This window comes from Ostrea edulis, chromosome 4 (genome assembly GCF_947568905.1).
Source record: "Ostrea edulis chromosome 4, xbOstEdul1.1, whole genome shotgun sequence".
In the NCBI taxonomy this organism is placed as follows: Eukaryota; Metazoa; Mollusca; class Bivalvia; order Ostreida; family Ostreidae; genus Ostrea; species Ostrea edulis.
This window is the reverse complement of record NC_079167.1, coordinates 29,913,873-30,053,735: the sequence shown is the minus strand read 5'-3', so window position 1 is coordinate 30,053,735 and position 139,863 is coordinate 29,913,873. Positions and strand designations below refer to the sequence as shown.

Genomic DNA, 139,863 nt, shown 5'->3' with positions numbered 1-139,863 from the left:
ACTTTCTCACTTACCGGCGCTAGCGGGGTTCGAACCCGCGCTGAGCAGAGGTGAGAGGCCGTGTGATTTAGAGCGCGATGCTCTAACCACTCGGCCACGAAAACGTGAAGTCTTTAGGTATATTTATTAAATCATATTTATCAAATTATCACGATTTCCATTGTGGTTAATCACCTGACATACCCAACAGACTAGAAAATGATTCCTTTAATAAGTACATTGTAAATATTTTATGATGTTTTAATAGGTATACTGTACGTACATGTATGTCGCTCAGGGTGTGCACATCAAGACAGATGGGGGCTTTTCTTTGGAAATTAAAATAAGGTTAAATTAACATGAAATCTTTGGTATTTTTCTTCTTTGTAAGCTTTAAACCAACAGTTGAATAGTTATCTATTGAACAGGAAACCGTTTACTATTCATCAGTTTAGTATTAAATAGTATTGCATAATTGAATATTCAACTGCGAAATAATGTCTGTTCAAACTATTCATTTACTAATTACAATGGGTGACGTAAATGAATTGTATTGATAAGTATAAGTAAATCATTAATTATACAGTGTTCTGTTGATTGACACATGTGACCTAGATTGATTGTAGACGTTCTATTTACAGAACGACATTTGTCAGAGCTCAGTACAATGATCATGTACATGTACTAGTACTACCTGCTTATCTGCACTGTATGCTTTCCAGATACCTAACGCCTCTGAGACTGGTCTGTAGCTCACAGAGCGTTCGCTTTGTAACATGGAGGTCGTGAGTTCGAACCCCGCTCGTGCCGTGGCTGCGTCAAACCCAAGACGTAAACATGGGTAGTAATTGCTCCTTCGCCAAGCGTTTGGCATTTAGAAGTGAGAATCACGGGTCTTTCGGATATGATCTAAACACGGAGGTCCCGTGTCGTGGCAGGCTTTGTCACGTTCAAGAACCCCCATTGCTACGGTCATGGGCACTAATCATAGTACTTCAGCTACAAGTAGTGGAGTTTCAATATGAATGAAATATTCTCGACGAGACTTAAAACAGTCAACAGCAGTAATTGTATTAGCCAATCAACTTGGGGCAAAGGGTATACATACAGCCGCAATTCCTTATTCAGTTACTTAGTGTAGCAGGGCCCCGACTGGGTAGTCTGCACTATAAATCATTCAGTTGCTTGGTTCAGAATGAGCGTAAAGCCGGGGCAGGTCTAAGGACTGTGTCCGAAAGCAACAAAATTGTTCAGCTATCCACTCAGTTCCAGGGCAACGTTCTGTGTCTATGTGACTAGGCTTTACATCTAGTGTCTTAGTAACTTTAAGCACCTGTGTCTTGTTGACTTTTGCAAAGAATTACTTTAGCAATATTTTGCATAGGTAATCTTTTAAGTTTGGGTAAAAAATATCTTTCAGATGGAAAGCAGAAAGTTATATACAAAAACCTTTTATATCCCAGTAATATTGTTAATGCTGGTGTTCTCCAGGGTTCTGTACTTGGACCTTTACTTTTCTTAATTTATGTAAACGATGTGTCGAACAAAATGTTGTAAATGGGCAGACTTTTTGTAGATGATAATTCTATCCAATATTTATCACATAGTGTTGCTGAAATAGAGTGTATAATCAATCATGATTTATCTATTTTTAGATAGCTGGTCAAAACAATGGCTACATGTACTTCACTTTAACCCCAGCAAAACCAAAGCTGATATCTACTTTTAATAAGATATCTAAGTATGAAACTAACAACTCAACTTTATGACAAACGGGATGATTTCAACTTCCCCATTGTCGACGTTCTATATTTATGTAGCAATATTCCATTATCACCTGCATATGGTATTTATATCTCTCAAATGATTCGATACGCCAGAGCTTGTTCTGCGTATGGTCAGTTTTTAAATCGAGGCAAGCTACTGACAAACAATTTGATGGTGCAGGGGTTTCAACAGTCTCGTTTGAAGTCAGCATTTTCCAAATGTTATGGTCGTTATAACGATCTAGTTTGCCAATACAACCTGCCATTGGGTCTAATGCTGTCTGACTTGCTTCATACCGATTTGTAGGCCGTTCTTGGTATGATAATGGAATATTGATACATAAATATGGGAAGTTGACGATGGAGAAGCTGGAATCATCCCGTTTGTCATACAGTTGAGTTGTAAGTTTGCTGTTAATGTCTACTTTCAATAAAATATCTAAGTATGAAGTAGAAGTGGACGACTCTGTGGTGTCTTTTATTTCGAGCTCACAGGGATATATCGAATCGACATATGAAAGAAAGTTACAATTGTTAATAGACAAAACGTCGTCGATATATCTGATGTAAAACTTATACGGTACCAATTTTGATGCACCAGATGCGCATTTCGACAAACAATGTCTCTTCAGTGATGCTCAACCGAAATGTTGAATTGAAGGCCACAGCAAGATATCTCACCTCTTCTCACGTAGAAGTTTTTGAATAAATTCTGCTTCATATGAATATAGAAACAGATAAGCTAATAAAGGAGCACAATTCGTGCCCAAGGGAATTCCAACAGGAAGATCTGATCACAAAAGACCACGAAGATATTGTCAATGAGGAACTCTAACATATTTTTTTTATTTTCAACTTCAGAGTACTTGTGCGTGGAATCAGAGTAGTGTTTGATAAAATAAGTTTTTGGATGACTGATCAATAGATATGAATATTCCCTTTTTCCATTTTTGTTGAAGAAGCAACTGTCTATGATGTCAAAAAGTCTAGTCTTTAATTTACCGTGAGGAATGGTCCTGTATAGTGTTGAAAAGTCATAGGTTTTGCTGTTATTGATTCGGGGGAAGTTTTGCGATTTCAAGTTTACTAATAGTTCTTTAAATTTTTTTTTAGAATCCACATTTGATTAACACTACTTCTGGCATATGTAGTCGCACAGTAAGTTTGAAGTTCCTCCTTCACAGCTGTTAATATTTTCGTGAGGAGCAAAGATATAATATATATAATACATGTATATCTTCATTAATTCTTTAACCAAATAACGTGAATTTTAAAGCTCATACATGCACTACGCTCTATCCAACAATCCACTTATTTGTAAACTACATATTAGCTCTGTTTTATGACCACCATTCTGTTGAACAGATAATCAAGCTAAATCGCACCATTTGAGATTCACAGGTAAAATAATTCACTTGCACTTTTCTAATAGTACCCTATGTCCTTGCTCTTTTCTAATGGTATATTAGGTTTTAGCGTTCTATTGTACGATAAAGTTTCTGAGTACTATATGCAGGTACATATTTCAAAGCCATTAAAGATCATCATTTCTCAAACTACTATCTAACCAATCTATATATGTAAACTTGTACTGAAAGGAAGTTTTAAAGGAAGTTTTGTGGAAACAAACAAAAGATATTTCTTTAAATTTGTTCATAATTTTTCACACTGAAAACAATCTCGATTTTATTCACTTTTTAATTATTGAATTTACCGCCACTAAGGACACTGTCATATACATGTAGTTGTATTCGCGACATCAAAAAAATTATTTTGTTTAAAATCCTCGTGTGGTCGGGTAAACTAGAAATTCGTTTGTTTGTCGAGTATTGTTGACATCTTGTTGTGCGCCTATAGATCTATTGTGAATCTGGTGTTTCCCAGTTCAGATCATTAATCCTAATTGCAACCTCTACGAGTTTTTCGACTTACATTCAACAGGGATGTCCTAATTCAATCAGATTAAATCATACATTTAGCGAAAATATTGTTAATATCACCAGCGACTAATATTGTATTCATAAACACATGACTCTCAATTTTTATTTCAAACATCATTTATGAACATGTACTACACAGAGAAAACCATTCTCAGATTGAACTCTACATCAATGACACACTTAACGTATTTATCACATCCGTAATTATTTTGTGTAAACTATGGAATCATATCAAACCTTCGTGGTCAATTTTAAGGGATGGCTATGATTTAAGAACATTAAACCCATAACGTGCCTCTCGTGGAAACATAGATAATTTCTGTTTCTATATCGGGATCTCTACTTGTGACCAGAACGCGAGGCTTCCAAGTATGCGGTTCTTGTTAATTGCCTTCTGTGTTAACGTAGTCAGTTATATTGGGTCCATTGATGCAACAGTTGGAAATGACCCAGAGTCGAGAGAAGTTATAAAAGAGCACGTGGTACGGAATGGCGTGAATCTAACAGCCTTGACCCATTTTTCCTCACTTCTCCATCACATTTCCCTTTCAAATCTGCAACATTTAAACCTTACGGCTTTGGCACATCTGAAGTTACCGTAAGTGTTATTTTATAATGTAAGTGTATTTTTATCTATACCGTGTTATTTGATGTATGGTGTAATTTATATCGTGTTAATTTAGTTATACCGTAACGGGCGTGTAATTATTTACACCGTACATATAGGTGTTATTCTTATCTATACCGTAAGCGGGTTTCTTTTTATTTCTACCTTGTTGTTTTATGTATGCTATAACTGATATTTTTCTCCATTTGCATTGTTTACGTTAACAACCGATTGGTAATTATAATATTGTATATTTTCTTTGTGGAATTTTTAGTCACTCTGTCACTTTACACGGAAATGCCACGTGAGTACATGTATATTACAAGCTAACACGTGAGTACATGTATATTACAAGCTAACATTGTACACCAAGTTTAAAGTTCAATACTAGAACGATTTATCTCTACACTTTTATTATTTAATCATATAATCATTCCTTACATTGACTGTTTAATGCATTAAATGTATAATTTCATTTCATTTGATTTAAGAAACCATTGGTGTTGCAATGTTCCAACGACAAAGAAAATACTTCAAAGTCACTCGCAACTAATATTCACCAAGCAAGTCAAGGACAGAGTGTCGCACCATAATTGTGGATTTTTGGGGCTGAGTCGCTGTGCTAGCCACCACTATTACTATGTGTAGGTGGACTCGGTTTTTGTTTTTCAGTCCCAGTTGTGAGTGAACACCCACGTGTTAGCTTGTAACAATAACATACTTGTTATTTCATTGGTACAGCCCCAACATCATCTTCTGTTTTAGTCACACTGTCAGTGGTATAACGTTTCCAAGCGCTTCTGCAAAGCGTTAGAACCTTATCAACTGTAAAAAAAAATAAAAAAAATAAATAAAAAAATAAATAAATAAAAATTAAAAAAAAAAATAATAAAAAAAAAAAAAAAAAAAAAAGCATTCATTGAATATTCTTCGACAGAACAGACAATATGTACACCATAGTTGTGTACTGAAACTTAACATTTCGGACTCATTTTGATAATATTACAATATATTGTTTTTAAATCGGTGATGTTTTTTACGTTTCACTACAACTCTATATGTGATAATTATATCTATTCATGCATATCATATCTCAGATCTGTCCCGGCTTATAAAACGACATACACGAGTCGAACCGTCCACACAACGTGTCCAAGTCAAAACCTCGTCTGCTGTAAAGATTACATCCTCTTGGCAGACAATTGCATTCGTAAGTATATTTTACTTGATTTAACAATTAATAAAATCTAATATTAGTATGTATATATATCGATCAGTACGTGTAAGAAATCGATCAGACAGACATTAAAAGTTAGAATTTCATGATTTTCAGCGCTGAGTGAAATCCCAAACATCAAGGACGATCTAATCAAGCTGCAAAATGCCAACATACCTCTTGGAAAATAAGATCAAAATAAAGATGAAATATACTTCCTTTGTATCATGTATAACAATAATGTGTGTGTGTGTGTGTGTGTGTGTGTGTGTGTGTGTGTGTGTGTGTGTGTGTGTGCGGTAATGTTTACAATTTATCAATATCTTATCTACTTCAATCCTGTGATGTTTCAATGAAGGTGAAGATAACGAACAGTAATCAATCTCATATCGCCTATAAGGAATGCAAAATATAGAATTGGGCAAACAGGGATCGACCTCTAGATATACCAGAGGTGGGATTAGATGTCTATGAGGAGTAAGAATACCCTGTAGACCGGTCACACTCGCCGCGAGCCCTATGTCTTGATCAGATAAACGGAATAATCCACAGTCAAAACCAGTGTGCCAGGAACGGCCTAACAATCGGTATGAAACACCTCAAACAACATTTGACCTAATGGTAGGTTGTATTTACAAACTTGATCATTATAACGATCACAGTATTCGCGAAATGCTGACTTGAAACGAGACTGTTGAAATCCCTTTAACATCAACTTGTTTATTAGTAGCCTGCCTGGATTTAAAAAAAATGATCATACGCAGATCAAGTTCTTATGTATCGATTCATTTAAGAGATATAAACACCATATGCAGGTGAAAATGGAATGTTGCAACATAAATATGGGAAGTTGAAAATGGAGAAGCTGAAATCATCCCGTTCGTCATAAAGTTGAGTTGTTAGTTTGCATTTGATATCCATTTTCCATAAAATATCTAAGTACGAAGCAGATGTGGACGATTCTGTGGTGTGTTATCTCGAGTTCACCAGTTTAGAACCGGCGCCATTACATAAACTGGAAATTTCGCCTCCCCCAGCTGGAGGCGGAATTCTCGTGCCGATTTTAAATACTCACGAGCCGAATTCAATGTTAAACTCACAAATAATCAATAAAACGATGCTTCTTGTACTTACTAATATCGATTTTATGAGTTCTTTTATCACATAAATAGTCTCTTGAAAACAGTTTAACAAACTGTCGAGCTTTGTTTTGAGTCACGTGACTCGTTCGCGCAAATTCGATTGACAACAATTGCGTGCTACTGTTATCGAATTTTGGAGAGGATGTCACTCTTTTAATCGATATTTGTAAGTACAAGATGCATCGTTTTATTGATTAGTTGTGAGTTTAACTTTGAATTCGACTCGCAACTATTGACATATTCAACCAAAATAAAAGAATTGTCTTTATCCATGCGTTTATACATATCAGTAACTGTTAAATTACAATGACCATGGTGAATAAATTAGGTCCTTATAAGCTGAGTTTTTAATAATATCTCGCACTACTTTCATAATCAGTTGATCGAAGAAGGGCGCATATGACGTCGCTGTACTACGTAACTTCCTACCTAATTAACTAGACTTTTTGAAATCCGGACTTAGATTAATTATCGCAATATTTCGGTAAACCGAAGGCAAAATGCATGTAATATTGTATACATGTACTTTGAAAACATGAGATGTGTCCTTTAAGTTGTCATAAAAAAGAAAAGAAATTTGGCTTAGATCCGCCAAAGTGTGTCCGCCACTGTACTCTTATTTTTGCTATTTCAGGATAGTATATCGAAAACGAAAGTAGGTTTACGATATTTACATGTACCAATCAAGGAAGATTCTGTTATACGGACTTCACCTCACATATGAATCAATATCAAAGGTACAAGTAAATCTGGAGCAATCGTTTCGGAGCTTATTGACAAAAAAATGTTAATTTATAAGTATAGATTACTGTAAAAATAATAGTTTCTATGTAATCATGTTCCTCGTTTAAATAGACATTGCGATAGTCTTCTTAAGCGTATTTTCCCCGAAATTTTAAGCTCAGTCTGACCCCTATACTTTGGTCACGTGACAAAAAGATGGCGTTACTTTAGGCAGTTAGACATTGTAAACAGAAGAAAGGGGGATCATTACGCAATTTTAATTGGTACTAATGTATGACTTATTTCTGGGTGATCTCCCCTTTTATATTGTCATCTCAATAAATAACAATTCACAAAACTAATGGTGTTTGTGATTGATGGGGTAAGAGCACACTCTTTACAGTTAATCATCATTAAACGTGTATTAAATGAATTATTTTATGCTTTTTTTCAGTCATTTCACGTTTTTTGATGGTTTGATGGTATTGTTTCACTTTATTTATTTGACTGATCAATTGATAGGGAGAATATTTCACACGTAGAGACGTCACCAAATACATGAATTGTTTTATGCTCTTTTTCAGTCACATCACGTTTTTGTTGGTTTGATGGTATTGTTTCACTTTATTTATTTGACTGATCAATTTATAGGGATATTATTTCACACGTAGAGACGTCACCAAATATGCTAGGGACTTTGTGCTATACAGCAGGGAAGTTTTCATCATGTTAAAACACCTACAATGCAATGCGACAAGGGAGCTCGGTTTTTAGCTAAAGGCCTTATCCAAACTCGAGACTTTCATTAACAACTGCAGTCTACGTTTTTCGTGACTGGGATTCGAACCCACGATCCTACGAGCGTACTACCAGTGAGATACTGTGATGGTCTTTTGGAAAGAATACATATACTAAGAATGATTTCTCTACTTAGCCGATTGGTAGAACACTCGCTTCGTGAGCGAGAAGTTGGGGTTCGATCCAAACCGTAGTCGTTAGGTACAACAGTGTAACCACTTGACTGTTCTTTTGCCAAACGATTGTTGATATAAGAAGTGATAATGTAGGTTCTTTCAGGTCATACATGTGAAAACCGAGCTTCTCTGTCACGATTGGCATTGGTGCGATAAAGAATCCTCAATGCTAACGGCCAAGGGCGCCTAGCATACGAGGCCTAATTTGTGGCACTCTGGGGTGAAAAATCCTGTTGTGACGTAAAACTACAAACACGTTGTACAGGTCTCGAATGTCCTACCTAATCTTTGCTTAAGAATGGAGTGATGCTGGGTTGTCCTACCTGATCTGTTGCTTAAGAATGGAGCGATGCTGGGATGTCCTACCTGATCTGTTGCTTAAGAATGGAGTGATGCTGGGTTGTCCTACCTGATCTGTTGCTTAAGAATGGAGCGATGCTGGGATGTCCTACCTGATCTGTTGCTTAAGAATGGAGCGATGCTGGGATGTCCTACCTGATCTGTTGCTTAAGAATGGAGTGATGCTGGGTTGTCCTACCTGATCTGTTGCTTAAGAATGGAGTGATGCTGGGTAATATACGTGGTTTTAACGTACAGATCTATCAGCCAGAATAAAAGAGTTCAAATTTACTCGCCAATACAGAGTGTATCCTGCACAAATTGGTGTGTTTTAAATCAATGCATGATTAAAAAGAAACGTCTTTATTGCAATAGCTAGATGCATTAGAGTATCTTTTACTTCGATATTTTCCATTCTTTAACAAGTGAAAAATCTCCGCTTTACACGAGACTTTCGTGAACTAGCCTGACAGACTACCCAATTGATTATCATATCTAGCATCTTCTAATGCACAGATCCAAGTGGGACCCACCTCTGACATTTTTTCTGTGGGAAGGGGGAGGGGGTCCAACCTAAGTTTGTGGTCTAAGAATGAGTATTTTACGATTAAAACTATTACAATCGGAAAACCATGTATCCTTATATAGTTGACAAGTTTATTAAATTTTGAATCGACTATAATCCATTTTGTTTAAATCCAAAGGAGAAAGTATATAACATGTGCAGGAAACAAATATTCCCTCACCTACCACTTTAAAAATGCCAACAAAAACTTTAACATGCATGTGATAGATAGAATGCCATTATGTAAAACCGTCTCTTATATCAGAGAAATATTTTCCCTTAAAAACACGGTGCTGAATGTATAGATGTATCCATTATCTAAGTACTAAATATAATATTGCATGACAACCTCTCTCTCTCTCTTTCTCTCTCCATCTCTTCTTTAAATTCAGTTGAAAATTCCAAAGCGATTTCGCTATACGGCATATGTACATGTATATACATATTCAATAAATTCTTTTTTCTTGGTATCGGGGTAAAATAAAATCCAGTACTCAAACTTTTATCTATAGCGGGCTCGTCAGTAGATTTTTAAACATCTAAGTTTCTAAGTTTAAGTACTGGATTTTATTTTTTTACTTTATATATATATATATATATATATATATATATATATATATATATATATATGCGTATGGTTGGACACGAAGAAAAATAGACTATCAATGAAAAGATAGGGGTGGTACCCCCCCCCCCCCCCCCATCAGTGTCGTGTCCCTCAAGTAACACTGTCACAGGTAGAATTCGTCGTGAAATTCGTCGTGATAAACTACATTGTATCTAAAATATATTAATGAAAAAATTCAAAAAAAAAATTCAAGGATTGAAGGTTGTAATTACATGTTATTACTTTGTATAATGCTCTTACGTTGGAACATGGGGACTTGAAATCGTAAAAAAAAAATATATAGTAAACAATACTACATTTTAAAAGATAGTATCTTTTTTACAATTGTTTTTAAACGGGAGCAAGTCCATGTTGTTGGAACACAAAAAAGTACTCAAATCTGAACAGAAAGGGCGAGAAATCCAAATGAAGGTCGGGGTTCGAATTCCCGCTGCGACAGATCGAAGTCGTAAAAACAGGTAGTGACGGTTCCATCGCTAAACGCTCGGCATTAGGTGTGAATGTCACGGGCCCTCGGACGGATGCCCAATGTCATAGTAGGTGTGGCGCGCTAATAAACCCTCACTGCTCAATGGCCGTAAGTGCCGAGCAAAGGCCTAAATTTGAAGCCCTTCACCGGTCTTGGTGGCGTATCCATGTGAGTGAAAAATTCTCTAAAGGGGACGTTAAACAATATACAACCATCCAACCAAATGAATAAGAGCGGGGCAGGAAAGTCGTATATTTAATTAATGACATAAAGGCAAGTACAAAAGTCTATCAGGAACATTTCATACAAATTATATTCATTATTAAGGTGTAATAACGCAAACAATACCAGATATTTTATAGAAAAATGTCGTTTTCAACTCCAAATTGGTCTCCAGGGCGAAAATGAAAATTCTGAAACTTTATTGCCCATCTACCAGGACACCACCAATCACCTTCCAAAAATGATTTGGCTACTGCATAAATTGAAAGAGTTCTGAGAACCAGGGCTATATATTATACATATTTTGGAACTGTATATTTTCCTGCTTTTTTATTGAATTATTTTGACTCTGTGATATCAACTCTTTCTATTTGGATTATATATATATATATTAAAAGAAATAGAATAAACAGTACACAAAGTTAAAATGTTTATTCTATTTCTTTTAATATTTTATACTGGACACTATGATTTTTTAAAAACACAATTTGAATATACATGTATATATAACTCTTTCATTTGACCCAATTAAAAACAATAAACACTTTAAAACGTGTACATTGCAGTGGTATAATTATGTGCCTCATTTGACATGTTACATGTACAATGTACTACTTGATGGTCACACTTTCTCCATAAATTGACACGACGTAATTTTTATGAACAGCCCCTGAAAGAAAGAAAAAGAAACAATATTAATAGCTTAAAAATAAAACGTGAAAATGCCCATGTTAGAAAATTTATCGATTGTAAATTGAAATATCGATATCACGTGAAAGAAGTTCATTACACATGTACATGTAATACAATAGCAATCAATATTTTCCCATTCCATACCCGCAAGTTTTCGTGCAGTGTGTATGAGCGAAGCTGTAAGTCACGTGGGCAGGTGAACACGATCCTAAATTTTTGTACGATGCACACACTTTAGGAGGGAAAGCATCCGCACAAGGAACTGAAGATAATGAATTAGAAAAGAAATATGCAAATAGAGAATTCTTCACGGAATGAAATATTAGTAGAGCGTAACATTATTGAAGCTTAAAATTTAATTATTTCGCTGATAATTATTGCTCTATTATATGTATTCGCCCTCTTCTGTGATATTCATTTCAGAGCCTTTTCCTTTAGATATACGTACGCGCAGTTGTCGTTCTTATCGGCGCTAAGTGAAGATCGTCGATACTAATGTATCCTCCTTTGTATAACGTAGTGATAAGATTGGCTGTGGCATCGCCCATGGCCACCTTTAATATGAAGGAAACAGGGATCTGTGTTAGCTTTGAGAAAATATGCGGACATTGTACTTTTTCTCGTATAAAATCTTCCGCCACAGAATATTGTCTGTTTGTAAATCATACTTTTAAGGATGTTTTACAATTTAATAATGATAATAATTATGATGATAAATTATGAAAATGCATTGATGAATAAATCCTTTTTATTAGCCCAGGATGCTATTTTTAGCAATACAGGAAGTTTTCATTTAAACGTGACCCTGCGTTATGATATAACATTCAGACAAGCATCAAAACTATTAGTTGAAGTAAGATGGCCACTGCAGTGAGGACAAAAGATTAAGTTAATGCGACCTGTGATGAAGTCTGATATAATATCAATTTCTCTTCATTCACTTCACAGATGGCAGCCTGATCTGTTACAATATTCAGTCTTAGTTCTTGCTTTATATTTGGTTTATTTATGATACAATGCACACATTGAAAAACATTCTAATTCAGCTGGCAGTAATCCATGTAAAAGTTTATAAACTAAGATAAGTTTTCTGTAAACAAAATAATACGAGAGAGAGACATCCAATTACAGTTTTTAAACATATATTATATGATGATGTTCGATAATATCGAATGTTCAAAATTACCCCGACGGTACGCTTGTGTAACACTGACAATTCTTTATTTATTTATTTTCAACATTTCTTGGATTGCTCTATATTGAGCTGAAACACATTTATACAGAGATAAACGCAGACCAAAGCGATGCTTTCAAAATAAATACACTTCAATATGATTCATATTCAAACTATTGAAAAGGTCAAGGTCATATAAATTAATTTCTTTTCTGATAAAGAACTCAGTGGTACATGGCTTTTCTGAAGTTCCTACAAGTACATGTGTAACAGTATTGAAATATGCAGTATACTCAGCCTTGCATAAGATATACGCGACGTCATTTTAAAGGTCTTAATAGAATGAGCGGTGTTAAAATACAGCTTCGATAAAAATGACACAGGCTTTTTGTTCGAAGTGGCCTTGAACTTGTCCAGATAACCTTGAACTAGGATCCTGACATAACACAGATGGACAAGACAGATTCCATTTTCAGTGTGAACGTCCGAAGACATGGCTTTCACAAATAACCTTGCCATTATCTAAGAGACAGTTGACTGCAATTGATAGAGAAAAAACCCTCCAAATGTTAAAATAAGAAAATTTCAAAGGCCCAACTAGTGAAATACTATTTTTAATCTCAAGATGGCAGACAAGGGATGTATCTTGCGCGAAGTGTTGATAAATGTACGTATACCCACCCCCTTCCTCGTCATCGGTTCCATGCGAGATACAGGTTGTAGTTATGCTGACAAGTGTACTTTAAGATTTTTTAGGCCCTGTTTAAGTTACGTACCTCTTGTGTTTGACCATAGCCTGCCACAACGATGCCCGTGGCGATGTCTTTAATGCTTACTATGCCCCCAGCATTACTCGTAACTTTGACTCCACGACCCATTATTGTCGTCTGCAAAACATCACACACATTGTTCAATGGAATCAAATTGTCATCATTAAGATTGACTAAATTTTCTCGATTTTAAAATATGAGTGAAAAATTCTCGAGCGGGACGTTATACAATATACAAGCACTTGGTTTGTTTATTTTTTAAAAAAAAAAGGATTCTTGAGTCTTTCAACCATTGCATATTAGAAAAACATTTCCAATGTTTCAACCTTCGATGTCTTTACCAATTTTACTGATATTCATTTCCTCATGAATGCAATGCAGTTGTAAACAATGTGCGTACGAATCTTGATAAATATAATATACATGCATGTACGTCTATTTAGCCTAAATGTTTGGGAATTCCCACAGATGAGGGTACGAGTATGAACTGCTGACATACTTTTCACGAAGTGCGTTAGCGTTATCGCGTTCTTGACCTCATGTATTTTCAAACATGAAATTTATTTCTTAAGTGAATACCCATGTAAATGACTTGGCTGGTAATTCTATACTTTTAGTATTGTTAAATAAGAGTATAATCAATAGTGAAATATTCAAAATATTAAAATGAAGTGTTTAAAGATTTCTAATAAATGTATACTTACGTATGGACTTTCACCAAATAAGGCATTTAGTAAGTAGTCCCCAGCCGTACTCACAAACTTCTGCACTTGTTCCCCCATTGCCTGGCCGAAAGCCGCGGCCAGCGCCGCCTGGACCTGCCGCCTCTGGGGGGCACCACTGGCGGAAAGCAGTAAGGCCGAGAGGCACAGGCAGATGAGAAATCCTTTGAAATATAGTTAGTAAGCCTACCATGATACCAGTATGTGATGGATTCGGGAATAGTAATATTGTTTTGGTTATATTTATCTTTTGAAATTGATACGCGTTATATTTTTTGATAGATAGAGGTGTATTTTGCTTCATTTTAAAAATATTTTCAATACTATTTATTTCTTAAAGTGGACAGCATTATTATTTTTCACAAAGAATTGTTGTTGTTTTTCTTCATAATTACATGTATACAACACAAAGTCACTGAATTGATGTGCACATTCGTATGCTCGCCATATTAAATAAAGAGGTTGTGACAGCATTCAAAACATGTTTGCTAAAAGAAGTAAATGCACATTTGCATAAGTATCTTCAAAATAGTAAAATTTTATCAAAGGTGTTCAGCGAAATAAGACAGGGAGACTTACTTACCTGTAAATTTCATAGCGAAAATTACTACAACGAAACGTACTTAATGATAGCGAGGCAGTACGTCAAGGATAGAGCCAGCAGATAAGAAGGTGCGATGTGTTGTGAACAAAGGGGAGGATCTAATCAGGCGTGGGATCGGAAGACGTGACGGATTTCCTTCATTCTCTCAACAGTGGCGGAATCAGAACCTGTGACCACCCTTTCTCCACGGACATATCTTCATCGTGATCAGTCCCAGACAGGTCATTCTAGACAGTCCATTCACGGCTGGGAAAGTCAAGGTTAGCAGAGGTCAATCAGCGCAGGTCACAGTTTGGGTAAAAGATCACAAGGAGACTTCAGTTCAATATTACTTGTATACTTTGTGCAGTGAAAATCGCACACCAATTTGTTTTTTTAAATCATTGATCGCCCCATCAGTCAGTACATCAATCACTTGGATTGAAAGTTTTTCATTTTTCTTTGGAGTATTTTGTCTGTTATTACAGAATGATCCTTATAATCAACCAATGCACGGGATAGCAGAACCTTTTAAGTGGATAATGGTTCACTTCAAAATACCGTAGAATATTAACAAACACATTCTGAAATCGGAAAGTGTCTTGTTCATGTATAAAACAAGTAGACTGAACTTTCCAACAATGAAACGCATGTCGCGTTGTCCATGGTGTAAGTAAAAGCTAGCTCCTGGGCTGTAGTGCTAACTTAAAGGCGAACTCGTTTTGATTACCCTCTTATTTTTCACTAAAGAACAAACTTTTCACAATATATTTCTATGAGATTTATATCAGATGTGAAGTCCTTTAAGTTTTGTGAGCCCGGAACCAGACTTGCTGGACTCGGAAGCTTTCGTAATGAAATATAAACCTTTCCATCTAAAAGAATGTGACCCCTTTTCCTGTAATTCAAAAGATTTATAATACGGCGTAAGACCATCACCATTGCATTATGAGTTACAACAACTGGATTGTTTCATTTTACACTGATGCACTACAAACACACAGCGGTTTATTTCTGTTTATGTAATTGTCTACAGTTTCATCCGACTACAACACCGCCATTATGGAGGTTGATGAGGTCGTCTTTTATGTTAGATATTTCACTCAAAGCTGTAAAGTAACAAATGAAATCAATCAAAACTGGAACAAGCTGTGTTGGTAAAACACTGATGCCCCCGTGTGGCTGCAAAGTAACTTTGGTACCAGAAAGAAAGGTCTTGTCACAAGGAATACACATGTGAAATATGAAAGCTCTGGCACTAAGCGTTCGAAATTTATGGCCGAGGTTACAGTTTTTTGCAGACAAACAGACGGTCAGACCAAAAACTATACGCCCGAATATCCAATGACAGGGCATAATAACATTTATCACAAACAATTTTTCTCTCTCCAAAATCTGAATTCTTATGAAAATGTTAAGTTTTCGTGAAACTCCAAGAAATTTCAAATGACTTCTTGAACTCCCTACCACAGATTGGGTCTATAACACCAATGATAATGGTTTACCAGAGATTGGGTCTATTACACCAATGACAAAGGTCTACCAGAAATTGGGTCACACCAATCATGAATGACAATGGTATTGTATTTCAACCTTTGATGCCCATTATAGGGTACTTTTGCAGTACATTTATTGCTGTACTTATTTTTCAAATAAATGCCTATGGTATATCCACAGAAATGAGGAAAATGAAGACATCCTATCATGTTTTCACGGGTTTTCGATAAAAGATTAATTTGGCTTATTACGAGACGACACGACGACCTAAAAACTTCAAAACCGGACGCTGACTGAAGTTGACAGCTGGCTTATGGCTGAAATATCGCCACCTCGACTAAAAGCAAACAAGAAACAAATGGAAATATATTTGACCAATCAGAATCATGAAAAGGATCCATATCTTATCAGTAAAATATAAAATAGGTCACGTACGAACACAACTTCCGGCAACCAACACATATCCTTTGCAGCAAACCAGGTTCTGGTTTGGGCAGCTGGTATGAATTACTTTAATGGAGTATGTTGTTTTGTACTGTGGTACTGATCTGAAAATTAAAAAAACAAATAAGAGACCATGTTAAAACAGGCCTTCAGCAGATCGTATTTTCTTGCGATATACATGTAGATAGATATAGATATATATTGCATACATGTAGTAATAGTGATGACTAGCACAGCGAGAAAGTCCCAGAAACCCACAGTGGTGGTGCGACACACGATCTCGGACCTGCCTGGTGTACAGGACCTGGGAGTGGGACTCCGTGATTTTCTTTGTCGTGGCTACATTACAACACCAGTGAGCCCTGAAATTTTAAATCAAAAGAATAACAACATGGAGGGCTGCATGTCGTTCGACTTAAGCCTTATATAATTTACTCAGACCCTTGAAAACAGAGGAAGAAAGTGATATTTTTCTATACCTACGTTGCATTTCCATGAAGCGTGACACTGCGGAGTACACGTTGTGCTTTTTCTGGAAGGTCCAAAATATGCATTTTCCCAAGTGCTTCTTTTTCCTTTTCACTTAGGAACCCCAGTGGATCACATATAATAAACGTAACACACAAATGAAATAATATTAATCGCAACATTGCGGATTTTTTTCCAATAAATTTTTATAGTCCCGAACAACTCGATAAAAGTCTGAAATTTTCGTACTTTAGTTTGGAAATCAGGTCACTATCGCCATATGTGCTGTTCACATACCGGTGACGTTCATATCAAGAGAGAAATGTCCCGGGTCGTTTTGGGACATCTTTTCATGAAACCCTTAGTTGTGGATGAATACATTCAGAGAATTGTACTTCATTTCTTTATGCGAAATTACATATTCATACTAAAATCCCAATCAGTTTTCGTATATATTTCGTTTCCATAACCCGAGGACCATTACGCGGTCTGTTGGGTTAAACTTTTATCATCAAATATATAACTTTAAATACGTAAGGCTGGTGTTTCGAATCTAATCATGGTTCTTTGATGTTTTGACTTATAACTACATTGTACATGTATGTGCATGTACCAAGTTTAAACGAGAGCTATTATTCAATCTGTTTACCTGTTGCACCATTGAAACCGAGTATATGCACACACCTACATGTACATTTGTACATATTGGACCTTTGTGGGTTGGGGGATTATCATTTCTATTACAGCTTGTGACGTTATCAATATCAACCTAAGTTATCAAAATCAACCTCACATCTAGAAATGTAGTCCTTTTGTTTTTCATATCTCACAAAAATAAGAAGCCATTTCAAAGCTGCTGGAACGACGACAATCGATAGTTTTTCTGGACCTTTGAATCAACGGTCTAAGACTCCATGTAAAACAAAATAAGAAATGATCATAATAGGACTCTCATACATAGAATTCATGACAATAAAGTTGCTTAAGGGTGCAATTTCCAGATACAAAACTATTTCCTCTTCCTTTGCAAAATTTAAATGAATGGTTTCGTTTGTCTATATTCATGTTCTCTTGTAGCTGTAACTGTACTGAAACGCGAGCTATTTTTAAATCAAATCACAGTTATCGGAAGGATTCTACAAAAATATTCCCTAAGAAAAGAAACAAAACTTATGACTTCTTTTGTTAGTCTACCAGTATCAAGGTTCAAGTGCTCATGGAGTATTTTCCGAACACCTTTCAAATTGATGGTTGCGTAACTGTTAAAAAATAATCACGTGTGTTTTTCGCAATGTATTTTTCTGTATTTCTTGAAATTCTGTATAACCCACATTAAACCATAGAGCGTCAACAAACTATGATAAGATCTCGAATAAGGCACGTGACATTTAGAACGGAGTAAGTTAGACTAAATAGTGAAGACCTGTTCATTATGCTTAAATACATAGCTGTTGTTTTCTTTGGATCTGTGGTGTGTCAGGGGGCTAACATCGATAGGAATCGACGGACGGGAACGGCGTAAGTGATAACGATGTATATTTAATGAAGTGAGTTTTCAAAGAATGTTGAATGGCAATCTACAATGTCAGCTTTTGTTTATAAAATGCGAACATATTCCAAGTTGCAGATATGGACCATGTCAGAATTTTCGGACCAAAATCTAAGTAAGAATAATTCTCTTTACCAGGGTACATTGGTGCTGTTCCGTCGATGTTGCACCGATAAGAAAAAATGTGACCACAACAAGTGTAGAGCCGAAAAACGTTACCAAAATAATGAACACGACCTACCAAAGAGACTGCCAACTTGGCGAGACGCCAAACACCCCAGACGGGTTATGCGAGGACGTGGTTAGCCATGTTGTGTATGTCTGATTGATCGATGAATTTCTTTAAGAAATGAACAACACTTTTGAGCTGTTCATGGTCAATATGAACGGATTTGGATTTGAGGCAAATTATGTGAATAGCGTTAGCGATTCACAGAGAATTTTCCTCAAATCCAAATCCATTCATATTGACCATGAACAGCTCAAAAGTGCTGTTCATTTCTTATATTTATATTCATTTACTAAATCACCATTTGTTTACATTGCTTGTATAAGTCAGGCAATATTTTGTTGCATAAAGCGAACTCCTATGATCCATCTATGTCGCAGTCGTATATATGTGACGTACGTCAAAACATAGACATAACGTTACATTTTACCCTGCCTTTTATCAACATTGCACGATGCACTGTATTTTGGAGCTAGGAGACCACAAGATTGGGATGATAAGTTCACAATCTTAATCCGGGGTGTGACTTTGCGAGACCTTTGTAATCATTACGCTCTATCAGTCGCGTGCTTTAAACTAGTTCATAATGCGTTCATAGTCAATATGAACGGATTGTGTCGCGTGCTGAAATTGATTGGTTCATCGAGGAAAATGCGATTTGTATTATAAATATTTATTCATGTTTTAAGTCAAATCGAGGATATTTAACAGCACCAGTAAGCGAGAAGACATGAACAGCATGAAACAATTTAACGTTTAAGGTTCTTCTCTGAAACCGTTACAGATCGGGGCCTGCTAGTCAGGGTTATGATCCTTATCAAGGCATCCAGTCGGTTCTTTAGATTCCCCATCCCACGGAACTCAGGGGTTTTTAGTTTGTCCATGTTAGTTAGAATATGAGGAAGAGAAAATAAAGTTGATTACCGGGGTTGTATGGAATTCAAAATAAAGATTAAAACTCTCTTGTTTTCGTATGAACGCTATTGGAAGCCGAAGAAGAATCAAGGCATAGTTGAGTATATCAATAAGAATCAGAGAAATAAAATGAATACTGTATTTGTTGTTCAGGACTACTACAGAATTGGTGGATGTAGAAAAGACGGTGGTGGTGGAATACCCAGGTAAATGTCCCCAAGTACATCTCAGGTGCTGTGACGGATACGAAAGAGTTGGATCTCAGTGTCTAGGTATGTCTGGTATCATCTGTCCACGACATCATTTAATTAGTCATAACTGAATGAGGGCTTATTATTTGATATATTTTTTATTCTTTAGATAAAGGAGCATCCAGTTCTCTGCAAGAGCTCATTAACGCCGGTTTATTGGGATGAAGGACATAGTCTAGAATGACAATATTGGTCGTGATGAAAAATATTAAAGATATTTGTAGAAAAATTCTTACATTTCAGGCACTTTATTTCCCATCGTTTTGTATCATCAAAGGCTTTTTAGGTTTTCGTGTATAGAATGCCTTTAAACTTTAGTATGACGTTGCTGTTGAAGAACAGAAATTCAAAATAAACTTTCAAGAAGATTCAGCATAATAAAGTCAGTCTCCATAGAGTGTTCGCATGGATCGTGTCTGGACTCTTTATTATTTTCGAGTGGAGAATATGTAACTTTAAACATTGGCGGGGAGAAGACCGTTACAGCTATGATATTATTGTACAGAAAGGTGAAGATAAGAACAGTGATCAATCTCATAACTCCTATAAAGGTGAAGATAACGAACAGTTATCAATCTCATAACTCCTATAAAGGTGAAGATAACGAACAGTGATCAATCTCACAACTCCTATAAAGGTGAAGATAACGAACAGTGATCAATTTCATAACTCCTATAAAGGTGAAGATAACGAACAGTGATCAATCTCATAACTCCTATAAAGGTGAAGATAATAAACAGTGATCAATCGCATAATTCCTATAAAGGTGAATATAACGAACAGTGATCAATCTAATAACTCCTATAAAGGTGAAGATAACGAACAGTGATCAATGTCATAATTCCTTTAAAGGTGAATATAACGAACAGTGATCAATCTCATAACTCCTACAAAGGTGAAGATAACGAACAGTGATCAATCTCATAACTCCTATAAAGGTGAAGATAACGAACAGTGATCAATTTCATAACTCCTATAAAAGTGAAGATAACGAACAGTGATCAATCGCATAACTCCTATAAATGTGAAGATAACGAACAGTGATCAATCTCATAACTCCTATTAAGGTGAAGATAACGAACAGTGATCAATGTCATAACTCCTATAAAGGTGAAGATAACGAACAGTGATCAATCTCATAACTCCTATAAAGGTGAAGATAACGAACAATGATCAATTTCATAACTTCTATAAATATGAAGATAACGAACAGTGATCAATTTCATAATTCCTATAAAGGTTAATTCGACGCACAGCGATCAAACTCATAACTCCTATAAAGGTGAAAATAACGAACAAAGATCAATTTCATAACTCCTATAAAGGTGAATATAACGAACAGTGGTCAATCTCATAACTTCTATTAGAGGTGGGATCAGGTGCCAAGGGGGAGTAAGCATCTCCTGTCAACCGGTCACACTCGCCGTGAGCCCTATGTTTTGATCAGGTTAACGGAGTTATCTCTAGTCAAAATTAGTGTGCCTAACAATCGGTATGAAATACGTCAGACAGCATTTGACCCAATGATAGTTTGATTTGGCGAACTAGAACATGAGAACGACTATAGAATTTGCGAAATGGTATTCAAACCTCGCGGGGTAATAACTCTAGTCTAAAGTTTTCTTTTTCTTTTAAGGAGATATAATACATCATCATAATGGCTGACTTCATTTTGAAACATGAATGAAATGATTTTTGTATACTCCTAATTGTCTGTCTGGGTAGTTCAGTAGTTGAATGTGTAGATTGCTGGTCTGTAGATGGTAAGTCTAGCAGGCGTTTGAATTTTGTTTTCAAATTACCAGTCTGATTAAAACCAGCCCCCCTTCTCCTATCGTCCTGACGACGATAGGAGAAGGGGGCTGGTTTTAATCAGACTGTCAAATTACCCATTGTAAACATTCTTCATGTGTCATCCAAATGAGATTTCTGCGGTGTGATATTCCTCCTTAACATATCCGCATGTCAAAGGGTATGTTATGGTCATAGACATGCAAAAAATAAACAGTAACATGTAACTTAAGATCACATAGAACATGAAAATGACACTTTAAAATTGTGTTGATGGTATATTAAACTTTGTTTTCCATTATATGTGTAATTTCAACTATTTCCCCCTTAACATGTACAGGAATATGGCATGAATATGACGTCAGAGTCAAGAAGAAATGATTTTATGATTATTCGAATACGCATGTTGGATTGCAATAACTTTAAAATCTTGACTATGAAGTATGTTGTTATGTATGGCTTTGACAAATTTCGAATATGTGCAATATTCAAATCAAAGGGCAAGTCTCATGACAAGGTAAAATAACGAACAGTGATCAATCTCATAAATCCCATAAAGAATACAAAATTGAGAATAGGACAAACACGGACCCCTGGACACACCATATATGTCAGTATTTCACAGATTCTATGGTCGTTTTTTTTTTTTTGCAAATACAACCCGTCATTAGGTCGAATACTGTCTGACGTGTTTCATACCAATTGTTGGAATTGATTTTGAATGCAGACTACTCCGTTTAATTGATCAAAATGTAGGGCTATTGTCGGATGTAACAAGTCAACAGGGGATGCTTACTGATTTTAGGCATCTGATCTAACTTCTTGTGTTCAGGTGTTTGTGTTTGCCCTACTTTCAATTTTAAATTCTATATAGTATTTATGAAATTTGCAACTGCTCGTTATCTCCACCCTTTTCATATTATAATAATATTTTATCTGAGAGATTGATTTGTTTGAAACATCGAAATCTCTATTGAATATATGAGACTTCAAACGTTCAAATATATGCTTAGATTTTAATTAATATACAAGAATAAAAAAGTCTGAAGCGGAATTTTGTAAGGACTGTATCATATGACGTCATTGTGATATAGCTAGTATTGCGAAAAAGATGGGTTTACTATGAAGATTGCGATGAGAAATTCTATTGTGCTAATGTTCCGTGTATATGCAGATCCCCCCCCCCCCAAATATAATTCATATCTAAATCATGTCGCGCTTCCTTCTCAGATGATATGCTTTTTTTGAGGGGGGGGGGGGATGAATAAATCTTTTTATCATAAAGCTAATAATTTGTTAGTAAAAATGTCCTGAATTCTTAAGAATTTTAGCGTGGAAAATCTTAACCATTAAATACACAAAGGATAAAATCTGTACAAACAAATTCCGGGTACAAGTTAATATTGTTGCACTTTAACTGCAAACAAATATGACAAACCAGATGTTGTTAGGGTGCTCTGGTAGACTGTTTCGATGTTGTTTTTCTATTTGATATCAATTAATTGTTTTGTTATTTCGATTCTGAACCAAAACATATTACTCCTCCTAGGCACCTGATCCCACCTCTGGTGTGTCCAGGGGTCCGTGTTTGCCCAACTATCTATATTGTATTGCTTATAGGAGTTATGAGATTGATCACTGTTCGTTATCTTCGCCTTTCATTATCATTCACAAATGGAAACATTACACTTGAAATTGATCAATGCTATTGGTTTTACGTTGAAAGCGTGGGTATTGTAAACAGCCATACAAGTACCAGCGAAACTTGATGAAAACAGGAATACATCATCCAAAAAAAGGTTTAGTTATATATCACAAGCGTTACTCAGCTTAAATTGAATATTAACACTCCTACGATGTAAAAATGCAAGCTCACGTATTTTTCACCCAACTAGTGCCAATGTTTACCAATTTAAGTTCAAAAACCCTATAATCCTCTCACTGTCCATGGAGATAAATCAAGTAAATAGCTATTTATATAACTCTGCAACAACAGTATGTACCAATAATCTCTTACTTTGGGAGTAACGTAGGAATTTGCATGTGTTTTAACTTGACAAAAATGTTATAGAAATAATGAAAATATATCGCTTGTCTCTTGTCCCGTTCAAAATCAATAAATTCAGTTTAAGTACCTTTCTAAACAAAGTAATAAAAGCAAACAAATATATGGGATTACCACCAAAGTTTATTTGTCTCCATTCCCGCGATACAAAAATATACCTCTGCTATTCTTATCCTAGTAAGGAAATCGCAACTTCATGAAGATCTTTCAAATCTGAAAAAAAATTAAGGCATGGGTCAAAAGTAGTTGTCATTCAAACGAGAGTAATGCACCACATATACTGACAACGATAGATATACTTACAAACACATTTGTATGCCACCATAATGTACATATTGCAACAGACTATATGTTCCTGAGGACATCGGCCTTCAACCACAGTTTTATAGTATTCTGTTACGTAGGTCACCACTGTTCTGCAGTATAGAGAAGATAAGGTGTATATTACAGTCCATGATACTAGTTACTGTAAACATATCTATATTTTCATCTGGCCTCAAGACACTGAGAAGAGACTTGAGTTTAAATTTCGAATCCAACTAACTTTTGAAATAATTTTCATAAACAAAAACCATTTTTAGTATATGTTTATATCTCATTCTTGTCTTATTAACCAGCAGTAATCATAACATAAGGCTATTCTCAGTTTCTGGTCTGGTACTCACTTAATACATACTTGTCATGAACAAGATGGTGCCTGGCAACGGACCTAGTTTTAGTAACCAGTGGTAAGGGGGTATTTCTACAGCACAAGTGGTCTCTGTAAAGATGAACAAATTTGTGAGACAAATATGGTTTTGAGAATAGTTATCTATTATCATAATTTGGTCCTTACCCTGTTAGAGTAGCGCGCACAAGTCTTTGTAATGATGGCGGAAGTTCGTGTTCGTTTGCCCTGGCTAGTGTAGTTTTCTCCTCCTCATTTAGAGTCACCTCCGCTCGGACTTTCCTGATGATTGGTTTCAGCGGATGATCCTTGCACAATCCGACCGCGCATAAAAAGAAAAATGAAACTAAAAGCAAAATTGTATTCATGTTGATTGTCGCAGTTTAGAACTCCTTCTACAGATAAGACAACCGATAGCCAATATAGTGCGTAATGATAAATCCCAACAATACACTGCCTGTTGCCGATTTTTGTCTCTCGGTTTGAACATAAGGCGAAAATCACATCCTTTGACTCATCAAAATAAGGATACTTGTTTAAATGTGTCTCTTTGGGTGCAACTTTAACATTGTCATGAAATTTTGACTGTACAAAAAGGAGACTTTGGGTGAACTGAAAGTTCAAGGTCAGGACTATGTGCTCGGATGACGTCACAATTGAAGTTGGCAACAGAAGGGGCATGGTGCTTAATTTACAAACACATCTAGTTAAATATTCTGTAGCTTTATCAAATGAAATTCAGAAGAAGAAAAATCATAATCTATAGTTACTTTAAATTTAGCATCCTTTCAAAACTTTACCTTGTTCACCGGTCAAGACAATATGGTTGAATTACAGCATCTGAAGAAATGTTGGCGAGTGATGAATCTAAGATGTATAAATGTATATGATTAGTTGGGATTGAACCATCGTCGGTTACCCAAGGGTGTTTCCCTCCAATTCTCTCCATCATTACTGGGTTTCAAGGAGCGTTTGTTTTCTGTTAGATTTGCGACGATGGGATTGAACCTGTCCCCATCTACTTTTAATTTGTCACTCATCCGAAAATATATAGTTCAACTGCATCATCTGAAGAGTTAGGTGCAATAATTATGATAATGATAATATGTAAATTTCTAGCCTTACTGTATAATGCCCGGCATAACTTGATGCATGTATTGTTTTTTTAATGGTGTCTTCTTTTCTTTTCGTACTACATCCAAGACTTCACTTGGCTTCAAGCTTATTCAGCTCTTTGTGGTAAATCTTTTCATCTTTGGTGCCTCTAAGTATATATATTAGTTTATTTTCGGTGACAATTGAGTTTAGTGTTAACATATTCAAATCATTCCCAACTGCTTAAAGTCCGGAACTACTTAGAAAATTTTATATATGAAACGCAATGGAGTCACATTACCGTCGCGGCCTGATAATTCACCCGATCCGAATCAAATCGAGAAAGTTTCCAACTTTCTGTAAAAGGAAAGTACGGCGTAGCTCTATGATGCCAACTGAATCCAGCGCCCTCTGGAGGTGAAATCACCCATGCTTCGTACAATTTGGACAGAAACTTGCTTAAATGGCTTCATTACTAGCCTATGTCCAGACACATTTAAGAGCTTACAAAATCTGAAAGAAAATGATTGACATTGACTGATATCCCTCGTCTGAAGGTCAGACTTTTGAATTTGATTCCTTTAAGTGTTGTGAATACCGACAGCATTCCCATGTGTTCATTGTCGAATCCAAAGAACGAGCGAACAGCAAAAAGAGATTATATTTGCAGTCATTCATGCAATTCTTGAAACAGGTAACAACTATATGCTCCACTAGAAAGATAGAGTGTAAACTTAAGTATGCCATGAAGACATATCTCGTCATCTTGTGTTCATTCACAACAATCAGCGAGGTACATGGTTAAAGGTTTCAAATCTCCATGTTGTGTAACAGCCGAAGGCGTAAACGTATCGAGTACCGGGTCAATACATAGTCTATTCTACAGTTACTATCAAAGTACAATCAACCTGCAAAGTACCGGATCAATACCTTGTCTATTCTACAGTTACCACCAAAGTACAATCAACCTCCCAAGAACCGGATCAATACCTTGTCTATTCTACAGTTACCACCAAAGTATAATCAACCTCCCAAGAACCGGATCAATACCTTGTCTATTCTACAGTCACCACCAAAGTATAATCAACCTCCCAAGAACCGGATCAATACCTTGTCTATTCTACAGTCACCACCAAAGTACAATCAACCGCCCAAAAACCGGATCAATACCTTGTCTATTCTACAGTTACCACCAAAGTATAATCAACCTCCCAAGAACCGGATCAATACCTAGTCTATTCTACAGTTACCACCATGTTACAATCAACCTCCCAACTTCCGGATCAATACCTAGTCTATTCTACAGTTACCACCAAAGTACAATCAACCTGCAAAGTACCATTCTACAGTTACCACCAAGGTCCAATTAGCCTGCCAAGTACCGGATCAATACCTAGTCTATTCTACAGTTACCACCAAGGTACAATCAACCTGTCAAGTACCGGATCAATACCTAGTCTATTCTACAGTTACCACCAAGGTACAATCAACCTGACAAGTACCGGATCAATACCTAGTCTATTCTACAGTTACCACCATGTTACAATCAACCTGTCAAGTACCGGATCAATACCTAGTCTATTCTACAGTACAATCAACCTGTGAAGTACCGAATCAATACCTTGTCTATTCTACAGTACAATCAACCTGTCAAGTATCGGATCAATACCTAGTCTATTCTACAGTTACCACCAAAGTACAATCAACCTGCAAAGTACCATTCTACAGTTACCACCAAGGTACAATCAACCTGACAAGTACCGGATCAATACCTAGTCTATTCTACAGTTACCACCATGTTACAATCAACCTGTCAAGTACTGGATCAATACCTAGTCTATTCTACAGTACAATCAACCTGTCAAGTACCGGATCAATACCTAGTCTATTCTACAGTACAACCAACCTGACAAGTACTGGATCAATACCTAGTCTATTCTACAGTTACCACCATGTTACAATCAACCTGTCAAGTACCGGATCAATACCTTGTCTATTCTACAGTACAATCAACCTGTCAAGTACCGGATCAATACCTTGTCTATTCTACAGTACAATCAACCTGTCAAGTACCGGATCAATACCTAGTCTATTCTACAGTTACCACCAAAGTACAATCAACCTGCAAAGTACCATTCTACAGTTACCACCAAGGTACAATCAACCTGACAAGTACCGGATCAATACCTAGTCTATTCTACAGTACAACCAACCTGACAAGTACTGGATCAATACCTAGTCTATTCTACAGTTACCACCATGTTACAATCAACCTGTCAAGTACCGGATCAATACCTTGTCTATTCTACAGTACAATCAACCTGTCAAGTACCGGATCAATACCTTGTCTATTCTACAGTACAATCAACCTGTCAAGTACCGGATCAATACCTAGTCTATTCTACAGTTACCACCAAGGTACAATCAACCTCCCAAGTACCGGATCAATACCTAGTCTATTCTACAGTACAATCAACCTGTCAAGTACCGGATCAATACCTAGTCTATTCTACAGTACAATCAACCTGTCAAGTACCGGATCAATACCTAGTCTATTCTACAGTACAATCAACCTGTCAAGTACCGGATCAATACCTAGTCTATTCTACAGTTACCACCACGGTACAATTAACCTGCCATGTGTGATAATATCCTTAAATAAACTTTCCCTGCATGTGATACATGTATTAAACACCAATTTGTGGGTAATTAGTTACCTCTTTCTCCCAACTAATAATTTATTTAATTACTGAGTAGATTTTAATAAATCTTTACACTATCCTGCATATGATCCATGATTTTGAACAATAAGTTATCTAGATCAAAATTTAAAGATCAAAGTCATTCAGAAAACGTTACTCACTATACCACTGTCAATTTTTTTTAAAAACTTTATTTTGCAGATGACAACTATCACTCATGTTAATCGATTTACAATTTCTGCAATACCAGTAATAGTTATGGAGCAGACTACCAGTTTAAATCCTGTACTACATAGTTATAGACCAGACTGCCAGTCTAAATCCTATACTACAACGTTACAAACCAGACTATCAGTCTAAATCCTGTATTACATAGTTATGTACCAGACTATCAGTCTAAATCCTGTATTACATAGTTATGGACCTGAACCCAGTTGCACGATTTTTTAACTTTAACTGGCAGTTTAAAACTTGTCATTAACTTGAGCATTTATATAGCGTTAACTTGGAAGTTAACTGTCAGTTGAACTTTACTTGATTTTGTTCAACTGGACCCAGGCTACAAGTCTAACTCCTTTGACGTATTATAATGACGTTGATTGAAGATCATGAAACAATTTTTCATTCATGGCCAAACCAGAAGTTTTGTAATTTCTTTCTTAATAACTTTGATATTGTTGAGATGACATTTGTCTAGGATCGCAATACAACAGTTGATGTTACAGGGGTTTTAAAGTCAGCATTTCGCAAATTCTATGGTCGTTATGACGATCTAGTTTACAAACACAACGTGTCATTAAATCGAAAGCTTCTGACTGTTTCATACCAACTGTTAGGCCGTTCTTTGCATTCTACTTTTGACTACGGATTGCTCCGTTTACCTTTATAAGGCTCACGGCGGGTGTGACCGGTCAACAATGGATTCTTACACCTCCTAGGCACCCGATCTCACCTCTGCTGTGTCCAGGGGTCTGTGTTTGTCCTACTTTTAATTTGGTACTCTGTATAGGAATTATGAGATTGATCACTATTCGTTTTCTACACTTTTTATGCTAAGGTCTCCCGTAACTTCCGTGTAAGGCATGTCTATACGGACTCAAAAATTTGGACACTGATTTTGTGAGTTTTCACCAATTGGTATTGACCTTCATAATATGGCATTATTAAAAAACCATGCCCTCTAGTAAGTAATATTTGCTAGTATATTTTATCTTTGTTAAAAGATATAAATATTATAGTAAACTTGTTTTTGTTTGTATCTTGTTTATATCAGGGTTAGTGTTCAGGTTAGGATAAGGTTTCTAGAATTTTCCACCCATGCAGAGATGGCACCAGCTCTTAAGTGAAGTAACACTTTTTTTTACTTATGCATGTTGCTACATCAAACTAATTGAAAACCCGATCAACTTGATCTTATCCAACCAATGTATATAGTGTAAGTAATCTTTTTGTCAAGTCTGACTAAATATCAAATTGTAGACTGAGTTTCTGCACCAAACTTCACATGAATGGGGTATAGTAGTAACATTCCCAAAGCGTCTTCTGAAATGTTTCTTACATTATAAATCTACTGCAATAGGGTTATATTAAAAAGTATCAAATTTATCCTTCAAATTCAACAATTGATAAAATATCTCGAAAACTGTTTATTACAAAACGTCCGACCAATCCCAGTATATAATCTTCACAGCTCTCATTTACACAACTGTAATGCATCTCAACTCTTTAATCTGAACTGAACAGACTAGGAGACGTTCTATGTCCTTACGAGTGTCATGAATTATCGGTGTTTCTTGTAGACAGGAGCAAGTGCCGGCCAAAGGTGACGAGGATCAAAATAAAACATGGCTGGTTCTCAGGGAAAGTTTGTACGTGCACTAAGATTGGCCTTCATGGCCGACTTTCTGATTTATCATTACGCCCTCAATTCTGTATTTCACCCAAACACTTTCAGAATGACTTTGACGATTGTCTGTCAACACCAGCTTCTGATCGTTTATTCAATGTGGTCACGTGTGTATGTAAGCAGTGAGTTCCAACAACGCCCGATACCTAAAAGTCATGGATTTTTAAAGTGGTAGCAAAGTCAAATACAAAACTTATATAAAGCATAAAAATGACCAAAGTTACGAGCAAGTAGTCAAATTTTCGGGTTGGCCTCTCCATACATCAGAACAAATGAACAAGTTTCCATGAAAAGCTAGCACTCAATCTACAGACGTATAAATACTGCACATTACATGATTATTGTTTTTGGCTTGGTAATCAATGTTTGTTTTAAGTGAAATTGTATACAAGATACTCTTTAAATCTCGTGCACAAGGACATTTCCTCGTTTGTTCTCCATATCATTGACATGGAACCACGGGGTTTCCGGTCATCTAAAAACATGATAACACCGGGGACACTGTGGCGAATATCAACAATAATTCTGATTTTCTAAGGTTTGGTGTGGCGCAGGGATCGAGGATTGAACACATACTTAACCACAGGGTTAAGTAGATATTAAAATGATAAATTTTACGCATTTATAACTCCTGGAAAACTGGGTCAACCAAGATTAAAGTTCAACTTTATCTGTAGTTTTTAATTAGAAAGTTAGTCAGCATGTCTTATATCAACGTTAAAAAGAACAAGAGGTACTGTGAGCAATGCTCACTAAGAATACCCCCCGTTTACCCCAATCTCCCAAAGGGTGTTGGTAATAGGTATAAACTACCTCTTTTCTGAGAGTAAAAAACAAATGGCATGACAAACCTTGGGTATTCTCGTTTGTAGGGAGAAATGGATTATCTAGGAACACAGCATCTCCATGCGATGAAAAAAGCCGTTAAAGAATTTAAATGGAAACCATATTGCTACTTCGATGTCCAGTACGCGTGACCTTTGACCTTTTGACCCCAAAATCGATAGGGAACATCTTCATCCCATGGGTAGTCCATATGTATGATATGGTGACTGTAGGTAGAAAGGATAACGCTTTAGAGCCCGGAAACCATTGCGTCTACAGACGGAAAACCCGATTCCAGTATACCCCACCACAACTTGTTGCGGGGGGTATAATAACAAACAAGTGCAGAAATAGCAAAATTGGAAGTTAAGGGTCATAACTCTTCCAAAAGTGGAACTGGATCTGAGGAGTGTACTTGATTACTAGGATACCATTGCTCGAGTAACAGCGTGTCACTTCCGTTGATTGAACGTGCAATATTTGGGTGAGGCCTCTCATAATGTAGATTTCGTTGAAACAGGTTTTAATTTTGTTCTCAATGACCTCTCACTTTGAAATAATGACATAGCAGGGTCACCCAAACTCACTTTTATTGAAACCATACGCTCAATCAATGAGTAAAATTTGTAAGCGAAATGATTTATTGATAGTATATTGTTTAACGTCGTTAACAACACGGAGTCGCGGTTTCATCCGAAGGACCGCCCCATTTAGTCGTCTCTTACGACAATCAAGGGGTACTGAGGACCTATTCTTCTAACCCGGATCCACACGGGCGCTTGTGAAGTGACACGCTGTTATCGGAACGTTAGAACTACTTAGAAAGTTTCATATCAGTACCTCGAACCATTAGGGATAAAAGTGCGGTAAATGAAGTGCGACATAGATTGTACTTTTGGGTTCCTCTGGTTTCATTGATAAGGAACTAATAAGCAGAAATCCGAGTCACAAAACAACTCACGATTAAAACCATAGAAGTTTCAATGCTTCTGATTCTCATTTCTATTTCATTAAAAGAAGTCAATTCGAAATAATACAAAACGAACGATACATATCTTGACATTTTCAAGTTGTAAGTATTGTTCTTTATACAAGGATTGATACCTGCAATCTGAAATAAAGATTAAATAATAAATGTAACTAAATTCTTATACACAAATAATATCTAAATCTCTCTTTCAGCAACTTTGAATTTTTTACATAGAACGTCTAGACCCCATAAGAACTACATTGTAAGTTACATATGCCCAGTACCATTCCCGAAAGGTTAATAAGACTTGGGCGGAAACGTATCTTGTAAACATGAAATGTGGGAATTGTCATTGTTGTGAGCTAAATATGTATATCACGCATAACCTTAAAAACCAGTAGCACCCAAGGTATCTTCATTTAAAAGTATTATTACTGCCAGTTGAATAAACTGAATATTTGTGTACCCTATTTCACTCCATTATACAGACTGTGACACAACTGACCTTTGCAGATCAGCTGTATTTGATTTGGAAATATTAAAGTAGAATATTTTTCTGTATTATTGTCCTGACTAATGATATTAAAATTTTCTGAGAGAGTCTTTCACATTTTGTGGTAATTTTAAAGCGGGAAAATGTGCATTATTATTGGTATAATCTTATCAGAATTCATATGCTGGAGTGTCTTTCTGTAGTAGTTTTGATTATAGAGAAAAAATGCATTCATTACAGAATTATTTCAATATCACAAAGCAATCCTTAAGGTGAATTGAAAAAAGCGAGTTCATGAAAATTTTCATATCGTACAAGTTTTTGTTAATCTAAATTTAGACATTCGAGTACATGTTTTAATAAAGTCATCAAGTACAAACTTAAAACAAAGTCAATGTCTTCATAAAATATCAACTCAAAACATGATCAATGTCTTCAGAAAGTAGCTACTTCATGCAGTTCATTAAACAAAGTCCAATGTCCTTACCAACTGCATACATAAAACAAACTTAAGTCAATGTCTTCATAAAGTGCATACCTTTCAGACTTCGACGTCTGACATACAGACGTTGAAATACAGGAATATCTATGCAAGTATTACGAATAGACTGAAGGTTGTTTTTTTTTTACCACATTTATTACAGATATATATTTAACCAAGAAGTCCCGCTTGCATAAGATCAATCAAGTCCTGCTTATAGGCGGACGCTTCAGCAATTACTACAAAAAAGATAAACCATCAATTAGCGCATTGAATGTAAGTAACATAAACTCATTTGATTCCATTGTTCTCTAAAGTTTACGACATGTCTCAGTACATTGACTTAATTACGTACTTCTATGATGCCTGTGGTTAACTGATCCTTTGCTCGAAAGATTTTGTGTAAATTTTCACAAAAAAGCTTCCCAAAGAATGTCCCACAAAACGTATTTAGATAAAATGTCTTTATCCATCAACAATGCATGCAATTTACCAAATCAAGCCTAAGACGTTTAACATAGGCAGCGACTACAAGTACCTTCGCCAAACACCCGGTGTAAGAATGGTGAAGATAACGAACAGTGATCAATCTCATAACTCCTATAAGGAATACAAAATAGATAGTTGGGCAAACATGGACCCCTGGACACACCAGAGGTGGGATCGGGTGCCTAAGAGGAGTAAGCATCCCCTGTCGACCGGAAGTGAAAGTCATGGGTTTTGTGGGCGTGAGATAACACATATGGGTCCCGTGTCACCGTTGGCAGGATAAAGAACCCTCACTACAATGGCCCTGAGCGTCACACAAAGAACCCTCACTACAATGGCCCTGAGCGTCACACAAAGAACCCTCACTACAATGGCCCTGAGCGTCACACAAAGAACCCTCACTACAATGGTCCTGAGCGTCACACAAAGAACCCTCACTACAATGGTCCTGAGCGTCATACAAAGAACCCTCAATACAATGGCCCTGAGCGTCTCACAAAGAACCTTCACTACAATGGCCCTGAGCGTCACCCAAAGAACCTTCACTATAATGGCCCTGAGCGTCACCCAAAGAACCTTCACTACAATGGCCCTGAGCGTCACCCAAAGAACCTTCACTACAATGGCCCTGAGCGTCACACAAAGAACCTTCACTACAATGGCCCTGAGCGTCACACAAAGAACCCTCAATACAATGGTCCTGAGCGTCACACGAAGAACCCTCAATACAATGGTCCTGAGCGTCACACGAAGAACCCTCAATACAATGGTCCTGAGCGTCACACGAAGAACCCTCAATACAATGGCCCTGAGCGTCACACGAAGAACCCTCAATACAATGGCCCTGAGCGTCACACAAACAACCCTCATTATAATGGCCCTGAGCGTCACACAAACAACCCTCACTACAATAGCCCTGAGTGTTACACAAAGAAGTCTCAATACAATGGCCCTTAGCGTCACACAAAGAACCCTCACTATAATGGCCCTGAGCGTCACACAAAGAATTCTCACTATAATGGCCCTGAGCGTCACACAAAGAACCCTCAATACAATGGCCCTGAGCGTCACACAAATAACCCTCATTATAATGGCCCTGAGCGTCACACAAAGAAGCCTCACTACAATAGCCTTGAGTGTTACACAAAGAACTCTCAATACAATGGCCCTTAGCGTCACACAAAGGACTCAAACAGAATGACCCTGAGCGTCATACAAAGAACCCTCACTATAATGGTCATGAGCACATGGTCAAACTCTGTGTTCATCCGCCTAATGCAGGCCCCATGACAATAAACTGAGAGTAGACTTGAGTTGAAAATAAGAGTTTGTTATAGTCACTTGGCGTGTTAAAATCACACGAAATCCTTATTGTCATTTGGAATCAAATTGAAAATATCTCAAAATGAATTTCATTGACTGATAAATATCACTAATTCATGAGTAATTCGACTTAAATATACTCTCAACGTATGGTCAGGGAGCCTGGTCACATGTCTATTTGAGTAAAGAAATCCTGAATGGGATGTAAAACAACAAAGAGACACTGCAATTGATCCGCGTAAGACACATACACATGCAGTTTCCGGTAATGTTTACGTAGTGGTTACAGCAGACGATGTTGGAAGAAGGACACTGCTGAATCAAGGGCATCTCCTCGTACGTCAGATGGGTGATCACCTTCTCTCTGTAATCAATTAATTCTCATTCATAAATATAAGTCATTTTCCCCCACTAAAACAATTTTACTGTTTAAGCATTGGTATGAAGTTAAACATAAATATACAGCATAATGAATGGAAATTTAAAGTAATGATACGAATTTAAATCTTAAGTATGATGTGAATAGACAGAAATACATTGTACCATCCAGCCACAGTACATTCAATCTTGCGTCTTTAACTTTGAATCATTCTGCAAAATAATACTTACTCATATCGCAGCTCGTTTTGATGACATTTTCCGGTGTTTAAAAATCCACAAGAATTTTCTCCAACCTGGACAACTTTTCCTACTTTGATGATTTCGCTGACAACCTTGGAAACTGTTTTGTAACCAATGGGAGTACTTGTATCGGTGGAGCAGCAAAAATGTCTAAAATTTTTACATTTTTATCAGTTTTAATACAGCATTTGTATGCAAGAACACTGCATGTGATTGTCACGCGCGTTTTGAAGCTATATTATTTTACATGTACAATACTTAATCAGCAAATATGCAAAGAACATTGTATGATTTTAATATGAATATCTACTATCGCACAAAACGTACAGCGTGTGTGTACTTTGAAACATACAAATTTCTTATCACATCCATGTGAAACGTATATGTAATCCAAATATCACAATAAATGTGAATGACTCTTTTGTTGTTGCTTCATGTGAAAGTTTCGAAAGCCAATTTACAATTCAGGTGAAAATGCAAGACAAATGATAAGAAATAATTTAGGACAAAATACCTTGCAGAAGTGTTTAAAGAAATGTCCTAAGAAAGTGATATTGCTGAACAATTTACATGTCAGTTGTAAAGCAAAATCATCCCCAATTTTCTCTTTTGAAATACTTACGAATTGTCTCCTGTTTTAGGTCTTCTTCTGAGGGCAACCTGTAATCGAAAGGGAAGATCCCTAAAGTTGGCGTTAGCGAGAACTGCAAGTTGTTCGGATGTGAAAGGGTTTTGGATGAGATGGGAGGACAGTAAATAGCAACAGCCCAGGATTACCAGGGACAAGCAGACGATACCTTGTGCCATGATTGCTAGTGAGACTTTACCACCAAACGTCAGAAATACCAGATAAGAAGACCTCAGAAGACCTTATCGATAACCGTGTCGTCAAGGCTGTCCAAAAGATGGCTGCCTGGTCGCTTCGTACAGCAAAGTCATGCATTTTTTGTACCTAAAGTTTTTGTTTTTCTTTATATTTTTCGTTGCACTGTTTGGTTTTACCTTATATGTACGATACCGTGACAAACACTCGGAGCAACTCCAGACGAGAGATCATGCCGTAGCATCAAATGAAGATAGCCAGGTAGTGTCAAGTATTTTTTTTTAAAAATTATTGCCTTAATTAATGACATTCCTTGATATTCGTAGCCAATAGAAAGAATCAGTTGTTGCCTTGTTGACAATTCCTTAATAATCGCACCCAAGAGATAAAATCATTTATTGCCTTGTCGATACTTCCTCAATATTCGTATATAATTTGTTGCCTTCTTGACACTTCCTTAATATTCGTATACAATAGATGGAATCATAAATTGTATTGTCGACACTTCCTTAATGTATCGATATCCAATAGATAGAATCATGTATTGCATTGCGTACACGTCCTTAATATCTACATCTAAAAGATAGAATTTGTTGCATTGCGGAGACGTCCTTAATGTCTGCATCCAATAGATAGAATCATGTATTACATTGTGGAGACGTCCTTAATATCTGAATCCAATATATAGAATCATGTATTGCATTGTGGAAACGTCCTTAATATCTGCATCCAATAGATAGAATCATGTATTGCATTGTGGAGACGTCCTTAATATCTGAATCCAATAGATAGAATCATGTATTGCATTGTGGAGACGTCCTTAATATCTGAATCCAATAGATAGAATCATGTATTGCATTGTGGAGACGTCCTTAATATCTGAATCCAATAGATAGAATCATGTATTGCATTGTGGAGACGTCCTTAATATCTGAATCCAATAGATAGAATCATGTATTGCATTGTGGAGACGTCCTTAATATCTTAATCCAATAGATAGAATTTGTTTCCTTCTTGACACTTCCTTAATATCTGTATCCAATAGATATACTTCATTGTTGACACTTAATATATCGATATTCCCAGTAGATGGAATTTATTGCATTGTTGACACTTAATGTATCGATATTCCCAGTAGATAGAATTTAGTACTAAATATAAAATTCTGCAGAAGTGGACTACTGCTACTAACAAAGCTTGACTGTGAACATCTAGACTTGATTTTATACTGGTAACAATCTTTATTTCCATATAACTAATTATCAAACTTTACACTTTGTCGCTGTATTTTTCTATATTAAAGGATATCGTCAGAGTATGTACAGACGGGGAAGTTCCACTGAATGTTCGATATCAGCCGTTGAATCTGAAATCTTTAGGAGATGATGTATCTGGAAGCAACTTAGTTAAGGTAAAGTTCTGATTTTCAGCAACATATAATGGTACACGGTAACCCAACGACAATTCCTATAGTAAAACCTTTCATCTACTATTGTAAAACGTTGATACTATATTTGTTAATACCATACTGGAATAAATATTTTAGCAAACGTTAAATACTATGCTTTACTCTATCGAAAACGTTGAAACGCTAATTTACTATTATTAATACTTTCAAATTGATTTTTTTCATAGTGATCATATATTAAGAAGTAAATTTGATTTTTGTTATGGTGATCATATATGATCTAAATTTGGTTTTTGAAAATACGTAAGAATTGCGACACTTCACGCCGCCGTACTTAATGAAGACAATTATTCCGATGTGAAAATATGTCAATCTGAGATCGCCAGTTTGTCATAGTTAACGCGCATCATGAAGTATACCGGCGTGAAGCGTTGCAATTCATACCCTCGTGTATTTTCAAAAATGAAATATATTTCGTAAATCTAAATTCTACTTTTATTTCTTTCGGAATTCCCGGCCGTTATTTTGACGTGACATTTTTATCAAGATTCACACGCAACTGGTTTACAGCTGCTTTGCATTCATGAGGAAATGTCCATCATTACAACTGATGGCGGTATAAAAGGCAAAATAAAATCAAAAAGGCAAAACATTGGAAATGTAAATTTATCTGGATATCAGAAGGAAGAAACAATGACTTCTATGTGTACTGTGCTTTACCTTTTTATATTGTTATACAGAGTGAAGAAGAGTATATAAATGCACTCTTAAACTGGACAAAACCCAATCAAAATCTTACTTGCATCGAAGAGTCTCGCTTTATGGAGTTCTGGGTTCCGGGTAAAGACGTTGGGGATATCTGGAAGTTATATGAAGGTGAGGCTGGTGAACTATCCCACAATCGCCACACGCCTCCAATCTATTCAGGTATACAGAGAGTAATTTCTGATCTTCTCCAAAGTTTCCATGGTAATCCTTTCCTGCAGACAAGATTTGAACCGAGAGGGGGGTATGCAACATTACATGCAACTGCTGGGTCCATAGTGAACATTTACATCAGGTAATCTTTTTTCCTTGTTCAGTGTGACTAAGTTATCTGTCACATGAGCCAATAAAGTTCTTTGACAAGTGATATCTAACAACACTTTGATGCTACTTTTGGTTTACAATGAATGGCGTTACATTTGATTAGGTTTCATGCTGAATTCCAGTTGAACAAAGAACCGTTGTTACCTTTTTGGTTCACGCCAGCGTATTTCACAGGGAATTTAATTCTAAATACCCAAACCAATAAAATGCTGTACTTCCATCTCTATGTTCCAAACACCAAGGAGTTAAATGTCGGTGAGTTTTGTCCAACGCATCAAATATATAAATACTCTGAGTATGGTAAGTTTTTAATTCGGTTACTGACAAGTTGATGTTACAGGGGTTTCAACAGTCTCGATTGAAGTCAGCATTTCGCAAATTCTATGGTCGTTATAACTATCTAGTTCGTCAATACAACCTATCATTTGGTCAAATACTGCCTGACGTCTTTCATACCGATTGGTAGGCCGTTCTTGGCACACTGATTTTGACAACGGATAATTCCGTTTACCTGATCAGGATATAGGGCTCACCGCGGGTGTGACCGGTCGACAGGGGATGCTTACTCCTCCTAGGCACCTGATCCCACCTCTGATGTGTCCAGGAATCCGTGTTTGCCCAATTATCTATTTTGTATTGCATAAATTAGCTATGAGATCGATCATTGTTCGTTATCTTCACCTTTCATGAGATTGATCACTTCGTTATCTTCACCTTTCACCAATACAACCTGCCATTGGGTAAATTGTTGTCTGACATGTTTCATACCAATTGTTAGCCGTTTTTATAAACTAATTTTGACTAAGGATTGTTTCATTTACCTGATAATATATTGGGCTCACAACAGGTGTGACCGGTCAACATGGAATGCTTACTTCTCCTCGGCACCAGATCCCACCTCTGGTGTGTCCAGGGCTCCGTAGTTGTCCTACTCTTCATGTTGTATTCTTTGTAGGAATTGAGATTGATTACTGTTCGTTATCTTAACCTTTTTTACACGTGTAACTATAGCAACTATGGCTAAAGCTTTTATAATTAGAACTTTTATTTACTATGGCAAAAGCTTTTATAATTAGAACTTTTATTTACTGTGGCAAAAGCTTTTATAATTAGAACTTTTATTTACTATGGCTAAAGCTTAGAAACTTTTATCTTCTGTGATGGAAGCTTTGAGACATTTTACTGTGGTAAAAGCTTTGAAACTTTGCTTTACTATGGCAACAGCTTTAGAAATGTTATTTACTATGGCGAAAAATATACTTTGCAAAAGGTTTGAGTAATTTGACAAGTTTTATCATGGATGTGATTATTGTAATGACTAGAACATTATTATGTAATGGGTGAATACCCAGCCATGTATTTGATTTTATACATGATGTCTTATAAGCTAATTTAACAGACTGTCAGAAATAGGTTGTTGTATAATTATATATTATACTAGACATAATTATATGGTTAAGATCACGTTTGAGATTAGTAGTGTAATAACTCTTCAATATTAATTTGCAACAATTGTAAATTACGTTTGACACACACATAATTATTTCATTTATTTTCTGTTATAATTTGTTTTCTCGGACCAATGGAAAGTGTTTTACATGTAAAATATTGACGGAATGTTTTTTGCCAATGTCATAGTGAGAAATAGAGATATATCGTACTTGAAACTAGAGTTGACAAGGCTTATAAAGAACAACTGAACGTGTTTGATATTCCTGAATTGTCTTTATATCATAATCCACACCCATGTAATCCCAAAGATTTAGAATGGTATGGAAGTAACCGGCCTACCGATAATTTAATGGTGGACATTGGTTACCTTCCTCTAATGGAGCTAAAATCACAACCTTTCTATGGTGAACGCAATTTCAAATGGTCACGTGAAACATCCGTAAAAGAAGCGGAAAGTCAACTGGAAAAGGCATTCTTTCCCTTCAAACAGGTATGACCTTTTCGTTTTGTACATAGCTCGAACAATGTGATACAATATTACGACAGACAAGCTTGAGTTTAGTTATCCCCAAGTACGCTAACAAGAAAAGTACATCATCATGCAATATACATGTAAGACAGAAATTCATTTTAATTTATTAGTTGTGTTTATGAATTTGCACATGAACGAATTAAAACCGACCTTTGACTTTACCCTTTCATGATTTTTACTCACAAATATACTGAAACGTGTAGAATTGATGTACATTACTAAAAAAGATTATTTTAAATGAGTACTAGACTATGAAATAGTTAGTAGATGATCGGTATGACCGAGCGAGAGTCGAGTACTCGATTACTCATTGACATCCTTAATTAACAATAAACATTTTCATTCATATGTCGATTCGATATATCCCAGCGAACTCGAAATAAAAGACACCACAGAGTCGTCCACCTCTGCTTCGTACTTAGATATTTTATCGAACATAGATGTTAACGGCATATTAACAACTCAACTTTATGACAAACGGGATGATTTCAGCTTCTTCATCATTACCTTCCCATATCTATGTAGCAATATTCCATTATCACCTGCAAATGGTTTTTATGTCTCTCAACTGATTCGATACGCAAGAGCTTGTTCTGCGATCATTTTTTAAATGGAGGCAGACTACTGACAAACAAATTTATGTCACAGAAGTTTCAACAGTTTCGTTTAAAGTCAGCATTGTGTAAATTCTATGGTCGTTATAACGATTTAGTTTGCCAATACAACCTGTCATTGGGTCACGAGTTTGACTAAGGATTACTCCGTTTACCTGATCAAGATAAAGTGTTTACGGTGGGTGTGACAGGTCAGCAGGATGATGAAAGATGAAGATAACGAACAGTGATCAATCTCATAATCATGTGAGGCTTTTATTGTTAGGAGGAATATTTATTCATTGCATAATGTTTTATTGTTAAGTGAAATACATCGTCATTTCATAATGTTTTTATCAATAGGTGAAATACTTCATCATTGCATAATGTTTTTATTGTTAGGTGAAATCCTATTCATTGCATAATGTTTTTATTGTTAGGTGGAATCCTATTCATTGCATAATGTTTTTATTGTTAGGTGGAATCCTATTCATTGCATAATGTTTTTATTGTTAGGTGAAATCCTATTCATTGCAGAATGTTTTTATTGTTAGGTGGAATCCTATTCATTGCATAATGTTTTTATTGTTAGGTGAAATCCTATTCATTGCATAATGTTTTTATTGTTAGGTGAAATCCTATTCATTGCATAATGTTTTTATTGTTAGGTGAAATCCTATTCATTGCATAATGTTTTTATTGTTAGGTGGAATCCTATTCATTGCATAATGTTTTTATTGTTAGGTGGAATCCTATTCATTGCAGAATGTTTTTATTGTTAGGTGAAATCCTATTCATTGCAGAATGTTTTTATTGTTAGGTGGAATCCTATTCATTGCAGAATGTTTTTATTGTTAGGTGGAATACTATTCATTGCAGAATGTTTTTATTGTTAGGTGGAATACTATTCATTGCAGAATGTTTTTATTGTTAGGTGGAATACTATTCATTGCAGAATGTTTTTATTGTTAGGTGGAATACTTACCCTTTGAAGAAGCAATCAAGATGGCAAAGGGGGAAACTAAATTGATACACCATATCGTATTATGGGGAGCACTTGATGACCAGTCATGCTGAGGTTAGGATTTAATACATTTACATCGAGTAGTGTACATGTGTATATCTGAAATCTAAAGATATGCTGTTAGCGATTCTCAAAAATAAAATTTTGTATTTATTTCAGGATCTGGGCGGACTCTACGCGATGGTCCACTCGCGAGTCCGCCCATTATGAAATTTCTGAAAAATAATTTCATCTCCTCATGGTCCCTTGTCGCGAGACTGAAGAAGCTTGTACAGTCCACAGATAGCATTGTCGCCAAAATGGCTTCGGAGACACTGGATGCCTACTCGTAAGCTTCTTCGGGAAACTAATTAAATTAAGTGTAATGCAACAGAAATGCACATCCCGATTTGTAGTATTTCGAGTATGCGCTTCATATTAAGTAAACTCAGATTGGATATTTGTCGTGCGTGCACGGTAACGTTTGCTAACTGTGTTTCAGGTTTCCTGTGGAGATCATTGTCTATGATCAACGACAGAATATTGTGCATTATGAAAATCTGAACACTTTATTTGACGAGGAAGTCCCGGAGATATTGGATTTTGGAGGGTACCACTTGCTTGTCTAGTTGTAATATTAATGTTGGTAATTTTACAGTACGAGATGCATCTGTGCTGACCAGGCATTCCGATTCGATATTCTCATCTTCTCTTGTGACAGATGTAGTCAGAATTTAGCGTCCTTGACAAAATGAATTTTGATAGACACGGACAGAAGACTCCGTAACAATGAAATGCGCTTTAACGAAACAATCACAGTGGTGGCGAACACCTGTAAACTGTGCTACCAAACTCCGCCCTTAAAGACCAGAGGAACAAGTTTTAGAATGGTCAAGTACATGTAGTGTAGAAACCAAGTGGAACTATATTCAGCACAAGTCCTATAAATCTCGTAAAAACCATTCAACCATGTCAAAATCAAAACTCGATCTAACAACGATTGAGGAAGCTCAAATGTCCGGAAAACCAATTGAGACAGACGGACAGACAAAGAGGAAAACTATAGCCCCCTTCAGTTTCACAAGTAGGTAACAAATAAAATGCGATGCAAATGAGCCCGATTCAACACTCCGATAGAGCTGCGCAGTAAATACAAAACTCTGAAAAAATCTACAAGTACCTATGGGAAAAATGAGAGATGCAGATTGCATTCCTTGTTATTGGCAATTGAAAACAAGAGCAACGGATAAGGGGTGCATTTTACAAAAGAACTTACGACTTACGACCAACTTTACATATTGAATTTTTCTAGTTTTATTGTAAGATCCTTCACTCCAAATGCAAAATATTTTTTTTAAAATGTTGAAAATTTAGCCTCAGAAAACTTTTACTTCATTTACTCAAAGTAATAACTGTAATATAATTTAAGACTTGCGACACTGTCGTAAGTTGTTTTGTAAAACAGGACCCTGCACTCCTCACTAGCGAAGATAAAAACGATGATACAGAAATAATTTTCACGATAACTGAAAAAATATAGTAGTCGGGGAGGGGAGGGGAGGGGGATTCGAAATGTCTGAAGTTGATTATACATGTATATTAAAACTTTCATTGTTTTTGAAGATTTAATGTTTTCTGTTTGTAGGTATGGCGATATTTTGTCGTATCGATACGCTAATATGTTAAGGCGAGCAATGACAGCAGCGGGTAGGGACGTTACAGAACTTTAAAGAATGGGAGTGTGGTACAGCGTCGAAGATGTAATATCCAAGGACTGTTTTAATATATGAATAAATAAAACGTAAAAGTTGTCACGATGAGCAAAAACATGGACCAGTTGCTCCGAGTAACCGAAATTAGAATTGCATTCCTGAATGATGCCGTACATCAAAAGACTATGATCGATGTGCAGTTGAGATAGGAAAACCCAATTCCTTTCAGGTTACGATACACACGACGAGAATTCCTACATGATTTGATTACTGTGTTGTTTAGTAAACGAACATACACTAAATGTTGATTGTTTTTGTCTTAGATCAAGCAAGAGGTACTGAGGACCTATTCTAAGCCGGAACCCCACGAGAAGGAATTTGATTGATTAAATATTGTTTAACGTCCCTCTCGAGAATATTTCACTCATATGGAGACGTCACCACTGCCGGTGAAGGGCTGTAAAATTTTGTCCTATGCTCGGCGCTTACGAGCTTTGAGCAGGGAGGGGTCTTTATAGTGCCACACCTGCTGTGACACGGAGCATCGATTTTTGCGGTCTCATTCGAAGGACCGCCCCATTTTAGTCACCTTCTACGACAAGCAAGGAGTACTGAGGACATATTCTAACCCAGATCCCCACGGGACAGAAGGAATTTGGGATAGACATGTTGATGAAAGGTGAAGATAACGAACAGTGATTAATCTCATAACTCCTATAAGCAATACAAAATAGATAGTTAGGCAAACACGGACCCCTGGATATACCAGAGGTGGGACCAGGTGCCTAGGAGGAGTGAGCATCCCCTGTTTTATGTGAATACGCAGGTCAAGTTACTACCCAGTTGGTGATGCATTATGAGGCCAATCTAGCAATAATGATAGTTGGGTCAATGTTGGGTTAACTGTTAAAATAAATGTTTATTTGGTATAATTATAAATATTTACATAAATACCAAGGATGACCCATGAAGGCTCGAAAACTTATTTCCAATGGGGTCCTTTGATGCACGGATGTTTGCGCTAGGGGTCATTATGTGTGTGTAGGTGAGAACCTAGAGCGCTACCTCTGCGCTAGCTGGACACCACGGTATAATTAATATCATAAAACTGCTGTAGTGAGAAAGGAACCATTTGTTGGGTGGTTGGTATTAGCCCTTAGTTGGCCCAATGTCATAAATTCCACATGTCTTTCGCAAAGCATTATGGGTAGCAACCTCGGTACTTAGGCCGACTGCGCCATTTTGTAATAGTGCACATGGCATGTTGAGACTGACGAGTGTTACAAGTTTGTATGTATTTTGGTATGTTTTGATAGTTTTTATTAATTTGATATCAGTTTCAAAGTTTATGTACGATGTCAAAAAGAAATCGGTGTACAACACAGAAAGATATGTTATAACTTTAGGTAGACTGAACATGTGCAACAAACGAAGTTAATTTTCTAAATTTAACTTTAAATGGGTCTACTAGTTACCCATGCACGCTAGATTTTTAGTGAGTGCACGTGACATGTATGTACTATATATAGCTATGGCATGTACACCGATTTATATTTACAGTTTGATGAGTTTTATAAGGCGCTGGAAGCACATTAATGATTACATGTGGTGACTAACTTCGGTAATTAATATACATTTCTTAAGGAAAAGGGAGAGACATTATTTATTTATGTGAAAAACGTAACCCCCAGTTTCAAAATAAAGTGAATCTAGTGAAGCAAAACTTGGAAGACCAGTCACTATCCTGGCAGTCAGTAATTGAACTTTTCCCAACTGGTGTGAATCAAAACCCGCACACCCATTCCAGACTTCAGAGGCATATTGTAACACAGGTCTAATAAAAATTGTATACATTTTGGATAAGGTATTTCTTCCTACAATAAATTTTAGCTTTTTTAACAAACCAAGTATTTGATATGCATTATTTACAATGTTTTTAATATACACTGACCAGCTTAAATCATTAAAAAAAGTAAGATCAAGGTGATTGTGAACAGTAACATATTCAAGCTGATATTGTTGAAACAGTAGTTTCGGGGGGGAGGGGGGGGGGGGTCTACGGATTTTTTTCATAGTAAAAAACATTGCTTTTGTTTAAATTGAAGAAGCCATTGTTTGGACCATTTGTCTAGGACTTTTACATAATGATTAACGTGTCGTTCAATTACAGCAACATATCGTACGACGAACATTGAATAGATTGTCATCTGCAAATAATCTACATATTGACAATATAATGTCTGAAACGTCGTTAACATAAAGTTAAAAAAGCAGAGGTCCCAAGAATGAGCCTTGGGGAACACCAGCATATATGCTTCTGGTTGAGGAAAGAAGATTTCTATACATCATCATTTGTTTTCTATTACTTAAATAACTTGTAAACCATTCAAGTATATTACCATATATATCATATGTTTGTAGTTTGAAAAGATGGCCTTTATGCCAGACTCTGTCAAAGGCTTTAGAGAGGTCACAAAAAACATACTACATGATTTTCCCTCATCAATACTTTTACAGTGGAATGACAGTGTAAAAAAAAAAACCTGCTTGGTACTTTTAGAACAAATTATTTTTATGAAAATAATTATAAGCATGCTTAAAGATATATCTTTCCATAATTTTGCTGACACAGCTTAAAAATAAGACTGGTCTATAATTGGATGCTAGAGATGGATCATCTTTTTTAACAATGGTAATACATGAGCCAGTTTCCAAGGACTTGGAAAACATTTTTCAGAAAGGGATCTGTAGAATAACATACATAGTGGTTTAGATTACAGATTTTGCTGTATGTTTCAGCATTTTATGACTAATACAATCAAGACCCATTGTTTAATTTACTGGAATATTACAGAGAACGTCTAACATATCTTGTTCATTGATAGTAATATCACCAAGAGTATCATTACACATCAATTACTTAGCGGGTAATTATACATGTACACCCGTATCATCAATATTTGAAACACAAGAAAAATACTCGTGAAGTACATTTTTTTTAAATAAAAAAAATAATAAAAATAAACTTTTTAGAGCACTGACCAGTCGGGCTTGTAGGAGTGGAATGCTTACTAGACCGACTATAAATTTACTGGTCCAAAGAAAATAATGGCAATAACTATTGTTTTCTAGTTTTTATTTATCAGCTTTGTTTTATTCATTATACATAGGCTGTATACCGGTACCTCTGTACCTCAATTCTACGTCATAAGCCCACATCATCAAGAACTTGAGGGATGATTGCAAACATATTTAGAGCTGGCTGACACTGGACATTCATAGGCGTAGCTTGGGTTCGAATATTACCGAGGCATTTTAACAACGTAAAAGGTGGGGTTTTTTTTTACCGAGGCAGCTGACTCGGTTGCCTCAATGGAAGCTACGCCACTGACATTATCTCTATTTGCAAAAATAGGAGTTTTCCCTGCTTCGCCAATTCCTACAGATATTCGATCTGTAAAGTCAGTTGATTCATCGCATATGCAACTAGAAACGTTTGCTTTCTTGATCTCTCGAATATTATCTCGTGAAGCTTTTGTAAGTAGAAAGTAGCAAGGTACAAAAGGTGATGCTACTTTGTATTTGTAATATGTTGAAACATACATACAGTCCTTTCATTTTATTTAGATCAGTTATGAATTTGTAATCTATAAACCTACGATGATAATCATCAATAAGGTGTGCCGTCCTGAATCTGAGAACCATCTGATCATCATCATGGTCATGGTCAGCTTTTCGTAGCTGGTCCAGGCATTTCTGTGCTAGAGTTCTTTTCAGACTATATCTGAATGAAAAACACTTGTGATTTACAATGTACTTTGATCATGTTGTTATATTGCATCCCTTTTATCCCGTGGGGATCCAGGTTAGAATAGGTCCTCAGTATCCCGTGCTTGTCGTAAAAAGCGAACACATGGGGCGGTCCTTCGGATGAGACCGAAAAAACTGAGGCCCCGTGTCACAGCAGGTGTAGCACGATAAAGAGTCCTCCCTGCTCAAAGGCCATAAGCGGTGAGCATTGGCCTAAATTTTGCAGCCCTTCACCGGCAATGGTGACGTCTCCATATGAGTGAAAAATGCTCGAGAGGGACAGTAAACAATATAACAATCAATCAATCATGCATCCATTTTAAACTTTCCATTCCACGGATGTTGCTAAAACGCGGAATGGAAAACGGAAAGGAATTTAGGAATAAGAATGATTAATGTAGCTAAGATAACACCAAAAATCAGGGACAATGCTTTATTTTGATTAAAATTTTAAAAAATTGGAATTTGTTTACAAGCGGTAAAACAATTTTATCTTAAAATTCTGCATCACAAAATGGTTAATGAAGTTAAACGTTTATATAAAAAAATTTATAAAGAGTTTTACAAGAATTTCGGCATTGTCAGAGTTGTTGGCGAGCAGTGACACCTATGGGTAGAGAATGGAAAGAACACATATGGCTTATATAAACATTTTGTGTTTGATTTATTATTTTTTTTAAATTAACATAGACTTTGTGATCACAGCACTCCAATCCTAAATAGGGAGACTTCTGGCAGTTTATTTCTAAACTAGACATTTAGATTAATAATAAGATGACCTAATTCCATTCAAGCATACATTTTCTGTTAGCCGTTTAGCTATCTCATATATTAAGAAATAAATCTGTTAGACTCTAATTCATCTTACTATGGATCGTAAACTGAGTGGTTAGAGCATCGCGCTCAAAATCACACGGCCTCTCACCTCTGTCGGCGCGGGTTCGAATCCCGCTCGTGCCGGTAAGTGAGAAAGTTTCCCAGTTTATTTTCGGAAGGTTGGTGGTCTCTTCCCAATGTACATTGTATCTGGGTTCTCTCTTCCACCAATAAAAACTGGGCGCCACCATATAACTGAGAAATTGTTGAGTGTGGCGGAAAACATCAATCAATTAATCTTTCCCTCTGTATCTCTTCAGGTTCAACACTAATCCGCAGGATATCAGTAATGTACGAACTTTCACATAAATTCATCCCAACTGAGGCATCCATTTTATACACACAGGACTCGTTCGCTTTAAAATTTGATGAAATAAATGTGTATTATATCAGGTGTAAAACTAAATTCAAATTCAAATCCAATTATCTTAAAAATATCTAGTTCTATTAAAAGCAAGTTCAATTTAAACAGGTTATGTTTGAGGAAAATCGTTGAAAAAAATATTTCATCTTTTACAATGTTGTTTTCGGGGGACCTTTTATTCATTGGATAAGCTCATAGGTAGCAGCCAGAATAGGGTACTAAAATTGAAAGGGGATTAAAGTCTTTTTCAGTATGTTTATTTTTTTTAATTTTTTTTGTGAAACAACATATTGTCACAATCTGATCAGGATATAGGGCTCACAGTGGGTGTGACCGGTCGACAGGGGATGTTCACTCCTCTCAGACACCTGATCCCACCTCTGGTATATCCAGGGGTCCGTGTTTGCCCAGTTCTCTGTTTTGTATTGCTTATAGGAGTTTTGAGATTGATCACTATTCGTTATCTTCACCTTTATAGAAGTTATGAGATTGATCACTGTTTGTTATCTTCACCTTTCATCTACAAATCTCCATTGCTGTCATAGTTTGAACTTTGATTTTATACTACATGAGAATGCTAGTATATTGTCTTGATATCAAATTATTATAAAACAACATAAAAATCAATTCAATGCATATCAAACTTTATTCCAAAATTCCCTTTTAAATAAAAATGTAACCCCAGCATTTCCAGTACATTAAGCTATCCGTTTCACCGTTCTTGTATTGGAGTTGTATAGCAGAATTTCTTCATACAAATCTTCTTGTCTCAGGAGCATTACAAGCTTTCTCTGCTTGTAGGCGTTTCGGAAACTGAAATATTATGATTTTTATTTCTTCATTTATGTCAGTAACTATAAACTAGTTTTTCAGACACATAACATTTACATGTACATGTATATCATTCCTTAAAATGAGATATAATACTCACACATAATAGTTGATATGCCGAGGACGCTTTTCCTCAGAGACATCATTGGCGGTGTTCTTCCGATATTGGATGAACTCTACACAGTAAACATAACAAAAAATCAACTATGAAATCTGCATCGAGAAAGATAAACACAATTTTAGGTCCATCAGTGCCAAAATTTTCCTACCTTTCATTTGCGAAAGGCCTTTCTTTAGGATGAAAATGAAGCAGGTGATGGAGGATTTTGTTGCTTTTAATACTGCTGGTAAGGCAGTACAAGCTATAATTACCATTGATAGAATTCCCATCTCCACAGCCATCTGTCAAAATGTTTTATGAAAATTCAGAGACCCCTATGTTGATATGCAATGTAGATGAAGACAAAAACCGACAAGTTACCTCAGCTATATGTTTGTAAGTTATAAGAATAAATTCAGTATGTTTATTATTGTCTGTAATAATCGTATAACTCACGAAGTACATTTCCTCTCTCCCGGTACACGGTGCCGGCTTCTCCATTACACCGATCCACACTGCCAAGTTCTCAGTGAAACTTAGGGTCCTCTCTTGGCTGTATAAACGACAATAGCATCAATATAGTTAATATAATTTTAAACACTGTTTTGTGTAGATAAACTAAAAAAGAATCAAGAATAGTCTGATGACCTTTCAGTGGCGGATCTAGAATAGTCTCCGGAGTTTACACCCCTTCACAATGATTGGAAAATATCACCCCGATTACTTAGTAGTATGTAGAGGAACAAGAAAATCATATTTCGACTACCCTCCTCTCTCTTTCTCTCTCCCTCTCTCACGGGGACTGTTTGACTCACCAGCAGAAGAACTCTTGCTGTTTGGCTGTGATGACAGGCATTCCAATCACCAAAGCTAGGCCTATAATGGCTGGTTGTTTCTTTGTCCAGTTAGCCATGAAGATTGTGATACTTCTAACTATAAGCGAAACACAGATCACAAAACAAAGATCACTAGGCTGTGTTGTTTATGACCTCACAATACAATGATGATTGTTACGTCATTTAGCTCTGGAGAACAACAACGCAATAATCGCTGTTACGTTCATATTATGACGTCATTGGATTGAACACAAACTTCTTAGATCCGCGCCGTATACTCTACTTAAGAAATGTGGAATAAACTTCGTGGGAGAGAGATTACAACAACTTGTTTACAAATTGTCAGGAACCGCCTAAATAGCCAATCATTGTCTGTATAGCGCAGTCTGACTGACTGATAGTTCTCATGAATATTCCAAGCGAATGGTCATGCGGACATGACCCCCTATGGGGTTATGTCAGATCCTATTGTAGCGATTGTGAGCGTATTCTAGGATGTGATTTTAATCAGATTGAATAAAACAGTAAAAAAAAAATGAATGCTAAGAAAAACACATTTTTAGGGGAAACAACTTTTATATGTCAGTGTTCTGGAACTTACCCCCCCCCCCCCCCCCCCCTCTCCGCACTTTTCATCTTATATCATGCTGACGATGCTACAGTTTAAGCGAGCGCAGCTACATACGTGTGTTTTGTAATGTTCATGCTTTGATCAGCAATTCAACAATATCTGTTTACCATATACTCAGTGCATGAATGGGATTTGGCAGCAGAAACAGCGATAGAATTTACTTTGCCGGTCCCCAGAAACAGTCTAATTTTGGAAACTGAACCTTGTTTGAAGTTTTGAGAAAATCAATGCGGGGAGATGGGTTAATAGCGTTTTAACTGCAAATATCCACACCTTTGGTCTCGTTAATTTAATGCTAAAAGGGTAGTGTGTTAATTGGAGGTACACAACGACTGACCAATGTTTACGTTAGTCTATCTAGTCGAAATAAGCCATTTCTCAATTTTGGAAACTGCATCGTGTTTGAAGTTTTGAAATTAGATGCGGGGGGGGGGGGGGGGGGGGGTCCAACTATGTACAGTAATGGGCATCGCATGTAATAGCGAGCGAAGCTCGCGACGCGACGAGCTCGCTCAAATGATTACGCAATTGAGTCACGTGATTTGCTCTTCATCAGCTGGAAAATGATGAGGATTACCCGTAATGCTTCCGGAAAAATGTCGCCGTCGCTGCGGAATACTTCATTGACGACCCCGTAGATAAGCAAATAAATAGTTTGGAAAGTACAACAAATGATTTTAAATTCCAGATAAGCTTTCCCATACATTCGTACGTTTTGTTGTGAATAATTGCTTGATTTGAAAGAAAAACAACATTCTCTCACCAGAGAGTGTGTTACACATACAGTAGTGCAAGGAACGCACGGAACTCTGGGTAGAGAATGGAAAAACAGTCGCAGCTAATGATGACGTCACAGTGCACTGTTCATCAACCGCGTTATATTTCCCGCGTTAAATGCATTGCCTCAAGTCGTGTTGTAAGATATGGGTCTTCGATCGTATGAACGGTCACACCGTAAACATATTAAGTATTCACAATGTTTATGTCTATATCCGCCGATGCAGGTTTTTGTAAAGTATCTGACACAGTGTTGGTGGGGTGTGTGGGTTCGAAGGATCGCCTCTCAAGGCCTGTTGCCATAGTTAAACCCAGAAGTTGAGAATTTATAAGAACGTGGGATGCCAAACTTCCGCCAGAGTTCGTTTGCTCACAAACAAAATCTATACATAGGTGACGTAATGAAGCCTCGGCGGGGAGTTTGCGTGGGATGCCCTCATGGGATTTGCGGAGACAGCCGAGTGTCTGGTTGAAAGAGACTAGGTTAGTGAGCAAACAAACTCTGGTGGTAGTTTGGGGATGTACCGGCACTCGAATAACCTCGGTCGGTTCCATCTAACCTGGGATGTTAAGCTCCTTGTCGAGGCCTCATTACTTCAGTTTGTAAGCAAACGAACTCTGGCGGAAGTTTGACTCGGATGTATGTATACAGTGACATATAACATGTTTAACGTCACTGATCAACTGGAACTAATGACAACTCCCGCGAAATACAGTCCATTTTAACATTTTTTTTTTTATAACACTCTCAATGTTTGTAACTATTTCTCTTTGAGAATTATGGGAAGGGGGGGGGGGTTATAGCAAGGAAAATGTTTTAAAAACATTTTAATCACTACTTTCTGAAAGTGGAGTTTTTCCGGGAGAGTAAATTGACGATCGCATTGCAAATGTTAGGCGTAGCTACATATCACTTTACTGTCATACATCCGAGGCTAGATGTAGGGTACGGGTGGGTACCGGAATCTGCCGAATGATGCCCCGGGTGGGAAGAAAGTGTTTTATGCCTAAAACGAACAATTACTTAAACGCCATAAACTTGTAAGTATTTTTATCCATTACATGTATGTGTACTCTTGTGGCATGTATCGAAAACATTGTATTGAAATACTCTTAAACTTTTACACGAAAGTAAATATTAAATTCATCCGAATTTCCTCGGACTCAGTTAAGTGATTGAAACATCTTAGATAATATTAGGTTAGATCTGAATATGAAATTGTTATATGCATGCTAATAGAATAATAGTAAAAATGCCATTCTAGATTGTTTCCTAACAAGTATTAACACTCATGGTTTTAAGGTTTGCAATGTTGGCGAAATAAGATTCTAAACCCAGTAAAGGATACCAGCTTAAGCCGAATGATAGATCAAGGATTAATGAGCTGATGCATGCATTATCAAATCAATCTCGTGTTGCAACATCATTGAGAATTTGATTTTAATGCTTGAATCGGTTCAGTTAGCAATATCCATTCTTTAGCAGCTATACATAGTAAGTACTACATGTATATTATAGGTAAGGTTAGTTAAGATGGGGGTCAGGACTCCCCTGAAAAAAGAGAATGTGAACTAGTATTACTTATTCCTGCATATTACCTACTGGATTACATAGTATAAAGTAAAGCAGACAAAATGTAAATTAAATGAGAGAAATAATCCTAATGTCAGACTGTGGGATTAAAACTCTTATATATTATTTCACACATATTCAGTTCGACTTTTAGATATATCGATGACGTTTTGTCTATTAACAATGATAGCTTTCATTCATATGTCGATTTGATATATCCCTGTGATCTGGAAATAAAGGACACCACAGAGTCGTCCGCTTCTGCTTCATACTTAGATATTTTATTGAAAGTAAACATTGGCGGCTCGGCTGTGTGGCAGGCGGGGTGATTTCAGCTTCTCCGTCGTCGGCTTCCCGCGTTTGTGTGGCGGTGTTCCATTGTCGCCTGCGTATGGTGTTTGTGTGTCTCGGCTGGTTCGGTGTGCGGGGGCTTGTTCTGGGTGTGGTCGGTTTTTGGATCGGGGTGGGCTGCTGGCGGGCGGGTTGATGGTGCAGGGATTTCGGCGGTCTCGGTTGGGGTCGGCGTTTCGCGGATTCTGTGGTCGTTGTGGCGGTCTGGTTCGTCGGTGCGATCTCGCGTTGGGTCGGGTGCTGTCTGGCGTGTTTCGTGCCGGTTGTTGGGCCGTTCTTGGCGCACTGATTTTGACTGCGGATGGCTCCGTTTGCCTGATCAGGATGTGGGGCTCACGGCGGGTGTGACCGGTTAACGGGGGATGCTTGCTCCTCCTGGGCGCCTGGTCCCGCCTCTGGTGTGTCCGGGGGTCCGTGTTTGCCCAGCTGTCTATTTTGTGTTGCTTGTAGGAGTTATGAGATTGATCACTGTTCGTTATCTTCACCTTACATAGCATATTTTATCCTACCAATGTTCTATATAGAAGATATTTTCCTTTTTATAAAAAAAGATTAATTATACTATTGAAAATTATGAAATTATTATCCTATTAGGATTTTTTCTTCCATATGATTATGATAGAATTTTTGTAGGTGTGAACATCCTGTCATTATCCTATTTGATTTTTGTCTTTGGAGGCTTATATCATATTATTCTACAAGGATGTGTGAGCCCAACCTTGGACTATGTTATACTGCTTAAAATCCCACAATGTGCACTTTCATCTTTCTCAAAATGGTTATCATAAAGGGTATAGCAAAAAGTCCGGACTTCGTCGTGTCCGAAGTTAAATGCCGCGCTGTTTAAAAATGATCAACGGCACGAACAATATTGAATTGTTAAATTTTCGGGACGATCTCTCCCTTCCTAAGGATAATAAAGTATTAACATATATAGAAATGAAAACTAAATAAATATGCAAACTAACACTAAAACTAAACTACATAATTTGATAAACTAAACGTCTCCAAAACGTCTACATATAGAAAGGATTGAATGTAAAATGGGCCATAGAAAAGTCTGTTCAGAACGAACGTCAAGACTGAACCGTACTAATTAAATCTTACATTAGTTAAGTCAAAATACAAAGAACAGGTTAACTAATCAGTATAATTAAGTGGAATGACCGGTGAGCAGTGAGGGTTCTTTAGCGTGCCACACCTACTGTGAAAAGGGACATCCGTTCTTAAAGTCATCTCTGAGAACCCGTGACATTCACACCTGATGCCGAGCGTTTGGCGATGGAACTGTCACTAACTGTTTTAACGACTTCCATCGCGATCGGGATTCGTACCTGACCATCCACATGCGGAATGCTCTCTACCTATAGACCACCACAGCGGTGGTTGTAATGAGTAATTAGTACCTGGATAAACAAAATAGAAAGTTGAGCAATCACGGACCCCTGGAGGAGTAAGTATCCCCTGTCGATCGGTCACACCCGCCGTAAGCCCTATATCTTGGTCAGGTAAACGGAGTTATCGGTAGTCAAAATCAGTGTGCCAAAAACGGCTACAAATCGGTATGAAATAAGTCGAACAGCATTTGACCCAATGATAGGTTGAATTGGCAAACTAAATTGTTATAGAGATGATAGAATTTGCGAAATGCTGGCTTTAAACGAGACGCCCCTATACCTTTAGCTAGCTTGTCTCGATTTAAAAACTAACCATACGCAGAACAAGCTCTTGTGTATCGAACCAGCTGAGAGACAAAAACACCATATGCAGGTGATAATGGAATATTGCTACATAAATATGGGAAGCTGACGATGCAGAAGCTGAAATCATCCCGTTTATCATAAAGTTGAGTTGTTAATTTGCCGTGTGTGTGTGTGTGCTCTATAATTTTACATCATGCATGTTTATCGTAATCACCACTGACAAGTCCTTGATAATGACTTCCAATGATTTTGCTTACCTCGATCTTCTTCCGTGTCCTTGATCCTCCCTGTGGAGCTGTTAAGCTCTAATTTAATTTTAATTAAGAAATGCCAAATCAATACAGACATTTTTACGGATTGTACCAAAACACACACATCTATTGGCTGCTGCAGAGACCAATGGCGAGGGTATCTTATGTTAACAATCTCATTTTATTAAGTTGATATTTAATTTCACAATCTCTAATCATTATCCTTTTTCATTAATTTGAGTACGAAAAATGTCATCAGTACATGTATTGTTGTTCAATTTCTCCATACTACGCATAACCTTCAACAAGGCTATATTAGCTCACTCGATTTCCAAAGGAGGCTCGAGTCTATTATTCAAAGAATATGAACAATTTAAATTTCCCTTGTATGCGTCATATCAATCGGAACTCCTCGAATGTCTCGCGCACTCGACATAGATCTCGGATGTAATACGGTGGCATACATGAGTGAATTTGATGCATTGCCAATTATGTTAGTGTTAAATATCTTTGAAAACTCAGCTTTTTTCACCATGGATAACATTTATTTCGATGTTGACAAATTTCCCCGAGTCGTATCAGTAGAGCCATATTCGATTTAGCCGCTAATTTATACTAATACTCAATAATGTAGCGAGGTAAGCTAGTATAAAATCAACAATTACGACTTGAATTTACATGTTCATGGGTCGCTGACTAGACTCTGTTTTGTGAGGAATTTCCTTTTAACATCTGTAATTGTGCTCCTTTGTTAGCTGACCTGTTTTTATATTCCTATGAAGCAGAATTTATTTTAAAAAATTCACCTTTACAGGAGTTATGAGATTAATCAATGTTCGTTATCTTCACCTTTCACATGCATCATAAAATCCATTGACAATGTAAATGCACACTGTATGTGTAATTACATGTGCGTTAAAGATGTTTTGCCCAGAGAGAGAGGGGGGGGGGGGGTCTTTTTATTATCTACCCATAGGTGTCGCTGCTTACTGATACCTTTACCAATGCTAATATTACAAGATTTTTGTAAAATCAATGACACTTTCAGAAGCCCTGTAACTGGACGTAACTACAAAATCTTCGGAAACACGTCCTGCCATACAAACAACTGTATATACCTCATAAGCTGCAAAGCATGCCAGAAGCAATACGTTGGTGAAACAGGAGATCTCCGCAAACGTATTAATAACCACCGGTCGACCATCAAAAGTAAAAGAATCATTGAGCCTGTTGGAGAACATTTCAACCCAGATGGCCACAAATGGGAAGACATGATTGTCGTGGTTATTGATCACAACCAAACCTGGAGCTCCACAGATAGAAAGAAAAAAGAAAAATTCTGGATGCACAGACTAAAGTCATTCCGCCCTAAAGGCATGAACAAAATGATTGACTTTGCCAGAATGAACATTGGCTAAACCTATTCCTGATATAACAATGTTATTCTCCCTCTGATAAACGACAACGGTTTATTTCTCATAACTTTATTTCTCTTAAAATATCTGCGTACCGCCTCATATTACATGTACCAACGATACATCGCCTTGCTTCACCAACTGGATGCATAGCAGTACCAGCACTGCCAACGTCGTTGGCACTCATCATCAACAAGTTCCATTTTTAGTTTTTTACAAGTAACCAATAGCTTAGACATTACGCCAATTTCATTTACTATTATCTAAAATTTAGATTTTCAATAGTTTGATCTAGGGGAGAATACCACGATGTACGAATTAACTGTTTCACCTTTTGATCGGCCAAGTTAGTTCTTCCATTAACTAATTTCACACTTTACCGACTGATACCACGGTGACCAGACACCCTGATTGTTATTCTTTTTTGAGTTAATAACAAAGCCTGCAACATGTAATCCGCTGGATAAGTGTTTAGCTAGTTTTGTAGTGTAGCTTTAGTGCTTATTGTTAATTATATTTGTGTTTTCTCCATAATGTAATCCTTTCACGTCCTGACGAAGGGACAGATTGTCCCGAAAATTTGACAATTCCAATTGTTCATGTCGTTGGTCATTCTAGTGCTTTATATATATATTATATATATAAATATATATATATATATAATAGTTACTTTTCGCAACGATCGGTAAAAGTATAGGTAAAAATGAAACACGAAGACGTTTAGTAAAGCTTTAGCGCTTTCATTTCAAATCTTCAGAAGCTTCTGAAGATTTGAAATGAAAGCGCTAAAGCTTTACTAAACGTCTTCGTGTTTCATTTTTATTTTTTACCTATATATATATATATATATAGAGAGAGAGAGAGAGAGGAGAGAGAGAGAAAGATAATAATTACTTTTCGCAATGATCGGTAAAAGCATAGGTAAAAAAAAAATGCAGGAAGACGTTTAGTAAAGCTTTAAACGTCTTTGTGTATCTTTTTTATTATATATATATATATATAAAATACAAAAGATATATATGTGTGTGTGTGTGTGTGTGCTCTATAATTTTACACCATGCATGTTTATCGTGATCACTGACAAGTCCTTGATAATGGCGTCCAATGGTTTTGCTTACCGCGGTCTTCTTTCTTGTCCTGGGTTCTCCCTGTGGAGCTGTTAATTTCTAATTTAATTTGAATTAAGAAATGCCAAATCTAAAACATTTTATCGGATCATACCAAAACACACAGATCTATTCGCTGCGGCAGAGACCAATGGCGAGAGTATCTTCTAGAAAGGAATGTGTAAACAACCTCATTTTATTAAGCTGATATTTAAATTCATACACTCTAATTATCATCCTTTTTCGTTGTTTCAGTACGAAAATGTCATCAATACATTGATTGTTGTCAGCAGTGTGCACTAAATATCTCAATACCATGCATAATCTTCAACAAGACCGTAATAGCCCACAAAGCTCACCCCAGTTCCAAATGATCGGTTGGTCGTATATTGTTTAACGTCCCACTTGAGAATCTTTCATTCATATGGAGACGTCACCATTGCCGGGAAGGACTGCAAAATTTAGGCCTATGCTCTGCGCTTACGGCCTTTAAACAGAGAGGTATCGGGGTGGGTTTTTTTTTCGTTCCACACCTACTGAGACACGGTCCTCGGTTTCTGCGGACTCATCCGAAGGACCGCCCCATTTAGTCGGCTCTTACGACAAGCAATTGGTACTGAGAACCTATCCTAACCTGGATCATCATGGGGCAGTTCCAAATGAGACTTGGGTCTAATATTCTAAAAATTAGAACAATTCAATTGTTTAATGTGTGCGTCATATACATATGGCGGGTGTGTTCGGGGATACTTACACCTAGAAGCCGATGGGTGTGTTCGGGAAAGCCTACACCTAGGACCCGCCCCACCTCTAGTGTTTCCAGGGATCCGTGTTTGCTCTGTTCTCGCTTTCGCATTCTTTATAGCGAGCCAGCGCTTTGTACTTCGAGCACTAATGACTAAAGCTCACAAAAATAATACTTAGCGATCGGCTTATAGTGAAAGTAGCGTTCGATATCTTTGAAAACTCAACTTTTCCTCACCGTGCACAACATTTATTTCGATGCTAACAAATTTCCCCGTGTCGTATCAGTAGAACTGTATTCGGTTTAGCCACCAGTGTAGCGTGTAAATATTGACATGGGTCGCTGACTAAACTCTGTGTGGTTAGGTTATTCCTTTAAACATCTGTAATTGTTGTGTTTTATTATAAACTGTACAATAGATATTTATTTTGGATTAGTAAAATTATGAAACATGTCAACTACATCGCTGACAACTAGGCCTACTACCATGGTTGCCTTTCTATAGAAACACAAATAAAAATAATCAAATGCAAATTAGAATCACAATTATATATTTCAATATAAAGTTAAGAATTACAATATATTCTGATTTTAGTTTTTGTAAACCTACGAGTTATCAGAAGATGTATATTCAGTAAACCAAAATGTTTGTTGTAAAATTCTAATTAAACAAATAGTGGTTATTAATTGGTTTAATAATCGTGAATGAAACAATCATCGTCTTAAGACCCAGGACAAAAATGGTATAAAGTTCTTTGAAGAGTTTTTTAAAAAATGTAAATGGTTACAAATTTTATAACACATATCGGAACATATAAAATATTAATTGTGAGGTAGATCATTGCGCAAAGAAGGTCCATAAAAATTGTAACAGTTTGTGTTTAAAGTAAAATCGGTTCTTCACAGGAAATATCTAAAAATGTAATGGCTCTTGCACACACATTGGTCATGCTTAGAACAATCTGTGTTGTTTTGCCATATGCTCCCTTCTTGTTTACTTGTCTGTCATCCTTATATTTTTGAGTAAGATAGCTATTTGATTTTGACTTATGTAATTTGTCTTTTAGTCCCTTAACTTGCATTTGAATGTTTTCCTCCACTGCTGCTGATGAAGATGATGCTGATGAAGATGATGCTGCTTGTCGTTCAAGTTGATCCTTACTCTTCATCACAGGAAGATAAAAAAATTTAGTTTTCTTTTTCAGTCATTTAAACTAGGAAATTTTAAACAGCTGTAGCAATTCTCTTTTACCCAACTTTCATTTTCGAAAAGTCTTCAAGATTCTTAAACAACGGACATACTTCGTTCGGATTTGCTAATTCCTCTTTCTGATGATCTCGGGAAGATGAAGCAGTCTGATTTACCTGAAAACATTCCAAGCGTTTTGCGTGTAGTTGCTCTTCGTTATTACTATACTTGAAATAATATATTACCATGATTTATATTACAAATCTCAGGTCTTCCAACAGTCTATTGGAATTCTCACAATGGGCACAAATATTGTTCCTATATTAGTCGACCTGTTTCTGTATTCTTATGACGCAGATTTTATTTCTGAAAATTTACACGAGAGAAAGAAAATTCTTGTGCCTTTCATTTCGACATTTAGATACATTGACGACGTTTAATCTATTAACAATATTCATTTTCATTCAAATGTCGATTCGATTTATCGCAGTGAATTTTAAATAATAAACAACATAGAGCTTTTTACATCTATTTTGTATTTTTATGTCTTACTAAACATAGACAATAATGGCAACTATAGTTGGGGGAGGGCGTCCTAAGTTTTTAGGACTTATGCCCATAATGGCTTTTTTGTTATAACATCCGTACAAATTAATATGTTCAAATCAATGGAAGTATGCAACAGCTAAACATCAAAAGCTTAGCTATTATTTTGTATAAAAAGTTGAAGATAACAGACAATAATCAGTCTCGTATATTATTTAGAGAATACAAAATTAGGGCAACCACGGACCCCTGGAAACGTGAAAGGTGGGATCAGGTGTCTAGGAGGAGTTAGCATCCCCTCTTGACCGGTCACACCCTCCATGAACCCTCTTAATTTCCTTTTTAAATTTTGATCAATTTTTAACCTGCAAGTTATGCAATGTTAAAATCCAAAATGTCAAATGGTCTATCCGACGAGGCTTGCATGCTATTATGATTTTATTTCGTACTCCAATAACCTTGACTTCAATATTACACTACAGTGGGCCACATGCCAATATACATGTACTGAAGAATTATCTATCACCACTCTTAACACCAAGACTTGGAAATTAAACAGCTGTGGGGATTCTCTTTTGTCCAACTTTCATTTTTGAAAAATCTTCACGATTCCTAAACAATGAATACACTTTGTTCCGTTCTGCTGATTCTTCTTTTTGACTTAGCACGATGTGAGGATCTTGATTTTCTAAATGAAAATCAGAAACGAAATCTCGGGAATATGAAACGCTCTGATTTACCTGAAAACATTCAACGAGTTTTGCGTGAGGTTGTTCTTCATGGAAATGCTACGTGAGTATATGGCTTTATCTTTGCACAACTGTTTGATGAATTACAGGGATAGGTGTGCTCTGTTCAGACAGCTTCGACACAACCGACATAGTAGTAATAAATGATCTTCATGATGAGACATTAATTTTGTGATAATCAGCTATCAACTCCATAGTTAGACTTTAACTCCGTGATGAGAAAAAACTCCGCGATCAGACATAAACTCCATGATGAGGGGAAAAAAACAACTCCATGATCAGACAAAAACTCCGTGATCAGACAAAAACTCCGTGATCAGACAAAAAAACTCCGTGATCAAACATAAACTCCGTGATCAGAAATAAACTACCGTGATCAGACAAAAAATCCGTGATGAGAAAAAACTCCGTCATCAGACAAAAAGTCCGTTATCAAACAAAAACTCCGTGATCAGACAAAAACTCCGTGATCAGACAAAAACTCCTTGATGAGATAAAAACTCCATGATCAGACATAAACTCCGTGATGAAATATTTACTCCGTGATGAAATATTTACTCCGTGATGAAACATAAATTCGATGGTCACACATTAACTCCATTATCTTTTTAAAATGCTACATCATCTCAGGGCGCACTGGTGCTGCAATGTTGCCACTTCAAGGACAATTATTGAAACCCACTCCCAGCTTCTCTACGTCAGACAGATCAGAGACCGTGTGACGTCAACAAGCTGTGGGTTTCTCTGGCTCAGTCGATGTTCCAGACACCATTACTACTACATGCAAGTATGACCGGTCGAGGTGGTTCAGTGGTAGATCGTTCGCTTCGTAACAGGGAGATCGTGAGTTCGAGTCTCGCTCGTGCATATGCCGCGTCAAATCTTAACATGGTAGGGATTGCTCCATCGCCAAACGCTCAGCGTTTAGAATTGAGAATCACGGGTCTTTCGGATGAGAACTCAGAAAGCGAGGTCCTGTGTCGCGGCAATTGTTAGAGTGTTGAACATCACCTTTACGACCCTGGGCGCCATGTAGAGGTTTGAATTTGTGGTACGTCATCTACAGGTTGTGGCAGGAGTTGATTTCTCGAATAAGAATGTAAAACAACATAAAAACAAACGATAAGATGAATAAGGATTAGACACCGTTAATACTTCATTCTTGTATATTTACATTCACTGAAATGTTTTCTCTTATGATTCTATCGAAATTGACATTGCTTTCATATGGGACAATGAATGCATATTTGTTGTAAACTAGTTCGATCCGGTTATTTAGTACCACCTGTCTGTGTAATCACTACCTAATATGGAGCGCCATCAAGGTCAAAGGGAGCATTGGCTGTTCCGTTAAGCGCAACAAATGCGTCATCCATATGATATCTTAGTACTGAAATCTAGTTTATATTTTAAAACAATACATAAAAATATAAATATATACAATAAAATGTCTTTCTTTGTTGTTTCATCGGGTTATGAAGGTATATGTGTAGCAATCATTGCAGAAAAAAATTACGCGGGTTAGGATTTTTTTCTGCAGTGCTGGTTATCTTCATCACCCAATAAAACGACTAAGAAAGCATTTTACTGTTTAAATCAAGAAGTTGCAGGGAACCATACATATCTGCACGTCAAGTGTAAACAAATTCCAAACACGTTTAATACTTTACGTATGAACCAGTACCATATACCATTATTACTACACGTAAGTATGAACACGATACAGACGCCATTATTACTACATGTACTAAGTAAGTATGAACAACATTTTAATCGCAAGGCTGCTTCATTTAAGGTATCAAATCGTAATGACGATTGATTGATTGTTGTGATGTTTTTCGCCACATTCAACAATTTTTCAGTTATATAGTGGCGCCCAGTTTTTGTTGGTGGAAGAGAGAACCCAAATACATTGTACCTGGGAAGAGACCACCGACCTTCCGAAAGTAAACTGGGAAACTTTTTCACTTACCGGCGCGAGCGGGATTCGAACCCACGCCGACCAGAGGTAAGAGGCCGTGTGCTTTTGAGCGCGATGCTCTAACCACTCGGTCACGGAGGCCCCTTCGTAATGACGAAAATTGGTTAAATTTTATAACGCGAATATGTGAACAAGCTCATGTATTGCAGATATAAGGTTGTTCAATCCAATGCCCGCGTGAATGTATGTACGTTAAGTAACAAAATCATAAATTGGAAAAATATTTGGAAACCTTGAATACGTAGGACTTTGTCACATTTAATCACAATGTTGTCCTGGCGTAATGGGGAAAAATGTCCAGTCATGCATTGTCGGCTTTAGTCAGGGGCCAAAATATACTACTGAAAATTTGATAAGGATCACAGATATTTTTCTGTTTAAAAAATTAATAACTGCATAACTGGCAATAGTGTGTCCAAGTGAAATCAAAAACGTCTTCAACAAACTTGCACGTGTATTTCATGCCATGGGAAATGCGTTTCTCGTCACAGTTTATGCTTTTGCTACCATTGCACGATTTTCACTCAGGCATCGGTGTCTGATTCTTTCTAAAATTTCAAATTTACACTACGTTTATCAACACAATGCCCCCTCAACGTGTAAGGCGTCGCCTGACGACAGGACAACTGGGCAGATGTATTGGAATGCTTGACGCCGGCTATTCACAACGTGACGTTGCAAATGCACTAAACGTCAGCCAGAGTGTTGTAAACAGGGCCTGGAACCGACAGCAAACTTTTGGTACAGCAGCACACCGACATAGGGGTGGTCGTCAGAAGTCGACAACCCAACGCCACGACCATTTTATGGCTCTTCAGGCACGACGCCATCCCTTCTGGACAGCAACCAGCCTACGTAACGACCTCCTGAACGCCTCGGGATGAATGTGTCCACTCAGACGATATGGAATCGGCTTCACAATGCAGGTCTCAACTCGAGAAGGGCACGTGTTCGAGTCCCTCTGACTGCTCGACACCAGCGGGAGCGATTGGACTGGGCTGAAGATCATGTCACTTGGACACAGAACGATTGGGTTCAAGTTCTGTTCACCGATGAGTCCAGGTATTGTTTGGACTTTACAGACAGGAGGCACCGAGTGTGTCGACGACAACGTGAACGTTTCCATGATGCCAACATCAGTGAACATGACCGTCATGGTGGTGGTTCCATCATGGTCTGGGGTGGAATCAACAGGGATGGAAGAACAGATCTTCATGTCCTGGAGAAAGGAACAATGACGGGGGTGCGGTACCGGGATGAGATCCTCGATGTTTACGTCAGACCCTACGCTGGTGCTGTTGGCCTTGAGTTCATCCTGATGGATGATAACGCCCGTCCTCATCGCGCCAGGGTGGTGGAGCAGTACCTTCAGCAGGAGACAATTGTCCGTATGGACTGGCCATCGCGCTCGCCGGACTTGAACCCGATTGAGCATGTATGGAACATGCTGCAGGTTGCCCTTTCACGCCGTAGAGCACAACCCACGACTTTGGCAGAGCTCGGAAACGCCCTCGTGGAAGAGTGGAACAACCTTCCCATTGGAAACATCCGGGTGCTTATTGACAGCATGGCTCGACGTTGTCAAGCCGTCATTGATGCAAGGGGAGGCCATACCCGGTATTGACACTTCATCGACTAAGTGTAATGATGGACTATCCCCAAAAACTGTGTAATTCTTTCTCTGGTTTGCTGTTAACTTTTTGTAATGAAATGCCGTGTGGTGTTGTTATCAGATTTTAAGCATTCCGTATTGATAAAAGTTCATGCCGTTCATGAATTTTCATTCATAACCTGAGTAAACACGTTTCTGAGTCAAATTTATGTCTTTTGTTATGTTAGTGGTAAATTACACACATATAACCTAGTGATCCTTATCAAATTTTGAGTAGTATATAAATAGGGTTTCCAGAATATTTTATTTCGGTTGTTTGTTAATTTTACGTCCTTCGACATATTGAGACGTTTTACAGATTAAAACCTATTCACGGGTTTATTATATCAACGTCTGCCGCGGCACAGGACCTCCATTGTCAATGTCTCATCCAAAAGACCCTTGACTTTCGCTTCTAAATACGTCATGCCGACCGTTAGGTGAAGGAGCAATCACAATATTCGTGTCTAAGGTTTGACGCGGCCAAGGCACTAGCGGGACTCGAACTCTAGACCTTCCGATCAGGAAGCGATCGTTCTACCACTGAACCACTGCAACCGAACAATATCTCTTTGTTTTTGAAAGGAGAAGATGACAATGGTGAGTGCTGTAGATGTATTTTAGTGCTTTATTTTTATTTATCAGATGATATGAAATTCTGGGTGATGATTTACAATTATGATTGTTAAAACTATAATTGTTTGAAAATGGATTCTTCTCTTGGGTGATCCATTTTTTTTTTATTTTTTTTTTTTAAATATACCGGTAAGCAACATATATTATTTTCATTCACATAGTCCTAAATGCCCTAATGACAATAGATTTCCTTTTACAGATCATCACCTAAGTACAATACCTTATATAACAGTAAGGTAATCAACACGTCCTGCCCCGATGAAAATCTCGTGTGCTGCAAAGGATACGCTCTGGTGGCTAAACACTGCTTACGTAAGATCTTTGATATATATATATGTGTGTGTGTGACTTGCCTAGATGGTCGAGCGGTCTAGCGCACTGGCTACTTTGGTTCCGCAGGTCGTGAGTTCAACCCCGGGCAGAGAAGGAGAGCTGCCTCGATCCGCTCAATCTGTTGGAGTTTAAAATGTTATTCAGGATTGTCAATGTACAAGCCGGTAGTTCTCTAGACGCCGATGAGTATCAGTCACAAATTGTGTTCCTTATCTTTATGGATATCAGTAAGGATCCCGTAATACTTTCTGGGAAATGTACCTATAGACTTAGAACCGTGTTGCGGTGCTGAAATAATTTAAAATCAAAGGTCAAGTAATCTCTGCTTAATATACTAGTATCTGTGGTTTTATTCCCACTAATTGATAATTAGTTAGTTGTACATGTACATGTATATTGTTTAACGTCCCGCTCAATTTTTAATACTATGGACACGTCACCATTGCCGACAAAATTTAGGCCTATGCTTAGCGCTTACGGCCTTTTAAGCAGGGAGGGATCTTTATCGTGCTACTGCTGTGACATGGGGCCTCGGTTTTTGCAGTCTCATCCAAAGGAGCGTCTCACTAATAGAAGAAAAAATTATTTTCAACACCACACTACTAAATCTATAATTTCATAAATTCAAAAATGAGGGGACAGTGAAGTAAAAAAGAAAAAAAAAGAACCCCATGATAATCGACAGATTTGAACACGTACTGAAATGTTACATAAGCCTAGCTGCAGAACTGTAGCTCTATGGAAAAAATATTGTGACAGACAGAGAGCTACAGATCCACCCCTTATAAAATATGTTAAGAATTTTTTTATATTAAATTTATGCGACAGCAACACAAGAATACAACGATACCAGGCCTCAACTGTGCGCAGCTTTTTGTGCGCCGTAAATCGAAGGTTTTTATAAGGGGTGGATCTGTAGCTCTCTGTCCGTCACAATATTGTTTCAGAGAGCTACAGTTCTGCAGCTAACATAAGCCATGGTACGACCTGACACATTGTATATCCATAAACAGTCAACAAAGCATACATGCAAGTGGGCAGATTGTTGGGGTTTTTTTTTAAGTGTCACGACATTGCAATTCGAAATTGGAAATGATCTTTAAAGAAATCCATTTTATTTCATTTTCAGCACTATCCGAAATTCCGGCAATAAAAGATGACCTGATCAATCTTCATCATGCTGGTTTGCTGGGCTAAGATGAACATGGGTGAAATGACATATTTTCCATGAGTTTGAAAACGAGAAGAATATGCTTTGCTGTTGTCTCTTTACATGTATGGAGCATATATTTATTAGTAAAGAATGACACCCGAGTTTCCTTTAGCGTTGGCGTGATTTATACAGATACAACGGTAGTATCAGCCGGACTCGAGGCTGGGTACTTCCGAATCTCAGACCAGTGTCACACAAAGTGATATTCGGCATTTCTTGCCTGAACTCCGGCCGCTTATTGCGATTGGAATGGATTAAACTGAATTTCTCTCCCGCTTCAACTTTTCCCCTTAATTCGATGCATTTTTTATAGTTGAAATGACACGAGATCTGAAAGAATTACATGTACAATGAAACACTTGGTTTACAAATTCAGTCAAGGAAAATAAAATCGCTATCAGTTACAAAACAATAATATAAAATATCAAAGAAATCAAACAATAACTGTTATTTCAATGCTTTAAAACCTGGGGCCAGGTTTTCGAAAGTATGATGAGATTGATCCCAAGATATATCTTATGACAAATCTTAGGACGATCTTTGGACAATCGTAAATCAATGTCTTAGGATTCTCATAAAATTATCACATGGTTTTTTTTAACATCATTTTATGAATGAAAAAGTATTATAGCATTAATTTTCAAGAAAAAAAGTGAAAATTCTTTTGAATTCACCTTTAGTTTAACAACTTCAATTGCATGGGATCATAAAAATGATCAATTATTATATGATAGGTGAAAATAAATAATAATTTAAGACATGTTTTCCTATATAATGTGAATTGAGACAAACAATACATGTATTTTCAACTATAAGAAATGAATTGAAATTACATGTACACTATTCATATTCCTCAATTTTGAAACAGAAAAACCCATATATTAGCAAAAACGCTGGCATCCCGTAGCTCAGTTTTTGTTAATGTATAGTCAATGAAGTATCTAATGAAATAACGCAGCATTTTTTAAATGTGAACACGTCATTTATTATCCTGATCCACCAATTGAACAATTGACGCAAGTTCAAACAAATTGACGTAATAGACAAAATTACACAAAAAATAGGTTAGGACAACATTCAAATACAAACAACCGTTTACTAACGACTAGGTTTGCAAATGAGCAAATAAACATGTGAATTACAAAAATTGACCCCAGCCAATATACATCTAAACAAATACTAATTTTATCAAAAAGGTGACACCAATATTGTTTGTTAATAATTGCTTGGCGTGTTTTTTAACGCCTGCACATCTACCCCTTTCTATTAATTGCTTGTTTACATGTGAATAAAGACGTGCATGATTGGAATGCACGTGTATATTGTTATATCAAGGACAAGTAGTGGGTAATGGTTAAAAATGAGCCTGCCAAACATTTATCCGTGCTTTACCGGATTATCTATCGTATGATATTTTTTATAAAAGCAACGAAGATTAGTTTTTATTGAATGGTCATGCCACGAAATCCAAACTCCAAGATGCTTCGGAGATTATCCTAACTTTTGTGACAATCTTAAAACCATCCGAAGACGTCCTAAGATTGAGTTAGATCTTATGACGAATCCTAACTTAGGACTCAATCGAAAACATGTCTTATGAGTTAAGCAATGTCCTAAGACCATCTCAAGACATGTCTCATTCCTAAGACACTGGCGACGTACCAATGGAATGATAATTTTGTTCTGTAGGAAAATGTATCGAGGCACAAAACGCATTCAGAATGAACCTGATAGGAAGACAAGGTGTCGGAAGTATTCTGATAAAAACTTTAAAATTTTCTTCTTTTTTTTTTTCTTTTTTTTTTCCCATGTGGGTTGGAAATAAACCAGAGAATAGTAAAACGTCACAAACACACGGCAAACAGAATATGATAGATAGCAAACGAAACATCTTAGAAAGAGAAAAAAATAATCTGTCTTCAAAATTTAGAAAAACACGGAAGTCGAAACTGACTTTAGTCGGAGATTTTGCTAAAATTTTGACTGCTCAAATAAAGTTTGATATTTTTTCCAGAAATCTAAGCCTGTGCTGATGATGGAAAGGTGAAGATAACGAACAGTGATCAATCTCATAACTCCTAAAAGGAATACAAAATCTAGAGTAGGGCAAACACGGACCCCTGGACACACCAGGGGTAGGATCAGGTGGAGGAATTTGGACCTTTATTTTCAATTTTATTTCTAACGACGTTCATTTTTATGATTGCTCATGATATAAATGCTATATATTTCAGCCAATCTAATTAAATTCAGACTTCTTAGATCCGCGCTGTATACACTGCGTAAGAAGTAGCGATCGTGAGCGTATCTTAGGATCTGATTTTAATTAGATTGATATTTCAGTATGAATAATCTGTCTTATTCTAAAATTAAATTCTAAACACAGCTGGTATATTCTGTAACTTTTCATTTTCTAATAAATCTAAGATGCAATGACATATTTTCAGTACTGTAATACATGTACATTACCTATTTAAACCCCAAGATGAGAAATACAACCACGGAATGCCACATACCGGTATTGTGTTTAGCGAAATGAACCTGTTTAGAGTTGTCTCCGTTTGCCTAACATTTGCCTCGAGTTTTATTTTTTAAATATCTAGGGGGGGGGGTTAACCTTTTATCTCCTCCACTGTTGCATTTGCAATTTTGTGTGTGTGTGTGTGTGGAGACGGCTAATAAAGAGATAGCCCACTTCACGTGACTTTTCACTGCTAATGCTACGTTCCCTATCACAATTCGCGGCATGATTGAAAATGTGGTCTTAATCGTAGAATAATCGTGGTGATCGTATCAAATCTTACCTTATCTTGACGTCAATTGTGACAATCGTGTAGATCGTAGAAAACATTTTTAATGTCCAAAAAATTTCAACGATAAACACGATTAACGTTCAGTCGTTATAATCCTATCACATCGTACTGCATCGTATCAAAGCACATCTAATCGTGCTCTCAAATCGTGATCATCAATTTTTACAAGATAAACACCACGTTATGTTGCTATATTGTGAATTAACTTCTGCCGTTCTGAGTGGCTGTGGGTTGTATTGTTCATTCTCTATATGTTTAAAAAAAATCTAAGTCAATGATCAATATATAGGGGTCCAACGTAGAACAAACCGTAATCACCATGGATCCTGATAGAAGGGCCTCCGTGGCCGAGTGGTTAAAGCATCACGCTCAAAATCACACGGCCTCTCACCTCTGACGGCGCGGGTTCGAATCTCTCTCGCGCAGGTAAGTGAGAAAGTTTCCCAGTTTACTTTCGGAAGGTCGGTGGTCTCTTCCCAGGTACATTGTATCTGGGTTCTCTCTTCCACCAACAAAAACTGGGCGCCACCAGATAACTGAAAAAATGTTGAGTGTGGCGGAAAACATCAAAACAATCAATCAATGATCCTGATAGTAAATGGCATCGCTATCACAATCCTATCCTATTGGTACATAGCGCATCGGTTCGTGATTAAGATATCGCAACGTATCGCACGACATAGCATAATGCTCATTTAGTATTTGAGATTCTTATATTTACCACACGTGATCTCGTGACCTTTTAAAATTCTTCTCGCCTTAAAAATTAGATCCTGAGGACATTGTCCCTTTTCATATGAATTTTTTCTGTATGAAGCTTAAAAAAAAAAAGTATGCGAAATATTATCCGGAAACGATGTTATATCTACCGTGGCGTTTTAACCGAAACAAAATCAAGAATTACAACTATCCTTAAGTGACAGGTTTCTCGCGTGAAGTTTCATTGCTAAAACTCAAATTATTCCTCATACTATCCAGAAATCATTGCGTACAGATGAAGACTTCTGCCAAAATGAGGATGGTCATGACCCCTTGACGAGGGTTACGAGTTTTATCAAGAGATATTTCTTAGTGAAAGTTTAATATCTTAAATAAAAATCTTGGGTCAGATGTGCCGACCCTATCATAGTGCTAAATGGCTGAAACGTGAAAAATTGAGTTTAGAATGATTGAGTAATCAATTGTATCTTGTTTAACGTCCCTCTCGTAACTTTTCCACTCACATGGAGAAGTCACCAAGACCGATGAAGGGCTTCAAAAGGCCTATGCGCGGCGCTTACGGCCAGTGAGCAGTGAGGGTTCTTTGGCGTGCCACACTTACTGTGACACAGTACATCCGTTATTAAGGTCATCTCCGAGGACCCGTGACATTCACACCTGATGCCGAGCATTTGGTGATGGAACTGTCACTACCAGTTTTAACGTCTTAGGTATGTCACGGCCGATATTCGAACCCCCGACCTTCCGCATGCGGGGCGAACGCTCAACCCCTAGACTACCGCGGCGGTGAGTTTAGAATGAATATTCCTGATCAACAATCACTTCTCAAGTAACCTTGAAATTGTCTAGATAACCTTGGTATAGGATCATGACACCTTAAGTGGTCAAAGCAGCCTTGCGTCCCATGTATATGTCAAAATCTGATGTACAACTGAACATTTTAAGCGTAGTTACGATTTCCTAATGACCTTTGGCCAGGTCAAGGATACACATTCCTCAAGCCATACGACCGATCGTGGGTTTTCGATGATGGCCTGGACAATGCCTTCTGTAAATTCTCCACACGGTAGACTCTGTGTATATTGGATTACGTCTTGGTTTTCTCGGAATGTCCCAAAAATGAAACAGTTTTAATGATTGTATCCTTTAAATTGTATTTTATTGCGAGAACAATGATACACAAAGAACATTATCACAAATTAAAATTGTAGTGTCTATTCTATAACACTTAAAATATCTTCCCACTGCGCAATGTTCATGAAGGTATATTCATCCTTTTTAGTCCAACTAACAAGTCATTATTTTGCGATTTCATGAAAAGTACTTGTAGGTTGATGTTACTTTCTTGTCCTTGTTACTTTAACGACAATGAACAGGAAGAGAACACTTTACGGCACTGACTCATTGATGGCAATTCTCCTGACCACTCACCAGTAACTTATCCATTCCTTGACTCCTATGACCACTTTCTACATGTATATGCTGCCGCGGAATATGTCCATCACAAGTTCTGAATAGAATAAAAAATAAAAAATAAAAACATAAGGTGATCAATGGTCGTGACGCTCACCTGAGTCACATTAACCCTGTTACAGTCCTACCCCGGATGTAAGCTGATGGTGTGACAAACTTGAATCTACACTATACGATGATGCTTGTATATCAATTTGACAAACTATGTATATGTGGTTCTTGGGGGCATTCTTAATAATCATGTATTCCTATGTAATTAGTACTTTCACTTTCCCCAGACTCTTGGGTGTTTGGTTACCTCCCTTCGAGAAGTTTCCACTCAAATTGAGACGTTATCAGCTGTAGGTGAAGTACCACAGGTTAGCGCTCAGGGCCGTAGCAATGAGGTTTATTTTTTTATCGTGCCAACGCCTGCCGCGACATAGGACCTCCATTTTTAAGGTCATATCCGAAAGACCCGTGATGCCAAACGTGTGGCGAAGGAGCAGTCACAACCTATGTTTACGTCTTAGGTTTGGTGCGGTCATGGCAGTAGCGGAAATCGAACTCACCATGCACCTTTCATTTAAGAAGCGAGGGCTTGCTGGGGGAGAGGACGATTGTCCATTACTGCATGCGTGAATGTACACAGGAAGTTTGATCACCCGAAATCGATTGATACACAAACCAAATAGGAACTGTATGTAATAAAGGAGCAAGGATATATCAGAGCTTTATATTTAGGGTGTAAATACATATAAATTATTCTTAATACGTCACGTTATTTCGTTGTTCGTTCATACCATATCCAAAAGATTACTTCCTAATATATATGACATTGGTTTGTTGTTGTGTTTTTTTTGTGTGTGTGGGTTTTTTGTTGTGTTTTTTTTCGTTTTTTTTTTGTTTTGTTTTTTTTGTTTTTGATTTGGTCATTTTAGCACAAAACATCTCTTTCCATAGTATTTGATATTAATTTTATATTTCCTACATTTACATCCTTAAAAGGAAGCTGCTTTTTATATAAAGCTTTCCTCCCTGACTGTAGGTGTGCCCTGTCCCACTTAGACACTCCGAGAAACCCTAAATGCACCTAGAACTATTTTCTGAAAACTTGCGTATAGTGCCCCCGTCCCTCGGGCTCATGGTTCTCACCAGCTGCAATAATGTAGCCCTCTCCGATTTTGTTTGGTTTTTATGGAAGGGGGGGGGGGTACAACTCCTTAGGATCTCCGTAATGGTGCAAATACGGGAGTGATTCACTCCCGCAACATTTTCGATCATTCTAAACATTTGCTGACTTTCTATACGTAAATAAAATAATATTCTATGTTTCTTGGGCAATATATAAATTTACAACTTGCAACTTACGATTTGTAAGGCCGTATTCTACCGTTTTCAACAATTGCAATATATTCCAATTTCTTGATTCATATTTGTGCGCCATGTTTGATGTACTGAAGTTTCAACTTCCAATTGTCAAATTATTTGCATATGCCATATAAGGTAGTATTTACATCAATGGACAAGTACGGAGGAGAAAGCTATTTCGTCGGTATTAAAAATGTTTAGATTTAATATATAAAAAAAAAACTAACAGCAGGGTGTAAATTCTTTCTGCAACCATATGATTTTCCCTTCTTTGTCGGAGTGGCTCGAGTAACTACATTTTCGCGCAGATTGTCAATGTTTAGGATTTTCAGTAGATCCACCTACGAGATCTCGCGATAACAAGCATGGCGGAGCGGACGAAGTATTTTGCATGCTGTACATGATGTTCATTGAAAAACACCTTTATTAGACATGCCCGAGCACAAAGTTGGTACTCTTTTTTATGTAGACAACATTTGGGACTAATGTACACAGAGTTTATTATCGGTTATTTATAAAATTAATTTGCACCAGTACGGAGATACTATGGAATTGTAGCCCATCCCGAAAACGTCAGAATAAAAAACATCGGATAGGACTACATTATTGCAGGTATAATCGAATAAACTTCACACTATACTAAAAGAAAATATTGATAAGTCGTAGTCTTGTTGGGTTTTTTAAAGATGTTTTCCCCTCATCACCATTATGTACCACTTTGTGACCCCATACTGGACCCAGGGATGGGGCCTCCGTGGCCGAGTGGTTAGAGCATCGCGGTCAAAATCACACGGCCTCTCACCTCTGTCGACGAGGGTTCGAATCTTGCTCGCGCCGGTAAGTGAGAAAGTTTCCCAGTTTACTTTCGCAAGGTCGGTGGTCTCTTCCCAGGTACATTGTATCTGGGTTCTCTCTTCCACCAATAAAATCTGGGCGCCACCAGATAACTGAAAAATTGTTGAGTGTGGCGGAAAACATCAATCAATCGTGGACCCAAGGATATGTCTGAATAAACAGGGATCTTCATGTCACCGGTGTGAAACCCATTACCCCCTTTCTCATTTGTCTCTCCTTGTATATTAAACTTGAAGGACACCTTGTGCCAAGTTTGGTTGAAATTGGTCGTTTGGTGCTGAAGAGGTCCAAAATGTGAAAAATGAACACAACGGGCGACCTTTGTTCAACTGAGCTAATAAAGAAACTGAAACCACTTCACTTTTTCCTTTCAAACTACCCCCAGCCCCTCCCAGGGTCGTAATATGGAAATGTTAATGTGATTTTACATGCTTCATTAAAGGTTGTGATCAATATTTTTGTTTCCAAACTAATATGGTTAATGGCGATAAAGACAGACTGCGTTTCAAAACTACTATCGTTCCAATGATAGCGTGTCACGTCGATTGATGAAGCTGCAAATGTTTGGACGATTCTTCTCAAACAGGTTTTACCTTTGTTCTCAGTGACCAATCACTTTGAAAGAATGGTATACATGTAGGGCGATCATATGAATTCACGGCCAATCGGTGAATGACGTACACGCTCGATCAAGCTAAGTGTCACGCTGTTTTTGGAACGAAAGTATTTTTTATCTATATCTTTACAACCGTAGTTTTTGTGTGCATATCTATTAGAATTTTGTGGGGGGGGGGGGGGGGGGGGGTATGATACAGTACCGTAGACTTGATATCTTTACTAGAAACTAACATAAAATTGGAGCATATCTGCCTTTAATTTGCTGTGCTTAGACTAATATTTTCACACTGTGAAATTTTATATTCATTATGTATTTAAATGCGCGCGTCAATCGTCCTTGACACCAAAAATAGGGTCGATCTTCGCCGCACAGGTAGATGTGCGAAACGTTTACCACCGTGGCATGTTGGTGAAAAACATAACATGAATTGCTTTGTGTGGATTGTTTATATTTCTTTGCATGTTGATGTATGAATGGATACATTTACCTTTTAGTTCGAAAACATATTCCATGCTTAAGAGAGTATATTCCAAATGCAATGACCGAGATTGCATTTATGGACAAAGATACCACAAGTAGGCCAAGCGTCAAGGTATGCGATTTTTCTGTAAATTGCAAAAAGTCAACTGTTAGCTTTATATAAATGCATATCCTTTAATGAATGGTCTGTCTAATGCATTGGTGATATTGACATGGACTGTACATTTACCTGCTTCCAGAACTGTGTCGTCGCATTGTGTTTCATTACGCCCTGCAAGGCGGGTATCTAAGTTATAAATAGATTAATGGTTGAGTTCACAGGTACATTTGATCAAACTGATTAGAAAACTACTAAAAGAATAACTCGGGAGAAAAAAGTCAAACGTATTCCCAAGTAAAGTTTATTTTCCCAAGTACTATCAATCGTTCCTAAAAATCTGAAAAGTTTATGAATTTCTTTGTAGTAACCTACCTGTATTTTTGGTCAAACAGAACCACATACATTGCATCGGGATGCTTTGGCCTTTACATATATCCTTACTGCAGTATAGACATCTTTCCTCCTCGGAACAAAATTGTTCTAAGGAGCAAGAACTTTTCCCGCAAGTTTTCGGATAAAATGCGTTTACTTTTGAAGTATCTATACAAGATATGACCGAGTCACCTAGGGTGAACAGAGCAAGAAAGGAAAGAAAGAAAAAATTCCACCTCCTCATGCTAGGTCATTCTCTCTGATATACTACAAAAATATAGTATCCATTTGTGACGAGAAGCCGTCTTGTGACATCTATTTTATAGAGGAGAGGAAGGTTTTCCAATGTCTAAAAATGGATGGATTGTGTTGTTTGGGGGATTGTCGTAAATATTATGATTGTTGTTATACGATACCTCCAGCAATGTCGAATATAATACAGATCAAATAAGAATAATCTTCAGTATTATACAAGCTTATGATATATGTTAATTTCTATGACAAGTATAATTTTTATGTGCCGGATAATTCTGTTGATATGACTATTACTTTTACCTCCCTCGTTACCTGATTACTGTCTGTGTCACGGGTATATGTCTTGAGTTATGAATAGATTGTCGAGTACATTGGTATGTTAAATCATGCATGAATATAAATTATCTTCACTTTTCAATCAAATTGATTAAAACATTAATTAACGGATATTAACTTTTGTATCTAGTAAAGTATGCTTTTCACAGTTGGAACTAATCATTCAAAATGAAAGATAAAAATTCTTATGAATTTTTGTGTAACATGACAACATGCACTTTATCGGGATCTCATTTAAGTTTTGCTGATTTTTCAGCATGCAAATACAGAAAATTGATAATTGTCCTTACATCTAGGCATCATGTGATCATGTATGCAAGTGTTTGTGAAAAACATATTTAAGTGTGTGGTGAAGAAATCCCATAAAGAATACATGTAGGTACATCATATGCTTATTATTTTTGGTTGTTATTTCACTGAATGTTTTATGGTCTTAAATTGCAATGGTTGAATGTCGTCTCTAGTCTCATTTTGTATATATGAATAAAGGGACATAGACAAGGTATGAGCTGAACATTTTCAAATTTTATTTTTCCAGTTTTAATGTTTAGAATGTTTAACTAAGGTATTTCTAATGTTTAGCAAAATTTGAATGTCCGTTGTCAAGGTACATGAGAGATACAGAGCTCAAAATTCTGTGTAATGTAAACAAGACTTGTGCCGTGCTTTTGTTTACATAGGTTAAATATACTAGTAAAAGTATCTTTTATAACAGATTTTTTTCAATTCACAAGTTAATTCTGAATACAATTGAAGAGTTTCTAGTCTTTGGCACATCTAATTTTGTTTTAAACATGTTATTTTCTATTGAACCATCCATATGTAAACAAAAACATGGCATGAGCCTTGTTTACATTTCAAAGAATTACGAGTGCTGTATCTCGCTTGTAACTCAACAACTGACATTCAAATTTTGGTTGACCATTAGAAATACTTTAGTTAAGCATTGTAAACAATAAAAATGGAAAAATAAAATTTTCAGCTCAAATCGTGTCCATGTCCCTTTAATCACGTGTTTAATCTATAGATCACGTGACAATCTCACAATCAGTACACCCTTTCAAATACAAAACTCCTGGTGTGGTTTTATTACTTTATTTAGAAAATATGTTAATATTAAATTTTACATAAAACGATGCTACCACAAGCACTCGACGTTTTAAATATCTATAATTTAATTAAAAACCTGTCTTCTTGTAAACATAATATTCACAAGGTATACCACACCGCCATCTTGGTTTTCTTTTTTACCAGCTGCATCGCTTGAAAATTTCGGAGAAATATTAGATACTTAAAACGTCGAGTGCCTGTGGATGCTACGATATAAGATATAATTAATTTGATAACAGATGTTTAAGAAGAGTTTGGAGAAGTGTCTCTAGTATGATATTCCCTCAATATCTCATCAACGGTTCTTTTCCTGAAAGAAAATAAAACTCTATGCATAGGTAAGATACATGTAATACAGTAATAAGTTGATAATATGGATTACCTTCAATAATACATCAAATCAAACTTTGCTTACCTGCATCTGCAAAGACAGTCGTCAATATAAATCTCTCTGTGTTGGTTTTTCCTCGCTGCTAGTTTACACACCGTGATTACCATTAATATCTTAATTTTGCTTGATAGATGTTAAGATATGATTTTAATTTCTTTATCGATGGGTTACTTTGTACGTGGGTTGGTACATGGAAATACTTAATAGAATGAATTGCTTGCATTAAATTACAAAATCTAGTATCATTATTCTACTGATGAAGAATTGTCTTAAATATTTCAAAGGGCACTAGGTGCTAAAGTCATATTTGCTGATATCTACCAAACTCTAAATGACTAAAACAGCTTTACAGTACTTAAAAAATTAAAATTCATACATCTTGCAACCTTTTGTTGTAATTTTGACTTAGAATTTAGTTTGTGTAGATTTAGAAACAATGGTCGAAACAGTGTCGTATTGAATTAAATGCTCTATTGCATAGAAAGTTTACATAATTTTCATTATAATGGAGATCGTTTTTTTTAACGTAGGTCGCGGGTTTACAGACCTTTTTTCCCCACTCGAAAACCCCACCTGAAAATTTTAGCGATGTATCTTGACAATGTATATACTACTCTGTGAAAATTGTTTTTAGTTCAACATCAGTTTTTTTTTTAGTAATTTTAAAAGTCTTCAACACACCCTTGTTTTAACGGTAGCGTCACTGTTTTCCATTGAATTATATAGAAAATGATAGTGTTTGACATTATTCATTACATAATTCAACTTAAAATAGACAGAATTCGGTGCTGTTCATCTTGATAATATTAATATCAATGCGAAACAAAAACAATTTGAAAAATATTTATGAAAAAAAAATTATGGGGTAACCGAGTTCGTATTTTAAAGAAAAAGATGTCAAAGTTTGATAAAAACCATCAAAAAAGCAGCAGTTTTAAACAAATTCGCGAAGTCATTCAACAACGTCATGCATCACTTCAAAACGAACTCAAAAGAACGTTATTGATTTCTGGTTTTGAAGGCGATATCAAATAGTTATGTACAAAATAATCAATTATTTACAAAATACATATCGCAATTGTATATATAAATATATATATATATATATATATATATATACATATATACATTTGTATATATATATATATATATATATATATATATATATATATATATATATATGAATGTGTACATATTACGCTATATATATCTTAATTGTGTTGCGCGGCTAATAATTGAATTGGTTTTCATGCGATCGCAGTAGCAATGAAGAATAGTATAATTTTATTTTTGAATCCCATTAAGATTACATTTTTAATTTCATATAGTTTAATCATGTCTTAATAGTCTAACCAGAAATACAACTAAGGTTATTTCTATTTTACATTGTTTATTCAACCAACCAACCCCTCACAAACATATAGAAATGCTCACTTTCCCAAGCCAAACAACCCCTCGAAAAAATGAACGCGGCTTTAAACTAAAATTATTTTTTAACTTGTATTCCAGATTCACTTGAAACGTCAGCTACTTTTTCTAATTATCAACCAACTTCACTCTCTTGTTCTTTTTAAATTTAGAGTCTTGAGCTTGTTGTAGTGCTTGAAATAACCGTGCACCCAACCCCCCGAGACGCATAAATTTAACCACAGGCGAATTAATTTCTTGGTATAGACGGCCGATCGGACGTGATAAAATTCCCGCTAGATAAAATTTAGATGAATCAACTTCATCATGGTACCTGTAACTATATGGACAGACCTCGTCAATTTAGTACATTTTACCGTATATCGAAATTTCATGTATTGTTTACTTGCTGTTACCCAATTTTAGCATTCATTTGTAAATATGATAGATTACATCGCTCTTTCTCTTCTCCACGAAATACATGTCATATTGCGGAGGGGGAGGGGGTGGGGCTTTAAAGTATAGACAACTCCAGCTCAATTTTTTACAGGAGTTCTGGAAATGTTTTCATAGATATTTGCAGCAGGACACATTTCTTTAAAGGATACCCCTGCCCAAACGCTTTTAATTATTCAATGTTGTCCGATCTTCACGAAGAGGGTGTTGCAACGAAGCGGGAATTTTCCCTAATCGGAGCTCCGTGCCAGCACTCGTGACGTAGAACTGACCTTCATTCATATTTATATTCATTGCGTATTTGCCATTTAAATACCGAAGGATTCCCCAGTACTAGGGACAAGCCTAATGCATTTTATGTGTCAATACATTATACATGTAGTCTAAAGATAATTTTGAAATCGTGAAAATTAAATTGTCTTTTTTTTTCCTTCTGAGTATCAGATACATTTGTACAATGTATACGGTTACATGTTACGAGTGTATCAAATATTTGATATTCTACACTACTACAATCCAAAAGCTCTCATACTCGTATGTATTAGTTTCTACAACCAACAATTGACAACTGTACATTACTTTTACCACAAAACAAAATATGGGAAGTTTAATACGCATTGATAAAGTTCAACATTATTCGTAGTACATTCACATGTAAAAATTGATTCAACATAGCAATTTGCTACTGGAATACATATAAACTCAAACTGTTTAACAGTTGTTTACATTGTTTAGCCTTAAAGTTTTTCTTCCAAAGCTTTGCAAAGTTCACAATGGTTTTTCGTAAAAGGCACCATACCTTTGTCAACAACTTTCATTCAGAAAAACATACAAGTTCTCGTTAGCAGCCTTGACTATTAAAGCACAGGTATTACATGCTGTATTCGGCGTGTTTGTTGCAAGACATATTCACAAACTAAACAGTGTCCAGGTTGGAAACTTCCAATTGGTTTTATCATATATATTTGAATAACTTAATATTTTCGATCTTTCATGCAACACCTTTAAGGAAATTAACATGAGACGTGCAACACCATCAAATTTGTATGATGGGGTAGGAATAAAATTATGAACTCGCCATTTTCAAATGTCCGTCACAAACGTGTCAAATCTCTGAATAAAACTTTCATGAACCGGGGAACTCCCATCCGATTTTTTCCTGGGTTCTGAAAACGCTTATAAAAGCATTCCCGTGGGGATCCGGGTTAGAATAAGTCCTCAGTACCCCCTTGCTTGTCGGAAGAGGCGACTAAATGGGGCGAACCGCAAAAACCGAGGTCCCGTGTCACAGTAGGTGGGGCTCAATGGCCATAAGCGCCGAGCATAGGGCTAAATTTTGCAGCCCTTCACCGGCAGTGGTGTCGTCTCCATATGAGTGAAATATTCTCGAGAGGGACGTTAAACAATATGTAATCAATCCCAACATTGCCAGCTGTCTCACCTCCCCAAGATGTCCGCTGCTGAACTCACAGACACTCGACGTTTTAAATATCTATGATAAAAAAATTGTCTTCCTGTAAACATAACATTCACATGAATATCATATTTACAGGAAGACATTTTTTTCTTTATTATAGATATTTAAAACGTCGAGTGCCTGTGGTTGAACTTTGTAAAGTAACAGGATAAAACATATTATTATACCTCAGTATGAGAATTCTATGCAACGCGTAATCTGATTGGTCTAGACAGTCACGTGCCAGGGAAGACAAAATTTCATATCTCCCTCTCAAACATCATATCTCCCTATCATATTTCCCCTTGGGCAGCTTCGTGCATTTTCCATAAATTTAACGTCAAAGTAGACGAAGTGTATTGTGACGTCACAATAAGTCCGAGTCATTCTACTTTCATAGTTCGTAAGGCACAAAATATGTGGGTCTCTGATATACAGTTTTAAAATCGACTGATTTTGGTTGATATAAAAACATGCAAGTAAATCAGCATTCAAGGAGAATGGAAATACAAAAACTGGTTACCATATCACTGTGTTTCGCTGTTTGTACCTTCTATATATACGTTGACGGCGCGATGTTACTGTTAGGGCGATCTCAGCTACATACATGTAGGCTACGATGTATAGATGAGTAAACTCCAATCTCAAATACAATTTTGTAGTCTTGCTTTGTTTCGGTATAATAAACAATTTATTGCATGAATGTTCGGGAGATATGAAGATTTATTCACCCAAGAAAAATCATATTCCCCTCGGGCGTTGCCCTCGGGGAATATGATTTTTCTTGGGTGAATAAATCTTCATATCTCCCTCACTATCATGCAATAAATGTATATTACTAGCCGAGAATTTTGCATCGAAAACAAAAGGAAGACTTAACAAAATCAAACGAATCATGTTCTACTTTGATAATAAATGTTGGTAATATTTATGTGATATCGGTGAAGACCCATGCGTACTTTATTCAGACAACTGTTACGTCACAATTGAATGTACACGTAAAAAGACCAAATTCCCCGTCGAGGCTTCATTACGTCACCTACGTGAACAAACGACTCGTAGGATTTTCTTACCCAAAAGATATCCAGAAGGATATATTTGTAGTGTAAAAGTTTCTTTCACCTGAAAGACTCAGACAGAGGGCATAGATTATAGTGAAAAAGTTTCTTAATCTAAATTACTTCATCAGAAGTCATATGTTATGAAAAATTTTAATCTAAAAGACTTATCAGAGGGCATATATATTATAGTGTAAAAGTTTTGAAATCAAAATTTCCCAGTTGTTAACGTGTTTTTCCTTCCCGAGTCCTAGTTGGACCAGTACTTATTTTTTGTCATACTTACATGTGCCGATGTTTTCCTCGTAAATCAGACACTGAAATTTACACATAACAGGAGGGTCCCCCGTCTTACAGATGTCTGTAGAACAATATAAACATCTTTCATCATCACTGCAGTACTGTGTTATCCCGGCACAATCAGAATTTCCACACGGGAACTTGAACTTCAATTTGTCCATGTCGATTAATTTCTCACTTTTAATGCTCTGAAGTGAAATTAACATCATCAAAATAGTCGTCGATATCAGAGAGAATTTGAGTGTTCCTTCCATCCTGATACAAATTTGTCTGTATATGTACACAAGCTTCTGGTATAAATCTGGTAGTTTACAAATTTGGATATATATGTACACGCGTTTCTGCTGTCACTCATGATCATGATTCATAACTACTAGTACCTTGATTTCGCGGACAATGATTGGTCACCGACTTTAATTTTTGTTACCTTTATTAAATTTATTGAATGCAGTGACGACCTAGTGACAATGACAATATCTTTATTCTCTTTTAAAAACTTAAACAGTGTAGAGAAATAAACAAAATAAGCATAATATAGATGTACATGTAGGTCGTAGGTAAAGGTACATTTTGAAAAAAAATAAGAAAAAACAATCTAGAATACAATGTTGTCAGCTAGTGGGTTGATTAACCTGGCGAACATACTCTCTCAGAAATGATTTTGATAAAACTTAAATTCGTTAATTTATTTCTGTTTTGTGAATTTTAAGAGTTATTCAAATTTAAAGATATTCGGGGTTTTATAGTAATAGCTTGTTATGAGCAATGTCCTTGATTGTTTTATAAAATTATCATTACAATTGAACAAATGATGGCATTAGATTAGGCAAGCGTTACATGGAAGATGAAGACAACGAACAGTGTAGAAGAAACTGGACTGTTAAGACACTCTCCATTGAGATAACCCTCTTTGTTCCTGCGCCTCTTTGCTCCAGCGGGAAGGTATCTAATCTATTTGATTATTGATCAATAAAATATGCTTATAACTAAACTTTAGTATCAATGTACGAGATAAGCACTTTACTTAGTATAACAGTGCAATTCTGCCCCGTGTCAAATTCAGATTAGTCATATTTCATAATGACATGAGTTTTCTCTCTCTCTTCCCCAATAAGTGCGTCATTTGAAGTATCTATAGTTCAAAGTTGCAAGCAAAGACAGAAGAGCATGTATACCGAGACAGAAAGATCGACACCAAAATGTCCCTGATCCTTGATTTCTGTTGCAAAAGCATACAAGTTAAAAATCATAAGCAAAACAATACTGTATCTCCGGAGACGTCGGATTTTCTTGTTCGAAAAGAAAGAAAATACATGTATGAGGAAGAAAAATACATGCATGAGGAAGAAATGACATTGAGATACATGCCAATTGCATCGGGAATTTTATTCCATAAAACCGAACCAAGGTTTTCATAGAATTTTAATTTCTTTGCATAAGCTAAAGCGCACTGATATAATTTTGAATTGTTACAAAAATATTCCACAAATTGTGATCTCAGAAAAAATCTTGAACTCGCAAATACACATAATCAGTATTTTCTATTTGACAAAAACAATCATATCGAATGGATGTGTAAATGAATAAATGAAAAATACAAACAACAAATAGAAATAAAACTACAGCCAAGCTCGTTGCAAAGCAACGAGAGGTCTTCCGTCGGAGCTGTATGACATAAAAACCTTAAACTTGACCATATGTCCTTGGGTCAGGTCCTAATGCAGCCTAGTTAACATAAAAATACAGGAATCGTACATGAGTATGTGTGTGTGGGATCTAACTTTCGCCTTCTTTCCCTCTTGATATGGTATACGTAACATCACCCCGGGAAAAATTATTTGAAATACTTATCCAGTGATTTTACAAAAGACGAATACAAGTTAAGTTTTTAGAAAGAAAATAATCAACTGTACTGTGACAGGAAGATAAGTACTGTAACGATTTTTAAGTAGTTTGGCTACGCTGGCGATTCTGACTTCTCGTATGTACTTATGAAATAGTTTGAGAATTTAATATATATCATTGAAATGAAGCTTTAAAGGTGTACTATAAATTTTTATCGTTATAGGTGTTTAATAAATTTATACTACTCAAGTACATGCGTGTATGATCTCATTCCACGAATCAGTCTTTTGAGGCGCGCGTGTATGTGGGATTAAATTCTTTCAGCATTTAACTTTTCAGTCCCAATAATGAAGAAAAAATTACTATTTAAATTTATGGCACAGGACATACAATAAAGGTTTATAGCTGTTACCAATATTTTATCATGCAACAAAATTATGATAGCATAATATTCAGACTGAAGAGAATGATTCATCGAGTTTGAATTATTTATACATACAAATCAAATAAATTGCTCTCAAATCTTGAATATTTTATTAAACTTTAATATCTATCTGCGTAAATACATGTAGGTATATTATGTACACAGTGCGCACAGAAGTCGCGTATGAATTTCACGCCAGGGGCACATGCCAAAGTAAGTTATACGGATATTTTCCCCCCTTCACCTACTTAATGATAAGGTTACCTGTTTGCTGGTCAAGCTTTTTACTCATATATAACACAATACTCGAGCAAAATATTATGTTTATGAGATCAAGAAGATGTTAAAAAACAACTTTTCCAGCGAAAGCCATATCGAAATATTTACCGTTTTTTAGTTATAAAGTGAAAACTTTGAAGATCCCCAGATCCCTAATTTAAGGGGCCAGCCCCTTTTTAGGATATCAAAAGAAAGCTCTTAACATTTTGCACAACTTTTGTTCTACACGTCTTAACAAAATATTTTTAGTTTAAAAGATACAAAGGAAAATATGTGTAATTTTTTGTTCCTTTGGGCGTCCTAATTTTTTAACCCTGTCAACCACCATTTCGAACGCTGTAATCAAATCAAAAAACAAAAAACGATGTGCACAACTACAATGCTCCTACTTTTCATTTTCAACGCATTTTCTGCTCAAGCTTATACAGTCTCGGAGCCTTTGTCTGGAAACCAAAGCCCCTAAAATTTCATTCAAAGGGGAATAACTCGTGAACAGAAGGGAATTTCTGAAATGTAGTACATGAATTTAAAATTGTTCTGTAAAGTTTATAAACCCTGAAAATTTGAGCAAAATCCATGCAGAAATGAGCGAGATATGAAGCTTCAAAGTTAGCGTCTAGGAAAAAGAAGGGGAAAAAAAAGAATAATAAGAATAATCTTAACCAGCACAATCAGTAGAAGGTCTTCCGTTGTTACGGAAGACCTTAATTAATGTTCAATCTTTCTGAAAACCAATGACAATGGGCTTCAGTCTCGTAACTTTACAACACAGTATAGAGAAGATACAGATGTTGAGGTATTAACCCAGAAAACTAACTATTTAAATATTTACAAATTTTGATAAGTTGATTCTTGTTTGTTACATTTTAAATTGATTCAAATTTCAGAACATTTGGATTGGATTTATAATAGCTCAAGTAAATGCACAATTCTTTATAGATACATTGAAACAAGTAATGAAATTCTATTTTTTCTTACAATATCAAATCATCTATTTGTCTCAATTGGTAGTTTTGTAAATTTTATATTTTCTGATAGGCTTTGTTTACAATTTCGTCAATATAAATTAAACCAGCATCATTTCGAACACAAACTGATTCCGAGATTAGCTGTGACCATGGATAAATTCTAGTTGATTCTGATAAAGTACTTCAGGATATTGGTTATTATTTTTTCATTCACATTATTTAAATTTCTATTTTCTTATTTACCTGTCTGTGAATAATGATTTGTACATCCATTCTCAGTTAATGTGTGCAATTAATAAATATATTTGCTGAAAAAATAAAGAATTCCAAAACTGTACTTTTTCATATATAGCTAAAGAATTGCAGAAAAGGGAAATATAATCATCTTCATATAATTGTCACGTGCTTCTTTTTACACAATGTCATACATAAACACCCCATAGCAAATAAATTAACACTTTATATTTCGTTAGTTTCTCTGTCAATACGTATTTCTTATACGAATTGGTGCTCCCAGAATATTGAAAACATCAATGGAAACAAAGTATTAGGGTGTATATTTCATGTAGCTAGAACACTACTCCTTAAACAGAGACACTATGCTCTGTCATGGTTATTTATGATCATGTTAAAATACTGTACTGTATTCGTTTTTATGCAGCTTTCTCTGTGTATAAAAATCTTGATAATATTTGAAGAAATTAAACTTCAAGATGTCTTCCAACTACAGGACATGCAATAACTTTGATCTTCACCTTTCACTAAAGCAATTCTGAAACTTTTTTCAAAGCCCCATATTGTAACGTACATTTCACAGATAGCTACGTGATACTTTCCTCTTAAAAGTCTAGAAATTAACATAATCTAAATGCACAATACAAAACACATGCGCAATGAATGACAAAATTAGAGTAAATATTATTAAGTTTTGTGTAGTTCAATATTTTATTGCAGTTTAATTAAAGTAACGTATATTTCTAATTTGAAGAGAACATGACAAAAATAACAGATAAGTCACTGCGTATTTACACAGCAACATTTTTATCAAACGTTAAAAACTCAGGTATAAGAAATACAATTTGTAGAAACCCCGTCTGCATTCGTGCTGTCCTAAACAGATAACGTACCCGTAACACGTGTACATTTCACGTTTGCAAAACTCATTTTCCAAACTTAATTTGGGTATATATAATATGTGTCGAGTTTCGTCATTATTTCCCCTCTGCTGAGTTGCATTTTCTGCAAATATGAATGAAAATGGCATTGTCTATATAGGGCTATCCTAATCATTAAATTGCCTAACAATAAATATCCATTGAGCAGGCAGTATCACTGTTTTTCAAAGGAAATGGAGGTCGGAATTACAAATTGAAAGTTTCGGCTCCTCAAAACATCTTGACAAGCAGAAAAAATAACTAAATGAAAAAAGAAAGAAACACGAAAAAAAAAAAAACAATAAGCAGTTTAGACCGATCTTCAAAATCCTAACTCGTTGGAGCGGGGGTCTTCTACAATGACTGTCTTTAAAAAATCAAAGTAGGGGGAGAAGGTAGTCAATCTCTTCTATGGTAACCTCAAAAACAAAATTCATAAAACTTCATATTCTAAAATTGAGGTGGGTGTAGTCTTTTTCTATTAATGCTCTATCGTCTTCATTCACCACTCCCAGGTTTACATTCCTCTGATTCGCTATTACTGTTTAAGATATATTTTATATACATCGCAAAATAGATAATGGTAAAAAAGGGGCAGCCCCTCTCTCAATTCTACATGTAGATCTTTTAGATTCACAAGTGAAATAGTAACGGGTTCTCCTCCCAGAGAGTTGCATTGGAGAGTTGATTGTACGTTATGTTGCAGATGATATGTACATTACCAACATGAATATGGCTTTCTTCTTTACGAATTATTTGCTATAAATCGAATTCATAAATGATTTGATAGGACCACATATATTGATTCTGAGCAACATTATATTGAATTGGAAAACCATCATTTTCAATTGATATTTCATAAAACATTTCACATTCCTTCAATCTAGCATTGCTAACAGACGTATGTGTTACAAATAAATCTTTGATCTAAATCTTGGTTATAATCACTACAAATCATATCCATGCTTGGAATACTTTAAACTATAATTCTCTGACAGTGTAAATTACGTATCACGATTGATAGAATTTAAAGTTCATGAATACAATCGACTAGTTTATGAAACTATGAGAAATGCTCTTTACAATATATCACGTGCACCCCCACCCCACCCCACCCCCCACCACCAATAATGTCGTACTGATATATAGTCAGAACATCATTTACTAGTTCAGGAATTGGAAAAATACCGTCTAAAATTTAGTTGCATAATAAATTGTTATTATACATGTAATATTTGTTTACATCACAAGATTACTTCAAATTACTGATTTTGCATTGTCTCTGTTTTCCTTCGAATCTTAAACATAGAGACCTTCAAAACGATAGTCATATACTATATGCGAAATTAAACACATTTTGAAACACAATTTCGTATGATTTGGTACCTTATATTTCAGTAACGTACGTTTTGACCAATGCATAAATGCCTAAAAAATTCAAATGCTAACGCCATGTCATAGCTTTTCATACTCGATTACAAATACGCAAGATGTATTATACAATTAGAAATACGCAAGATGTATTATACAATTACAAATACGCAAGATTACAAATACACAAGATGTTTTATACAATTTGCACCATGCATATATTGCATTGAAAAAATCGGGGTTTTTTTAAAACATGGGATAAAGTACGTTTCATTCTTATCCATACGCTCAGAGAACATGATATTAAAATCCATTACATTTTTAAGTTGTAAAGCTACCATAACTAATATGTAGGCAGAAAATTAAAGGCTGTATTATCTTAAATGTTAAAAACTATGGTTCGGCGACATGACTTTAGAAGATCATTCATTTACCAAAATTGAAAAACACACGATACAACTTGTCATTTTTTGTCTCATTGATGCTATCTAACTTTATTTAAAAAGCAAACACATTGAATGCTGTTATGCGTTAATTTTATATCACTGATACTGAAATATAAAATACCTGCTCTGGTGACAGTAATTACGTACGTTTCATTTTTGTACATAACGAAAGTCCTTACTATATCATGTTTACATATCAACGGGTAGGCCTAAATATATGTTGATTTCTATGGAACAAATTCTTAAACTTTTAAGAAATAATGATATTGCATCAAACATTATGAATAATTAATATAAAAAAGTCGACGACAGCAATGCACAGATTAACTGAGAATGTAATACAGGACCAGACTGTAAAGTAATCACATGTATTTGATACAAATTCTGTTATCCTCTCTAAATAAGAGAATGTATTATTGTTATTATTATCATTATCGTATATGTGAAAAAAAAAAGGAAAATGAAAAGTGATCAATTTTATAAATCCTATCAATAATCCAAATCAGGAATCTAGGAACAAGCCTCTATTGACCGGTCACACCCGCCCTGATCCCTCTATCATGATATTCAGTGTATAGATAGGTGTATATTTCATGCTGTATAATTATGTGAAAACGTTATCTATAATAGTAGTTATTATGTTCAAAATACACAAGTGATGGTCGTGGAAGTGATATTTTTAACAGTAATATGATAAACTTTTCTCTATTGTGGCAGCTACATTGACATTTTTACTATCTCTCAGAAGTGTAAATTTCTGTAGTTAGGTAAAACATTAATGAAAATTTTCATCTCAAGCGAAAACTTTTCAAGATCAAAAAATAGACAACAGTATGCATTGGTAGTACACATGCTGTATAAAAATAGCAAAGGGGAATTCCCCACTTAGTTACCCATGCAAGAAGACGGAGAGGATTTTATAATCATATCGATATAAAATGAGTTTTTCGCATTTCAAAATAAAAGCAGACGATGAACTCACTACAATAGTGTTATCATTATGTTATTTTTGTAAATATTATATTGTAAACTTTTGGATCAGCTCTTTGGACGAATAAGGCATGTCCTAATTCGCTCCGCTTTTAACATTGATTGGCAAGCCTAAAAACCAAAAAACAAATGTAGTCTGCGTTGTAAATACGTTTGTAGATTAGTGTAGTTGTAGTGCTAGATGTATTTATATCTAGTTTTTGTTATTATTTTCTGTTAATATTGGCCACACTATGTAATTCTTTTCGTTTGTCCTGAAGAAGGGACGGGTCGTCCCGAAAATTTGACAATCTGGTTGTTCGTGTCGTTGGTCATTTTAGTGCTTTGAATAATTTTTTTGTATTTGACCTTGTATCCTTGTTGTTGATCCGACACTTTTAGGTATCGGGTGTTGTAGGAACTTGGTGCTTTTATATGTTGTTGGAACTTAGTGCTTATAAATATGTACTGGTAAATTCATGTTCAATCCTGCTCCATTGGTAATAAGTGTAGGCGGAATAAGCGCGGGAAAAATGGCTGGTGTTCGTCAAGGAATCAAGTTCCTTGCGTTGTGCAATTTTTCAAAGTGCATTAATTTCCTTGTGTGGATGATGACACTGTGTTCTTTCTAAGAACGCCTGAACTATGAGTTCCGATGATAACAATTTGTCAGCGGGCAGGTAACTAATACATGCACGAGACTTGTAACAGACAGTTGGTTATGATTCAATAGGCAGTTAACGGTTTATGCATTGGAATGTTACCATTATAATCATGATTTCTAATTTTATATTTGATTTTCAGTTTACATTGCTATGACCTTTATCGGTATTTATAAATCATCATATTAATTTGTATATGTACAGGTAGAATTTGAAACGACTTTTTAAAGGTATATGTACACGTACAGGTAGAATGTTTACAGGGTATCGCAGGCTTTATTATGTCTATATATAGAATAGAACGTCATAATTTATATATTCACACAGATCATTGCTGGTTACCTATCAAGACATTTCTTCTATAGTATACTAGTTTTAACCAGTCTGTATCTAGGTACAATTTTGACTTCAGCATATTCCTTTTTCAAAAAGATTACAAGGTTGTAGTCATACAGTGTTTTTGGTTTTCCACTCATGAAAAAGTTAAGTAATCTTATCGAGGACATTAGTTTTCACAAACTCGATGCCCATTTACTCTATAACTTATGAAAGTGCGTTTCTCGAATTTCACAATGCTTTATAACCTGAGTAACTCAGTGTGACTGGAATTGATGTATCATGATTTAAACACATGCAGCATAATTTTTGGTGAATTTTCTATTTTGTACAATGTTGCGAATGATTCTTTTGTGCATAACCCTCATAACATAAGCTACAGGTCTCGTAAATTCTTAGTTTTAATACTAATTTTTTTTCTCAGATCTATAATACGAAAACAGACTAAAAACAAACAGGCCATTTATTGGTGGGGAGAAATGATTTCATACGAGAACCAATGAGTAATTCAAATAAAAGATGATGTAAACAATAATCAAATACATGAATTCTGTCTGTTTTAAAATCACTTTTACACACACAATAAATTTGATACAATTATCTTCAACAATTAAATACTCATTTTCAGTCTCACCTAGTCAACCAGTAAAATATACACATTTAAGCATTGATGTAATTTAAGTAATATTTTCAGAAAAATCCTGACTATCATTAACCAAAACTATAGAAAGCAATTTATGCATGAAAAAAAAATCTTCATATATACATAACTAACGACATAGATTCAGATACCCTGAGATCATTCGTTAAATGTGGCTATATCCACGAATCTCAGAAAGTATATAAACATGAAGTAAAATAATTTTCAAAAAATTCAAATGTACCTTCAAAAGACCTTAATCACATCTTTTTTTTTTAAATTCCCTGGTCTCATCTGCCTTCTGACAATTTTCTGTTTAAAAAATATCACCCAACGTTTCTCTGCATTCTGTGAAACTATTGGTTAAATGCGACAGTTGAGTTTTGTTTATTAATTTTTCTCGTGAAAGAAAACTTCCATGTAACGGATTGCCAATGAAACGCATTCGCATGTACACACAATGTCTGGATAGCTTAATGGTAAAGCTCCCGGAATAGTTACATTTCGGGAATCTAGGTTCGAATCCTAGTCCAGATTTCCATGGAGTGCTTATTGATATTTTTCTCAACAATATTGTCAGCTGTAGATAGACGTGAAATACAGAGGAACATTTTCATTTGAAAAAAAAATGTATGTAAACAACAAATTGTATTGTTCAATGCAACATTTACAAACTTGATCTTAAAATTATCTATTATTCAGAAAATGACAAACAACATCTCTATTTTACAATCACTTCTAACCAACATGTCAAAGAGCATTTCCTCTAAAATTGCAACTCTAAATGGCGATTATGATAACTTCCACAGATATCTGTGAGTAAAGCAAATCTAGATGTCTTACACATGGCCTTAACTCTTAAACAGTTGATTCCCTATACACGAACACACAATGTAACTCTTAAACAGTTGATTCCCTATACACGAACACACAATGTAACTCTTAAACAGTTGATTCCCTATACACGTACGCCCAAGGAGGATATATAAGGACTTTCATTTAAATTGGAAGAGCACATTCTGCTGAAACATGGCTTTGACAGTAATTAAATTATTTTGACCTTGGACAAAGGGCATTGGATCAAGATGGAAATATCACCTTCTGTTGCTAAATCTGAACGTGTCATTCAACGGTCTGGTAGTTGTTATCTAACAGTGCCTCACTTTTAATCTTAACAATGCCTCATTTATAATCTGTATGGTGTTTTTTTCATGTTGGTGGTAAAAAATATATCCAACAATGCCTCACTTGTAATCTGTAGTGAGTTTTTTTTTTCAAGTTGGTGGTAAAGTGTCAGTGATACACACCTCAATATCCCGAAAATCAACAACTCTTGTTTACAGTCGAACTATTGTCTAACCATTCATGACAATGCCTAGACATCATAAATGGGAAAGTCTCACTCAGCTCAAATCATATTCCGGGGACGTGGTCAAATGTATTTAGATAATAATGAGGATTGATTTCCATCCGATGGTTCTTAAAATGGTTAATTCATTGTCTGTTTTTATTTTCATTTAACACGATTTTCTGCTGGATTCACACACCACTTTCTGATAGATCATAACATTTTTCAAGAAATATTAATAGTCAAATACTGATTTGGACTTGGGTTGCCCTGGTTTGTCTAATTTCCACTTGTTACTACACAAACTGGCGTCACTTCCCCTCTGTCGTCTGTACACGTTGTTTTATACTTACTGTCAGGTGGATAATCGCACCTGAAAAAATAATACTATGTGTTGGAATCCTCAGATTAGAAAAAAAAATTAAGCAGATGGGTACATAGTTCACAGTGTACATTAACTTTGTTACCATGGTTATGTATAGTATTTTATGGACAATAAAACAAACTTGCCTGCAACATTTGAGGAACTGATTCCTGACGTTGTAGATGACACATGCACCACTCTTGTCCGAACGTTTAAAGTAAATAACGCCAATAAAAAGCGCCAATGCAACGAGACCTGTACCACATCCAATGATTATATATACAGCTGTCCTATCTATAAAAAAAGATGATTCAAAAATTAGTTCTTACATGTGTGCATATTATTTGATAATATGTACGCGAGCACACACCAATAAAACACAACTGAAGAGAGTACTAGTAGTGCTTACCTATTCCAGAACATTCGTCACGTTCCTCCCGGGGTCTGGGGCTGTCCCATGTGGTATTCTCAACATCCTCTGATACGTAAAATTTTATAAGGTTACGCCTAATTTAAAGGACGTTTTTTAAATTTCCATTTCAACAACAGCTTCGTCTAATCTAATACCTCGATGAATAATTCTTACCTGTTTGATGTTGATAGAACTGACACTGTATTTGACATTGTGGCGGCGGGCTTCGAACTTTACACAAATCCACCGAACAATATTGACAAGTCTGGTCCTCCGTGCAAAATTGTCTTATTCCTTCACATTCCACAGTATCACATTGAAATTTATATTTTATGTCTTCTAAATCAATATTATACATGAACTTAGTCTCCCTCGTCATAATTACATTTCCGTATTGTATAGTAAGTAAGATCGTCAGTATCATCAGTCCCGCCATTTTCCGTGAGCAATATAACTCAATAAAACTTAAATTACACGTGATCACGGCTGATCAAGAAATATATGTGTGTCTGTATATATATAGATATAAAAATCCCAAATCCTAAATATAGATAAATGTTATTTTTCTATCGCCACATATCTCGAAATTTCAAATTCTGCAAAATACACTAATGAATACAATAGTTTAATTAAAACAAGTTATAAAACTATACATTTACATCCTCTTCTCATTATTACTAAAACTGATGATTTAAAATACCCCCAGAAACTGTCAACTCTCTAACTAGACTAATCACTGCGTATTTATTCACTTTGAACTGAAATACAACGCGGATTTATTATCAGAATGGAATTAAAATGATTAAAATGTAGATATAAGAAATGTCTGACAGAAGGATTATTCCTATCCTCAAGTAGGACCCAAAGTCCCCTTAGTTTTGTATGATCCCGGATCTTATATTCATTAACTGTTTACTACGCTATAAAAATAGTCCCACATAAAAGAAGTGAAAGTATAATGCACACTACTTAAGTGAAATGAATAAGCAAGTCATTACTAATTATTTACATGTCATCATTTCTAAACAACAAAATAGCCTAATTTAAATTGAAAATTCACTGTTATCTGCATTCCCCAGTGTTTCCCAAACACGAGAATGTGATATAAACCTAGCATAAAATTAATACAGTGCAGTGCAATTAAACTTGGAATCATGTCCTTTTATTTATTTATTTGTTGCCATTGATTTACAGATGATTATAAGATAATGTTGCAAAGGGGGACAGCTGCTCACCTTCTGATTTCAGAAATGAAAATCATGTAACTATGGGTTATATTTTATGATACTACAACAGTGGCAAGGTGAAATGTTTAGCTCACTTGAGCCAAAGGATAAAAAAAACTTTTTGACCACTTCTCATTGTGTCTCTGTTTGCAAACCGTCGCGATTTTTATCTACTGGGGATATTGTCACCAAATCGTAGGCAAGTTTTGTCCAAATATTTGTTCAGATGGTCCATGGGTATTTTATCTAAACCATATCATGTTTTTTACTTTGTAATTGTTCAATGAAGTTGTTGCAAATAGAAATTAAAGCATATATTAGGTTTGTTTGTAAGATTTGCATACGAGATAACGGGGAGTAGAAACAGAAAAATAAGCAAGGGTGACCTAAGGTCATCCATACACTGATATGTCGGTTACCTCAGGACACCTTTCTGTGATATGAAATTATACAATATAATTCATACCATAGCGTATATCAAAGGTTATCCTCTTATAACCATACTACTACAATGTTGCATCTATGGGTGACCAAAGGTTTCCTTTATATGGCTATTATATCTATAGGTGATCAGAAATAACCCTTACGTGACCATTACAACAATGTGACCAGAAGCAACCTTTATATGATCATTACATCAATGTGACCAGAAGTAACCTTTATATGACCATTACATCAATGTGACCAGAAGTAACCTTTATATTATCATTACATCAATGTGACCACAAGTAACCTTTATATGATCATTACATCAATGTGACCACAAGTAACCTTTAAATGATCATTACATCAATGTGACCACAAGTAACCTTTATATGACCATTACATCAATGTGACCACAAGTAACCTTTATATTATCATTACATCAATGTGACCAGAAGTAACCTTTATATGGCCATTACTTCAATGTGACCAGAAGTAACCTTTATATGATCATTACATCAATGTGACCAGAAGTAACCTTTATATTATCATTACATCAATGGGTGACCAGAAGTAACCCTTCATGGGTGACCAGAGGGAACCTTTATATGATCATTACATCAATGGGTGACCAGATGTAACCCTCATATGGCATCACATCAATGGGTGACCAGAAGAAACCCTTTTTAAGCATTGCTTCTATGGGTGATCAAATTGATTGATTGTATGCTGTTTAACATCCCACTCGAGAATGTTTCACTCATATGAAGACATCACCATTACCGGTGAAGGGCTGCAAAATTTAGGCCTATGCTCGGCGCTTACGGCCTTTGAGAAGGGAGGGGTCTTCATCGTGCCACGCCTACTATGACACGGGGCCTCGGTTTTTGCGGTCTTACCCGAAGGACCGCCCCATTTAGTTGCCTCTTACGACAAGCAAGGGTTACTGAGGACCTATTCTAACCTGGATCCCCACGGGAGTGGGTGACCAGAGGTAACCATTACATGACTATTTTATCTATAGGTGACTAGAAGCAACCCTTAGATAATGACCATTACATCAATGGGTGACCAGAGGCAATCTATGGTAACCACGGGTAACTTTTATAGAACCATAACATGAACAGGTTGTCAACAATTCCCCTATATTGAGATGGTCTTAAATTTTTGTTTTGGCTATATACAACGATAAAGTTAATCATCTGTACGCATTGAAACCAAAAATTCAACATGAAAAGAAATACCGGTATATAATGATAACAATAATAGTATTAACCATACGAAAACACAGAAAAGTGGATAAACCTAATAAAAGGATTCAAAACAGAATGTAAATTGGAGCATGTCTATCTGCCAAAAGATTTGCGCTTCGACAATGACAAAGTCATATAAAAATAGGTACATTACCACCTTTTCCTGTAGAAAAGTAGTACAGTGATCAATCTCTGTTATATTGTGTTCATGTATATTCTAAGGAGACCTTTAAGAACGTTCGAGAGAATTTTTTTCTTCTGTTATATAACCCATGTTATCACATTTTTACTCCTTTACCCAGTGTATATATCGCACCTTACATAAATTTTAATTATTACACTATGTTTTCCTTCGCCGTTTGTGACGTCACAAACAAACGTCAATTTTACGTAGTTTGTTTAGAAAATGTCAGGAAGAAACTTCCCAACAATACAGTAACGTAAATGAGGGGGTTAACATGTGATAAAAAGAATATCCCATGGTTTGTGGTTTGCTATGATTTATATTCAACAATTTATATTCAACGAGTTGTGTGTTTTCTATCCCCTCGCCAAGGCTCGGGGAGAGAAAACACACAACGAATTGAATATAAATCATAACAAACCACAAACCATGGAAGATCCTATATATAGAGATACATGTACAGTGTATGTTTCCTCACTCATGCTATACACTTTGTCAGTAATGTTTCTTGCAGCCTAAATTTGTTTTGTTTGTGCGGACCGTGTTCATACCTTTACATCCTGGTAATTGATCTTTTATTGATCAGTCTTTGTTCTCCGCTGATCAAAAGGTATACAATTCATCGAGGAATTCACGAATATCGAACAACGAAGGTTTATCAACTTACCAGTATTAGTTTTGTAAAATCAACTAAATTACAAAATGATATTTGAAGCAAATCAATTCAAGTAATACCGTGTTGAACTATGATAAAATTTTATTCATATAATTACGATTCAATGAAATTAAAGCAGTTCAATGTACATGTATTTGGAATTTTAATACCTTTTTAAACAAAAGTGTTATTTTCGTAGAAGTCTGCGATTAGATCTTATAATTACAGCCACTAGCTACAAACATTTTTTTCAGATTATTTTTACAGTAAAAAAACTGTTTAAAAAACCTTAATTATCTGAAAACTTTAAGTTGCAGTTAACAAAACCTTAATTTACTACAGTGAAAACTTTAAGTTACAGTTAACAAAACCTTAATTTACTACAGTGAAAACTTTAAGTTACAGTTAACAAAACTTTAATTTACTACAGTGAAAATTTTAAGTTACAGTTAACAAAACCGGTTTCTCTTAAGATTAGTCGTAACCTAAAAATGATTTAATTCTTATTTTATTCTTGTCTCTGATTGGTCAATTTCCAATTGAGGAACGCAAGTTATTTTTGTATAACTTGGTTTGGTATGGGGACACACCCCCTTGACAACCAGATGTCGGAACTTTTTTTTTTTTCTCTCTCTAAATTTACATCGGAGCACTATTTTTGAACAGCGTTCTATGGAATAGAAAGTCAACATGCACAATTATGTCAATAAGATACTTCGGTTTGATACACATGTTGTTTTCTCGTTGTCAATATTAGCATCTAGGCCTACTTGTACGCAAATCACTTTTGTACAACATCTTTCTCTGTATGTATGGTCGAATAGATTAAAACAAAGATATTACATTCGAATTAATGATTTGCCAAGTAAGCATTACCCTGTTCATTTTGAAATACATTTCTCACTGGGGAAAAGGAGGGGGAGGTGCGTTGTTTCATTCCTTGATCCGTCTTTCAACAAAGCAAACAAAAATTCATACGTCACATTTTATCACATGACGTCAGACACATTGACATGTGGATCGCTATTTGTTACTTGCTTACATATTTTCTTGTGTCGGATTTACTATTAGAGACAACATTGCATACAAGGGTAAGTTTTCGTTTAGTAGAAGTTTTCACAGAGTTGAAAGCCGTAAATTATTGCATTTTCTGATATTTGAAGATTTATTTTGGGTAGGCCTAAACAATGCAATTTCCCGTATTTTCTCAATCTCTCGGAGATGTGCGACTTCAAAGTCGATCTCTATCTCTAAAGGGCAGTGAAATACGCATTACATGGATAGTCTACACATATTTTCTATCATGATAAACTTCATTTTCGATACAATATTTTGATAAATGGCTAGGCTCCGTAGAACTAAGATGGCGATCTTTGGCTTCGCAGCTAGACGCTTCGTGTCGCTGTTGCTAAGTAAATCATTGCGCGGCTTGGTTGACTTGTATTTTTCCGAGTTTATGTACATTTTGATAAACGAAGGTTAGCATCTTTGTCTCTTGCATTAAATTATAAGGAATGACTTTAATTCTGGGGCAAGTTATTATAAAGCGTAAACTGACCCAAACCAGGTTATACTCGTATAACTTGTCCCAGAATTAAAGTCATTCCTTAATTAACTCTTGTTTGAGAAACAAATGGAAAGTTCACCAAAGGAAATAAAAACTAAAACAAGCATGTATGAAACTCTCTTTTCTCATTTATGTTCCAATTCACCTTTTCAAACAAACATTAACTATTTATAAACTAAAACTCAAACACAAATATAGAAACAGCTCGCCTGTGCGAGTGCAACAGTTAAACTGCTCTATTCAAATGTACATATAAATCTATATCTTCACTTCATTCAACATTCTACAGAGGAAAAATATCACTAACAGCGTTAAATGCATGAAATGCTAAAAGAAGAGTCGGTGGGTGGTGGTCTGTTGCACGATGGGCAGCGGATTCTCGAATGATATCACTACTTTAAACCTGTACTTCGATACGCACGAACAAGCAAGAACGCTGACATTCAAAATAAACTCACGTGTTACATGTACCTATAACGTTTATAAATATATTTATTTTGTCTCTCGTGAGGACAAGCTGCAATTCTGAGATCAGACATAACACAATGAAATGACTCGTTGTTCTCTACATGAGCTCGATAGATATGTATTTTCTATATGTTCACAGATATATTATTATTGTGGGAGGGGTCTTTGCCAGTGACCAACAACGCTGTTTGTCCATCTACACTGCTATTGACCACAATTGACATTTTCAGATTTTTGTTTGATCTGCAAAGAAAATCGTAAAAGTTTGATTACTTACATATCTTAATCCCAATCTATACCAGAAATTATACTACTACTCAATTCATGAGAATGAACAATTTATTGCTACATGAATAAGATGTTTCGGATTTTGTAAATAATGAATTAAACGAGTTATTTTCAGTAAATACTTGCCATTTGTTTCTCCATTTGCAGACCTTCATAAAAATGTTCGTGGCAATCCGTTGTCTATTGGTCAGAAATAGCACAACCAAGAGAGTTATATTTCATGACAGCGAGCTGAAGAGGTAATCCTGATTTGATAAAACTCCTTAAACACATGATAATATTTTCAAATGAATCGATGCCAATGAAAAGTTTATTCTCTTACATGGATGGTATTTTTCAGGGTTTATTATAATGAATTAAAAGAGCTAATTTCAATAAATACTTGACGTTTATTTCTTCATTCAGAGCATTTCATAAAAACGTTTGTGAAAATTCATTCTCTATTGGTCAGAAAGAGCGCAACCAAGAGAGTTATATTTAATAACAGCGAGGTGAAGAGGTAATCCGGATTGGGTAAAAGGCCTTAAACATGACAATATTTCTGGTTAATGTGTATCAAAACTCGAAGATGAAAACTCTAAAAGTTGTATTATTCAACTTGCTTTCACGAGTGGTCATTCGTGCGGGACGATATCCAAAACTTCGTTGGTCTATAGAGGTGGGAAAGCATTAGTACATACTATAGATTGCAACAATTAACCGACTACCCCGGTAGCCAATTACTGGGTTGAAAAAATGCTAACCGGTTAGAAACTTTGTAAACGATTGACCGGGTTATCTTTCGTAAGCAGATATTGTAATACATGTTGCTTCTTCAACAAAAACGGAAATATTCATATCTAGTTATCAGTCATTCAAAAACTTACTTTGTTAAACACCACTCTGATTCCACGCACAAGTACTCTGAAGTTGATATAAAAATGATGCTAGAGTTCCTCATTGACAATATCTTCGTGGTCTTTGGTGATCAGGTCTTCCAACAGTCTGTTGGAAGTCCCATGGGCACGAATTGTGCTCCTTTGTTAGCTGACCTGTTTCTATATTCATAGGAAGCAGAATTTATTCAAAAACTTCTACGTGAGAAGAAAAAATATCTCGCTGTGGCCTTCAATTCGACGTTTAGATAAATCGATTACGTTTTGTCTATTAACAATAATAGCTTTCATTCATATGTCGATTTGATATATCCCTGTGAGCTCGAAATAAAGGACACCACAGAGTCGTCCACTTCTGCTTCATACTTAGATATTTTATTGAAAGTAGACATTAACGGCAAACTGACAACTCAACTGTATGACAAACGGGATGATTTCAGCTTCTCCATTGTCAACTTCCCATATTTGTGTAACAATATTCCATTATCACCTGCATATGGTGTTTATATATCTCAACTAATTCGATATGCAAGAGCTTGTTCTGCGTATAGTCAGTTTTTAAATCGAGGTAAGCTACTGACAAACAAGTTGATGGTACAGGGGTTTCAACAGTCTCGATTGAAGTCAGCATTTTGCAAATTCTATGGTCGTTATATCGATCTAGTTCGTCAAATGCTGTCTGACGTGTTTCATAGCGATTGCTAAGCTGTTCTTGGCACACTGATTTTGACTGCGGATAACTCCGTTTACCTGATCAGGATATAGGGCTCACGGCGGGTGTGACCGGTCAACAGGGGATGCTTACTCCTCCTAGGTACCTGATCCCACCTCTGATGTGTCCAGGGGTCCGTGTTTGCCCAACTATCTATTTTGTATTGCTTATAGGAGTTATGAGATTGATCACTGTTCGTTATCTTCACCTTGCATACATGTGTTAAAATGAAGAATGGGTTGTAATATTTAAAGGTCTAAATTACATGTATGTTAAGAAATTGATTGAATTAATAACTGATCCGATTTGATAATCCCCAAAGCAACCTACCATTCAATTACAATAATTTCAATCAATTTTGTGAGTAAAATTTCCTTGAAAATTCCCAGGTAGACTCAATTTGGGCCTAATGTATACGCAAAATAAACTACTGGGCAGTATTAAATTGATAAGATTGTTGATAACAATTGCACGCTACAAGCATAATTTCATCATCAATTTCTATTTCATTTATTCCTCTCAAAACCATTATAACCATGTTTGATACATGATGACAATAAATGATATAAAAGTAGCATACATTTCTGGTCAGAGATACAATGTTATCTCTGGAATATCAATCTTATGTAGAATCTTAATTCCTGTAAATTTTTTGTTAAATTCGTTTGCACATCCCGGTAGATCTCAGTGTCTCATATTCCTGTTTTTAGCAAATTATCTCCGAAATCTAACGCAAAAACATACTTGCTGGGTTTCCCGTCAAAAACCTCGAGCTCGGGTTAACTTTTCTTTTAAAATTTTGAAAACGTATTCATAATTGTAAAGTGACATACAATCATGTTTGTGGACGGTTAATATTTCTTCATATGACATGAGTTCCATTATTCTTTTTGTATTAACAGGTCTGAACAGCAGCAGTAATAAAACTGAGAATTGTGTGCAGAAATTCCTAAATCTATATATCGATACATTATCTCCATTTTCTTTCCACATTTGATTATAATTGGGTGTACTTCATAGCATTCAGCAATTTTTGTATCAATATCTACATAGGCAAGGAGGTGGCTGTGTCACAAACTTAAGTGAAACAATGAATACTACGACGTTCTTCTATAGCCTGAGGGCCTCCGTGGCCGAGTGGTTAGAGCATTGCGCTAAAACTCATTTGGCCTCTCACCTCTGGTCGGCGCAGGCTCTTACAAGTTTATTGTTATTTCGAATTTCCAAAATGTCGGCTTGAACATCCCTGAAGAGATATTATTTGTTGAAATACACATCTGGTGCATCAAAATTGGTACCGTATAAGTTTTTCATTATGACCCCTGGGTCGAGGCCTCTGCTGGTGGAATGTTAGCCCTCGAGGGTCTCTACAGCCCAGTAGCTAAGTACTTTGTTACTAGCTTGAAAATACGGATGTATATTCAATTTCTGAGATAAAATTTAACAATTTATTTCAAAATTAAGATATTATATCTCCCTCATGCATAGCTCTAATCCTTGGACGATTTTGGCTCCAGGTTTGTTTGTTTTTTTTTTTGTTTTTTTTTTTTTTTGGCACTCTAGTTTTCCTTTTAGCTTTTACAAGTTTATTGTTATTTTGTACATCAAAATTTGTACAATATAAGTTTTACATCTATACAATATATATATATATATATATATATATATATATATGTGTGTGTGTGTGTGTGTGTGTGTGTGTGTGTGTGTGTGTGTGTGTGTGTGTGTGTGTGTACAATAATGCATATCTGACAATATTGAAAACAAAGTCATATATAACATTTACAGGGCTTTTAATGCATATATTATACAAAAATAAATTAAATATGTTGCAAACTTTTCTCTCGTGTAAAACCATGGTATTTGCTTCATCATTTCCACCTGGTTTTTCTGCACAGGATTAGAGTTTACTGCATTATCATCTTCAAAAAATTCCATCCTTTAATCTTCTGTTAGAATGCAAATATTGTGTAAAATACAGCAAAGAATAACGAAGTCAACCACGGTTACCATTATGTGAGTCTCTACATATTGTAATCGTCGAAATCGATCTTTGTATACACCTCTGGTGTGTCTAGAGGTCCGTGCCCGCCCAAATCTCTATTTTGTATTGTTTATGGGAGTTATGAGATTGATCAGTTGTTCGTAATCTTCACCTTTCATACACCAAAGACATGATCACTCGTTACTCAAGTGGTGGCCATACGCGTATTATAGTGGCGTTGAGTTGGAGTTAAATGTCCATTGTCTTGGTAAGGGTTAGAAATGGCTGTCTGCTTGATCATTCTTTAATAGAAAAATAATGAGATCCCATACTTGTCTCAAAAGTTGCTAAGTTCGGACAATGCCTTCTGAAAATTCTTCACACACTAGATTATGTGAATATTATATTTATTATACATGTAATTACGTCTTGTTTCTCTTGGAAGGATTAGTCCAACTAACAAGTCATTATATTGCGATTTCATGAAAAGTACTTGTAGGTTGATGTTACTTTCTTGTCCTTGTTACTTTAACGACAATCAACAGGAAGAGGACACTTTACGGCACTGACTCATTGATGGCAATTCTCCTGACCACACACCAGTAACTTATCCATTCCTTGACTCCTATGACCACTTTCTACATGTATATGCTGCCGCGGAATATGTCCATCACAAGTTCTGAAGAGAATAAAAAAAAAAATAAGGTGACCAATGGTCTAGACGTTCACCTGATTCACATTAACCCTGTTACAGTCCTACCCCGGATGTAAGCTGATGGTGTGACAAACTTGAATCTACACTATACGATGATGCTTGTATATAAATTAAACAGACTCTGTATATGTGGTTCTTGTGTACATTCTTAATAATCATGTATTCATATGTAACTAGTACTTTCGCTCCGCCAAAACTTTCACTTTGGATACTGCACGAAAGAGAGCATAGTATGATTCCTATTATGCAAATTTACTTTTTATTCAATTACGCCTTTAAGGTCTTTCAGTTGAGAATTTCACTTTTATCTTTGTAAACAGAATTGTACAACTTTTTCGAACTTCTATCATACAATGTTTTGCAGGTGCGTATCTATCTGCTAATTAGAAACGATGTCGATTTCTCGCCAAGTCTCGACTTCAAATCACAGAAATAGACTAGGAATCGTACAAGGCTTTTGCTCGTGCAAAATCTCGAGAACGAGAATCTTGGGAAAGCGAGACTGGAGTACTTGTAACTAGCTGCCACCTATGCCAGCATGGGAAACTTTGAAATGATACTAAAGGTATGGAGCGCCAAATCAATAAATTATTTGAATATGTCATTAATTCAATTATTCCGCGCAGTAATTTAATTGATACGCGCATCAAATCAATTACTGCTCTCATCAATATTGCGGGCAATATTTGAATTTGATGCGTGTATCAAATTGAAATGTTGCGCACAATACTAGTAAATGAATTGATTTGCACATCAAAATTTCTCGCATTAATTTGAAGTGATGCACACATTAATGTGGTGAAATTACTGCTGGAAAAATTTAATTTGGAGCTCATATGCGCGCATCAATTCTTTTAAAGAGAGCAACAATTCAATTAATTAATGAAATCATTGTGGGTATGTTGAAGATATATTCTACTGAATAATTGCTCCCTCTAAGAGTTATTGCGCGCATCAATTGAATTAATGATATCATTAATTAAATTGAAGAGCGCAATAATTCAATTGCGCGCATTGAGTTGGTAAGCATAATAATTCAATTGAGGAGAACAATAATTCAATTATCGTGCTCATTAAATGAGATGATGCGCGCATTATTGGAATTAAAACTCTCTTTCATTGAGTTAAAGTGTCTTTCAATTGTTGATATCAATTCATTTGAAGAGATGAAACAATTCAATTATAACGCGAATCCCTGGTTCGAACAAATATGAACGTACATTAAACGAGGATACCTAAACACCAGTTTTAATTGGAGAAAGTGCAGAGTAGATTTTCTTGAGAAGAAGATTTTTAAACATTTTACCTATTCATTCAAATGTAAAACTTTACACCACAATACGCAAGTTTTGAGATACGTCCGACCTACTTCCCGTTTGAGAACTTTCGTACACAGCAAGAGCGATACGTGGGGGATTGGGTGTTTGTTTTACGTCCCGTCGAAGAGTTTTCACTCAAATTGAGACGTCATCAGCTGTAGGTGAAGTACATGTACCACAGCTTAGCGCTCAGGGCCGTAGCAGTGAGGGTTCCTTAACGTGCCAACGCCTATCGCGACACGAGACCTCCGTTGTTGAGGTTATATCCAAAAGACCCATGATACCGAACGTGCGGCGAAGGAGCAATCACAACCTATGTTTACGTCTTAGGTTTGGCGTGCTCATGGCACGAGCGGAAATCGAACTCACGACCTTCCGGTTAAGAAGGGAGGATTTACGGGGGATGGGGTGATTGTCCATTACTGCATGCGTCAATGTACACAGTAAGTTCGATCATCCGCAATCGATTGATACACAAACCAAGTAAGAACTGTATATCAAGGGAGTAAGCATATATCATATATTAATATTCAGAGAGTAAATACATATATGATATGCATATTACATCGTGTTATTTCGTTGTTCCTACATACCATATCCAAGATATTGCTTGCAAACGTATTATATAACATTGTTGGGTTTTTCCGTTTTTTGTTTTGTTTTGATTTTAGGGGGGGGGGGGGGCTTTTTTTTGGTTTTTTAATTTTTACGCCTTCTACACAGAACTATTTTCTGAAAATTTATGTATATGGTGCCCCCCTTTTCTCCAGGATCATGGTTCGCATAAACCTGATTCTATAACACATAAAGATATTTGCATATTGATTTGAGAAGTCGTAGTCTTGTTCTTTTTTTAGAAATTTCCCCTCTCCACCATTATGTACTTTGTGGTCCCATCCTGGACCCAGGGATACAGTGTATGTCAGAATAAACAGGAATCTCTATGTCACCGGTATAGAGCGAAAATATCCCCGAGAAGATTTGTGAAACCCATCAACCTCTTTCTCATCCTCCCCCTTATGTGTGAGGATTTCAAACAAACTTGAAGGACACACTATGTCAAGTTTGGTTGAAATTGGTCGTTCGGTGCTGAAGAGGTCCAAAATGTAAAAAATGAACACAACTGGCGATCTTTGATCAGCTGAGCTAATAATGAAACTGAAACCACTTCACTTTTTCCTTTCAAACTACCCCCACCCTCTCCCAGAGTCACAATATTGAACTGCTGATGTGATTTTACATCTTAAAGGTTGTGATCAATATTTTTGTTTCCAAACTAACATGGTTAATGGTGTTAAAGACAGGCTGCGTTTCAAAACTACTATCGTTCCAATAATAGCATCTCACGTCGATTGATCAAACTGCAAATGTTTGGACGATGTTTCTCAAACAGGTTTTACCTTTGTTCTCAGTGACCAATCACATTGAAAGAATGGTATACATGTAGGGTGGTCATCTGAATTCACGGCCAATCAGTGAATGACACGTACACGCTTGATCAAGCTAAGTGTAACGCTGTTTTTGGAACGAAAGTATTTTGATCTATATCTTTACAACCGTAGTTTTGTGGGCTTATCTATTAGAGTTTCGTGTTTCATTTTTATTTAATCATACAATACCATAGATTTGATATCTTTACTAGAAACTAACATAAAATTGGAGCATATCTGCCTTTAATTTGCTGTGCTTAGACTACTATTTTCACATTGTGAATTTTTTATTTATTATGTATTTAAATGCGCGCGTCAATCGTCCTTGACACAGAAAATAGGGTCGATCTTCGCCGCACAGGTATAGATGTGCGAAACGTTTACCTCCGTGGCATGTTGGTGAAAAACATAACATGAATTGCTTTGTGTGGATTGTTTATATTTCTTTGCATGTTGATGTATGAATGGATACATTTACCTTTTAGTTCGAAAACATATCCCATGCTTAAGAGAGTATATTCCAAATGCAATGATCGAGATTGCATTTATGGATAAAGATACCACAAGTAGGCCAAGCGTCAAGGTATGCGATTTTTCTGTAAATTGCAAAAAGTCAACTGTTGACTATATATAAATGCATATCCTTTAATGAATGGTCTTGTCTAATCCAATGGTGATATTGACATGAACTGTACATTTACCTGCTTTTAGAACTGTGTCGTCGCATTGTGTTTCATTACGCCCTGCAAGGCGGGTATCTAAGTTGCAAATAGATTAATGGTTGAGTTCACAGGTACATTTGATCAAACTGATTAGAAAAGTGCTAAAAGAATAACTCGGGAGAAAAAAGTCAAACGTATACCCAAGTAAAGTCTTTTTTCCCAAGCACAATCAATCGTTCCAAAAAAAATCTGAAAAGTTTATAAATTTCTTTGCAGTAACCTACCTGTATTTTTGGTCAAACAGAACCACGTACATTGTATCGGGATCCTTTGGCCTTTACATATATCCTTACTGCAGTATAGACATCTTTCCTCCTCGGAACAAAATTGTTCTAAGGAGCAAGAAGTTTTCCCGCAAGTTTTCGGATAAAATGCGTTTACTTTTGAAGTATCTATACAAGATATGACCGAATCACTGAGGGTGAACAGAGCAAGAAAGAAAAGAAAGAAAAAATTCCACCTCCTCATGCTAGACCATTCTCTCTGATATATTATATAATATAGTATCCATTTGTGACGAGAAGCTGTGTTGCGACAGCTATTTTATAGAGGAAAGGAAGGTTTTCCAATGTCTATAAATAGATGGATTGCGTCGTTTGGGGGATTGTCGTAAATGTAAATATTATGATTGTTGTTATATGAGACCTCCAGCAATATCGAATTATGTCGAACATAATATAGATCAAATAAAAATAATCTTAAGTATTATATAACCTTATGATATATATTAATTTCTATGACAATTATAATTTTTATGTGCCGGAGAATTCTGTTGATCTGTCTATTACTTTTACTTCCCTCATTACCTGATTACTGTCTCTGTCAGGGGTATCTGTCTTGAGTTGAGTGCACAGGTATGTTTAATCATGCATGAATATAAATTATCTTCACCTTTCAATCAAATCGATTAAAACATTACTTAAAGAATATTAACTTTTGTATCTAGTAAAATATACTTTTCACAGTTGGAACCAATTATTCCAAAACATTTTTTTTTTCAGATGAATTTTTGTATAACATGACAACATGCATTTAATCTCATTTAATTTTTGCTGATTTTTCAGAATGCAAATACAGATTTATCTAGGCATTATATGATCATGTATGCAAGTGTTTACGAAAAACGTATATAAGTGTTTGGGTGAAGAACAGTGATCAAGAAATCCCATAAAAAATACATGAAGGTACATATTATGCTTATTATTTTTGGTTGTTATTTTACTGAATGTTTTATGGTCTTTATGTGAACAAATGCTGTTTGATCTCTAGGTGACGTGACAATCTCACAATCAGTATACCCTTCAAATACAAAAATCCTGGCGTGCTTTTATTAATTTATTTAGAAAATATTTTTTTGTATGAAGCTTTTACATAAAACGATACTAAGATATAAGATAGAATTAGTTTGATAACAGATGTTTAAGAAGAGTTTGGAGAAGTGACTGTAGTATGATATCCCCTCAATATCTCATCAACGGTTCTTTTCCTGAAAGAAAATAAAATTATATGCTTAAGTCGGATCACTTGTAATACAATAATACTTTCATGATAATATGGATTACCTTCAATAATACATCAAATCAAACTTTGCTTACCTGCATCTGCAAAGACAGTCATCAATATAAATCTCTCTGTGTTGGTATTTCTTCGCTGCTAGTGTACACACCGTGATTACCATGATTGTCATCAACACACCGATAGTGACACCAAGCATAACAATAAGTACCGTGTCATCGCAGACTGAAATATGATGAATTATAAAGAGAAGTAAGCTAAAGTTGTATATTTCGAAAAAGAGGACATTGATTTAAAATATCTCAAATTAAACATACCTGATATCGCCAAATCTTTTGATTGATCTATTGGCCTTTCTTCTAACATAGATCTAGTATGGGTCGCATTTTTGGGATCTAGATCAAGATTAAAAAACATCAAGAATTTAAAATTTATTAATGGTTTCTTGAAATGTAGTATGTGTAGGAAGTCAATTACGTATTTTGTACAAAGGTTTTCTCGAAATCCACATAACAGAGAATAAAGTAATTGAAATAATTAAGTTCTGAAGTACAACCCAATAAACGAAGGGTAAGTCTTTTAGTAATGATATGTATTAAATTAATCTTAATATTCGTTTATTGTTAATCAAAAATGTTTAAACACAGTTAGGATTATTCTTTCATTATCTTTAGTAGGTAAATTTTCAGAGCTGAATTATAAATCAGTTGAGATATTGAAAGCCGGTGTCTGTGCTGTATGATTTTTGCTCGCCGGCAAACTTAGTACAATGTAATATAGAAAGTGATCTGTGCTTTCTGGGTATCTCCATATGTACAATATAATGTTTCTTGTCTAGATGAAGGATTAAAGATCTACATTCTAAGATTAATTTATAATGGAGCATCTAACCAGTGCTTGGTCATACATAAATTAATTTCTTAATTTTGCTTGATAGAAGTTAAGATTGTTATCGATAGGTTACTTTATACGTGGGTTAGTACATGGAAATACTTAATAGAATGAATTGCTTGCATTAAATTACAAAATCTAGTACCATTATTCTACTGATGATGAATTGTCTAAAATATTTCAAAGGACACTAGGTGTTAAAGTCATATTTGCTGATTTTTACCAAACTCTAAATGACTAAAACAGCTTTACAGTAGATAAAAAACTTAAAATTCATACATCTTGCAACCTTTTGTTGTAATTTTGACTTAGACTTTAGTTTGTTTAGGTTTAGAAACAATGGTCTAAACAGTGTGGTATTGAATTAAATGATTCATTACATAGAAAGTTTACATAATTTTCATTATAATGGAGACCGATTCTTTAAATCACGGTTCAGAATGAAAAAGTTTTACGTTCTGTGTGACAGCTAATGTCCATTAGAAACCAGGATACCCCTCTCTCTCTCTCTCTCTCTCTCTCTCTCTCTCTCTCTCGTCCATTGAAATGAACTTCTACCACACATATTAAAGGGACTGGTTCATGATTTTTGATAAAAATATTTTTCATTTTTGATGTTAAACACAAGAAATATAACTCATTTAATGTTGACTGCCAAAATTTTAACCTTCTGAATACAAGAATGAAAGCAATATTTTAGCCTTAAATATGTGTTATGTAAACAAAGACTCGAGTCTTTTTATGTAAACAAACAAACAAGTGAAATATTGATTTTGTAATATAATGCATCTTAATTTTGCATAGTCACAAATTTTAACTTTTAGATGACACGTTTCACCCCCAAAATGCTTGAAATATGAAAGATATAATAATACTTAGATCGATATCCTTTTCTTTTGAAAATTTCGTAAACAATAGCATACCACAATCTTTGTTTACAAAACAATATAGACACCTTATTGATAATGTTACCATTCAATTTTACTTGAGAAAATCTATTCCGGAAAATCTTATCAATCTTTTAGCAAAATTTACATTGTCTGTTCACCAGCTTAGAATTGAACAAGGTAGATATAATGGCACAGCAAGACAAGATCGATTGTGTGAATTTTGTAATTTGAACGAAGTTGAGGACGAATATCATTTTATTTTAATATGTCCTTTGTACAAAAACCTCAGATCTGCATATATAAAAAAAATATTATTGGTCGCATGCTTCTATGTTTAAACTGGTACAATTGATGTCAATTCATAATAGAAAACAAATCTGTAATCTGGGTAAATTTTTAAAAGGTGCTTTACTCTTACGATCTAGCCAAACTGTCGTCTAATGTATATGCTGGTTTTTGTTGGTTTCTTTTTTATGTAAACTTGTCTTATAACTCTCTTCATGTATGTCCATCCTCTAATATTCACTCCACTTTTCATACTGTATGCATCTTTTTTGTTTATATTTTGTAATTGAATATGTATTATGCTGATGAGCCGTAAGGCTTAAAGCCAATAAACAATACAATACAAAACAGATAATAAACTCTCTAAAATGAGCCTCTGTGATGATGTATAACCTTAATTTTCATGTGAAATCTTTCAAACACATTAGACAGTAGATTTTGATCATTAAAAGTGAAAAACAAAATTTGGGGTAAAATTGTGAATCAGTCCCTTTAAATAAAGTATTATTAAATGTGCACAGTTGTACATGCTTTGTTAATAGACGCCACTGATCACCTTGACATACTATACACCTCTTTTTCTTCAAATATCATCATTTTGGGATATATTTTGAAGAAGAAATAATTGACGAGAAAATGAAGTTTTGTTATCCCTACAACACACAGGCAGAAGCCCAGATAGCATGACTACGTTGGCCCAACGTTGGCTAATGGTTGGACCGTTGGCCGATGGTTGGCGTTGGCTAAACAACGTTGGCCCAACATCGGACCAATGTCAACATATCACGTTCATACTCTGATGCCGGGGTTAGTTGGGAATACAACATTGGCCCAACATTGGGCCAACGTTGTAATATTGTGACTAATTAATTGCCGGAGTATGTTGTCAACACAATGCTGGCCCAACATTGGGCCAATGTCAACTTATCACTTTCATACTGGTACCGAGGTTAGTTGGGAATACAACATTGGCCCAACATTGGGCCAACATTGTAAAATTGTGATGAAATTCGACTAAAAAATAGATTTTGATATCTATATTTATGACACACGCACACACAAATGCGCATGACTCGCATGTTTTGAAGAAGAGGATGATGAGTTAATTAAAATAAGCTACGTATATATAGAATGTATAATTGATTTGAAATATTTATAATTTTTGTAAAATATATGCATACATAATTGATTTCTTTTTTAGAAAACATATTAAAAAATTAACATACATTCAATTATCATTTGTGCAGGGATGAAAATTAACCTTGCATATCAAAAGAATGAACTCAAAAGAGAAAGGTTAAACACATGCAAAGATTACATAAATGCTCTAAAGTGTTGGATTTAGGAAGCAGATTCTAAGATAAGAGCACATTTACTGACCAAGCAATTAGGACAGAGTTTTTCACAGCTTGAGACTGGCCAGTTTCCATGGTAATCTTGATATCTGATATGTTGGGATGGTCAATCCTGTATCTATTTTACGCGTCCAGCATTCTAGCTAATCTCGGAGTTTTACTGAGGAATAACGTGAAACAAGGCAACTGAAAAAGGAAAACTTATTCCGGGGAATCGTTTTTATTGTGAATTCAGATTAAAGTAATACGTCCTGGCATACGTATACAGAAATGTAAGTACATTATATATGTATATCTATCTCAAATCAGTTAAATATTTCAGATTTCAAAGCAGAGCCACAGGTTAATACTTTGACTTTTATTGAAAGGAGCTGCTCGAGCAAACCGATTATGTGCAGACGCAACACACAATGAGATAAACAATGTTATCAAAGAGTGGTTCCGGTACGCATGTGACCGTGAAGGAGGTCGAAAAGAAAGAGAGGAAAGGAAAAAGAGAGAAACCAAAGCTCCCAGAATGCAACAGAGGACAGTGATTCATAATTGTGGAAGAATTAAAGTGTATGCACATGTATCAAACAAAGAGACAAAGTTAACTTGTTTACACTGGAATGCATTTATTGTTTTAATCATATTTTCATTTGACCAGTTGTTAACACAAATTAAATTCATTAGATGTCTTTTATTTTGTTTTGATAATGTGTAGAAGTTGAATAATCCTTATGTCTCTGGTGGAGATTTTAAAAAAAATGGATAGATTTTCTACTGAGCTCTAACAGTGGTCAACCTTATATTGTAATTGAAGGAGGATTATGAGATTAGTTAATTCATCTGCAAATTGGAATCATTTCTAAAATTTGAATACAATATTTTATTGCTTAAATGAAAAAACAAAACAAATAACCAAATGTGTATATGATGTTCGGCAAACATTGGGTCAATTTTATTTCAGTGATTGGTCAATATCATTAGAAAATGCACACAACATTAAGCCAACCTGTGTATGATGTTGGGCCAATGATGGCCCAATATCACACACACTGGGTCAATGTTGATTCAATGTTGGGCTAATATACGAAAAAGGAACACAACACAGGGCTACTTATGACGTTGGGCCAACGTTGGGCCAACGATGGCCCAATGTCACACACATTGGGCCAACGTTGATTCAATGTTGGGCCAATGTCATGAGAAAACTTGCATTACATTGGGCCAACGTTGGCCCAACTCGTTGGGCCAACATTGGGTCGATGATCAAAATTACATTGGGCCAACGTCATTTGCCAACATTGGCCCAATGTAACTGATTACGTTGGCCCAACGTTGGGCCAATGTTAGCTTGCTATCTGGGAGGATATATTGGTAGTGTAAAAGTTTCTTTCACCTGAAAGACTCAGACAGAGGGCATAGATTATAGTGGAAAAGTTTCTTAATCTAAATGACTTCATCAGAAGGCATATGTTATGGTATGTATATTATAGTGTAAAAGTTTTGAAATCAAATTTCCCAGTTGTTAACGTGTTTTTCCTTTTTGTCCTTCGCGATTCCTAGTTGGACCAGTACTTATTTTTTGTCATACTTACATGTGCTGAAGTTTTCCTCGTAAATCATACAATGGAATTTACACATAAGAGGAGGGTCCCCCGTCTTACAGATGTCTGTAGAACAATATAAACACCTTTCATCATCACTGCAGTACTGTGTTATCCCGGCACAATCAGAATTTCCACACGGAAACTTGAACTTCAATTTGTCCATGTCGATTAATTTCTCACTACTAATGTTATGAATTGAAATTATCATCATCAAAATCCTCGTCGATATTAGAGAGAATTTGGGTGTATCCATCCCGATGAATTTAGTAAATACACATAGTCTAGCTTCTTTTGTATTTCTATGAATTAGATAACCCTCACGTGGTGCATAGATCCAGCATGCATTGGTGGAAATCATATTGGGCGGTCTAGTGGTTCGATCACTGGACCGTGAATTGCAGTAGACTCGTTCGCGATGGACTCCAAATAATTTACTAGCAAGTAATAAAGAGATGAATTAAAGTTTACAAGGTTTATTCAACGAAATAACAAATAGAGTTAATAAATTATGACACTGAACGAACACAATCTAAAAAAATATAGCGCAAGGCTGCAGTCGTCTATAATCCTAATAGAAATAAAATACTGTATCCCTAACAATGAATATTACAACTCACTGAAAGTCACATAATATAGCAATAAAATTTACTTCATCCCCCCTCTTACTAAAACCTAATCATTTCTAACGTAAAATAATACCTACATCTATCTGATAAAGTAGAAAAAGTTGGAGTCCCCGTGGGGACGCGCGCTTCCTCTTTTATACCCTCGTCCAACAATTTCGTTCCAATGGGAACGGATTCCGTTGGAAATCCAACCAAAATTGTGACTGGAAAATAGTTCATATATAACTAGAATTAACATTGAACTATTAATAAACTGGAAAATAACACTAGTCTAATTCAATCTAATCTAAGTAATTAATTAATTACCTCCAAAGCAATAGTTCTGGTATTAATACCAAAATTTACTGGGGCAATAATATTTCGTTGGCGGATCCTTTAACAGATAGGTAAAACGCCACCGGAAATGACATATGTAACGTGCGCGGTACAACGTCAAGCAAAAGAGAAAGTAGAGATACACATGACGCGAAAAATGAGATCTGCAGCCCAATATACTATTTCACAATGGTATACATAGCCCAATATACTATTTCACAATGGTATGCATGAATAAAGCAAGGTAATTCATTTGTAATAATACGTGTAACATGGAATTCCCGTAGAAGCGAGCGTATCTTCGCTAACTTGCAGTAATTTCTATAATGGACACACGTTAATTCTAACATACGATCCTTCAAACTGCATGATGTTGATATGTACACACAAAAACGCATTATTATGAATATGCTCAATATATCATTAGAAATATCTCGTGAATATAATGCTAGATACATTCTATAGGTTATAATCTACAGAAGTGTTTTTAATAGTTTAAATTGTTGTGTGCTCGCTTCAACAAAAGTAAGAAAATATTTCATGGGGAAGTACATACATGTATAAAAATACAAAAACCTCACAATATTATAAAACGTGGCCTGTTCCCAATGGCCTGACCTGACTTCAAAGTTGGACTGGCCCCAAATTTGGCTCCAACCCAAATCAACAGATAGCCTGGCCTCAAAGTTAGCCTGTAAAATTTATTTTGACCTCAAACAAAAATGATTTTTTCACAATTGTGATTGATTTTATTGATTTATTATTGGGTTACGTTTTTCAAAGTTATACCAGGTAGATGATATGTTTCTGTTGTTTTGTAAATATACACAATTAAATAATCGTATATTACCACCGATCTGATTGATTTTGAATATCTATTCATCAGTTTATTGATCATTTCTCTCCCCCTTCTTAACTTGTGTACTACTACATACGAGGGCTGTTCCATATGTAATGTGTATTGTACGATATCTCAAAAGCATTCGACTCAAATAGTGAAACATTACATCCCTTGAAAGTATTCTCCGCGCTTTGAAAAACATAATTTCATCCATTTCTGAAATGCGTCACGGTACACTGATTTAGATAGACCTCTGAGGCACTGACTGATGGCTAAGCCAAGGGCTTGTCGGGACTTGTAACGACGACCAGATAAGAACCTTTTAAGTTTTGAAAAGGGAAAAAGTCGCATGGGGCTTGATCTGGAGAATATGGTAGGTGTGGCAAGATGGTGCAAAGCGTTATCGCACTGTTGTACAATACACATTACATATCGAACAGCCCTCATATTTGTACCAATCAATACCTCAAGGACAACAGAGTCGACTCGTCTACGATTTCCAACAAGGGGCGGTGTGTGTGTGTGTGTGTGTGTGTTGTGTGTGTGTGTGTGTGGTTGTATAATTACGCAGCACCGTCTTATAAACTTTAATTCTGAATCTTTAAAGCTTGCCAAAACAAAATTTACATTCATAAGTATTATCCTTAGCCTCAATGTGATCAATCTCATAACATGTCAAATATCAAAAGCCTATCGCAAAAGAAACAGCCTGGACACAATTTGTAGCAGTCATCGATACAAATTATTCTCTTGAAGTCTTCAAATATCTTGATCTTTCTTCGTTCTGTTTACATGAAGTATTACCACAAAAATGTTCCACGTGCGTATGTAAATAATGCTAACTCGTTCGTTGTTTATTTATTAAAACAAAGCAAATATAGAATTCGCTAATTCATTTCAGATATATTTTCGTCAGAATTCTGCTAGAATATTATTTCAAGAATCGACATATCTTTTATTGTCACGAAATGTAAAAAAGCAATATATCGAAGTCCTTATTAATCTAACCCGAGTTCGAACCCTCCCCTTCCTTATATTCATGTACGATTGAAAATATTATTATTTCGATAGACTTCACAAGTCTTTCACCATTATTGTTTAACTAAAATTTGAAAATATCATGTATAAATAACTTTATTACCCATGTTAACAAATCTTAAAATCATCCAAATGCATGCAGTGTCTGCTTTCAAATCCACACAATCTCATATTCCCCCAACTGTAACCTAAAATGCCTGATCCTAAAATATTTGCACAAACAGTGTGTTCGTCCCATTGACATTATTAAGAATTTTATGTGCACAGCAATGGTTTTATTTCACAAAACATACACTGCCAGTCAAACTATATTCAGTTGCGTATGAGCTTGGGTGGTAGTGATGCGGAGTATCCACAAGACGGACCCGATGCCAAAGAGAAGCTCGCGAGTCGACTCAAAAAGTATACACTACTAATGCAATAATTGTTTCATTAATTTCCCCCCAGAATCATGATTGATTTTATTAATATATAACTGGTGTTAGCTTTTCAAAGTTGTAGAAAAATAAATGATTTCTGTTTGTTGTTTTGTGAATGTGCACATTGAAAACCTACCAAAGTTTATTTTGTGTTTCCGAAACGTGCACATTGAAAACCTTCTCCTTTTATCAATGATCCACTTAATTCATTTCATATTGAACCAAACTTGTGCCAAGAATGTATTTTCATTCATATCTATAATAATTAAAGTTCAATCAAATTCCTGAATGTTCAGCAACGACAGATTAAACCACGTGAACATAATTGACTCTGACAGCTCACTGTTTTTTTGTTACTCTAATATGGAACTCTCTAGCTTTTTTCTTTGTATACGTATTACGCTTATTTGTTACCTTATCAATATACGAGTCACATCCTGTCCGTGGGAACTTTGTAAACTGTTTAGGAAATTTTTAAGCAAAGATTTTACCAGTTTTCCAATACCTTTTCAATATTACACTCACGGAATGAAGTGATGTGAAATTTTTAGATTGGTTTAAAGTCTTAGTGTAACAATTTGCACTATAGATTTCATTAGTAATCATCACCGTAGAATGTTGTGTTGCTGGTATGCTGCCCTCACTCTCATTAATAAGAGCAGTAATGTTTGATATATGACATACAGGTGGTTAGGAATTTCTAAAATATCAAATACTACCTATAAAACAATGCAGATGAGATGTTTTAATGGTAAATAGTTTTGAATGTTCATAATTTTACTCATCTGTGTTAAAATTTGAAACAATCTAAAAGTGAGATGGAATTCAAATCTTAATATACCTAACATTATCCAATGCTCGATAATTTTCTGTTCAGTAGCACAGAAATGGAATATTAGATTATTTACAACAGAATTCTAACACAGAATTCTACTACATGGTTCTTGTTGGAAGTCAAGGTTGAGGTTAATCAAGGATATAATTTATGTGATTTCAGTTTTCTAACAAAAATGCCACACATGCTTATTACATGAGAGGTTGTCATTTTTTGAATGGGATATTGCCCAACTGTCCATTTTGTATTGATTATAGGAGTTATGAGATTGATCGCTGTTCATTATCTTCACCTTTTCTTGTAAAAGGAGTCTCAGGTTGGGTTAATTCAACAGAATATAAAATCAAGAAATATGATGTACATAAATTTCCTAACTCACCTGTGTGCTACCTATGCTATTGAATCTACAATGCTGAGATGAACTTCATTTTCTTCTACAAAAGTACAAAACAATGAACACTAAAAATACCAATTTGACATCCTATTCAGTTCATTGGCTATTAATACTTACCTATATCTGCACTCTGTCACAACTAACCTAAATTTATGCTAGCAAACCTTTTACTATTTTTACATGTATGTTGACTTTAAAAAAAATCATTGAAAATTTTAATTTAAGTAGAGACATATCAAATCATTGTGGCATTTTCACATTGAAAGCAACACCATATGACCCACCATCAATGTGTGCTGCTCTTCAAATCAAATTCGCCATAATGAAAGATTAAACTTTGATAGTATCTGGATTGATATTGCGTCTGTCTCAATACAGAAAGAATTGATAAAACAACCATTTCATCAGTAGTGTATACTTTTTACTTACGTACTAGAGCATAATTTAGGAATGGAAAAGAAAACCATTCTATAAATAAAACTATCAATAGGTAAGCAATACAATCAATAAAATTGGCAGTGGTACATGACTCTTTTTGCTGTGCACATTTACAAAACAACAAAAAGCTATAAATCAATAAAATCAATCAATCAATCACATTTCTGACAAAAATCCTTTTTGGTTGAGACCAAAAAGAATTTAGAGGCCAAATTTGAGACCAAGCCAACTTTCGAGACCAGGCCAGGTTTTATAGTACGCCTAGACCTGTTTGCATTGCTGCCTTTGAGAATAACACACACACAAATTGTTAGTAAAAGGAAGGGGGTGAAATGTAAACATTTTAGATTTTGAGAATTTTTCAAAATTGCGATATTCTGCGATTTTTTTCTGAAGGATGTGAGCAGATTAAACAGCAATTGTGTATGTTTTCAATTGAATATCTTTAAAAATTCTATCAGTAAATGAATATTTGTTGGTTTGTATATATTATAGCTTAATATGATGTGCTTTGGTACATAAATTAATAAAACATGAGATCATGCATCCTTGTGTTAAAATTGGGCTTTTGCATTTGGGGGTATATGTGCTCTGTAGCACATAGTATAAAAATAAACCCGCAAAGGTATGCCTAATATGGGTTTTTTAGTTAGTTTATGCGTTGTTAAAGTTATTTAAATGAAAAAAAAATTGATTGACAGAAATTTCTAATAGTATTTACCTACCTTAAGGTAATTCCCCATACCACTTCAAATAACGTTAGAAACGTTATTCACGAGTCACGAACGTTATAACACATTCAACGAACCCGATGGCATTTTGGTGAATTTTGTAGGCCGTATTAGGACTGATTGTTTGAAAGCAAATACATGTAACAAAAAATTTGATTGACAGAAATTTCTAATAGTCTTGATGTTGTATAATAACTCTGAAACTTGTACCACTCTATGTATTTGTTATATTTACAATTTGCCTGCATGCTGACTACCGTTGATATATCAAGGAAAAGAACTAGAGAGTTCTAAGTACTTCTTTCATAATCCTTTTGACTGTCATCAATAGAATATGCTTAAACTAATGTTTATTGTTACATTTAAGTGTACGAGATAGGGGTATATAACAGGTCTACAATGCGCCTTATCAGTAATAAGTTATGACAAGGTTAAAAGTTGCAAGCAAAGAGATAAACAGACCAAAACCAACGTGACTCTTATTTTGATTTCCGTTACAAAAATATAATGAAACGTAGTTTAAATTACAAGAAGTGGGGGGGGGGGGGGGGTGTTCGGAAATAATGAAAATATCAAAACGAAATGACGTTGGGAAAAGAGCAAACTGAACTAAGGAATTCATGAAATTTTTATTTATTGCATGCGCTAAAGAGTAATTATGAATTGTTACAAAACGTTTTACAAATTGTGATCTCAGACAAAAGAAACCTGAACACACATCACTTTCCCTTTTTAAACTTAAAGAGTCTCAAAAATATCAATATGGTGCGGCTTGGGGAGACATAAACGGCAAATTGGCTCTGTGACCCTTGGGGTCCCAATATAGGGTAAATTAGTTTCAATAATATTTATTTTTGAAAACTTACGGCAGGCAGAGGAGACACAGATGTGGATTGTTGTGTATACACACGATTCACGGTTGTCCTGACTTTAGGACACCTACTGCAAACAAAATATATACCATGTATATCATGGCATCAGGTTACTTAGAACATCGATTGAAACAAATTTCTCAAGCAAAATGTTTTTCTAGATCAAGAGAGATATATACTCATGATGTGTAAAAATAGCAAATGGGAATCCCCCACCCGGTAACTTACATAATAGGACGATTTATGTGCCAGAAAACAAGGAGGAGTTTATAATTTTGTTGATATAAAAATGAATTTTTCGCATTTCAAAATAAAAGTACATGATGAACTCACTACAATAGAGTTATCATTATGCTTTTTTTAAAAATATTATTTTGTAAACTTTATATAATATAATCACAGTGTACGATTCGTGTATATTTAATTGTAATCGTGAAATCATGTTGAAACCTGCTCCATTTGTAATAGGTGTTGACGGAATAAGCGCGGGAAAAATGGCAGGTGTTTGTCAAAGAATCAAGTTCCTTTCGTTGTGCATTTTCCAAAGTGCATTTATTTCCTTGTGTGGATAATAACTTTTCGTTTGTTTTAAGAACACCTGAACTACGAGTTCCGATGATAACAATTTGTCAGCGGGTAGGTAATACATGTACATGCATCAGACTTGTAGCAGACAGTCGGTTATGATTCAATAGGTAGTTAACGGTTTATGCATTGGAATGTTACCATTGTAAGCATGATTTCTAATGCTCATAGCTGATTTTCAGTTTACATTGCTATGGCATATATCGGTATTTCTAACTCATGATAATAATTTGTATATGTACAGGTAGAATCCGAGACGAGTTCTTAAGGGTATATGTACATGTACAGGTAGAATCGTTACAGGGTATCGGATTCTTTATCATGTCTGTAAATAGAATAGTACGTCATATTCTATATATTCATACAGATCTTTATTTACCCTATACCTCATGAAAGTGCGTCTCTGGAATGTCACAATCTGCTATAACCTGAGCAACTCAGTGTGACTGGAATTGTTGTATCATGATTTAAACATATGTAGCATACTAAATTGTGGTCAATTTTCTATTTTGTACAATGTTGTATCTATGTCGCGTATTACTCTGTTGTACACAAAGCTGATAACATAATTTACAGGTCTCTTAAAATGTGTACCAACAATCTCGGTTTTAATGCTATTTTTTCTCAGGTGAATAATACGAAAACAAAATCAAAAGGAACGGATCATTTATCGGTGGAGGTAGAGTACGAGAAATAATGATCAGTTCAAATAAAAGATTATGTAAACCTTAATTAAATACATGTCTTCTGTCTGTTTTAAAATCACTTGTACACATATACAATGAATTTAACAAAAATTATCAACAATTAAATATTGATTTTCAGTCTCACCTAGACAAGCAGTAAAACATACACATTTAAGCATTGGTGTAATTTAAGTAATATTTTCAGAAAAATCCTGACTATCATTAACCAAAACTATAAAAAGCGACTTGCATAGAAAAATCTTCAACAAAAACGACATAGATTCAGATACCCTGAGATCATTCGTTAAATTGCTATATCCACGAATCTCAGAAATTAAATAAACATGAACTAACATAATTTTTTTTTAAAATTCAAATGTACCTTAAAAAGACATTAAGCATTTTCAGTTTTAAAAAATCGCCCAACGTTTCTCTGCACTCTGTAAAACTATTTGTTAAATGCGACAGTTGAGTTTTGTTTATTAATTTTTCTCATGAAAGAAAACTTCCATGTAACGGATTGTCAATGAAAAGCATTCGCATAAATACACAATATCTGGATAGCTTAATGGTAAAGCTCCCGGAATAGTTACATTTCGGGGATCTAGGTTCGAATCCTAGTCCAGATTTCCATGGAGTGCTTATTGATATTTTTCCCAACAAAAATGTCAGCTGTAGATAAACGTAAAATGCAGAGGAACGTTTTCATTTGAAAATAAAATGTATTTAAACAACAAATTGTAATGTTCAATGCAACATTTACAAACTTGATCTTAAAATTATCTATTATTTAGAAAATGACAAACAACATCTCTATTTTACAATCACTTCTAACCAACATGTCGAAGAGCATTTCCTCTAAAACTGCAACTCTAAATGGCGATTATGATAACTTCCATAGATATCTGTGTGTAAAGCAAATTTAGAGGCCTTACACATGGCCTTAACTCTTAAACAGTTGATTCCCTATACACGAACACACAATGTAACTCTTAAACAGTTGATTCCCTATACACGAACACACAATGTAACTCTTAAACAGTTGATTCCCTATACACGAACACACAATGTAACTCTTAAACAGTTGATTCCCTATACACGAACACACAATGTAACTCTTAAACAGTTGATTCCCTATACACGTACGCCCAAGGAGGATATATAAGGACTTTCATTTCACCTTCGTCCAAAAATTGGAAAATCACATTCTGCTGAAAAATGGCTCTGAAAGTAATTAATTATTTAGACCTTGAGCAAAGGGCATTGGATCAAAATGGAAATATCACCTTCTGTTGCTAAATCTGAACGTGTCATTTAACAAATCTGACAGTGCTTATTTAACAGCACCTCACTTATTGTATGTTTTTTTTTTTCATGTTCGTGGTAAAGAATATATCCAACATTGCCTCACGTGTAATCTGTAGTGGGTTTTTTTTTTTCAAGTTGGTGGTAAAGTGTCAGTGATACACACCTCAATATCCCGAAAATCAACAACTCCGGTCTACAGTCGAACTATTGTCTAACCATCCATGACAATGTCTAGATATCATAAATGGGAAAGTCTCACTCAGCTCAAATCATATTCCGGGGACGTGGTCAAATGTATTTAGATAATAATGAGGATTGATTTCCATCCGATAGTTCTTAAAATGGTTAATTCATTGTCTGTTTTTATTTTCATTTAACACGATTTTCTGCTGAATTCACGCACCACTTTCTGATAGATCATAACATGTTTCAATAAATATCATAGTCAAATACTGATTTGAACTTGAGTTGCCCTGGTTTGTCTAATTTCCACTTGTTACTACACAAACTGGTATCACTTCCCCTCTGTCGTCTGTACACGTTGTTTTATACTTACTGTCAGGTGGATAGTCGCACCTGAAAAAATAATACTACGTGTTGGAATCCTCAGATTAGAGAAAAATTAAGCAGATGGGTACATAGTTCACAGTGTACATTAACTTTGTTACCATGGTTATGTATAGTATTTTATGGACAATAAAACAAACTTGCCTGCAACATTTGTGGAACTGATTCCTGACGTTGTAGATGATACATGTACCACTCTTGTCCGAACGTTTAAAGTAATTAACGCCAATAAAAAGCACCAATACAACGACAAATGCACCACATCCAATGATTATATGTACAGCTGTCCTATCTATAAAAAAGATGATTCAAAAATTAGTTCTTACATGTGTGTATATTATTTGATAATACGTACGCGAGCACACACCAATAAAACACAACTGAAGAGGGTATTATAGTACTGCTTACCTATTCCAGAACATTCGTCACGCTCCTCCCGGGGTCTGGGGCCGTCCCGTGTGTTATTCTCAACATCCTCTGATACGTAAAATTATATAAGGTTACGCCTAATTTAAAGGACGTTTTCTAAATTTCCATTTTAACAACAGCTTCGTCTAATCTAATATCTCAATGAATAATTCTTACCTTTTTGATGTTGATAGAACTGACACTGTATTTGACATTGTGGCGGCGAGCTTCGAACTTTACACAAATCCACCGAACAATATTGACAAGTCTGGTCCTCCGTGCAAAATTGTCTTATTCCTTCACATTCCACAGTACCACATTGAAATTTATATTCTATGTCTTCTAAATCAATATTATACTTGAATTTAGTTTCCTTTGTCATAATTACATTTTTAAATTGTATAGTAATTAAAATCATCAATATCATCTCTCCCGCCATTTTCGTGAGCAGCAATTTGTATTAGTCGTCGATAAAACTTCAACCATATACGCTGATCTAGAATGATCTGCGTATATATAGATATCAAAATCCCCAAATCTAAATATAGATATAGTACTGTCAAAACCTGAAAGACATTTCTTAATTCTGCGTGAGATGAATCACCTTTTTATGATACGTTACTGCTCTGCATATGGAAAGGTCAAGATAACGAACATTGATCAATCTCTGTTACATTGAAAAATAATCTAAGGAGACCTTTAGAAAGTTGGAGAGATTTTTTCTTTTATTATAAAACCGATTATATAGAGATAAAATAAGAGTATCTTTGGTTCACGAACTACTGTGTATGTTTAATCACTCATGCAATACATTTTGTCAGTAATGTTTCTTGCAGCACGACTTAGTTTTGTTTGTGCGGACCGTGCTAATACCTTTGTTTTGTAAAATCAACTAAATTACAAAATGATATTTGAAGCATATCAAATCAAGTAATGCCATGTTGAGTTATGATAAAATTTTATTCATATAATTACGATTCAATGAAATTAAAGCAGTTTAAAGAGACATTTGAAATTTTAATACTTTTTTTAAAGTGTGTTATTTTGGTAGAAGTCTACGGTTAGATCTTACAGCCAACGCTACTAACAATTTCCCCCAGATTATTAACAATTACCAAAGAAAATAAAAACTTGAACAAGCGTGTGTGAAACTTATTTTTCTTATTTATGTTCTAAACTTCTAATTCTTTTCAAACAAACACAAATTTTTCCTAAACTCAAACACAAATATACATGTAGGACCAGCTCGCCTGGGCGAGTGCAACAAACTTTTTTAATCAATTCAAACGTACATATAAATCTTTATCTTCACTTCATTCAACATTCTACAATAGAAAAACGTAATATCAAGAACGTTAAATACACGAAATATGATAGAAATGTGGGTGGGTGGCTGGGTGGGTGTGGTCTGTTGCACGATGGGCAGCGAATTCTCGAATGATTTCACTGCTTTAATGAAACCTGTACTCAGGTAAACTTCGATATTCACGAATATTTACAACCAATCAAGAATTGGCTGTCAATATAAACGCCGACCTTCAAAAACAAACTGAAATGCTCCTTGTAACGTTTATAAATATAATTTATTCTGTCCTTAGTTACAATCGCTCGTGAACACAGGTTACAATTCTGAGATCAGACATAAAACAATGGCAATAATGACTTCGTTCTTCTCTACATGAGCTCGATAGTTATGTATTTTATATTTGTTCAGTTATATCATCACTATGGGTGGGGCCTTTGCCAGTGACCAGCAACGCTGTTTGTCCATCTACACTGTTATTAACCACAATTGGTATTTTCAGATTTTTGTTTGATCTGCAAAGAAAATCGTAAAAATTATAATATTACCAGAAACTATACTAGTACTTGATTCATGCCAAAGACATTTTTTATTGTTGCATTATAATATCTTTCGTTTAAATTAAAAGAGCTAATTTCAGTAAATACTTGCCGTTTATTTCTCCATTCAGATAACTTCATAAAAACGTTTGTGGCAATCCATTCTCTGTTGGTCAGACATAGCACGACCAAGAGAGTTATATTAAATGACAGCGAGGTGATGAGGTAATCCGGATTTGAGAAAATTCCTTAAAAACAAGATAATATTTCCAATTAATATACGTGTATCAAAAATCGATGACAAAAACGAAACTCTAAAAGTCGATTAATAAAAAAACCGAGGTCTCAGAAACGCCCACCTGCTTCTTCCATTCGTCCTGTGGTCATTCTATTTCCCGCGTGATGCATCTTAGTGAAATCTGAAACAAATTGATTTAAAATTACAAATAATTTATTACATTGTACATCCAATTGTCTACGACCTATACGCATTTCATATCGACTCAGACTCACCTTCGCTTCTCAATAAACAGGAGATCTGGCAGCCCGGGGGAGGGGATTTACAGTCCGCATCACTGCAGTACAGGCACCGCCCATCTTCACCGCAGTAACTGTCGAAGTCGCACATGCGATCACCACATGTCTTCAAGCATGTCGATTTTAGTACCCTTTCGCTTAAACAGATAGTGTTATTAAGTGGAACACCTGAAGCGTTATTCAATAACAGAAAGAAAGCACTAACGGTAACATAGATCATCGGCAGTTTTATTTCCACCATGTTTTCCTTATTAAATCAAATCATCGTATACATTGTACATATTAGGTACGTACACTGTATATAAAAATAAACCAGGTATTCACCTGTACCTATATTTAGATAAGGAATTTCCAGGTGCTTTTATGAATGAAAATATTGTGAGCTCTGCTAAGGAATGGACAGATTTTTAGAGATTGCGAGATACAAACTAACATGGTGTACGCTTCGTTCTTTATCATACGACACAGCCAGTAAATATTAAACTGTTAAAGGCCAACTGAAACAATCTATATATAACCCGTTTCAAACAGGGCATGGTCACGATTTAAGCTGAAAATTTTCAAATTTTATTTTTACAATTTTTATTGTTTACAATGCTTAACTGGTCAACCAAAATTTGGTTTAGTTGTTTAGTTACAGGCGAGATACAACACTCGCAATTCTTTGAAATGTAAACAAGGCTTGTGCCAGTCTCTTGTTTACATGTAGAGGGCCACAACGCATGTTTCTAAACTTTTTCATTTTTTCTCTCCAGCAAAATTAGTTCTTTCCATGCCTAAAACTATTTAAAATGTGTTTTAATTGAAATATTTTGCGGAGTTTGAAAGTGATGAAATTCAAATCTTGAAAACACCAGATCTAGAATTAAACTATTTAATTGTATTCAGAATTAACTTGTGAATTGAATGAAATATGCTTTAAACGAACTATTACTTGTATATTTAACCTATGTAAACAAAAACATGGCACGAGCCTTGTTTACATAGCTCTGTATCTCTAATGTACCTTGACAACTGATATTCAAATTTTTGCTAAACATTAGAAATACTTTAGTGAAGTATACTAAACATTAAAAATGGAAAAATAAAATTTGAAAATTTTCGGCTCAAATCGTGTCCATATCCCTATACATACCAAAAATAAGAATCTTTTCAAGAGATTTCTTTGCCCCGTCATGGGAGATTCGGGGGCTATACAATGTACTGCTTGGTCCGTCCGTCTGTTTGTCCGCAAAAACTTTGACTTTGGCCATCAGTTTTGAATGGATAGTGATAGGTTTTTCCTATACCTTTCTTTTGGTGCCAATTTTTTTTTTACCTTATGACCATGACCTTAAAGTTTTACCTTCTTTTTAAAAACCGTAACCTTGGCCACAGATTTTGATTGGTTGGCGCTACCTGTATTTCACATGTGCATTCCTTGTGACAAGACCTTTATTTAGATAACAAGATTTTTTTTTTACCTCTTTGGAATTTGAGCTGCTTATGAAAAACTTTAACCTGGCTATAACATTTGAACGATTAGTGTTCAGGCTTTCATATTTCACATGTGTATTCCTTGTGACAAGACCTCTCTCGAGGAAGCAAAATGTTTGACCTCTTGACCTTGGAGTTTGACCTATTTGTGAAAACCTTTAATCTAGGCCATGATATTTGTATGGTTAGTGAATAGAGCTTTTCTTTTTATATTTCACGTGTTCATCTTGACGTCTTCACCTTAGAGTTTACCATGATATTTAAATGGTAAGGGATAGAGCTTTCATAGGCCCTTACTTATACAACTTACATGTAGGATCAACGACACGCCCCTGTAATTGGAGATTTGGGGGTATGCAGTTTTGGGTTTGTCCGCAAAAAAATGATTTGGTCATAGCTTTTGAATATAGATAGTGATAGCGCATTGATATTTCACATGTGTATTCCTGGCGACAGGACATTAATTTCTGTACGTACCAACGTTTTTGATCTTGGACCTTGACCTTGGGTTTGACCCACTTTTACTTTTGAAAAATTTCAATCTTGGCCATTATCAACTTTCCTTTCATACGGGAGCATCAGCGTTTTACAAACATATCTTGTATTAGATAATGACTTCAATGATATACATGTACATGTATGTGTATAAACTTGTTATGATAAGTTCACTTCAATGGGCCAGCACATATTACAAAGTTTCTTATCTTATCTTATAATAAAATTTCAAATCTGACGAAACCAGACGTATGGTCATTGTTTTTAAAAGGGTCACAGTCTCGCGCAGTTTCACTTCCGGTGTGTAACTTCCGGAGACAATCACACATTTCTTAGCACAGCAATAGACTGTTGACTTACTTGAGTAAAAAGAAACGATCATAACTTTTTTTTTCGTGTTTGCGTATCATCAACTTGGTTTACGGCGAACAAGTGAGATGTCCAAGTTCCTATCTACTTCCGGGTAGGCGAAACACGGCGAAAACAATACACACCGGTACTAATGTAGACAACCGATGTCAAAACACTTAGTATTTAATAAAATGATAAATATTTCGTAAATATATATTTACATTTGCAGAGATGACTGAACATGACAGAACCAATCACAGCTGTTTAAGGACGATGTGAAGGATAAAGCATATGCAGTGCCCCCCCCCCCCCCCCCCCCCCCCCCCCCCTTCGCTACAAACTTAACAAGACATTACTGGCATATATATATCTAGATAAAACTCCAGATTGGCACCCAAAATGGCCAAGAATGGTAGAATTAGCGTGTTAACTATAGTCTTGTGCGGGAGTTTAGTTTATGCATGTCTAGTCAACTAGTGCACGCGAACGAAGTTTAGTTGATTTGAGAAATAAAAATATGGCTATCTGCAACAGATCGGTTGAGGAGTTGTCAATTTTACAATAGTTTTCGATGACTGCGTTGAAGAATCACAGACGTACCAGCATAAATCTACTAGCTACAGCTTGTTTACCGATAACTGCCTGTTTCAGGATCGAATAATTTCCCAAAATTATGAATCCTTTGATTTAAAATAGTTTTTAAGATTACATTTATTAAGCTCGCTTCCCAAATGGAGAACAACTTGACTTCAATATCGAATGTTGCATTTTTACCATGCTTTGGGCAAGAGTTATCTCAAAGCAGTGGCCAAAATGAGTAAAACCGACTAGAATAACTAAAAACATACATCTCTTTGTTATTTTTGTCATATATTCCTTAAACTAATATCTGCTAACATGCTCAAACTATTTTACACACTTTGTCCGCCACCTTTGACCTAGACTGCTAGTACGTGATAGACTAGTTAGTAATTTTCAACTAGACTCATTCACTTCCGGCACACTAAAGCACGTTCGGGTGAACTATAGCTTTACTTTTGTGACTATAGTTTGCACTTCATCTATTTTGACTAAAGCTGGATTTGACGTGTCTCCCCCTCCTTTCGTAAATCCTGGATCCACCACTGATATGGGAGAAGCCAGATCTATGACATACAGCGTAACTAAGGATGACAAGCTTATGAATGATATCAACGGGTCTATCATTCTCTCACCAGGGGGCGCGTTACGCAAGCTTCACAGTAGTGCGAGGAGCGCACGGAACTCTGGGTAGAGAATGCGGGTCTATTAGACTCTATTCGAGTTTATCCTTAGAATTTGATCACGAATATTTATTATGTTAAAGAACTGAGAGAAAATATGGAGAAAACTGTGAAGACCAATGTTCATCTTCATCAACATATTGTAGGCGGGTTCGGTTTTATAGAAATATACAGAATTAGAGAATATTGTGGATTTTACATATAATCGTGATAAGGGCTTGGTTTTCATCATAACCATGCATAGACTAGATTATCTGACAAAGACCAATCTAATTAAAATTAGATGTTAGATCCGCTCACATACTCGCTACACTAGTATGTGAGCGGATCTAACATCTAATTTTAATTAGATTGGACAAAGACAGTCTTTAAAATATGTACATTTGTATACTAGATGAAACCCCGCGCAAGCGCGGGAAATCACAATTAAATAATACATGTATTGCATACAGGAAGGACTTTTTAAATGTATGTTTGAATGAACGATATCTTTAATTCAAATGTATTTAACACTTTTTGAATAATTGCGTGTATTAGTAATGTTATATTTATTGATATACAGTAATAAATAAAACTTGATCATTAGGAAGTCACTGGGACCTCCAAATTAAATGTTCCTTATGCAACATACGGTAAATGATTTCTCTCCATATTGAAAATTAGATAATGTCAAATCTTATGAATACAATCGTAATCTGTCATGCCGAATAGTCCATCAAAGACAAAATGAACGGTCGTTCATAATTTCAAAATTTGAAACTCTGTATTGCGAATGTTTAGTGTTTGTCGTGTGATAATTATGAATACACGTGGTTTCTTCTCGTCAAACGCAGAATAATGTGCTCCTCACAGTTACATGTATAGTTATACAGAGTGAGTATCATCCCGAGCCCCGTCAATCTACAGCGAGGTGCTCCATCAACAACTTGCTTCCAACGTTCTAGTGGATCTAATCGCCATACTTGTATCTGACGAAAATATCGTAACATAGATCAGTATATCACCTTATTATCCTACAATAAAATGATATACCGGTGTTGATAAATTTGAATGATGTAATCCATCTTTCATATTATTTTGACTCGAAGTCTTGTTAGACTTTCCATACAGTAATATTTCTTATAATCTCTTTTGTTGTTTTCTAAATTGGTTGCAACCCCTCTACGTCCGCCAGTGGACAATGGCGAAGATGCTTCTTCGACAACTTTTACACGTTTATCACGATCTTGTGCAAATTCAAGCCCATCATCCGGTGAATTGTGGTGCCTTCCGACAACTTTTGGGAACTAGAAAAGCTCAAAACATTTTTGCCTTTCTGAACTTATAGCACATATTCGTTTTCATTCCGAGTACCACAGACACTTGTCTCTGTAAATAAGTTGTGACCTATATGTATACTAATATTGATAACACTTGTGCACTGCACGTGTTAGTTTTATTTTGTAGAGCACACATCTTATTGTTGGTGTAAGGAAACACCCATCAGGCCCGTAGGAAGCAATTTCACTTGGGGGGGGGGGGGGGGGGGGGGCACCACATCAAAGTAATTTACGACAAAAAAGTGATATCGACAAAACCATTAGTAAAAGATAACTGCATAAATATGTGCAAGCATTGAGGTGTACGTCATGTACATAAATCTAATTATGTACATAGAATCTAATTAGTTTCCCAGAAAACCCCTCAACTTTGATTTTAAGTTTTGTTTATTTTGGTTTTTTTGGAGGGGGGGTGTTAAGGATTTTTAAAAATCTTTTTTTGTTGTTGTTTATGTCTTTATCATTTTGTTATCAATCATTTCTGAGTCATAAGGTATTTAGTACTCTGTAAACTTTCCAAAAATCGCCAGTCTGTGTTCACTTTCACTTACGAACTCCTCAACTATTTTTTCTGGATTCAGTTCATCAGTCTAATTTTATGAACATGCGATAAAAGCAAATTGTTTCTTCGTATTTGGCTCATTGTTGATCTCAGTGATGTTTTCAATCTTTTCAAGGCGCTGAATGAGCGCTCACTAGTAGCGTTAGTTGCAGGAAGTACCAAAATTAGTTTGAGAATTTTGAGGATCTCCGCAAGCAGACTATTTTCATTTGAATGTCTGAAAAATTCAACCACACTTGGTATATCTGGCGTAAAGTCTTTTGGCAAAACAGTCTTTAACATTATAAGCTGGCAGTGAAGATCCTTTGGCTTCAAATCTGTATCATATAAGGTCGTGACAAAATTGAATTCTTCTTCAAACGTTTGACCTGTGCAAGACTTAATTACGAGGTTTTCAAGATTAACATAAGCTTTGTAACCTGGTTGGTCAAATCTAGATTTTATGCCAGCTAAAAGCAGATCTAATGCCTCGTAGAAATCTTTCCTATACATATCTGCACACGATGAAAAAGTATGTGCTGCTGTCCCATCATCAAGTTTACGAGGGATTTTGCGTTTTCTAGGAAGAGCAGGATCATTGATGTTCATCTGTTTTGCATTTTCAACAACTTCCTCGTAAAACTGAGTGAAGATTGTCTCATCTCGGAGACTTTGCAAAGCACTCATTGTCGTTGATGCCATTTTTTGACCATCACTCGCCGAGAGATTTGGAGCCTGCAGAGCCCTTGCCAAATTATCACTATAACGTAAAAGTTTTTCACTCAGTAAACACCCAAAAAAGAAATCAAACCTGCACATATAAGCAGCCACTCCCCCTAATTCTGTTTCTCATTTCTACCTCACGCACGTATTGGAGGCTTTCATCCCACACATTTCTTAGAATTTCATAGTTTGACAAAATGCTAAAAAATGTGTCGTTTTTATTGTCCATCTTGTGGGACACAAAACCCTTATTCCCGCTGACGTTTTCTCTAGATTTTGGGCATTTTTTAATGTATTGAAAATCATCTCCCTTCTCGGAGATTCTTTAATCAACTTTGTTATATCCTTTGCAATGTCCAGGGTGTCTCTAAGCAACTTTCATCCCTTAATAGAATCACTGCAAGCTAGGTTAAGAGCATGACCATAACATTGTATGTAAAGGGCTCTGGGTTCAAGTGCATGAATTTGTGTTGCAACACCTGTCTTTGAACCAGCCATAGAAGCAGCCATGTCATAACACTGGCCTCGTACTTTGTTGATAGGCAGATCGAACCTCAAAAGGCATCTTTAATTGCTAGGGTTATTGAATTAGCCCCAATGTCAGAAAGACAGTACATCCCTAATAAATCTTCATGAGCGGTAAAATTTTGATCAACCCATCAAATGCATAAAACAAGTTGCTCTTTGTTGGAAATATCTCGTGTTTCGTCTGCCATTATTGAAAAGAATTCAGACGATTTGATGAAAGCAACAATTTGTCGCAAAACCTGCAACCCCATCACTTGCAAAATTTCCTTTTGTATATCTGGAGCAACATACTTATTTGTCTTGCGTTGTAGCCATTCCTGAAGCTGGGGATCGCGTTTAGCCTCTAGCATGAGAAGTTGATTAAAGTTCGAGTTTTTCTCGTCTTTGTCACCCCGAAGAGCAATTCCTTGTCGAGCAAGAAAATGTTTGTGATTTTAAGCAAATTCTCTCTGTTAGACTTCTTCTCGACTTTGTTCGTCTTTGAAAGACATTCTCCAACATCTTTAACCTCCTCCTTTATCGTAAACTCCCTTTCCATTGCCTCTTTATGGCAATCGCTTTTCTCGTGTGCGGCGAATTTTGTGGTTGTTTCCCCCCCCCCCCCCCCCCCCCAGTTTTTAAAACCACTTGATATGAAAGCTTTTTCTTTCATGTGACAACTGAGAGTCTTCTTCTGAAATGATTTTATGCAAGGAAAACAGAATACAACATCTTTGATTTCTACATAATGTAACCAAGACCACCGATCAAACCAGGAGGCATTGAAAGATCTCATCTTTTTACCAAACTATTTTGCTGGAAAGAAAATATTCCGTGGCTGATTTGGGGTACTACCGATCTCTGGTGTATGCCATTTTTCATGTACAACCTGGGTCTTTTGAACTGGTATTTCTGAGATATCATCTTCTGAAGAAGAAGAAGAATCACTAAAGGAAGCAACCTTAACATGTTTGTCTGTTTCTTTGTTTGCAGTTTCCCCCAATTTACCTGTTTCAATAGACTCCTCATTTGTGTTAGACTCCAAGAGTGAGGAAGGACTATCTTGTGAATGTTTTGGTTCAAATGAGCGATGAGGTTCAGAATCCTCAAAGGATAACCTCGAACGCTTTGAAAGAGGTTCCTCATGCTTGTGAATACAGGCAACAAAATGATTAGGTGTCCAACCATATATTTTTGTAGCAATTGTTTGAGTCCACATGATGTGGATATCATCCTGATATTCTTTAGCATCAGCACGGTCAAGAGGAACAATAAGCTGATTATGATCTTGTCTATTTACACCAGGGTTTTGCACCTCGGGGAAAATCGACATGATTGGTTTCTGCAAAACGTTGGAAGCTACGAACATATGTAAAAGGCTTGAATAGTAACCGTTCTGGGTTGTTTTTATTGTTTCCTTTTGTAACGAAGCAATCAAATCACCAGTAATTAAACACTCTTCTGACAGGGAACTTTCAAAGACATATTGAAGTGAACTTTTGTTTGTGGACATGGTCACAAAAGTGTTTTCATTCGTGTAGCGCTTCAGGTTTGAAACAAGTTCAAACACAATTCGTACCCTCATTTCCTTAAAATTGTCCTCATGTCCAAACACAAAAAAAGAAAGCGTTCTAAACAAACAATTCCCATCACCATATATCTGAATCGGGATAAGCTCAGAAGGAGCATCATTTGGATAAAGCTCTGAGGAAACAGCATCTTTTCGAATATTCGAAGTTGGGATATTAGGTATGCTTGTTGGAAGAGGATATTTCTTTAAAATTTGCCCTTTGAGTCGAACAAGAAAACTTAGTGCTCCCCATCCCTTTTTTCCTGCATTCCTTGCTTCTTCGTGCACCTTTTCGAAAAATGCCTTTCTTTCGTCCGTCTGGGCATACATTGTGAAATATAATCAAAGTTAAAACTGTGCGGAAGGTTGATCTTACACTGATACGATAGTGTCTACTCTTGAACCAAGAATGAAACAGGTCTTGACAGCCTGAGACTTTACAAGTTTTGAAAAAGTTGTTACACGTCATGACCTACGTCACATGGGGGTGTTACGTCACTGATAAATAGTACTTCACACATTGTCGGGTTTACCTTTACCATAAAAACTGTGATGATAAAAAAGTCAACAATTCATCATATTAGCTTTACAAAACGATTTTAAATATATACAAACGTTGAACTGGTATTAGGGCAGTTGGACATAGACATTTTTGTATCGAGACGAAGTTTCTATGAACAAGCTATCTAATGAATTATTAGACCTTGAAAGTTAGTCAAGGTCACACATATTAGATACCTTTTGATCAGTCGTCCCTTGCGAGATTTTTTCACTCGTATGAGTCGTCAACAAATACCGGTAAAGGACTTTAAACGACACTAGTGCCGGGCACTTGACAAAGGAACAGTCACTACATATCATAAGTTTGACGCCAGATGCGGAGCTGGGAACGAGAACCGAACCATTACCTCATGATTACGACCTTTTGGAAGATGCCCTAAGAAATGTTAAGGCATTAAGTGCTTTTCATAATATTTTTTTTTATTTAAGCTAAAGGAGTCACACTGACTGACTGGGAGTCTCATTGAATTAAATGAACTTTATGCTTAAAAATAATTATACATTACACTATATATGTGAATTTTACTATATGAATTTGGGGGGGGGGGGGGGGCACGTCCCCCCCCCCCCCTCCGGTTCCTACGGCCATGCTCATTCCACTACAGTACATCTAACAGTGTTCATTCTGGATTCGAAAACCTACTAATATTATAGTTTGCTTTACGGCAATCACGTAGCATCGTCTTTCACCAGGGGGGGGGGGGGGGGGGGATTTTATATTGGTTGTCTAAAACAAAACGGATGTTCTTTTGCACAAACATCAATTGGGGAGGGCTGTTGTCATAAAGGCCCTACAAGGTACAAGTTAAATCGTTTTTCACCATAATTATGAAGTGAGATGGGGACATCAGCTACATGTAATATATCTCCCTTTACATGTGAAAATAACTAACTTTCTGTGTAGAAGTAACAGAAAATAACTGTTGTGATTTTTGTTGTTGAAATTCTTAGAGTTTTACTTGAGCGAAACGGTACTGGTCAGTCATATCGCTTCATTGATAGTTTATCTTATAAACAACTCCTTCTTCGCTATCTCCCATTGACTTTTCTTAACACTTAACTTGTGTGACGATCATTTTTATGTTGCGCATCTTTCCAATATCTTCGTTCATCACTAAGTAATCTCCTTCCACTTTTCTACAGGGATGGTTGTCTTCTATCGTCTTGCTTGTTTCAGCCTCATCCACACAGAATTCCTTGACCTTGAACGGATTTGGTAGACGACAGTATGTCTCGCTTGCACGTATTAAAGTTTCTATGACATCTTCCGAATATTCTGTCACCAACGGTGATGGGAATTTCATGATTAGTTTGCTTTTTAGCATATCAAAATTTGTAGGAGAGGCTACCGTGTTTTGAATAGTGCGAGTACTTTTCTCTTTCTCGAGTGTCCACGGGGTAAAGAATGTGGTGGGACCATTTGTCTTTTCCTGGTCCTTGTTCCCTCCTCTGTAACATGAAATCTCAGATTCTGTGGTTTTAAGGAAGGATTAATCACCAAAAACGTATGAATGCCCGTACCAAGCCCCGCCTTCTTGAGTCTTGCCCTTTCTTCTGTTTGAATTCAGTTTCCATTATGAATTACGAGAATATCAATCTCTTGTTGGTTTTGGAAGGATTCAGTTATCTCATTTATATTTTCGCGAATGAAGTCATGTCGCGGAACGATGTGTTTTACATACTGTGAAATCACATCAGGAATCATAGTAAATCTGTTTTAGTCTAATTCCTTGAGCTTTTGCTTTTCTGGCTTAGTGGTTCTTGAGAAGATTCTTAATTGACCCCACCCTATTTTTTGCGATTATCTCCCCTTTGAAGGAGGAATGACCCTTCATTTTAACAAACTTGAGTCCTCTTCACCCAAGGATGATTTGTACCAAATTCGATTGAAATTGTCCCATTAGTTCTCGAGATGATTTTCCTATACATGTATATCAGCATGTAAAACTTCGATCCCCTTTTGTTGCCCCAACCTACCCCGGGGGAGGGGGCATACTCTGAACAAACTTAAACCTACTTTATTCCAGGAAGCTTTCAAGTAAATCTCCACCCTTATGACCGTGTGGTTCTTGAGAAAGACTATATTATATTCGCATGTAAACATTTGATCCCCTATTGTGGCCCCACCCTACCCCAAAAGGGGGGGGGGGGGGGGGGGCGTTGTTCCATGATTTTAACAAACTTGAACCTCCATTATGTCAAGAAGCTTTTATCCAAATCAGCTTTTCTGGCTTAGTGGTTCTTGAGAAGATTTTTAAATGACCCCATCCTATTTTTGCAATTATCTCTTTGAAGTGGGCATGGTCCTTCATTAGAACAAACCTGAATCCCCTTCACCCAAGGACGATTGGTACCAAGTTTGTATGGTCGAAATTGATCAAGTGGTTCTGGAGATGAAGAATTAAAAAGTATGAACATTTTAGAGACGAAGGACAACTGTTACGGATGATCAGAAAAGCTCACTTGAACTTTCAGCTCAGGTGAGCTAAAAATCCTTCCTCTACACAATTTAATTGTGATTTCCCGCGCTTGCGCGAGGTTTCATCTAGTATAGGTTAAATACTTAAGGCATGGGAAAAAATACACGGGGAGGATGTGTCCTGTCCACAGAATCGTAACTACTCCGCCATTTCCGCAAGTGACAAATGTTATTTATCCCTTGCGCAAATGACCGAGTAGTTACGATTGCTGTCCACAACACCTCTGCAACGGCACTGGATTAATAATTAAATATTCCAACATGACAACTCTAATGCACATACATGAACTGTGGAAAGAACAAGAAGCTTTCTATATAGGAACAATGTCAGCCTCATGGACTGGTCCTCAAAATCTCCGGATATCTCGCCAGTATTGAGCACAGTTGGGATAAGTTTGATGGGAGAGTCAAATGCGCAGATAGTCACAGAATCTTCAGGGCGCTAGAAGTGGAATAACATCCCAGGACGCGGTATTTGCCGCTACACGCTTTCAATGCGTCGCTGCACTGAATGTATGCGCCTAGGAGACAAATAGTTTCCTTTGAACACACACTTAAAACAAAAGGCCCAAGGGTCACATCGCTCACCTGAGTCACCTTGGTCCATATTTGAAGATTTTTCCTATATATTCGCATGTAAAACGGGGGTCATGATTTTTACAAACTTGAATCTGCTTCTGTCAGGAAGCTTTCATGTAAATGTAATCTTTTTAAGCCCAATGGTTCTTGAGAAGATTTTCTTTATTTATTTGTATGTAAACTTTGATCCCTTATTGTGCCCCCCCCCCCCCCCCCCTTCGAATCTGCACTGTCAGGAAGCTTCCATGTAAAGTACTTTCCTCGCCCAGTGGTTCTTGAAAAGATTTTCCCCTATATTTGCATGCAAAACTTTGATCTCCTATTAAGGCCCCAACCTACCCCCAGAGACCATGGTTTTAACAAACTATAGGCCCCAACCTACCCCCGGAGACCATGGTTTTAACAAACTTGAATTCGCACAATGTCAGGAAGCTTTCATGTAAATTTCATCTCTTCTGGCCCAGTGGTTCTTGATAAGAAGATTATTAAATGACTCCACCCTATGTTTGCAATTCCCCTCTGAAAAGAGATGGCCCTTCATTTGACAAACGTGAAAGTTCTTTACCCAAGGATGCTTGAAATTGGCCCTGTGGTTCTGGAGAAGAAGTCGAAAATGTAAAGTTTACGGATTGACAGGCGATCAGAAAAGCTCACGAACCTTCAGCTCAGGTGAGCTAAAAAAAGAGGATAATATTTTTGAGAAATCTGGGAGTGGGCCCTGTGTGCCAACACTGGTGTTCAGACACGATATTGACTTGTCAAATTCAGTTCAAATACGTCCTTGTTGACAGCTAATGACCATTTAAAAGTAGGCACAGTAAATAAAGTATTACACTACAACATGTTCTCTGATAGTACATGCATT

General features: G+C 35.9%; 11 protein-coding genes and 2 long non-coding RNA genes across 20 annotated transcripts; 5 read left to right on the top strand and 8 right to left on the bottom strand.

Annotated features, from left to right (window-relative positions):
• The first annotated feature begins 3,987 nt into the window (after positions 1-3,987).
• Positions 3,988-5,722, top strand: LOC125671790 (uncharacterized). The gene is made up of 5 exons (XM_048907702.2): positions 3,988-4,283; positions 4,567-4,596; positions 4,784-4,936; positions 5,390-5,502; positions 5,626-5,722. The coding sequence occupies exons 1-5, from the start codon at positions 4,057-4,059 to the stop codon at positions 5,697-5,699; spliced, it is 597 nt and encodes a 198-aa protein (XP_048763659.1). The 5' UTR covers positions 3,988-4,056; the 3' UTR covers positions 5,700-5,722.
• A 5,399-nt stretch (positions 5,723-11,121) lies between these two features.
• On the bottom strand, positions 11,122-14,696 carry LOC125671797 (uncharacterized). 2 transcript variants are annotated; one of them, XM_048907708.2, is made up of 6 exons: positions 14,513-14,696; positions 13,912-14,093; positions 13,214-13,324; positions 11,712-11,817; positions 11,408-11,525; positions 11,122-11,240 (listed from the first exon to the last, which is right to left on the bottom strand). In XM_048907708.2, exons 1-6 carry the CDS (start codon positions 14,523-14,525, stop codon positions 11,228-11,230), a joined length of 543 nt encoding a protein of 180 aa, XP_048763665.1. In that variant the 5' UTR covers positions 14,526-14,696; the 3' UTR covers positions 11,122-11,227. The 2 variants fall into 2 exon arrangements, with proteins under 2 accessions (XP_048763665.1, XP_056017142.1); XM_056161167.1 differs by having other exon boundaries at positions 11,122-11,525; positions 14,513-14,659.
• A 786-nt stretch (positions 14,697-15,482) lies between these two features.
• On the bottom strand, positions 15,483-17,281 carry LOC125671800 (uncharacterized). The gene is made up of 4 exons (XM_048907712.2): positions 16,937-17,281; positions 16,663-16,815; positions 16,445-16,557; positions 15,483-15,621 (listed from the first exon to the last, which is right to left on the bottom strand). The coding sequence occupies exons 1-4, from the start codon at positions 17,101-17,103 to the stop codon at positions 15,551-15,553; spliced, it is 504 nt and encodes a 167-aa protein (XP_048763669.1). The 5' UTR covers positions 17,104-17,281; the 3' UTR covers positions 15,483-15,550.
• Positions 17,282-18,301: 1,020 nt separating this feature from the next.
• On the top strand, positions 18,302-20,094 carry LOC125671802 (uncharacterized). The gene is made up of 4 exons (XM_048907714.2): positions 18,302-18,439; positions 18,609-18,785; positions 19,768-19,886; positions 19,975-20,094. The coding sequence occupies exons 1-4, from the start codon at positions 18,354-18,356 to the stop codon at positions 20,028-20,030; spliced, it is 438 nt and encodes a 145-aa protein (XP_048763671.2). The 5' UTR covers positions 18,302-18,353; the 3' UTR covers positions 20,031-20,094.
• Positions 20,095-23,826: 3,732 nt separating this feature from the next.
• Positions 23,827-25,003, bottom strand: LOC125671801 (uncharacterized). Its single transcript, XM_048907713.2, has 4 exons — positions 24,557-25,003; positions 24,398-24,481; positions 24,025-24,137; positions 23,827-23,934 (listed from the first exon to the last, which is right to left on the bottom strand). Exons 1-4 carry the CDS (start codon positions 24,754-24,756, stop codon positions 23,891-23,893), a joined length of 441 nt encoding a protein of 146 aa, XP_048763670.1. The 5' UTR covers positions 24,757-25,003; the 3' UTR covers positions 23,827-23,890.
• Positions 25,004-31,890: 6,887 nt separating this feature from the next.
• On the bottom strand, positions 31,891-36,199 carry LOC125671798 (uncharacterized). Of its 2 annotated transcripts, XM_048907709.2 has the most exons (4): positions 35,916-36,199; positions 35,282-35,443; positions 34,924-35,036; positions 31,891-33,099 (listed from the first exon to the last, which is right to left on the bottom strand). In XM_048907709.2, the coding sequence occupies exons 1-4, from the start codon at positions 36,098-36,100 to the stop codon at positions 33,032-33,034; spliced, it is 528 nt and encodes a 175-aa protein (XP_048763666.1). In that variant the 5' UTR covers positions 36,101-36,199; the 3' UTR covers positions 31,891-33,031. The 2 variants fall into 2 exon arrangements, with proteins under 2 accessions (XP_048763666.1, XP_056017144.1); XM_056161169.1 differs by having other exon boundaries at positions 31,891-35,036; positions 35,916-36,175.
• Positions 36,168-44,207, top strand: LOC125671781 (selenoprotein N-like). The gene is made up of 9 exons (XM_048907687.2): positions 36,168-36,377; positions 37,420-37,527; positions 38,265-38,584; positions 38,717-38,868; positions 40,374-40,555; positions 42,163-42,268; positions 42,374-42,542; positions 42,696-42,803; positions 43,839-44,207. The coding sequence occupies exons 1-6, from the start codon at positions 36,231-36,233 to the stop codon at positions 42,265-42,267; spliced, it is 1,014 nt and encodes a 337-aa protein (XP_048763644.2). The 5' UTR covers positions 36,168-36,230; the 3' UTR covers position 42,268; positions 42,374-42,542; positions 42,696-42,803; positions 43,839-44,207.
• A 17,280-nt stretch (positions 44,208-61,487) lies between these two features.
• LOC125671799 (uncharacterized) lies at positions 61,488-67,678 on the top strand. The gene is made up of 4 exons (XM_048907711.2): positions 61,488-61,801; positions 62,389-62,541; positions 66,226-66,338; positions 67,489-67,678. The coding sequence occupies exons 1-4, from the start codon at positions 61,629-61,631 to the stop codon at positions 67,554-67,556; spliced, it is 507 nt and encodes a 168-aa protein (XP_048763668.1). The 5' UTR covers positions 61,488-61,628; the 3' UTR covers positions 67,557-67,678.
• Positions 67,458-125,272, bottom strand: LOC125668947 (uncharacterized). Of its 5 annotated transcripts, none has more exons than XM_056161162.1 (11): positions 124,934-125,272; positions 124,757-124,825; positions 124,493-124,640; positions 124,338-124,357; positions 109,995-110,072; positions 109,758-109,902; positions 108,808-109,648; positions 76,355-76,770; positions 76,112-76,168; positions 75,890-76,007; positions 72,234-72,615 (listed from the first exon to the last, which is right to left on the bottom strand). In XM_056161162.1, the coding sequence occupies exons 1-7, from the start codon at positions 125,193-125,195 to the stop codon at positions 109,582-109,584; spliced, it is 789 nt and encodes a 262-aa protein (XP_056017137.1). In that variant the 5' UTR covers positions 125,196-125,272; the 3' UTR covers positions 72,234-72,615; positions 75,890-76,007; positions 76,112-76,168; positions 76,355-76,770; positions 108,808-109,581. The 5 variants fall into 5 exon arrangements, 4 of the variants coding, with proteins under 4 accessions (XP_056017137.1, XP_056017138.1, XP_056017136.1 ...); XM_056161163.1 differs by lacking the exons at positions 72,234-72,615; positions 75,890-76,007; positions 76,112-76,168; positions 76,355-76,770 and adding exons at positions 103,773-103,914; positions 104,577-104,655; positions 107,919-108,036; positions 108,142-108,198 and having other exon boundaries at positions 108,387-109,648; positions 124,934-125,255; XM_056161161.1 differs by lacking the exons at positions 72,234-72,615; positions 75,890-76,007; positions 76,112-76,168; positions 76,355-76,770 and adding exons at positions 103,773-104,655; positions 107,919-108,036; positions 108,142-108,198 and having other exon boundaries at positions 108,387-109,648; positions 124,934-125,255.
• LOC125671793 (uncharacterized) lies at positions 92,023-95,273 on the bottom strand. 2 transcript variants are annotated; one of them, XM_056161166.1, is made up of 4 exons: positions 94,516-95,273; positions 94,339-94,407; positions 94,076-94,223; positions 92,023-93,938 (listed from the first exon to the last, which is right to left on the bottom strand). In XM_056161166.1, exons 1-4 carry the CDS (start codon positions 94,775-94,777, stop codon positions 93,845-93,847), a joined length of 573 nt encoding a protein of 190 aa, XP_056017141.1. In that variant the 5' UTR covers positions 94,778-95,273; the 3' UTR covers positions 92,023-93,844. The 2 variants fall into 2 exon arrangements, with proteins under 2 accessions (XP_056017141.1, XP_056017140.1); XM_056161165.1 differs by having other exon boundaries at positions 92,023-94,223.
• LOC125682491 (uncharacterized) lies at positions 112,751-113,577 on the top strand. Its single transcript, XR_008802078.1, has 2 exons — positions 112,751-113,370; positions 113,467-113,577. It is a non-coding gene; the product is annotated as an uncharacterized LOC125682491 (long non-coding RNA).
• On the bottom strand, positions 114,888-116,684 carry LOC130053725 (uncharacterized). Its single transcript, XR_008802079.1, has 2 exons — positions 116,346-116,684; positions 114,888-116,314 (listed from the first exon to the last, which is right to left on the bottom strand). It is a non-coding gene; the product is annotated as an uncharacterized LOC130053725 (long non-coding RNA).
• Positions 125,273-126,320: 1,048 nt separating the features above from the next.
• On the bottom strand, positions 126,321-127,615 carry LOC125671791 (uncharacterized). Its single transcript, XM_048907703.2, has 4 exons — positions 127,112-127,615; positions 126,958-127,017; positions 126,711-126,846; positions 126,321-126,574 (listed from the first exon to the last, which is right to left on the bottom strand). The coding sequence occupies exons 1-4, from the start codon at positions 127,374-127,376 to the stop codon at positions 126,457-126,459; spliced, it is 579 nt and encodes a 192-aa protein (XP_048763660.2). The 5' UTR covers positions 127,377-127,615; the 3' UTR covers positions 126,321-126,456.
• Between the last annotated feature and the right edge of the window lie 12,248 nt (positions 127,616-139,863).

Excerpts from the sequence above, each read along its gene's own strand:
- LOC125671790 (XM_048907702.2), top strand. The coding sequence starts at position 4,057 with ATGCGGTTCTTGTTAATTGCCTTCTGTGTTAACGTAGTCAGTTATATT. Across the intron at positions 4,284-4,566 it reads TTGGCACATCTGAAGTTACC|TCACTCTGTCACTTTACACG; the intron begins GTAAGTGTTATT and ends TGGAATTTTTAG. Across the intron at positions 5,503-5,625 it reads CTTGGCAGACAATTGCATTC|CGCTGAGTGAAATCCCAAAC; the intron begins GTAAGTATATTT and ends CATGATTTTCAG.
- LOC125671797 (XM_056161167.1), bottom strand. Across the intron at positions 13,325-13,911 it reads TATTTGGTGAAAGTCCATAC|ACGACAATAATGGGTCGTGG; the intron begins GTAAGTATACAT and ends GATGTTTTGCAG. Across the intron at positions 11,818-13,213 it reads GCTATGGTCAAACACAAGAG|GTGGCCATGGGCGATGCCAC; the intron begins GTACGTAACTTA and ends TTCATATTAAAG.
- LOC125671800 (XM_048907712.2), bottom strand. The coding sequence starts at position 17,103 with ATGTTGCGATTAATATTATTTCATTTGTGTGTTACGTTTATTATATGT. Across the intron at positions 16,558-16,662 it reads AGTCATCACTATTACTACAT|ATCAGTACCACAGTACAAAA; the intron begins GTATGCAATATA and ends TTTAATTTTCAG. Across the intron at positions 15,622-16,444 it reads GGTTGCCGGAAGTTGTGTTC|CTTTGAGTGAAATATCTAAC; the intron begins GTACGTGACCTA and ends GTTACTTTACAG.
- LOC125671802 (XM_048907714.2), top strand. The coding sequence starts at position 18,354 with ATGCTTAAATACATAGCTGTTGTTTTCTTTGGATCTGTGGTGTGTCAG. Across the intron at positions 18,440-18,608 it reads AATCGACGGACGGGAACGGC|GGTACATTGGTGCTGTTCCG; the intron begins GTAAGTGATAAC and ends TCTCTTTACCAG. Across the intron at positions 18,786-19,767 it reads GACGTGGTTAGCCATGTTGT|GACTACTACAGAATTGGTGG; the intron begins GTATGTCTGATT and ends TTTGTTGTTCAG.
- LOC125671801 (XM_048907713.2), bottom strand. The coding sequence starts at position 24,756 with ATGAATACAATTTTGCTTTTAGTTTCATTTTTCTTTTTATGCGCGGTC. Across the intron at positions 24,482-24,556 it reads GTGCGCGCTACTCTAACAGG|AGACCACTTGTGCTGTAGAA; the intron begins GTAAGGACCAAA and ends TCATCTTTACAG. Across the intron at positions 23,935-24,024 it reads GGTGGCATACAAATGTGTTT|ATTTGAAAGATCTTCATGAA; the intron begins GTAAGTATATCT and ends ATTTTTTTTCAG.
- LOC125671798 (XM_056161169.1), bottom strand. The coding sequence starts at position 36,100 with ATGGCACAAGGTATCGTCTGCTTGTCCCTGGTAATCCTGGGCTGTTGC. Across the intron at positions 35,444-35,915 it reads CCTAAAACAGGAGACAATTC|ACATTTTTGCTGCTCCACCG; the intron begins GTAAGTATTTCA and ends TAAAAATTTTAG. Across the intron at positions 35,037-35,281 it reads CAAAACGAGCTGCGATATGA|AGAGAAGGTGATCACCCATC; the intron begins GTAAGTATTATT and ends AATTGATTACAG.
- LOC125671781 (XM_048907687.2), top strand. The coding sequence starts at position 36,231 with ATGCATTTTTTGTACCTAAAGTTTTTGTTTTTCTTTATATTTTTCGTT. Across the intron at positions 36,378-37,419 it reads CATCAAATGAAGATAGCCAG|GATATCGTCAGAGTATGTAC; the intron begins GTAGTGTCAAGT and ends TCTATATTAAAG. Across the intron at positions 38,869-40,373 it reads CACCAAGGAGTTAAATGTCG|ATTTAGAATGGTATGGAAGT; the intron begins GTGAGTTTTGTC and ends GTAATCCCAAAG.
- LOC125671799 (XM_048907711.2), top strand. The coding sequence starts at position 61,629 with ATGAATACACTTTGTTCCGTTCTGCTGATTCTTCTTTTTGACTTAGCA. Across the intron at positions 61,802-62,388 it reads GTTCTTCATGGAAATGCTAC|GGCGCACTGGTGCTGCAATG; the intron begins GTGAGTATATGG and ends ACATCATCTCAG. Across the intron at positions 62,542-66,225 it reads AGACACCATTACTACTACAT|ATCATCACCTAAGTACAATA; the intron begins GCAAGTATGACC and ends TTCCTTTTACAG.
- LOC125671793 (XM_056161165.1), bottom strand. The coding sequence starts at position 94,777 with ATGGCGGGACTGATGATACTGACGATCTTACTTACTATACAATACGGA. Across the intron at positions 94,408-94,515 it reads GTTCTATCAACATCAAACAG|AGGATGTTGAGAATACCACA; the intron begins GTAAGAATTATT and ends TTTACGTATCAG. Across the intron at positions 94,224-94,338 it reads TGACGAATGTTCTGGAATAG|ATAGGACAGCTGTATATATA; the intron begins GTAAGCACTACT and ends CTTTTTTTATAG.
- LOC125668947 (XM_056161162.1), bottom strand. The coding sequence starts at position 125,195 with ATGGCGGGAGAGATGATATTGATGATTTTAATTACTATACAATTTAAA. Across the intron at positions 109,903-109,994 it reads AAAAGATTTGGCGATATCAG|TCTGCGATGACACGGTACTT; the intron begins GTATGTTTAATT and ends ATCATATTTCAG. Across the intron at positions 109,649-109,757 it reads GACTGTCTTTGCAGATGCAG|GAAAAGAACCGTTGATGAGA; the intron begins GTAAGCAAAGTT and ends ATTTTCTTTCAG.
- LOC125671791 (XM_048907703.2), bottom strand. The coding sequence starts at position 127,376 with ATGGTGGAAATAAAACTGCCGATGATCTATGTTACCGTTAGTGCTTTC. Across the intron at positions 127,018-127,111 it reads CTGTTTATTGAGAAGCGAAG|ATTTCACTAAGATGCATCAC; the intron begins GTGAGTCTGAGT and ends AATTTGTTTCAG. Across the intron at positions 126,575-126,710 it reads TCTGAATGGAGAAATAAACG|ATCAAACAAAAATCTGAAAA; the intron begins GCAAGTATTTAC and ends TTTTCTTTGCAG.